Genomic DNA, 144,179 nt, shown 5'->3' with positions numbered 1-144,179 from the left:
GTATCAGTACCACTTGTTGGAGTTTGGGTTTTGCAGTTTAGTTTATGTGCTGCTCCTTTTCCCAACGGCTTTCATTTTGCTCTCTTCCATCCTCCACGTAGAGGCAGAGAAGCAGCCCTGAGGCACACCTGCACTCCATCATCATCACCTTCAGTATATAAGGACTGGTGTCACACTCATTCACTGCCAGATGGTTGCCAGGTTTCCATCCTGGTGTGGATGCCTGACAGCACAGGACTGCTGGCTGCTTCAGTTTTTTCTTTTTTCATTCTGCTCATATTGTTTGAGCAATAAAAAGTTTGTTAATCCACTTTGAAGTCTTGTCAAAGTGTATATTCTGGGTTGGGATGTTTTTGGGTCTTTCTTTGATATAAATATGACACCAGTGTTTGTGATTGTTCACAAACTCATTGGTTATGATGCTGCCTAACTTAAGCTTCCTTCTCATGTCCATCCCTTTGACTAAACCTACAAAAATCTTTCTCATGATATCATGACATCACAGCTAAGTGGACCACGGAACAGCTGGTCAGCATGACACCATGCTTCAAACAAGATACACAGTAAAGGCAATAAATGTCATTCATTCCAAAATTGTCCTTTGCAACCAGACCCTGACCAGGTAAATACTGCTGAAGATCAGCAAACCCCTGTGGAACACAAACTGCTGCTGGGAAGACCTGTGGCTGAATAGAAGAGTGGGGAATTAAGAGCAAACCTTGTATTAACCTGAGCCGCTGAAGGAAAATGGCAACATTTCTCAAGAGCACTTCTAAAAGTCATCTTTATATTTCTCAACCATCTCTCCCACCTTGTCACAAAGACTTTAAGTAACCATAGTTTTTCTAATGCTGTTTTTTTTTTTGTTTGTTGTGTTTTATTAAATGTGGTATTTCTTAACACCTAACATGAGACTTGGTGGGTGAGATGCAACCCTAACTTGCAAACCTTTGGGACAAAGTTGTAACAAGATCTAAATAAAGTGACTGGCTATTCTCCTCAGCAAATATTGAGTTTTTGTTCACATTATGGAGGAAAACATGTTAAAGTCTGGAGGTTAGTTCATCAAAATATGATTTAATGACATTTAATAAAAATATGACTTAAATTTGATTTTAGCATCAAGTCTCAAAAAAATTTGCACAAAGTCAATAAACACTAAGTAAAGTAAATAACACTAAAAAAAAAAAAAAAAAAAAAAAAACTTCTGGATGATCTTATGGTAACTGACAAAGTTATTTTAGAACAAGTAACATGACTAGATTCAAAGAGAACACTCGTGGGGGGGAGGGGGCAGAGTCTCACGGGTAAAGAAGAGCAAATGTTCAACAATCAATAAAAATACAGCAAATTGTTGAATACTTTGGAATAATGTTCTAAAGTGGAAAATGGCAGAGATTTTAAATAGTCCACTATAAACATAATATCGAAGAAGAATCTGGAGATATTGCTATGTGCAGATGGCATGGGTAAAAGTAATGCATTAGATCTGGTGATCTTCAGGTTCTCGGACAGCATTGAGTTTAAGTAAGAAATATTCTGGGCTCCGGTCCAGGAGCCTCCTCTGCTCTGGTCTGGGTGGGCAGCATCTCTCTCTGCTGCTTCAGCTTGGGCTGCTTGGGTCTGTGGCACTGCCGGGTTTTTTGGATCTAGAGCCCCTCCCTTCCATCCCCTGATGCTTCAGGGCGTGGGTCGCAATCCCCTTGCAAGAACATGGTTCATCTTTGTCGCATAACAGCACATTCACACGTGCAAGCCCACAAAAGTTCTCTCTCCATCTGCTTCCGACTAAATTTTGCTGATTATTTGTGTGTCACTACATTTCTCTGCAGGTGTGTTTGATGGCTGTTGTGCTTTTGCATATCATTATTATTCTACTTCATGTATCCTGCAGTAGTTTATTTTGTTTTTGTGAATGCTGTGATTTTGGTACTATTTATGCTGAAAGGTATGTTCAAAGTTTTGCGTAACATCTGCATCTTTCCATGTTGACAAGGTGTTTTTTTCAGGGAAGGCCTTGCATTTTCTCCCATGACAATACCAAACAACATACTGCGTCATTCAGAAGATGGCAACAACGCATGCTGGATGTAACCTGCTGTCTAGACACCATCTTCTTTCAACCGAAAACATTTGGAGCATTTGGAAAAGTCCTGAATCTAGCAGTTAGAAAACATTCCACGTCCAAATGCCCAACAAGGTTTTCTTTGTTCCAAGACAATTGTGTACGAGCTGATGTTACTCAGAAATAAACATGACTCTGTCCCAACTTCTTTCAGGATGTGTTGAAGCCAGTAAATTCAAAATATACTTACTAATATTTTCCTCAAACTGTATAAAGCCTCACATTCAACATTTGATGTTTTTCCTGTTTTATTGAGAATAAATTCTTGGTGTATCAAATCTGCAAGTCATTGCATTTTATTTCAGTTTAAACGTTACAGAGCATTCAAAATATTTTCAGATTTGAGGTTCAGCTTTAAGTTTCTCAGCCTCCATGTTACTGAGAGTCTGCATCAATCACTACACACACACACACACACACACACACACACACACACACACACACACACACACACAGTGACCTGAAAAGCTTGCCAACAGCCATATTTCATTAAGACTAAGGAAATTCTGCACCAACATATTTCTCGGCTTTTGCTGATGGACTGTTGAAAACCCACTTTTGGGCTACATCACCGCGCGGTGTGGAAAGGGCTCTCGTCGCAGCAGGTAAACACTACAAAGGGCGGTGCAGCTGGAACAGCACATCACTGGAACAAGTCTCCCCTATGAAAGTAAATCTGTTCCACCAGATTTTGAAGTTCATAAGCCTTTGAATTTCAAGCACCAACATTTTATGCAAGGAATTAACATATCTGAATTTTATTAATCTAAATAAATGCTTCAATTTTCAAATTATTTTCGCTATGATGTTTTCAGAGTGTTAAAATTCAAGACTCAAAATTTGAAGATGAAAATTTCAAAGGAAAAAAATTCTGTCAAAATTCGGTGGTGAAAATTTGCCATCAGAAAATCTGTTCCACTGGGATAACTAGTCAATTCAGGATAACATCAAACTGGTATTCAGCCAATCATATCACGCACGGGTTTTCAAAATTCTGAAAACATAGTAGCAAAAATAAACTATTTGAAAATTGATGCATTTAATTTAGATTAATAACATTCAGATATGGTAATTTGCTGCATAAAGGTTGCGGCTTGAAATTCAAAGGCTTGTAAAATTCAAGGTGGAACAGATTTACTTCCAACCTCCCCTCCATCCTGGACAGCTAATGCAGCCAGGGACTGCAGAAGGGATGCAGGCATTACTAAGGACAAGAGCCATTCAGCACACAGACTTTTCAGCCAGCGACTGTCTGACTGGTGGTACAGGAGTCTGACTACACTGTCAGACTGAAATACAGCTTTTACCACCAGGAAGTCAGGCTCCTTAACTCAACACGATCTGGTCAGGTAACTGCCCAAAGCTTTTTATCTGTCAGAGATCATGAACACACACAGACCTCATTGTCTTTGTTCTTATTTGGAATTCTGCACCCTGTAGAAAAGTTACTTGTATTTATTTGCTTTTATTTTTCCTAGAATGTACTTTTTGTCCAGATAATTATATGATGCATATAATTTTCTTTCTCAACTTTGTAAACGGACTGGATATTGTTGTTTGTAACATTTCACTGCACTGAATATGTGTTAACCTGAACATAACACATGAACAAATCTAAATATGCTAAGGCATACATCTGTCATACTAGACCACAAACTGTAAATATGGTGGCCAATCGTTGCAATGGGCAGTACACATAGAGTGACAGGGTTGTGAAATTAATTGTCATTTGTATTTAATTTCCATGAACGAAATTAGGACAAATTTTGTTTGCTTATAACAAAAAATGCTAGAGTATGTCCTGGCTTGACTTAATTTTCACCATATAGAAAAGAAAAGGGAGTGGGCTGCTAGAGATGAAAAGTGAGAAGATGTTAAATTGAACAATTCTGGGTCCTTAAGTTAGATTTTACTAAAAGCTTTATATGATGTTGAGGCATCACCACACTAACCAAGGGACTGAATGTACATTTTACTCAAAGCAAAGATTCTGTACCAGCTCAGCATGTCATGCTGTTGCCTGTAAACATGTGTAGTGTACATCAAGCATGAAATTGCCTTTTGTTTTTCTTTATCAGTCACCATCTGCTGGTTGTACAGAATCATTCTGTAATCCTGAAGAGTTCTCCACACGTTGATGTATGCATGACTTCCCTGAAGAATGAAGCAGCTCCTGAATAAGGAAATACGTTGTCAGTGTTAAGATGAAAGAGTTTATTTCCTGCTGACCTGTTGACTGGAGGTACCACATCAATAATTCAGTCTGAAAGGATGCGTTGTCTGGTTGTGATGTTGCAGTTGTCTCCAAAGTCGCTGCCTGTGCCGCTAAAGCTTTATCCTCATAAAAATATTTAGCCTTGAACTCATTCACTGAATGATCACCCTGACCCCCATAAATCAGGGGTGAGTCTGACTCTTCCCAAGTGCAGTGAGTCAAAGCTTATAAACACTGTGTTCATGTCCTGTTCAGCCTTATCTGTCAATTTTTAACAAAAATAATTATTTTAAAAACATTAAAGCTGATGTCAAAAGAGACTAAAACATGTTTAAAGAGCAGCCATCATGAATCAGATGGCGTGTGCATGGCATTTCTGTCAAACACACTGCACACAATGTTTAATCACAATGAATGTCCACTTTTCTAAACTTGCAGTTTATCTGAAAAATGAAAAAAAAAATAGAATAATCTTTTTCACTGGATTGTTGATATTTAAGAGGTTTTGCTATTTTTATATTGTTTTTTTTTTTGTTTTTTTTTTGCAATATATACTGCAGTCATACACTAACTTCTCCAAATTATCCAGAATTATGCATCCTGTTACTTAGATGTTTCATCAGGAAAAGTAGTGAAGTTACGTTTTTATTAATATTTTTATGTGTCAGGATCTGATCATTTCTGTGACTACAAAGTAAGAGATAAACTGCCAATTCTTGTATCAGACGATAATTTTTTTAAGCACAAGTGCAAAGAATGGCCTGGTTTTTTAAACTGGTGGCAGTGCAAGTTACCCCTGCCATATGTCATGTAAGAAATCTAGATGTTATGTGCCCATAAGTGGAAAATAATCAAATAGACAAAAAGTTACCCTTTTCCAGGCACAGTTGTCCTTATAGTCTATTACCCATTTAAAGTAAGATTATGAAGAGTATTGTTTATGGACAACTGAAGCACTACCTGCTGATAAACATGACAGATTTCCAACATCCTTACAGGGAAAAAAAAACACTACACAACTACAGCTCTGACATCAGTTGTCAACAACTTGTTCACAAAAGTTGATGAATATAATGACAACTGCAGCAGTGATGCTTCACTACTCTGCTCCATTAAATTACAGATGTAGATGGCTGCCTGTCCATGAGCCGGGTTCTGTCGGAGGTTTCCTTCCTGTTAAAAGGGAGTTTTTTCCTTCCCACTGTCGCCAGTGTGCTTGCTCAGGATGGGAGATTAAGTTGCAGCCTCCAACTCAATCTGTTGGTTTCCCTATATAGGCTATTGTGAATTGGCTTTCATTATGTTTTTTTTCCCTGTCTGTAAAGCGTCTTGAGATGGCATTGCTGTGATTCAACGCTATATAAATTAAGTTGAATTGAATTGAATTAACAATGAATTGTTAAGAAAACTTGAATGGTATAGGGTGGAACGATCAGCCTTATCTTGGTTTAAAAGCTCTGACCAACTATTTTTATTCAATGGATGCTTTTACGATGTCAGTGATGTGAGATGTGGATGGCCTCAGGTCTTTTTTATATCACAAATGATTTACTGCTGGCCTTGAAAATAGCCAAAACTATGTATGCTGATGATTCCACCATATATTTCCCTGCACCTAAATATATTGAACTCATGGACGTCTTAAATAATGAGCTGAAAGTTGTGACTCAGTAGGAAGAAGAAAAACTAGTTAACTTAATTAAAACCAGTTTTACAATTGCTAAAATTAGTTAATCTGCTTGAATTCAAAACTAAAGCTGGAAATAAATTAAGCCATCAAACACGTACAAGAAAGCAAACTTCTTGTGTGGCAAGAGCCAAGGGGGGCTTAAATGGTCCGACAATGCCAGACTGGGGTGGGGGCGGCAACTCTCTCCCCAGTCACCTTAACCAAAGTGCTGTTTGGATAATTACACCGTGGTAGACAGATTCAGAAAGAGTGAAAAAAACCACCCAAAAACACAAATCCTCTGTTTAAACCTGGGCTGTAACCACAGTGAGTGCTGGAGTACCCGTTGCACTCAATATGGGGGTACACAGTTTTTCAAAACCTTGTCATTGGGCTGCCCGCAGTCTGGACAAATGGCCAGGGATCCCAGTGGAGACAAAAAGGTGAAACTGCCCAACCCCGCTGACACACAATTAATGCCAGTAGAATGCAACACTGTAGGAAGTAGCTGGTATGACACCCTGAAACCATCAAAACCCCAGTTGGCAAGAAAAGGATGTTGGTACTTACATGCGGAGCAGGGGGATTAAAGTTCAGGCTCCACGAGCTACACCAACAATCAGTCTGCCTCAGACCAGGCAAGGGTGACACACTGAAGGAAAAAACACCTGCCTGGATATAAAGGCAGCCAGCTCCGCCCAGCAATAATTGCAGATGTACTGCAGCCTGGAGGTGCAATGTGGGAGGAATCCCACTCCACCACACTTGGTATTATTACCAAAAGAGCAAGCTGAAGACAGTGTCCCGCTTCGGTAAATGTTTGTCCACACTGCTAGATGGAATTCCATTGGACACCAAAGTCTTGGATCTTAGTGGGAATAAACTTTGCTGCATAGAACATGGGGAGCTGCTTCCATATCCATGCATTGAGAAGCTGGATCTGAGTGATAACATGATACCTGTCCTGGAACCGAATTTATTCTCTCATCTTCAAAACTTGCAGTCACTCCCACTGAGGGGTAACCAGTTGAAACTTGTCCCCATGGGGGCGTTCTTACGTCTCTCCAATTTAACTTCATTAGACCTTAGTGGAAATAAGATTGTAATTCTTCTGGATTTCAACTTTTCAAAGTCTGAAAAGCTTGAAGAATCTGGAGGTTGGAGACAATGATTTGGTTTACATATCTAACAAGGCCTTTCTGGATCTAGAAGGACTGTGGGAGCTGACAATTGAGAGGTGCAACCTGACTTCAGTCTCCAGCCAATCTTTGTCATACCTGCATAACCTAGTGACTCTACGGCTACACTACCTCAGTATCTCTGCCTTGGAGGACCAAAGCTTCCGAAAGCTGGGAAACCTGAGTGGCTTAGAGATCGACCGCTGGCTCTTTCTAAAATACATCTCCTCTCACAGCCTGCAGGGTCTTAATTTGTCATGGCTGTCTATCACTCACACTAACATCGCCTCTGTGCCCACCTCTGCCCTTCGCAGTCTGGCTCACCTCACCAGCCTCAATCTTTCCTACAATCTATTTGCTGTGCTGGAGTCCTGGGCTCTCTGAGATCTTATCAGACTGATGGAGCTTCATCTAGTCAACACTAACCTTGCAGTGGTGCAGCCTTACGCATTAGGTGGTCTCAGGCAAATCCGCCTTCCTAACTTTTCCACGAACAACTTGGTGACCCTGAAAGAGGGAGCCTTTCAGTCTGTCAACACTCTGGAGACACTGCGTTTGGATGGAAACCCTCTGGCCTGTGATTGTCGCTTGCTCTGGATCCTTCAGCGTAGATTACAGATCACAGCATTTCAAGGAAAAGCAGCATTTCTAGCAACAGTTGCAATAAAGGAACAATAATCCAGTTATTATTCTTTTCTATCCAGAAATACTCTTCAGTCGTCTGGTCCAGTGCACCAATTGAAAAACTTAAAAAACTTCAGACAGAACAAAACCAATCAGCACTTTTAATGCATGTACATGTCCAGAGATTTTGACTGTTTTTATCTAAAGGACCCCAGGAAAATGAGCCACAACTGGTTGGGATCCAAATAAAAACTGGATGAATGGTTGAGCACTTTTTGTACCTGAGAAGATTTTTTTTTTTCTTTGTATAAGACACTCAACTACTCACGAGGTACATTTATTTAATCTCTAATGGCTGTGAAGAGGAAAATGTTTCTGATGCTGGGCTGTAATGCACAAACTCAGAGAATGGGACATCAATGGGATAAAAAAAAAAAATTAAAAAAAAAAAAAAAAGGTGTGATTCGTGCTTTAGAGCTGAAACAAGAATCTATTTATTTTGGGAAGAGATTTCCAGAACCCAGGATAGGACAACTTTTGAATTCTGAAAATCTGAATCTGCATATCATACACATTCAGGCCTCAGGCAGCATGAAAAGTCATTTTTAAACCCAAACACTAAACTAAATAGAAACTACAGAATTAATCTGTGATGCAGTAACAACAAACAGTTGATGAAACAAAGTATTGTTTGAATGTCACTGAAGAAACTACAGTGTTGCGACAAACAAGAGTAAGTGAGTATGCAGAACAGAGTCATAGATTAGTTTGTCACATGTTTCTACTTTATATGCAGTAAAATACATGTACAGCTGATGGAGCCTCCTTGTCCAAAGCAGAGACAGGGGAAGCGATTGCTACTTAATCAAGTCATTAAGGATGTACATTGTCATTGGTTGTTGTCCACAGATAATGCCAACAGGGAGAAGCCCAAAAGGTCTTGAAAATCAAGATAATGTGGTGATTCCTGTTCCCTGGTGGGTGTGGTCAGCTGGGAACTGGAGGCGCAGCTGATCCACATTTCTGCAATCAACGAACCACCTATTTAAGACCAGCTCTGCCTGCTATCCAGTGCCAGATTGTTGATTGCCCTGCGGTAAAACAGCTCTCGGCCTCAGCTTACGTTGCTTGTGCTAGACCTTGATTTGTAACCTGTCCTGTCTTCCTCCTGCCAGAGAAAGCCTGCCTGCCTGCTCGTTCGCTTGCTCCCCTGCCTGCCTGCCTGCCTGCCTGCCTCCTGATGCTCGCCAGTCTGCCAGTCTCTGAAAGTTCCGCTGGAAGAATTTACAGGAATCTGTGGGAAATCAATAAACCTCTCTCTGTACTCAGGCAGTGTCCGCTCTTTGGATCCTACTAGCCCCTCACCCACAACAGAATGGGGAACATTATCGCTGAACAGGACTGCTGGGATGAGAGTTTTAGTGTGGGGAAGTACCTCAGAGGATGTGGTCGTCAGTACCCCCACTGCTGCTGACGACCCTGGTCTTTTGATCGGTTGGGACAGAAAGAAATACGATGTCCAGGTAGTCCACAGTAGTAACAGTCACCCGAGGTCCTTCTCCTTTGCCGCTCCTCCGGGGAAACGTGCGCTCTTCCCAGCTGCATAGGCTCCTCTGTGGGAGTGGCTGTGTGAGGGAAGGATGGTATTGCTCCAGAGGAATACTCCTGCTTGTCACTAGATTGGGATCTCCGTTCCCGGTCCCTCTCCCGCAGTCGGTTGTCCACCCGGATGGCGAGGGAAATTAGTCCCTCCAGGGACTCAGGCGTGTCACGGGTTGCTAGTTCATCCTTCAACCGGCTGCTCAGACCGTTAGCAAAAACGTCACGGAGAGCGTCATCATTCCACCCAGAATCTGCGGCGGCTGTCCTGAAATCAATAGCAAAGTTAGCCACACTCGTACCTCCTTGACGGAGGCTGAGGAGACGTGTAGCAGACTCTCTGCCTCTTACAGGATGGTCAAAAACCTTTTTCATCTCATGGACAAACGATGAAAATGACTGCTGCCTGAAACCCTGTTGTTCGTAGGCTGCTTCAGCCCAATCCAGAGCTCTCCCTTCAAGGAGTCTGATCACAAAAGAAATCTTAGATCAATCCGTGGCGTAGGTGAATGGTTTCTGATCAAATACCAGTGAACATTGAAGCAAGAATCCTCTACATTTGCCTAAATCACCAGCATACGGCTTGGGATCTGGAATATGCGTCTCTCTTACGGGGTGTGCTGAGTCAGGTTGGTGAGCGGGCGGATCAGGAGCAGGCGGCTGAGTCGGTGCAGGACGGCCCAAGCCGGCGACGTGTGTAGTAAGCTGGGTTAGCTGAGAGAGGATCGCATGATAATTCTGATCCAGGGTTAGCATCATTTGCTCATGTCGAGCGAGACGTGCGTTCTGACCTGAAATAGTGTGCTGAAGGCGGTCAGCGGTAGCTTCCAGGTTTGCGTCCGTCCGATCCATTTGGTGGCCTACCATGGAGAGGGATGCGCAACAGTTCGTGGCTGCCTGCACCACTTGTGCTAGGAGTAAGGCATTGCATCGACCCCCGGCTGGACTTCTACGTCCTCTGCCTGTCCCTAGCAGACCCTGGTCGCACATTGCAGTGGATTTTGTTACCGGCCTACCTGTTTCCAAAGGTAAAGACACCATCCTGACTATTGTGGACCGTTTTTCCAAGGCTGTGCATTTCGTCGCTCTCCCCAAACTTCCCTCGGCCAAGGAGACTGCCGACCTGTTGGTGCACCATGTCTTCCGACTCCATGGATTGCCCACTGACATAGTATCTGACCGAGGACCCCAGTTCACTTCACAGGTGTGGAAAGCCTTTTGTCTATCCATCGGTGCCACGGTCAGTTTGTCCTCCGGTTTCCACCCCCAGACTAACGGTCAAGCAGAGAGAGCAAACCAGGACCTGGAGACCGTCCTTCGTTGTGTGGCTGAATCCAACCCGTCATCATGGAGCGACCATCTGGATTGGGTTGAGTACTCACACAACTCCCTCACATCCTCAGCTTCTGGTTTATCTCCTTTTGAATGCTCTCTTGGGTACCAGCCGCCCCTGTTCCCTGTCCAAGAGGTTGAAGTAGCCGTTCCATCGGTTCAGCACCACATCCGCCGTTGTCGTCGGGCCTGGAGGACGGCTCGGACTGCTCTGCTTCGGGCTGGGGAACGGAGTCGACGCCAGGCCGATCGCCATCGCACAACTGGGCCCAGATACGCTCCTGGTCAGAAGGTCTGGTTGTCTTCGAAGAACATTCCCTTGCGAACTGACGCCAAGAAGTTGGCTCCCCGCTACCTGGGACCTTTTGAAGTCCAGCGGGTCATCAATCCCACGGTGGTTCGCCTGCAGCTCCCCCGATCTATGCGGATTCATCCCTCCTTCCATGTCTCCCAGTTGAAGCCTGTGTCTTCCAGTCCTCTGGTCCCTCCTTCCAGGCCCCCTCCTCCCGCCCGGCTTGTGGCTGGTCGCCTGGCGTACACCGTCCAACGTCTTCTGGATGTGCGCCGTCGCGGCCGGGGCTTCCAGTTTCTGGTTGACTGGGAGGGTTATGGCCCTGAGGAGCGGGCTTGGGTTCCCCGCTCTTTTATCCTGGATCCTTCCCTGGTCAGGGATTTCCGTCGGGCCCATCCCGAGAAGTTCCGGTCGCCGGGTGGCTCCCGTTGAGGGGGGGGGGGTATTGTGGTGATTCCTGTTCCCTGGTGGGTGTGGTCAGCTGGGAACTGGAGGCACAGCTGATCCACATTTCTGCAATCAACGAACCACCTATTTAAGACCAGCTCTGCCTGCTATCCAGCGCCAGATTGTTGATTGCCCTGCGGTAAAACAGCTCTCGGCCTCAGCTTACGTTGCTTGTGCTAGACCTTGATTTGTAACCTGTCCTGTCTTCCTCCTGCCAGAGAAAGCCTGCCTGCCTGCTCGTTCGCTTGCTCCCCTGCCTGCCTGCCTGCCTGCCTGCCTCCTGATGCTCGCCAGTCTGCCAGTCTCTGAAAGTTCCGCTGGAAGAATTCACAGGAATCTGTGGGAAATCAATAAACCTCTCTCTGTACTCAGGCAGTGTCCGCTCTTTGGATCCTACTAGCCCCTCACCCACAACAGATAAACTCTTTGCAGAAAAGATGCAGAAATTATTTGATAATATATTTTCAGTTATTTAAGTATCTTTGTATTTGTTAATTTCTACATGCATTTATGTATTTACCAAGTTCAAGTTATGATGATTGTCATCCAGGATGTTCAACCCAGGGGCCATAAACTTTAAAGCTGCATACCACATGAGCAGAGCTGTGAGGCAACATTAATATACGTAGAAATATACAATAATGGGAAAATAAATGAGTTAATAAATAAATACATTTAAAAACCAATATAAATAAATTAAAACTTAAATAAATCTAAACAGATAAATAACTTCACAAATGAAATATTAGCAGTTGTATTATTGCAATGCATTTCTGCTTGTGATGGATCATGTGTAATCCATTAGTAAAGTTGCTCTCCATTTTATGCATAAATTGTACATAATCATTTGTATTCCAAGACTGTAGTTCATGTATTCATACTTAGTGTTTAATGTGTAAAGAAGAAGCTGCTCTTCTGTTCTGGTAATCATGTTTCATTAAGCTCATGTCTCATTTGAAGGAGTTGACCTCCCTTTAGTGCACGCTACTGTATGAGAAGGTTGCTCTTGTGCTGATGCAGTGCATGAATGTATCTCATGTACACAGATTGACTAAAAAGCAGTGCGCTCCCTGTATAGTACACAAAAAAGTTCGGTCTTTTTATGAGCTGTCTTCTTCATTTGCTTGTAGATGTTGAGAAAAAAACAGGAAATTTGGGAAACGCTGGTTTATTTCTTATTGCATTTTGGGGGAGTTTTGTCTGTTTTGGTGGTGGTAGCGGTGGATGGGGGGGTTTATTACAACATAAATAAATCTGTATTTGTGAAGTCCTTGCAATGTTCAAGGTAAAGCAATACATCAGTCTAAATGCATCTGGCCATTGTGCTTGTATGCAAACAATGATAAATTTGATCCATCTCTTCAACTCCTGCATCCGGAAGACAAATTTCTGTTATTATCTGCTCAACTGGTTACCATAGCTACCACAGCAGACACTCTAAGGTTGAATCTAAAATAGACTGAAACACAATTTACAGTCTACCACAACAACAGCAGGAGCTTACATGTACTATTGAACACAACTTTTCCTCCATTCTTCAGCGATATGTGATAAATGTCCGGTTTGACAAAACCTTAAAGAAAGATCTCTAAATAAACACAAACCTGGTAATGAAATGGCTGCTAAAACACAATGAAGGAAAAAACATTTTAAATACAAGTTCTTTCAATAAAAATATTGTAAACTGTGAGGAAATAATGCTAAAAAAAACTTTAATATTTTCAGTCCGCAATTCTTTTACATTATATTGTTGAAAGCTTCATGATGAACATTTAACTGTTGAGGTTAAGTGATCCTGGACAAACCTGAACAAACAGTTTTGTCAAAAGATGCAAATGCAGAAGCTGTGAATAATACAATTGTTCGCCATGCCCTTCACCACAACTCAAACAAGCTGTCTTTCACAGTAAACAGGCGATATGCCCTTGAAAATTCACAAGTCCAGCTACGTTTACGATGCCCTGGACTGTAACGGCGATGAGAGCTGACTGACTAGCTAAGTTTGATATTTTCACTCTTACATCAGTCTGTCCTGACTGCTTACTGAGGCAGACTTTCTGCACACAAGATGCTTATTGATTAACTTTCTGCCTCAGAAGATTTAAAAAATGTGTTTGTCATTTTTCCTGGCTCTCATTGGCGTTCAAGGCATGTGGAAAGGGCAAGTCTCTTGTTTTTGACATTTCTGTGCTTAACATTTTCTCTTCTCACCACAGTAAACAGGCTGCATTCACAAATACTCTTTCTAGTTTAGCGAAAAAGCATTGCAGTTTCCACAAATTACATGAATTCGTGCCAAACAGTGGAAAATCTACTGTCTTTGTGCTTTCACTTCAAGCTGATGTTAGTTTCGGGGCAAAGCGATTATATTTTTGGATCAAGTGAAAAATTGAAGCGATGCCATCCTCTGCTCCCTCCTACCAGCACACACTTCAACTTTGCGCACTTATAGTAATGATACTGACTCACAGCCAATATAACCATTACTTTACTGCATCAGCACAGTGACTCTGGCAAATATCCAAAATTGGATTTACGATGCATTTTATTGATTTTCTTTGTAACATGAGTTTAATAATTGAACCTGTGTGACATCTAACAGCTACCATATGTTTGTTTATTAAATGAAACATGAGTGTTGGTTGATAAATACCAGACCCAAACCTGCACACACTCTCAGGTCTGTCACATTTCCATCAGCTTGTTAGGGATGCTGCAGATTTAGCGTGGCTTCCTGTCCTCTGCAGTCTGCTCTGATGAGTTAGGTGTCTAAAAGAAAATGTGTATATGTAAAGACACACATCCACATGATTTAAGCCAGGTGAGTCAAAGTGCTTTGTGTTTGAAAGGGTTGGGAAAAGATAGATCAAAGAGATTAAAATCAAATCACACCTCGAAGATGAAAACCAGAAAAAGTAGACCTTGGAATAATGTGGAGAGCATTGACTGGACTGTCAATCATCATGAGTCAGAGTTGTTTCTGCTCATGAATTTTTTTCCCTTAAAAACAGAAAAAAATTACTGTTTCAATGCTTTGTTTTACCCCTTGGAAAAGGGATACCTTATACGCTGTATGTGAATATGAAATGAAATGAAAATGAAATGAAATGAAATGAATGAAAAATACTTTATTAATCCCCAAAGAGAAATTCAATATTGTAGTCTATAATAATTAATTTGAGGAGGTCTTGCTCCGGAGGCTGATGGCTGCTGGCAGGAATGATCTTCTGTATCTTTCAGTCTTGCATCGGACCTGAAGAAGCCTCTCGCTGAACACACTTTGTTGAATATGGCAGCAATATGATTTTTCTACTGATCATTTATGTTATCGCCACATTCCCTAAACAACAAATCTCCCAAGTTGTCATGTGGGAAGACTTTTCTTTTGTGAAATCTTGGAGGTTTCTAAAACTGTGGGTTGTTGTTGTAGTTGTTTTATTACATATGCCAAATTCATTCTTTTCCTGCTATGTTTCTTACCTGAATTGGGACAATTTGCTGTCTCATGAAAAATGATCTTGTCACGTTGAATTTATAGCAGCAACACGTCTCTAAAAAGTTTGGAAGGGGTGACAAAAGCCTGGAAAGGTAGTGCTAAAAAACAGCGGTTGGAGGAGCAGTTTATAGCTAATCATGTTCATTGACAACAAGCCAGTAACATAAAAAGAGTCTTTTAGAAATATAGACTCTTTCAGGGATAAATATGAGCAGTGTTCAGTGTCTTTGATGGTATGGCGGTGCATTTCTGCCTTTGGAACTGGAGACTTGCACATCTAGAAAACCTCCTTTAATCTTAATACAGGATAAAGAACAAAATATCTTTCTAAGGGAAGGCTTTCATATTTCAGCAAGACTATGCAAAATGTGCAGTGCATTTATAACCCATCTGGCCAAAATCATGGACTAAGCTCAGCGAATGAAAGCTAAAGGCTGTAACATCATCTCCAGGCAGCCTTGCTTGTTGCGTCCCTTAAACTTCTGTTTTAAAGTTTGACTTGTTAGTTTTGCAGAATCACATTACCTTATTTCTAAGCTCAGAAGACCAAGAAGTTAAAGGTCCATAACACCCACTTCTCAGTACAAGCCTGCAAGAGGAAACACCACCAAGGTGAGTAAGAGTCAAAATGTGTAGGTTGGTGTATCAAAGGAAATATCTAAAGGCTGAAGAAAAAATATTTGTCACACCATCTGTTTCCTTTAGAACAGACACTTGGGATTTCTGGTAAACCATATCAGTCCATGATTTAAAGAAAGCTTTTAAATTCTGAGTGATTGTAAAGTGCAGTGGAGGCTCAGTCATGATTGTTGGCTGGGTGTTTATCTGTAAAAGGAACAATGAAGCTGAAAGACATTAAAGTCAATGTCAAATACCCAGTTGCATCAATAAACAAGAACACAGTTTAGTCTGATTTCTACAAGCATGGAAGACACAATGATAAATGTCATTATTTGTTCAATAATTTCATGTTGTTTCAAACACAGTTCTATGGGCCAATTGTTCCTTTTTTCTTTGTATGTTTGTGATATGGAGGAGTCATGACAAATATGTTTCCATCATATGAGACACGTGTGACATAAACAGTCGTATCCAAGCTCTTCCACTCTACTGATTTCCTTTACAAATTTCCAAAAACATAGATTCTATATAATACTTTTTGTTACTTATTATTACTTTTGTGTGTTTTTCAAGTGGATTTAATGTTGGTTATTATAAATGTCATTTATCTTTGAACCTTGTAAACAGCAAAGTATTTCTGAAACCAAAGATTTCAGAATTTAATCTCATCGTCCATGAGTTATAGGTGTTCCATACTCAAGTACCATATTATAAGAGCTGAACTGGAAACATAATGGAATAATTGGACCTATAAGGCAAACCAGAGTTGTGAAAACTCTTCAAAAAGCTGACGGATTTGCAGAGGTGTTGGGTTTGTTCTTTGAAAGAGCAAAAATAAATTGATTCTCTTCAAGTCAAACATTTCCTCCTGTTTACCTAAGAGGATGCAGCATTTTAAACTAAATCCCATGCTGATGGGTATAATTAAATTCATCAGACAGAAGGCTAAGTAATACAATTCATGCACATTTCTGTCTCAGAGTGCATCACAACACATTTCTCAAAATTACAACTAGATTGCTCAAGGACACCACGTTGTCTCAAAACTGACCTGAGAAAAAAAGAGAGGAAAAACATGCCATGATTGATTAGATTAATTTTACACTCTCTTTTGCACTGATATAAAATTGACATAAAATTGCCAGGCAGTGATTGGCTGATTTGAATAATAAGATGCCCGAGTTGCACTAAACAGAGAGCTGTAAACATGGACATGAAAAAAACATCCAATCAAAGACATGAATATTCTACATAAGCTGCATAGCAAATGTTATTGATTATTGTTTTCCTGAAATAAGCACAAAAAGTAAACCTAATGCTATCCTGAAAATCCACTTTAAAAGATTGTATGAAAGACACATAAAGAATGATGCTTGGGTGAATTCACCCCAACAGAAGCAATCATTTTATGTGATACATTAACCTGGAAGATACTGACTGATTTCTGTTGTGCAAAGAGCTATTCAGAATATTGCCATACCGACTAAAAAGACCCATTTCTCATTGAAAGAAAACAAACTCTATTAATGCTGAGTTTGCTCTCTTGACAACATTTGACACAAGCAATTTACTATGCTATAAAGAGGGCTTCTTTTTTTCATGGACGGTGCATTGGTAGGTTGCTACAGGCCAGGGAAAGAATATTGATCAATGATTTGTTTTACAAATTGCTTTCACACACTCAGCATAATAAATAGCCAATATGCCCTGCTTTTGTATGAGGTCAAAATAATACTCTTTTTCACTGTAGATCATAAAACAGGGTATATTAAGTTTGACCGTGTGGTAAATTCTTATTTTATGGCAAACTAAAGCCTCCAATTCCAACATACACACGTACAATATATTAAAAATGGTGCCAATCCTTATCAATTTATCTTCTTTTTTTTTTTTTTTTTTTTTACCAAAACATAACTTTCCATTCATTTGTTATTTTCAGGGTTTTTTTTTTTTTTTTGTTTGTTGTTGTAAGATTATCATAATTTTCATAACAGAAACTGACCAATTTGTGGATGGGTTGGTCCCATCCTTTCCAGACTATTTTTTGTATTCCAGATGAAAGCTTGCAAAATATAATATGATTAAACTGTGGAGTCTTTCGCGGAGTCTCATGAACTGAAAAAGGATCATCCCCATGAAGATTCCAGCAGTAAGGGGTCCAGCTCTTCTTTTCATCCCCTATTTTGCATTCAAAATATAAACTCCCAGCTTCCATCATGCTGCACTTTAGAGATGAAAATGTTATTTGATCATAAATGTAATAGAAACTATCTGCATTACTTCCAGTTTTGAGGCATCTTGTCTTCTGAGGGAATACATCACGTGACTGTCAATGGAACTGTTAATGACTCTTTTTCGCCACTAGATGTAACCGTATGATGCTTAAATCTGGCCAAAAGACACAACATAGCATATATAAAATATACTCCTATGTATATGTTACTAAACTTCAGAATGATATCTTTATTGTTGTTTCACAGATGCCACAGTCATCAGACATACCCTCATTGGTGGCCAATTATATTTGCCTTTACAATGATAATTATCCATTTTTATGATTTTAGTTGAAAACTTTAGCAGAGCAGGATGTTTATCATTTGTTTTCTAATTCAGCGGCTGATAATATGCAAGAATTGACACATTTTATCTCAGAGGTAAATCGAGGCCACTTCAATAGATAGCATCAGTGAGTAGCACCACATCTGGACACTGAGAAACAATACACTTCCAGGAGTGTGTTCACTAACTCAGCTATTTGATATCAAGTTAAAAATGGAGCTTTTTGGTTTGAGTAGAGTTGCTTCTTGATTGAAAGTGCTACATTTCTGGGGATTTTACTGACTGGTGACTTGAAGAAATCACTGCTTCAATAAATGGTTCAAGACATAATGGCATGCAAAACCCCAACTCAGTGTTCATTTCACGGTGTAAAATCTGGCTGTAACTGGTTTGAGAAGGAAAACGGGTTGTGTGTGTTATCTCTGTAATCTCTCTCGTGTCTTTTAATAGCTCAAAACCAAAAGACTGTCCAGACTAACCCACATGTGCGAGCTGCTTGCTATTGGTCTGTGGCAACTTAAATCAATAAATTTCAAGCAGCTGCTTTTAGTGGAGTCACATGCGAGCTGCCCTCTGAACTTGACATCTTTTGTCTCCAGATGAGTGTATCCCTGACTGGAGATGCAGATGGAGAGTGCAGACGGTCCTCTACAGATCTATGTGTGTGGGGGGGGACCATACACGGACAGTTAAAATAAACAACCTCTGTTTATCGTGAGGACTTTTTCCCAAACATGACAGCATTGTGGTGATAGTGTTGTTATTCAGAATCAAATAATTCTGCAGCCATATCTACAAAGGTAAACATTAAAACCTCTACAGTGGAAATACTCATGCTGGTGTCATCAGGAAATTTTCTTCCATTCTGGAGACTAATCTGATGAAGACATACTCACCATAAAAGGCTCTGATGGAGCTGAGGGGGAAGAAACTGAAAAGAGCTAAATGATGAAGTCTTCCAGGAACACTGAAGCACACAGTTAAAAGATCTGACTGCCTTTTCAAACACCTTCACCACCACTTCCTCCAACTCTGTAACACCAGACTGCACTTGCCAAATTCCATTAAGTTCCACAAGGTTGCATGGCGGCAGCTAAATGAACAAATCAGCCAATTCAAACTGATTTGAGACCGAGCAAGGCTGCATAAACTGAGCAGAGCCTCCTCAGAGATGTAAAGTCGTTACACACTCAGAAGAGCTTTATTGATAATTTGGTCATTAAGATGCCAAATAGGTAATTTCATTCATCATCTACGCCCACGCTGAATGTGCTCTTCCCACTCTGAAGGCCTAATTGAATAGAGCATTGGCTCTGATGCTGAACCAACCAGTACACTGCTGGTACACCAGGATAGTTGAGATGAAAGAAAGAAAGCCACAGAAACTTGTACTGCAAACAGATTTTAATGGATTTACCGATAACATTGATAAGCAGATAAAAACTTAATGAGAATTCTGGCCTGGGAGAAAACTTATCGGCTAAAATACTTACTTCAAGAACACATATGAAGCTCTGGAAGCATTACTCGAAGAAACAGTCCTTTAACGAGCGGCACTTATGATAATATTCACCTTACAGCAGGCACCCTTTGTGCACACCACATTCTTCCACATTGTTCTTAAGCTAATTAGTTCCACATATTTTTTCAGTCCTCACACCTGAAAAAGCATAAAGTTCTGGTCCAACACTGCTGACTTGCTGCTTTTCTTTGTGTAGGATCAGATTTGTTTAAGGCTTCTGACTTCTGATCAGCATGCTCAGCAAGTTTTTTTTTTTTTTGACTAAACATTTTTACATTTGGATATTATTATTTATTTTCACTAAAACCGTTGATGGACATTTTCAGAGCAAGGCTGCAAATGATATATAGTATTATCCTACATTTTTCCCTTCCAGGAGACTTCAGGGGGAAAAAAATAGGAAAAATAAAGAAGCTTCAACACAAACAAACATAAAAAAAAGCAAGACTGTAAGATAAATAAAAATAAGATTACGAATGATGCTGTACTGTAGGCATTAAAAAGATTCTCATGTTTGAAAAAAAAAAAAAAAAGGTGTAAACCTTTCACAGGCAGTATGATTTGTACTTTAGTGAAAACAAAATGTTCTCACTGAACTGAGGTACCACAAGGTAATCGTCAGTGGTTCAGGGCTTCAGGTGCTTCCTCATAATAACTTCAGCCACGATGACGCCCTGCAGACATTTCAATTCTTCTTCGGATGCTATTAAAGATAACAGGAAAAGAACAGAAATAACCAGTGAGATCAATACGAGGTGCATCCAGGAAGCTGCAGACAGACATGAGGGTAAAAGTTAAACTTGCATTTAACTGGATCAGAAAAAGGAAGCATGTTCACATGTAGTCATCTTGTCTTGATAAACCGAGGGATGCCATGCAGCAGGAAAAAACCTGCTGATAACAGCAAAGCCAGTACTTAGTAACCATTATAAACCCACCTTCACTTTAGAGAGAGCTGAATGATTAATAGCCAAGTTTGTGATTCAAAACTAACCCTGAGATAAGAACACTTGACCTGCCGTCGTGTCCAATTAAAAACTCGGCCTGTTAGAAGTGGCTTTTTCCGAGACCACAGACAGTCATTAGAGATGTTTGTCTCCATTTAGTTTCCATTTGCTACAGATGGGCAGCAGAAGGGATACAGCAACGTTATCTGAATGCTAAGAAGGGAAGGCAAGGCTGCTGTGCAGGACATGGCTGAATGAGGTGGTATGAGGGGTTTTATGAAATTTAAATTCCCCCTGATGAGAGTGCTGCCAGTAGGTGGGAATGAGTGATCGATCATCCACAACAGGCACACTGAGGCTGAGTTCAAACACTTTTAATGAGACAAAATCTCAACCAACAAGGAAAAGTAGACTTTAAATCAACTGTAAGATGCTAATATTATCATTAAAATGTTTCTTTTTTTCTCCTTTGCGACTCATATTTAAATACATAAAATCTTCCATTTAAAACCTTTTGAATATGATCAAGTCTAATTATGTGTTTGATGAAACTTCATCCCCGGCAGAGACAACAGCAGAGGTGTAAAGAAGCTCAGCTGTTCAGGGAGGTGAGGTAATAAAAATACAGATGTCCAAACAAGACCTGCCAGTTCTCGGTGTAACGGTGTGCGGCACTGTGCGGGGGGGTTACGAGAGGAGGGCAACGAACCTCAAAGTGGAATCTGCTGTAGATTCTGCGAGCCATCTGTTGGCCTCACATGCAGAAAAACGACAAAGCTATTAAATTTATGCATGCATTTTTACCTGGGAGTGTGGGTGTGTTACACTCTGTTTTTAAAGTTTAACTGGGGTTCACAATAATGACTTACCAGGAGAGATTTCACACAGACAGGGATTTACTGAGCAAGTGAAAATGCCAGAATATTGCCTACACACTGCAGCATAGATACAAGACATGATGAATCTGCTCATGTAGCAGAGAGAGACATGGGGAGAGGTATGTCCTGGGTCAGCAACCCCCTCCTGGCATGGCTCTCTGTAAACATCCCCAACATATACCCACTTCCACAGCTCTTCATTTTCCTCCTCACCACAAGGTGTAAGCTGAAAGCAAAGCAACCCGGCTTAAAAGATAAAGGAGTGGTTGCCAAATGGATCTGGTTCATTGAATGATCATCTACATATAATTTATGATAGTATGTTTGTGAGACCTTGTATTAAGAGCTTAAAGTTATTTATCATAGTTTGGATTCTCAATTATAAACAAATGGATGTGGATTTTGGAGGTCTATGTGCAGTCACATGGCGGTGTGAAGCCATTTATACTGACATTCCTGAAATCACCTTCACCTTTAAACTTAAGCTGAAAAAGTTAATAATTAGCAGCTGGACGTGCTTCAAAAGGATTTGGGCTCGATGTGCGACCTGCTTGCATCAAAGCCGCTTTAGCTGTAGATCGTTGGCTAAATTTACTATCTGTGCTCCTCCTGAACAGACTGATAACAAACTGACACTTCTTGGCTCTCTAATCTTGCGTCATACTTACAGCAGCATTTAGCGCCTGGTCCAGATCTTCGATGATGTCCGCCTCATCCTCCACTCCAACAGAGAGGCGGATCAGTGTGTCACTTATCCCCAGAGCCGCCCTCTCTTTCTCTGGTACTGAAGCATGGGTCATAATCGCCCTAAATTATGATGGAGGACACGGATACTTACAACTGAGTTATGTACAGAAAAACATCCTGAGATTTGGAGATCAGAGCATTTGTGGCAGAGATAAAAGGTCTCATTTAAAATCAGTTTGTAGGGGTCTGATAAGGATTTTCTCTTGATCTCTGCTGCCCCCTTGTGGAGCTTCATGTTGAACTGCAGCCTAGTGTTGTGGCTTTCTTAATAGAAGTGCTGCAATAAAAAAATAAATAAATAAAAAAAAAGGGTTGTTTGGTAATACTTACGGATGTTCAGCTAAACTTTCATAACCCCCCAGACTCTCTGCTACTGCAAACATCTGAAATAAGACAACAACAAGGTAAAGCAAGGCAAGGTAGATGAAGCAAAACATCAACCAAATCAAAAACTACAAAGCTACTGCAATGATATTTACTCGCATTTGCTGTTTGGATCATTTCCACAAATGACTGGAAACATGTCCTTTATGGTTTTAATGTGACAACATGTGCTTCTGCTGTATGAATGTGAAACTACAATGACAAGTGATCAGAAGAAATGAGAAGCCAAACTAATAAATAATATTCTTCTGATTACTTTAAGATTGCTGAGGAAGACAGTGGCGTGCTCAAGTTTCCCTTTAATGTAGAAGGTGATCATCCCTGGACATCCAGTGCATTGTTTCTTCATCACCTCATACTGTGGGTGAGAGGGCAAGCCTGCACAGAGAGGAAAAACATGAAAAACTGGTCAATTAAAGTCTGTAATCCGAAGCACAGCAAAGAAGAGGTGTTCAACTTAGATGAACAGTGGTTCACACACTGTTCATCTAAGTTACTTCAAAAAAGTTCATGTACACACCTGAACACATGCTTTTGTTCAGTTAAAGCAAAACAATTATGATTGGGTATTTATTTTAAGAAGAAATTATCTGTTTTTCCATATAAGAGTGACTTTAAAAATAAACAATTTACATAAACCTCTGATTTTATAATTGGTGCAACTCTGATACTGACTCCAAGTTAAGTCTGTTGTGGCACACATGAACTGTTCAGTGTGGATTCTTGTACATTTGTGTTGGATTAAGGTCAGGATTTTGATTGGTAAAACAGTTTGTGTGCTTAAGATCTCCATCTTCCTGCATGGTCCCCTAACTGCTGACATTCAGTCCAGACAGATGTCTTCATAATTTCCATTAGATTTCATGTAACTCAGAATTAGAATAAATGATCACAGATACGTTGATACAGGACAATAACACGTCTTCTAATACCAGGCTCGACAAAGGGAATGAGGTTTTTATGACTGAAGTGTTTCCTCCTTTCTTTAATCACAAGGCTTCCAACCAGAAAGGTATATATTCAGTCTCATCAGTCGACTAAATGGCTTTTCCCAGTTCTTCCCCAAGCATGTGCTTTGAAAAAGATCCCTGTTTTTTGTATAAAACAAGGTGTACACAGACCTGAATTTCATCCCACTGATTTACTGTTAATATTGATTGTCCTCAAACTTTTTTCCGCTTATTGATGAATAAAAAAAAACCAAAACTAAATAATGATTTTTCTTAACATGTAGCTTTCCATTAATCCAGTTTTTGTCACTTAAACAGGCGCACATGGCAAGGATGGTACACTCAGACACACCTACAACTGCCGATCACTTCAGCCAGATTATTTCAATGTAGGCAGAGTAGCAGCACCACAAAAAAAACTTTGAGCTGCATCCAAATTGGCACCCTATCCATCAGGGTGGGGTGCTTTTTAGAGGGAGCAAGTTGTACAGCTTGTAGCAGCATGTAATACATGGAATGTAAAAATACTTTCAAATAGTTGTGTGAGTCATCTCAGGATGATGTCAGGATCTCTGCTGATAGTGCACCAATCCCATCTTCCAATCTCCTACTCTTGTATTTCACACAGTTGTGAACTTGACCCCAAGATCATTAGACTTCATTCAAACGAATCTTTGAGATTCACTACCTCAGATGTTAGATGTTTATCCGAGCCAGGTGTCTCCTCGTACGCCACTGTCTGTTTGAATGCCAAACTCTGTCTACTTTTTGTTTTGGCTCTAGCTTTTTGCAGATGATGAGACATGCATGAAGCCTTATTTTAGACACATAAATGCAGAACTTTGGGTTACATAAATTGCTGTTTGGAGGCAGAATATCAACTGATAGACGGCAGCGTGCCATTCCCTTCAGTCACATGACTATTTGACCAAGATAATTAAACCTGAGGCAGAAACTCACTCTCAGCCAAGAGAGCAATCCATCCCTTTCTCTCCCTTTACTGGCATAAAATTCCAGGTATACTTGAGGGAAGAGTGCTGATTTATCTATTTTGTTTGATTAGACACATCGTACTGTGTATGAAAAGAAGAAAGGTTTGTTTATTCTGTTGGATAGGGTCAATTAGATGACTCATTGTGGGATTCTTCCATACAGCAAATGCTTGTTTGTACAAAACACTTCTACGTTTCCCTACTGAAGGGATGAGAAAAATGTCTCAGCTGAAATGTGGTATGGGAATGAGTGGTGACATGCTTTATATCAAAGTCTCACCTGGGAAGATGACTCGTTCCACTCTGGGATCAGCCTCCAGGAATTTAGCGGCAGCCATGGCGTTTTTAAAGTGCCGCTCCATACGGAGGTGAAGCGTCTTCAGTCCACGGTTGCACAGGAAGCAGTCAAAGGGAGATGGAACACCGCCCAGCGCTGAACAGAGGCAAGATCATGTGCACAAAAAAACAAAACAAAACAAAAACACAAAGAGGTTACAAACAAAGGCTGGCAAAATCCAGATCAGGCAAACAGTGGAAAGAACAATTAAACTGAGAAGGTTTAAACTGGTCCAGAAATGTAGCCTCAGGAGCATGTGTTGGTTGTTTACTGAATGAATGTAGGTCAGGTTCAAATAGCCAATTCACCAAAAACTATGAGAGGTAGAGGTAGACAAAGACTTAAAAAACAGACAACACATAGACTGTTAATCGTTAAATAAAACTTAATTGCAAACACTTGTGTGTTTTTTCATTTGCTTTAATCTGTCAATAATAAACAACAGTACAATCAGATGACCCGTTGTTGACACAGCTTAATCATTTCCTCACCATTTTGCAGAAACTTCAGTCGCTCATACAGATCGTCCCTGTTGATTGAAACCAGACCCATCACCACATCACTGTGTCCTGCCACACACACAACAGGGATGAAGAACAATCATTAAGCTTTTTCTTGAGATTTCAATATTTTCAGCCACTGTTGCCAGCAAAACCAGTTGTTCTCATGGTGACTGCTGACAGCTGGTCCACTAGTTGCAACTCAAGCAAAATGGCATATTTGTGCATGTAAAGTCTAAATGGTTGAGATAGCTTTAGAACATGTTGTATAATATCTAAACTATACAGGCGGTACCTTTAGGGTGTCCAAAGTCGGTCCTCGAGGGCCGCTGTCGTGCAGGTTTGCCATTTATCCCCGTTCCAAAACACCTGGCTTTCATTACAGCCAGTGAAGTTCTGCACAATGACATATTCATTTGAGTCAGGTGTGTTGGAGCAGGGATACATTGAAAACCTGCAGGATTCTGGCCCTTAAGGACCAGAGCTGGACACCCCTGCCTTAGGATAGACATATTTTTATGCAAATTGTTATTCTTTGAATTCAGATCTATGATTTATCCTCGTAATTATGCAGGAAATTCATTGCAGCTTTGATAACTGAACCCTCAGTTACAGATGTTATTGCAATGTAATTGTTTGTAAGTACTTAGATATTAAATTAAATATAATAACAGAAATAAAAAGTTGCATTCTAAGCAATCATAGCTGGGTTTCATCCGCACCAAATGCAAGAGTTAAGACGCTGCTTTTATGCTACTTTAATAGCTATTTTTAAATACTAAATGTAATACTCAACAGCACATTACCTTCAAGTTTAAATGCAACATAAATATCATTGTCTGGTTTTTACTCTTCTTATGTTCGATTTTTACAGTATTTAATAAAGACTTGTAATTAAGCCAATCTTGTAAGTTTATTGAGATGAAAATGAAAGTGAATAAAATAAGGAAAAAATGTTTACATCCTACCATTCATGTATTTGGTGGCGGAATACATGCAGATATCAGCTCCCAAAGCCAAGGGGCGCTAAAGCATCCAAGACAAGCATGAGAGTTAATCATTGAGGTAGTCTTTTCTGCATTAACTGGTATTTGATTGCAAGAAACCATGAGAGTGCTGTGTCACAGCCAAAAGAGTGCGAAACACACATCTGTCAGTCTTACCTGGAAATAAGCGGACATGAAGGTGTTGTCCACGACCACCACGATGTCTTTGTTGTGCTCATGCACCAACTCAGAGCAGACCCTGATGTCGACAACCTTCATTGTGGGATTGGTTGGCGTTTCGATCCACACCAGCTATATGCAAAAAGACAGGAGTTGTTTCATTTCACAAGTGGGAGGAGGTGTTGGTCAAACATGTCAGGAATACACACTCACATTTAAATGCTGTGTGTGTTTAAAATGAAGAAGAATAAACAGTCATTGCGCAAGAAAACTGACTTAGGAAGACTGCTTTGAGTTATCACAAAAGACAGATGCATGCATGGAGTCCATCACTATTATTTATTTCTCCTTACTTTAGTATTGGGTTTCAGAGCGGCTTTTAGCAGCTCTGGCTTTGTGCAGTCAGCAAAAGAAATGTCCAAACCAAAGCCAGCTGCAACTCTTTGGAAGTAGCGGTTTGTGCCTTAGGAAAATGAGAGGGAAACTCAGTCGATGCTGTTTAACCTGCCTGCAATGTGCTTCAACATTACACCTAAAAATCCATAAAATCCTAAAGCTGCTTGAGTTACGTAGAGTCTCACCTCCATACACGTCATCCATGCACACGATCCCATCGCCTGCTTTGAGCATATGGGTGATGGTCACCGTGGCAGCCAAGCCTGAAGCGAGGGCGATGCCTGTAGGCGGGCAAAGCGCAAAAATGTTGCAACTTGTCAGAGGAATCTAAACTAAAATTCTCAGCAGTTTTTGATACAGCAGCCATCATGATAGTGTGGGGAGTTTTTTTTGTTCTCATATGAAGATGAACATCTATTTCAGGCGTACTTACAATACTTTGCTCCATCCAGGGAAGCCACAGCCTTCTCAAGGCAGTTTCTAGTTGGGTTTCCACTTCGACTGTATTCAAAACCCTGAATGAAAACAGCATTTTTAATCATTGAAATTCGCATAAGAAAAGAAAAGAAAACATTTCTGTATATTAAAATAACTGTGTAAGACTGATTGTCATTAAAGTTGCCAAAAAATAGTGAAAAGCAGTTACTACAGCCCGACTTTTTTAATAGAACCATCAGTAAATGCAATGAAGTGTATTGATTCCAGACAGTGTTAAGCTTATTCCTTAATAAAGTCTTTATATACACAAACCTGTTTAGAAAAACAGGATGAAGTTGCATAGATTGGCCGCACCCAGAACTTTAGCCCTGCAATGGTGAACTAAGGAAGTTGTTACATGAGCTGCAGTGACAATTATGTTTTTGGGCAGTTCTTGTTTAAATCAACGCAGCAAAGTAACAAGTTTGTATGCTCAACAACAGAAATTGTAAATGAATGTAATTTCTTATTGGTATGTTTCTAAAATCTGCTAGATTTTCTTTTTTATTACATGTATCAGCAAAACAAATGCCTGCTCATTGTGTTGCCTTTAAGAAGACTTGTACCTTATATGTCTTTGCAATGAAGATACGTGGAATTGACCGTGTGAAAAATGGCCACATGTAACAGCAAGTTAGCCTGGAAATACTACATATGTCTACAAGATACGAGGATCTGCTTATATCTCCTCCCCTCAACCTATAAGGCTTTGTTTGCTTTGTACAAATCATTTACAAATTCAAAGAAAAGAGCTGAAGCACTTGAGAAAATGTGTTAGAAAAACCATAAAACTGTTAATAATAAATCACTCAAGTAAAAGACAAAGATGGCAAGATTGAGTTTGACGGGTTTACTAGGTTTACTTTGTGGATGTTTAACATCTGCAGAACCACCAGCCACTTTCTTCATGATAAAATAACATTTCCTAAGTTCTCCTAATAAATTGTAAGCTAAAACACAACACAACAGGAGTACTCCTGGTTAAAAAAGAAAGTATAATTAGTTAGGAGATATGCTTGCAAAATAACTTAGTTAAACTTGGTTCATTTTCAGATGTTCATGCCACAACCTCCAGATCTGTCAAACTGGGAAAGTTGACAGGAAAACTGTAAATGTTAACTGAACAATTAATTTTAATTGGCATTTTCTGTCTGTGTGCCAGTAACCTGTAATCTGTAAACCAGAATCTGACTAACTGAACACGTAATCATTGACAGGAACAGGCGGCATGTACAGAAATGTTCTATCTTTACAACAAGAAGAAAATGATAGTGAGGAGAAAACTGAGACAAGCTGGTTACAGTCTGAAGTTTCAGACGCGGCTTCTGTGTCATTTCCACTGTGAACAGAAAGTTCAAATAAAATAAAGACAGACACTGAGTCTTTAAACTGGTTAACTTATGAGTTTTACACCAGTTGGACTGAGCTGTATATTTAAACTTGTTGTGTTTTACATAGCTAATCACACACTTATGTGCTTTTGCATATTTCTGGGTATACACATATAGCCAGTTCAGTTCTTATCTTTTGAAATTAATTAAAACATTTTTAATCAGTGTAATATATGGTTATCTACATGATCTGAACTGGAGTATGATTATATAAAAATGTTTACATTAGATTGTTGGTGTTTTTAATCAAGAAAATGAATTAAAGTCCCAATTATTAATTTTCTTTTAAACTGGAAAAGCTCAGTCTATTATGTTGATAATCATTTGTGAATGTCACAGCAATGTAACTATTTCATAGCAGAACTTTCGACTTTGGGACATGAACTAAATCTAGTTTTCAGTCGATTTTCTCTGCTGTCCATCATTATTGGCTTGTTCCCTAAAGTAAAATAATATTATGAGCAAGCAGTTCATTTCTCGATTTATTACATGAAACTAAAACAAACGTGTACACGATGGAGGCTTACATTTTGCTATCAGCATATTTTACTTTCTCTTAAATAGATTAAATCTCAAATTGATGCCTCACGTTACAATACAGGTTTAAAGCACGTGTATGTTACCGGCTCTTCTTCCCCTCCCCAGCCCCCCGCTTTAAATAACTATGTCACATCAGACTACTTACAGCATGGTTTCCTGGTGATTGCTGTTTGAAGGTTGTAGATAGAGAAATCGGCGGCACTACAGCCATAGATGTCCATTGCTCCGGCTCTTGGCCGACGTGTATGGCCTCTGTAGCAAAAGATTTGAAAGCCGTGCGAAAGCCGGCAAAAACGTCATTCTGCTCAGTTTGTTTGTCCGATTGAGCCATGGCTGAACGAACACCGACGTATCCAGACCGGAGTATAGTCAGGATGAGTACGCATTACTGCTAAATGGTAAGGGGAAATACCATTTACAGTGGCTGTTCGGCAACCTCGTGCCTCTCGACCAACCAGAGCTCATCAACATGAAGCCGCCAGTGCTGATTGGCTACTGTGTGAAGGGCGTCCTGCCCATGTTACGACAGCACGCTGTTTGCGTTCCTATGTCCGACTGTAATGATGCAACGTCTCTTGTTGTTTCAGTAAGGGAGGGGACACTCTTTCAGTACACATAAACTCAAAAACACACATATTTCAATAAGTAAGGTTTTACTTTGAAAAACATAGCCAAAAATTATTTAAAGCCACTACGAGCAAATAAAATGGCAAATACTGCAAAGTTTGAGGTTAGTTATCGTTATGTAGACTATGAAAGAAAATAGAAAGAAAGAAAGACAGAAAATAGAAATAAATAAATAAATAAATAAAAACTTTAAGCATAGCAACTATTTAGTCGTGACAGTTGTATACATTAATTTTCACATGACAAAGCCAAGAAGTCTGGATGTGCTTCCCTTCTTGAACCACAGGGGGAGGAAGTGTTCTGCAATATTTAGACTATCAAAGATAATCAGAAGTCTGATTGTCTGAAACATATTTTTAAAATGCTGGATTGCTCCTACAAGTTAGTCATAATGCAAAAAAGCCAAAGTATCATAAAAGGGTCATAGATTTACAACTCCTAAATTACTCCTCACAAGGGGGACAATCCTCATCAAGAATTCAACAAATAAAATTCTTCCCTCAAAAACCATATTTATCTTTGCCAGTCTACCAGTAAATGTTATACTCTTGATACTACTGTACTTTTTAAATCAAATCTTAAATTTAGATAAATTTCATGAACTGCAAATAAAGTCAGTAAATGTGACATACTCAAAAATCACACTTAGTTTTAGTCGCAAGGATTATTTAAGGTATGATGATAATAATAATAATACCAATACTACTAATGCTGCTACTACTACTACTACTACTACTACTACTACTACTGCTAATAATAATAATAATAATAATAATAACAATAAAAACATTTCCATGCTGTATTGTTCACAACAAAGGAAAGAACATAACTTTATCAAACCACACACTGGGTGTGTATTTTGATGAAGTTTTATGTTAGAGAAACTGCTTTGTGCAGTTTTACTAAAAATCACTTTAGTTTCTGACTTAGTTCCAGATGATAAGACCAACCCAAGCCACTAGGATGGAAACTAAGTGTGAGTGCTCTGTCTACGTAAAGGCTGCAGAGGAGTTAACACTATTTCAGATGCACAAAATAGAGGCTTCCTTCACTCTAAGCACGACTGACAAGACAAAGGAAAACAATGTAACCTTGCTGGGATAAATGTCTAAAAAACCCCACATTTATTTGTTCATTAGAAGCCACCCATACATGAAACATGCGGCATGCTTATGGTTTCCAATTTACCAAATAGCTGTTTAACTAGTGAATATAGAGAGTAGAGTATCCAAAAGTAAAATATCTTAAAAAAAAAAAAAAAAATCCAAGATACAAGTGGTGATTCTTATCAGTCCCAAGACCTAATCTCTTTTTTTCTTCCTCTATTTCTTAGATATCCTGAAAAATAAATGAAAATTCTTCCATTACTTTTAGTTTTGTTGCTGACAGACAGACAGACATAAAAGCATTACATCGGCCTTGGCGGAGGTAGTAAACGTTTCACATGAGTACGGGTTAATTTAGTTTTTTATTTTACAAATCAACATGATTTCCAGGTAGTGACCGTTGGTTGTAACCGCTCGTAAATTCTCGCGATAGTACGTGCCGGAAGACATCGGTCGAGAATTTTGTACGAAGTGAGCTGGAGCCGCTTGTTGGGTGCAGCAGCGACAGTTTAGGACGGCTGGAGGGGAGCAAACTGTTTTTATTTATTAATAAACTGCTGACCTGAAGCTGCTGCTCCTCGTTCGCCCTCGGAAAAAAAGTCACGTTTCTGCGTGCCTGGTGGATAATTACTCATTTAATTAAATGTTGTGCAATTTTCAGAATTTGCGTGAAGACCTCCAACCGGCGAATCGCATCAGTTCGCCCGGAGGGACATCGTCCGTGGCGACACCCTCTGCTCCGTCAGCGTCAGCCGCTTAGAAAATGACCGGAGAGAAGATCCGCTCCCTGCGTAAGGACCACAGGCCCAGCAAGGACGAAGATTTACTGGAGCCGGACGAAGAGGCTGCAACCGGGACGTTCACCGCCTCCAAAGGGAGCAAGAGCAGAGCGAGTAAAATCTTCAGCAACCACAAGTTAATCAAGTCGCCATCCAGTCAACAACAACAACAGCAGCAGCACAACCAGCAGTCACAGATTAATGCCAACACCAACACACTGTCAACATCGGACGTTATCGATGACAACAACAAAAACCCAATTGTCCAAACTGGGCAGGACTTTCCGGTGCATGAATGTGTGTTTAAAGGAGATGTCCGACGTCTGTCGTCGCTTATACGGACGCAGAATATCGCCCAGAAAGACATCCATGGTGAGTTTAGCAGCTGTTTATCACATTAGCCCAGAAGGTAGGATCCACAAACGTCAAGATCTACCAATTTCAAGGTCCAGTGAAGCTTAGTTTTTGCAAATAGGCCATCAATCTCCATCAGCAGTCCAACCAGCCGAGGCTTGTTTCAGCAAGGCCTGTATAACTGAGCACTAAATGCTTTGATTTTACTGCCATTTCTTTAAATCCACCTAATTCAAATGAGCAAACAAGGTGTGTAAGAGGTTTTGTTTTCGTGGTAGCAGCAGCCTTTCAGGATACATTAACATTATGAACAAGTTATCAGTAAAAGTCACAGAAACCTTTAGAGATCTTGAATAAACACTGGATGATAAGTTATATAAATCAAGGCTTTGTGTGTAAAACTTTGTAAATCGAAAGCAGCTCTTCTGCGGGGCAAAGTCTGCTTAGATAACACCACAATTTCCAAATAAACCTCTGATCTAACGGAGCAACAGGATTGTCTTGTTCTCTCACAAGTGAAGAAGAAAGTTGGCCAGTTTTTATGTTGAGTGTCAGTACAGGAATGTGGTCTGCCTTCAAAGCCCTGGTATGGTAATCACACAGGGTGTTGTTGTGGAGCTTGAACCTGGACCTGACTTTCCCGCCCTGTTGAAGATTTCTGTGGTTCACCGATTTCTTAAATGGTAATCCATATGTTAGTTCAGCTGCTCGTGGGACAGAAGTTAAGCTGACCGTTTGCTCAAACTAGTTTGGGTTTTTCTGTTATACCAAAATACTACATTATAAGAATACATATAATAAGCACTTATTGGTTATGAAAGCCCCAAATGAATTAAATTAAAAGACTAGTCACCCAAGAAAAATAATTTTTCCCTCAAAAAAAATATAGTTATTATTGTTTGATCTGATACTCATCAGTTTCTGATGAGGTCAAATGCAATTATTTGAAAAATAAAATCCATTTACCACAACTGGATCCAACTGTTAGTAAAAATATCAGACACAGTGATGGTAAAATTAAGTAAATAATTGACTGATTCCAGTGATCTGACTTAAGATTTCATTGAACTGTTGGATAGCCGTTGGGTCTAGTTGGGATATAATGGCTTTTTCTGCCGAGATCACCCATGCCCTAAACGCATTTGCCCCCCTCCCCACCCCGTGGAGCTTATAGCTGAAGCCCTCCTTATATTCTCATCCATGTCAGGGTTTCTACTATGCAGGCATTTCTTACTCTGGGTCCTTGTCCACATTTCTCTTCCTTGAAAGGAAGCCCGAAGGAGCTGACTTGGCATTTTAGCTTCCACTGAAAGGATTCGTCACTGCTTATGAGGCATATTCCATATCCTGGGATGAAAATTCGAGTCGCCACTCCTCCACGGCTGAGCGATTGTATTTTCTCCAAGCATTTCAAGTGCTGCACCCTCACCATCCTGCATTTACATTGTGTCTGTTATCAACCTGTGTGGCTGCCTGTTAAATTGAGACTTTGTGTTGCAGTTGGTTATTAGCTTGTGATATTGCCTGTAATAGTGAGAGCTCAGAATAGGCATATATTACCATAACATTAGCAATCAAATGGATTTTTCAGATTTAAACATGCAGTTCACCTTGTAACAGTCCAAAAGCTGAGGTGCTTAATGCACTTTTTTGCTATTATCATCAAAAGCAGCATACTAATTCAGATTTTTCCCTTTTTAGGAAACACGCCACTGCATCTCGCCGTCATGATGGGGCACAAAGGTGAGAAGTGGTTAAACAGTCACTGTGGGGCTTTTTTTGTCTCTGTCTGTCTGACTGGCTTTGAAAGTTGAAAGTAAAATTTCCTGTGGGTGTTTACAACTTATGTTTGTGTTTCTATTTGTTTGTGTACATTTCAGGTGTGTGTTTTTTTTTCCCCTTGTCTTTGTGTGTGAAATTTGTGTTGGTAAGCATCAGGAGGCATTTGATACAGATCACTTCACAAGTCCCAGAAGGCAGGAAGCTCATGCATGAATAAAGAGGTGTTGTCATTTGATTTTTCTCCTGATCAAAATTAGGATTGAAGAAGACAATTTTCTTGCTACTCTTTGTTATGCTTTATCTGATTATTAATTCATTGAGGATATCGGCTCATGCTTAATCGGTTTGGGTTGAAAAATTATGTCGCTACAAGAAATAAGATCCTCTCAGCTGCTAAAATCTCTTGTTCTGATTTATGTTATACTGCCGGCCCAAAGACTGATAATTTAAAGCTGGCTCAGGAGATGATTAGTTCTGATAATTGTTATGTGATATTTGCCAAGTCTGCCTGTAGCAGTTTTCCACCAGCACATCTTGTGGTGAATTTGTAGAAAACAAGAAAAAATGTTGAAAACAAATCCTGTCACTTTGTGTTTTTTCCCCCCCAAAAAAAGTTGAATTGGTTAGCCTTGACTTTAGTTTATTTTTAACATTTCATACAATGTGATTTTGTTTTTTTACTGAATCGTGCTGAAAGCATGCTTATAAAACATTAAAGCAGTTTCTGTCGAACCCAACGTCTACATGTAATTTCACAAAGAGACTTGAGAACATACTAATGAAAAATTGATTCACTGTTTTTTTTTTCTCAGCAGGCTTTTGGTGAACATTTCTGGCATGTTATCACTTGTACAGCGCACCTCATTTGTTGAGCAACTGGCATTGGAGCATTGGTTGCAATTGATTTTTACATTGGTAAAGGTCAATTCCTGTCAGTGGCATGAGGCTTCTGCCACTACATATTGGTAATTCAAGCAGAGGAGTGACAAAGTGTTGTGGCGGATAGGACGCCACGGAATTGATTGCGCTAATGAGGTTGGTTGTCTTTTGCCTGAGTTGCCCCATCCTCTGGGGATGCTCGGCGAGACAGGCTGAAGGCTACAAGTATGAGATCACAGTCTGGGTGTGGCTGTGCTGTTGGGTTACAACGGACAAGGCTTTCTTTGTGCATGGCTTTGTGTGCGCACTAGACCAGCAATGACAGTTATGCAAGTTATTAGTAGTCTGGAAAACCTAAACAAGTCTCACCAGTGTAAATCTGAATACAAAACTGGAAGAGAAGCTTGTTTGGAAACAGTCAAGGCTTCGCATATGAGTCATAAAAACAGCTGTCATCCTTTATTGAAATTGAGGCATGAAGGAACCTGCCCATTTCCATCTTCTGCTGTTTGATTAAATTGCTCAGTCAGCCATTGGAAAAAATAGAAAATACAGATTATCCCAAATTCAAAGTCACGATTATTATTTGTGTTGTTTTGTTTTTCAGCAGCTTAAAGCTCCAGCTACTGTCTAAACAAAATATAAATCTAACATTAAATTAGTGGGTTTTTTTTGTCTGTTCTGCTCTCTCAGAACCAACCAACCCAGCAACCCGCAGGGAGACTTCCTTTTGTCAATACTTTTATTGGACTGAATTGGACAACTGAAGAAAAATATCTGCCTGGATAAATTTACTTTTAGCCCTCAAGTCAGTGGCCAGTGATTTCTTATTGATTTGGATGAACGATCTGATGTTGTGGAAATACAGGCTTGCACACATATATGCATAATTATATACACATACCCTGTCTTTAAAATTTTATTAAATTATAGTTTTAACTGCTCATATGTTAACTACTGTTAAATAGATAGACTGTATTTGATTATGCTAGTCCATGCATGGTATAAAAGAGCCAAAACAGACATTTTAAAAGTGTGTTTTACATGTACGTCTGTGTGCTCTTATTGCATGCTTTGTCTTTAGTGGATAGATGTTTAAATAAAAACTTTTTTTTTTTTGTCACAAGCTCTAACTCCTAATGACAGCTGACTTGATGACAGCTGTAACTTGTGATCAACATAGTGTTTACCTAAAGGTTCAAATTCAAACAAACCTGTTACACACTTATTCTGTTCCTAGTGAAAGCAAATATATTTGACTTTATGTCCTGTGACCTCACTTTGGAATAGAAGCCTGTACTGTCTCCTTGTAATGGAGCTCACATAGAGCTGCACAGGAAATACACATTTTACAGAATAGATATTAGGGGTGGGAAAATCAGATCAAAAATTGGGATTTTTTTGCTTCACAATTTTAAAATAAATTTTTTGTTAAAAAATCTCTTTTTTTTTTTCAAACAAATAGTCCATTTTAAATTTTTTTTAATTTTTATTGTTTTGATCTTTTTACTTGTCTTCTGGGGCGTTATAGCAGCAGCTTGATGGTCTGGCTACTGTGTTGTTTTTTTCTAATTGAAATCAAGAAAAATTACAAGCTAAAAAATAAGTTTTATACATTTGTTTTGTTTTTAATCTGCAAAAATCAGCAATATCAATGAAATGTGACAATCGCAATTTAAATCGAATCGGAACCCAAAAAATCGGAATCGAATCAAATCGGGACAAAAGCGTATCATCACAGCCCTAAAAGATACCATCCAGCAGCAGATGTTTGCAGCTATCGTTTAAAAAAAAAAAAAAAAATTACTCTAAATAAATAAAAAGTCATTCAGACAGAAAGTTCCTGTGTTAGCATTCCCGATACTGAAAACATAATATATTCTTCTAAAAATCAAAATAAACTACCTAAGAATACATAATGCCAGACAGTGTTCAGTTCTGGACACATGGCTGGATTGCGCTTCCCATTTGCCTATTTGCCAAATGTTGTTGTTGTTACACAATCATCAGATTTAGCAGAGTGATGTAGAGGTCAAAGGCCTGGGGGAATATGGGCTTATATCGAAAAGTGAGCTTGCATTTGTTTGCCTGCATTTTCTCAGCATCAGCCTGTGTTACCAGCTGTTCCATCGCTGGGCTCAATCACAGCCCAGCCTAATGCATTAATGCAGATGTCTGCCATTTAGTTCAATGAAGATTTTAGTTATTTGCAGTGTCATTTACATTCTCTATATTTTATTTGAGTGCAAAATATTCGATATATTAACTTTTCTTGCAAAAATTAGAAAAAAAAATATATTCTCAATATCATGAGTATCAATTCATGAGTTTGCATTTGCAGAAAGATCTATCTTTGTACATTTTCCTTACAATGCCCCCAGCTTGAATCCAGTTTCCTTAACTGTGAAGGTGTTGCTGATAAACGCTCTTAAAGAGAGCACAGTCTGTGTTTTCGCTGCTGTCATTACTTGCCTTTTTATCATTCTGTGTGTCATTCTTTGGATAGCCATTCTCCTCTTTTGTTATGTGTATGTTTAATTAGGTGAGGCTTCAAAACATGGTTCTCTCTTTCATTAAGAATGTATGAGACCCTGGCTATTCTGTCATTAATAAAACATGGTGTGTATGTAGTTAGCAGATGTGGTGGTGCGACATGTTATATCCAAGAAGGTACTGTTTCGGGTTGAAACGGTTTCCATCGTTGCTTTTCTGCAGAGGTGTAACAGACCAACGGTCCTGAATAGGCGCACACCAACTAGTTTGAATTTGCCTACATGACTCATGGGTAAGCTTTCAATGAAATCTGAGCTCCATTGTGAGTGTCTGTGTTGCTTCTCCTACCAGCCTAAATGGTTATTGAAATGGCTGGTTAAACAACTATAAAATAAGTTACTGCTCCATCAACAGAAAGCCCTCTATATCCACTCAGTAGCAGGCAGTTTGCACTTAACCTTTGCTTTGCATTTGTGCAGTGTGCTGCTCACAGGACTGTGAATGCTGCTGCCCAGTGCTGAGACAGAGCCATGCAGATGCCAGCTTTATAATGAATGATGTCACAACAAAACTGACAGCTGAGCCGGAACAACGGGCTTCGTTTTTGGCTGGCTGTTAGTTTGTTGACAAGCTGCCCAGAGAGTGCAGGGATTTTTGTGCTGCACTTACTGCTGATCTTTCCACAGAAAAGAGACTCTTTGGCAATTGTCCTGTTTTTGTAATTGAAGTACAGCTTTGCGGTTGATTCTGCACAGTACCAGGGGATGTTTTTAGGTTTTTTTTTTTTATACCGCTGCATATGTGGTTACAAAAGAAAGGAGAATGTTGCGCCTTGTGTTTATGAAGGTCCCATATGGCTTGTTGGTTAATGGGTCAGCTGTCATCTCAATCCTATACTCAGTCTCTCCTTCTGTCAAACCAGGATTACCTTGAAGTCACGCATTTGCTGCAGCAGAAAATGTCTCTAGTTTACATTAGACATGGTAAAGTCTCCTGTTTATATGTTATACAGACAGCACATGTATCAGAATACACCTCAGAGAGGTCAGATACGTTAACAGTAAGAGCATCAGCTTGAAGAGAAGAGTGCAGGAACAGGCAGGGTGAAACAGGTTAAGTCTTTTAATTGCTACAGATCTCATCTTCTCTGGGGAAGTAACCATAGCAACGCCAAAGATGCTGGAAACTGAATGTTTTCTCTTTCAATATAGTTCTTGGTGTGTGCTGTGTATTTCTACCATCAAAAAACTTGCTTGATTGACATGCATGTGTATTTCATTATGTGTCTGATTGCCTCTCTTGCAGAGTGTGCCCATTTGTTGCTGGCCCACAATGCACCAGTAAAAGTGAAGAATGCTCAGGGATGGAGCCCCCTTGCTGAGGCCATTAGCTACGGAGACAGACAGATGAGTAAGTATCAGAAACGGACAGACTGCCACTGCTTGTTGATACACAGTAACAGAGCTTTGAAATGCCATCCCAGCTGAAATGTAGCGATTCCATGCTAGTCACCATGGTTTCAGTTTCATTGTTTTTTCTTCGGGAAAACACTGATGAAACAGAAGTCCTGATGCAAACTAACAAATGACTATACACATCCTCCCATGCTCCTGCCTCCCAGTGAGGCCAGAATGCCGGCCTGCATCTTTTGTTCCTCAAAGAGAGGACATTCCTTAAGGCTCTCTGGCTTTTGTGCTATAGTAAAAGGCAATTCATTTGGTATTTCTCTGACCTTGACAGGTTGATTGTGTTCAACTCCTTTATCTTGACCATTTTCCTCCCACAGTTCATGGCAGCCAAAACTTTTATTTTTAAAAAAAAATGTGTTCAGAGCATTTGCTGTTATTTCAGGATTAGTTATAACCCCAGAGAACCAGGTTGTCCTACATTTTTATTATTGTTTGCTACGATCGAACAGAATGAAAGCAGTCTTGTGCTCTGAGCAGAGCTGTAAAATCCAGGTGCCATTAAGTAAAAGTCCTGCCATGTTTTTTTTTGTATGACCTGTGCAATTAGAATGAGTGTTTTCTCTAACAGGCTCATTTGGAGCTGAGCTAAACTCAGATGGTCAGTGACTGGTTGGAACAGCTGTCTGCTGGACCGGACTTTTACTTTATGGCACCTGGATTATACACCTCTGCCACTGAGTCATTGGATGCCGTGGCTTAAACGTTTTAAGCCTTTTCTTGATTGAATCAGGTAGAAAAAATATACATGTGTGTATACACATGTGTTTATACATTTGATTAAATTGTGTTATTTGATCATACGAAAAATTAACGATAAGTATTTCATGAAATATATATTTTTATATTAAAATTTAGTATCTATAAACTATATAAAAAATGGCGTAAAACTGGAAAAAACAGTTTTCTCATTTAGATATTTATTACATGTAGAACAAATGTTAAATGGGATTCATTCAGTGGTTACACTGGAAAATATGTGCTCACATACAACCTCAACACCATTCTAAAGATGTATATTTGTTTCATTGATTAGAAAAATAATCTGCAAAATTCTTAACAATCGATCGTCCATTAATTATGACTATCCTTAATTCCGATAATGGGAAAGATGTGGAAAAATAGCGGCAGCAAAACAGACCAAGACAGTGGCAGAGACGTTTTGGTTAGAAACTGAAGGAGTTTGGGATTATTGAGCATTTCAAGAATGAAAAAGTTCAAAATAAAAACAGAATTAATTTTTTTTTAAAAAAAGCAAAAAAAACACCTTCCTAACTCGTAAGTATTGCCCAAGGCAAAAGCGTTGTGATCATATTGAATCGTACAAATACAACTAATCCATAATTTTATCTAACATCCATGCAAGCATGGCTAATGTGACAGGTACACCTCATGTCCAATCATGTCTGCCCCCCTTTGGTGAGTTGTACCAGCTTGAACAACCCCTCCAGGCCTGTCTGCTCTCAGTTACTGAAGAGACCCTGAAAGTGGTGTGATTTGATGTGTCTTAGTTCAGATTTGGATCCTGCAGACATTAAAATGTCATGTGTCAGGAGAGATGGAAAATGGGGTCAAACAGAATAACACCAAAATGATTGATCTGTGATGTATTTAACATGAGACTGGAAAAAATATGTGTATGGCTTTTATTTACTTGCTGACTAGAGAAAAAGTATGGGACATTTAGGATATCCGTTCATGTGATTCTTAAAGTCTTGTTCAGTTTTTGTTGATTTATTTCTGTCAGTATAGTTTATCTTACAAACCTTGCTGGGCGGTGCATTAGTACTGAACGGGTTGATGGTTAAAATGAACGTCTATATCTTTATTGGTGGTAAAGGCATATTTTATAAGATTAAACTAAAAGTAAAAAGAGCCAGGACTGAAAATGAAAAGCTAACTAGGAGCCCATCACACAACTCATATTTCTCTAGAATAACAGAAAGTCCCTGTGTGGACTTAACTTTATGGCACTGTCTTTGCCAGTCTTTTTAACTCAATAAAGCTGATATTGAATGGAGGATTGCTAAACCTTGGCTCACCTCGAAAAACCATGAATGCCAAAAATGCACATTCAGCTGTTGCAAACAATGAAATGAAAAGAGAACACAACAGCCCCATGGCTGTAACAAAAATGCTTAACACCATTGCTGAAACTATGAATACTACATTTCTGGGTTCATTTAGCTTGTTGTCTTGTTTTTCTTCCCCTGCAAATGTCTGTTTGAGTATTTGTAATACAGCAACAATGAAGCAGAAAGGCAGAACTTTCTGAAGTGAGTTTTCAAAATAAAACAGGTAGGGAATCATTATTCCAGCTGCATCGCACAAGCAATGAGCACTGCAGTCGTATAGGGCAGCAGCTTGAAGTGCCCCATTGACTACTTCTTCTCACAAGTCTCTGATGCCACTTAGCTTTTTTTCTCTATTGACTGAAGCTTCTAATGAACTCTGTGGTGACTGGTAACCTCAGCACTGACATGCTGCTAGGACATGACACCATGCAGATGTGTGGCAGTGTGTTTTGTGTTAAAGGTTTGCAGCAGTTCTTTGCTTCTCCCTTCTTTGAAAACTCTGCTTTCTTTTTTGTTATCTTGATATACAGTAAGTTTATGCCTGATTTAAAAAAAAAAAAAAAGAAAAAAGAAAAGAAAATGCCCTTATCTTGCTGTTGCCCCTGTGTGAGAGTGCCAGCTGAACAAAGATCTCTTAAGATGACACTCAGGGAAACAGAAAGTTCAAAAGGATTACATTTGGGCCCTGTTAGATTTGAGATTAGCAGACAGGTTTGAGCTCATCTTGCAGGAAGACGCTGCTGGAGGCCAGACTTTGGATGAACTGAGTCTGCTGGCAGGTTTTGGAAGCTAAAAACTTAAGTCTCTGTTGGGCTAAAGCAAAAAACATCTTTGACTCCTTGAGATCTTTCACAGCACTCATAAGTACAGGGTTGGGCCACTGTTGTGACAGCTTAGCCTAAAATTGCTGACTCCACAATCCATAAAGTAAACACATTCGGCCCTTCATGTACACAACACAATCTGACTGTCATGATGACTTTAAATGAAAACAGGACTGTTAAGTTATGGAAGATGTGGACATTTACTATTTTCTTTGGGATAAATGACGAGTCCTTTACAAGGTTAGGATGGCAGAGCTCTGCTACGCAGTGGTTTATATGGAGCTAACTCAGCATTTGTCAGGGCTTTGTAGAAAAAGTGGACACTTTCAGTGTGAGCTTTTGTTTGTTTTACAGTCAGACATAAGTCCCAGTCAGGATAATACCCAGATTGTACTGATTATTTGATCTGGTTTTCCCTTGTTTCACATTAATATTGCCTGTAAATTTTCCATTTCCTAGAAAAAAACATTTCTCCTCCATGTTCTTAACAAAGTCTCTATTAGTGCATTTTTTTTGTCAATTTGAGATCATTTCAGTCATTTTCATTCCCACTAAAACATACATTTGTAGTGACTGGGTGCCTTTGTCCCCTCAGTTCTGTTTCTTTTAGTCAGATGCTAAATGTAGCTCCAAAATAGATGTTATGAAATTTGTTGAACAGATGGAGCTATTTCTGTCCTCAGCTGCCTTTTACTCACACTGCTGTTTGAGTAAAAGGAGGAGCTGGTTTTAAAGTCTCTCTGACATGTTGTTGTTATTGGACAAGAGGTTGCATCCATGTGGATGTCAGACAGTTAATAGTTCTGTGGGATGAATTAACAACCAGTCTAGACCAGAATCATCTGCTGACATGTTTTAATTGAAATAGTCAGAATATATGACAAGGTTGGTTGGTCTCATTTCCCTTATGATGCATGTCTAACTGGTATGTTAAAGGTCTTATTTAGTGGCACTGTATATTATAACATTATAAAAGTAAGCAATGTCTTTTTTTTTTAAGGTCACCATTAGTGTTTGTATGTATATAGTAAAGCGTCCCTCAGAACACCAGGGGAAAGTTAAGCTTTGGTCACCTAAGCATTGTTTTTCCCTTTACTTGTCATTTAGATACATTTGAAATAGATTTATAGAAGGCCAGGATTTCTGATTGTGCTGAATCTTGAAAATTGTTCTGCATCAAAAGAATTTGACTACTATATGTTAAATAAATTAGCCTAGGTTTATATCTAGTTAAGCTTGTTTATAACCAAGTTCTTTTTGACTACACTGTATGTCAGCTCCTACTATTTATAGGGGTCTTCGTCATCAGGTTTCATAGCAAAGTGAAAGCACATTTAATATGAAACAAAGAAGCACTGCTAATGAATAATGTAGATAGAAGTGTTGGGACAGATTTACTATATAATGGCTGCAGAACCTCTATCGCTTATGCTACTGCTTGGCTAAATTCTTTTTGAGCTCATTAATAATGAGTCTTGGAAACCTCCCCATGCATCTTATGTGTACCTATCTATGTTATCATTAAGCCAGTCAGCAGCAGTTGTCCAGTTAGATCCCATAACTGATTGTTAACTAGAGAAACTTTGTGGTAGTAGAAACTCGAAACTGTTTCTAGCCCGTCTTGTTTAATTTGCATGTGGAGGTGAAAGTACTGAGATCACTCACCTTGTTAATGCCAGGAAAATTGCCCTTATCACTATCTGGTTGAATTAATGGCTGCATGGAGAGTTGGTCTGGTTTAATGTCGAGGCAGTCGGCTTTGGTTTCTCAATCTGTGTTGGCTGGGTGGTCCATGGCCAGATGGTGAGGTTGTACTCCTTTACTTGTCATGCTGAGAGGCGGCGAGGATCAGGAGGAGCCCCATCCAGAGCTTGTCTATATTCATTAGGCTGCCGGGCCACAGATACCCTCATCCTGCGTTAGTTGGTTCGTGCGTTGTCATGTGAATCGGTGTGTGTGCATGCCTATGCTTTCATTTGGCCTCGTTTTACCATTAAGCCTTCTGCCCCCTCTGTGCTGCACAGAGAGCACCAGCAAAACAATATGAGCAACACAGTGTTTCCCCTGTGTTATGACATTGGGGTGGCACCAGAGCAGGAGGGTGGTTAATGCCAAACAAAAACAATTCTTTTAAAAAAAATTTTGTTTTCACCCTATTAAATCACAGGGCAGCCTGCTTGTCACAAGCCAAACTAATATACTTTCATAACTGGTTTTGTCACTTTAAGTGGCCCAGCCATGTGGTCATTTATTCCACTGTTGGGTTCATCATAGCGCCACAATTACATCATGAGCAACTGATTCCCCCAGTCTCTGCTGAACAGCTAATTACATTCAAATAAAGGCTTTGTAGCTGGATATGATCTTCTCTTTTTATGAGCTCTTCTCGTAAACAAGCAAATCTCTAGTGACTGTTTCGGCGGTGAGTGTTTCTGTGACTGGTCATGGTTAAAAATCTCCTGTGAAGTTGTCATTCCCTCAGGTCATTAAGGGGGTTAAAGGTGCAGCTTATTAAAAGGCAGCTTCATATCTGCCAGGCTTGTTCACTTTGAACTTCCTGGAACATTTTGATCCCTGCAGGCAGGGTGACAGGGTTGGTTTGAATGATGAGACAAATGCCCCATCTGGCATCAGGAAGTAAGCTCATCCCACAGTTAAAACCCATTGTTACTCCTAACTCTATGGTCTTCGCCTGTAGAACTTTGAACACTATTTGCATTTCTCACAGGTAATACACTCGTATCCTAGTGTGTATAACTCACCACCTCAAAAACTGAAAGCATTTTATTGTTCAAATGGTTGAAGGACAGCATGGCACCATGTTTGTTGTCAGCTTCTTTCTTAATGTGCGGAAATTTCCAGCACCTTCCTTGTTCTAAAATAAAACCAGAGACTTTCTGTGTTCATGCAAATGAAAGTGGGGTGAAGCAGTAGGTTTTCTCAGCAAGCCTATCTTGCTTAAGAAGTGGCTGATTTTTCAGCCCACGTGGAGAAGAGCAGGTGCCATGTGCTGAAGTAACAACAATGTGATGCAAAATATGAGTTTTTCATATGCAAAAAAAAAAAAAAAAAGAAGTAAAAAAAAGTCAGATTTATGGGAGAAAATGGCACGGCTTTCAGTAAACTTTTTTTTAATAGTGTCCTCTTTGTGTTGAAAGAGGCTTTTTAGCTAGTGCTTTCTCTGCATAGCAAAAAGGCACTTCAGCGTTTAAATTTTTTGTCCTCTCTCAGTCACAGCCCTGCTGAGGAAGCTGAAGCAGCAGTCCAGGGAGAATGTGGAAGACAAAAGGCCCAAACTGCTGAAAGCACTCAAAGAGGTATGTACTGGTAGTCTTTGTGTTTGACTGCTTACTATTATATCTTATGCAGCAGCTGTTTTGTGATCATAAAAATAATTTTACCCTTTAATTTCTGTCTATCAGTCCAGTTTTTAATGTTGATCCTTCATTCTGTTTTCGTCTCATCATTGTTCCAGTAGCGACATTGCAAACATTTACTTAATTCAGTCTTTTAATGTGTCTTAGCTGCATGCAGAAGGTCACACTCACAATGCTAGAGCAACTAAATGCACATCCATAACAGCAAGTCACAGGCCTGTAGGCATAACCATCCCTTCCATGCTTCAGTCAGGTTTGTCATTCACAAATTATTGTCATTACAACAAAGCAGAAGCCAGGAGGCCACATGCATACACATTATCTGGTCAGAGTCAAAGACATTAAGGCTAATTGATGGCTCACAATGCCCCTGTGTGGTATGACATCATCTAGGCACACACACACACAGGGGTCTGCTTGCAAGCGTGCTGCTCAGAGTTTAAGTGATCTCTGCCTAATATAACATTACATACATAGCAGATGCACATGCACATACTAGCCTATGAAATTTTTAGAGCAGCTGAGTAGCATTTCTCTTTTGTTGCTGAACATGAAGCGAAGCCATTTAAACTCTGTGTTTATCATCTAAAAACTTAAGCCTCTTGGTCAGCTGTGCAACAATATCACCGACACCTCATGAGGCAACCTCATCGAGCCAGAGTAGAAGTCAATGAGCAAACACAACACTGAAAAAGGAAAACACAGAAAAATACTGTTATAACCCCCCACCTAATCTGCTGTCTTTTAAAAAAAAAAAAAACTTAACCAAAGAAATAAAACTAAAAACATTTTACTGTAAAGTTTTAGCGCCTAATATCTGACAGACATCTCAAAGTGTTTTACGGGACATGATGAGATCATCCCTGCACGATGAGACACGGTAAATTGTTTTAGTATCATAATCTCTCCAAGACATTTAAGAGCTAGCAGCTTATTATCCTGTGTTAGCTTGAAATCATTTATGATGGTATGGTTGAGATCACCGGTGAAGGGGATGAGATCATAACATCTCAGGCTTGCATGATTAGGCTGTATTGAATTGACAGGAAGGTGTGTCAGAGGGGGAGGACATGTTGCATTGTTGGATCCAATCTTAGAATGGAAAGTAAGGTAGTGGTGGTTTTTTTTTTTTCTTTTTTACAAGTAAATAAATCCATAACACAATAAATTAATCCTACTAAAAAGTTGTGCGTGTGTATCATACGGCTGGTATTGCTGGTTTTTTAATAATTTACAACTATGCAGTAGATGAGTGAGATGCACACAGAGTAGGAAGTCTAAATACTGTTGAGAGAAAGAGAGTCATGATCAAAAATAGCACAAGTCTTGTTCTGTAAATACGCAGCAACTTAGTTAACTGTTGTGTCTCCCTGCCCTTTCACGTGTACAGATGCACTTTAATATGAATTTTCTCATCCACAGCTTGGAGACTTTTACTTGGAGCTTCACTGGGATTTCCAGAGTTGGGGTAAGTCAAAAGCCTCTACTGTCCTGTAGGAGTCAGGCTGACAGAGGAAACATTGAAGTAACCACACATAGTGACCATTACTCCTCCTGCTGGACATGAACTTACAAACCAACCTCTAACATGGTTCTTCAATGTTGCTAATATGTTGTATATTGAGAAATGTCACTGTTTTTCATTGTTTTGTCCACTTTGGGAAAATTTTGAGAATGCAGAATCTTATTTGTAATGCGGTTAAAGTGCAATTTATGGACACAGACCAAACACATCCAGCAGAACTGGTGTATCAGCATTTGTTTAGTCTGCAAATGCCCTGACTGACCCCAGTGTGAGAGTCAGGAATGACTCCTGTGTACTCTGTGTGTCTTTGTGAATTATTAACACAGTGTGAAAGGTTATGCAATGTACACATGTTGGAAGTAAAATATAAACTATTTCTTTAAAGGGTTTTTGTAAGTAAAGACGGTTTAACGGTAGAAGTGACCAGCTTTCAATTTTACGTTTTTATGGACAGTTTAGGAAGGTAATTTGTTAAGTCGACAAAGATCAGGAGGATTTTTCCTTTAATGTGCCATGTTTAAGGTATATGTGATAGTCTGCTTTCTCTACATCATTATTTTCGTGTTTAAAGTTTCTGTTCAGTTTTGTTGAGTGGTGGATCGAGTAGAATATGGTGATGTCTTAGTTATTAAATATTTAGCTGCATAACTACATATTACTGCTGCTATATGGAACGCTAGTCTACAGGGCCATATGCTTCTGAGGCTCTGCTGTAGATAGTGTTCTTAATTTTTAGTGAGTTTTCTAAATTTAGACACTTCACGGATGTTTTCCATCCTCCCTGCGTCTTTTCATGTTTCAGTGCCTTTGCTGTCCAGAATCCTACCATCAGACGCGTGCAAGATCTACAAGCAAGGCATCAACATCAGGCAAGTCCCATCAACAATTTGTTTTTCACCACGCTCACATTTACAACACCCATTGAACAGATGGTGTAAGTCAGTTCTAAAGCTGCCTTGAAGGAGGAATATAATTTAAGTTAAGCGAACAAGACTAAAGACTATTTGACAAAAGGAAGCAATTCCTCAACAGTTGTGAATTGATCCACTCCTCACACAGCAACCTCTCTCTCTTTTTTTTTTTCCTCCTTTCTGTTTTTTTTTTTTTTTCTCTGTTCCTAAACTTGGTTTGGTTAACTAGAGTGTGAAATCAGTGCCTACAGTGTGAGAAAGTGCAATGGCCGTGCTTCTGAGTGGAGATCTGTGTTTCCATTAAAAATCAGAGCCTAACAGATGAAGAGTTACTGTCGAGTCCACCGTGCTGATTAGCTCACTTACCAAGAGTGTCAGCAGAAATCCAGCTCTGAGGTGTAGGCCGTACAGCTGTGGCACACACAGTTATTTCCACATGGATTAGAGTTTTTTTGTTAAGGGCTGTGTCAAACCAAGTTGCTCCCTTTAACCTGCTAATACAGATTTTTCTACATTTAAGTAACGTAACATATTGACTAAATCCATTCGAAGACTTGTGTGATTTTGTGTGTGTGTATGCATGCTTCTGTGAGGTAACCCTGATGTGGAGCATCTCATTATACTTTGAAACTGCTCCTGGCTGTCTAATTTGGTATTCAAAATGTCCTCTTATTATTCTGGAGTTTTTAGGAGGAAAAGAGAGAGACAGAGAGGGGAAAAGAAAAAACTGTCACAGCAAGATGATTTGCATTCTGCTGCTGCAGTGTCAGACTTGTCATAGCTACTCATAGCACCTACTGCTGTATGTGTGGTTTTCATGTGCAGATCAGATATTCTCTTTGCTGCGGGGCTTTATTCGAGGACTATCCACTTTGACAACAGAGACAAGCAAAAAAAAAAAAAAAAAAAAAAAAAAGAAACTGTTTTGTTGATGTGATTGGCATGCAAGCTGTCTCTGAAGCACCTCTCCAGCTTCTTACAGAATTTACACTGCTCTCATTACTGGTCTGGAACAGGCCAGAATATCAAAATATAAGCTTTTGAAGTTTAAACCATTTGTGTTGTTTTGTATCATTCTTTATTTAAGTGTTGTGCCCTGCAGATAGCTATTAACTAAACTTTATTCTTGTCTCCATGATTTGTGTGTGCAGATTGGACACGACCCTGATAGATTTTACAGATATGAAATGTCAGCGTGGAGACCTCAGTTTCATCTTTAACGGCAATGCCATTCCCTCCGAGTCTTTTGTTGTGCTGGACAACGAACAGAAAGTCTATCAGCGGATACACCACGAGGTACATGAGCTCCTAAAACTACCATCTTTGTTACGATTAATGTTAGTAAGGAATGCCTGAAAAGAACAAAATATCAGGAAAACAAATTAATGAGTAAAAAAAAAAAAGATAATTTTTCTTCTATTTCTTTATATCCTGTACACTGCTGCGATGCAGGGTGTATACTGGAGCTGATGGCAATGTTAATGTCTGTTAATCCAGTTTTGGATGCTTGTTTTCTAAATGTGTGTTTATGTTGCACGGTTTTTCAGCTTATTGGGACAACTGCGTTACCAATCCTCACAGACTGGAAGAAGACACCCTGGCTCAGTTTAACATGATATAATAGTCATCCAGTCCTTTGTGGATTCCTCTGTGCTGTACTTACAGGAGTCGGAGATGGAGACCGAGGAGGAAGTGGACATTCTGATGAGTAGTGACGTTTACTCCGCCACGCTCTCGACCAAGTCCATCACCTTCTCCAGGGCGCAGACCGGCTGGCTGTTCCGAGAGGACAAGACGGTTAGTGTCATATGTTTTTATCCTCTAGAGACAGTCTTGGGGGTCTCAGGATTCTTGCGTTGGAATTTCTGGCATTTTGAGTGGTGGGCTCTAGACAGAACAAGCTAGAAATCTAATCATTCTGGGAGAAGATGGCAAGCAAAAATGAGACATGACCTACAGACTTTTACACATTCTAAAAAAATGAAACTGCAAAATATTTGTTGCCATGTCGTGTGATTTAGGGGAATAAGTAAAATATATAAGATATAAGAAATACATCAGATGCCCTCTCTGAAAGACACTGCTGTCTATAGCTTACTATTTTACTTAAAAGGCCAGAGAATAAAAGTATTGCAGATTAATAAAAAATACTTAAACACATTTGAGCCACTATTTGTTTTTGTCATTTTTATTTGATGTTATTTTACTTCCTTGTTTTATTTGAAATAAATGTATAGGTTCTATATGCCGTTCATAAATCTGGCTGTTTTGACCTTCTGCTGAAATACAGTTCAGCTCTTCTCTGCCAGCTCCTCATATTCTACATCTGAAACAGATCAGGCAGGAAAGACAGCAAATAAATCAGAGGAGTGGCTGTTACAACCCCAGGAAGAAGACCCCGAGCGTATCTGGTCAGGGTCAAAAACAACACAGACAGGGCAGGTGGGGGGCGGGGGGGCTGGGAATGAGATGTAGAGGTATTGTTTTCTGTTTTCTCAATATTTTGTTCTTTTACATGTGTTTGGAAAGGAAATTGGTGATACTGCAGGTGGACTTATCTGTTTCTCCTAACGCTAGGAGCGCGTGGGAAACTTCCTCGCAGATTTCTACTCTGTGAACGGCCTGGTACTTGAGTCCAGGAAGAGACGAGAGCATCTGAGCGAGGAGGACATCTTGAGGAACAAAGCCATCATGGAGAGTCTGAGCAAAGGAGGCAACCTCATCGAGCAGAACTTTGAGGTGAGTCCCTCGCCGTGCTTTTGGCTCACTGTCACACTGCTTTGACAGGATGAGTGACTCAGCGATCATCTCAAAGTTGAAGAAACCACGTTTTAAAGCTTTAATCCAAACTGCTTTGTAGACCCTTAGTGTTTGCCTTATCATTAACTTCATTGTGGGTTTTAGGATTATTTAGTATATTTTACCAGTTTGACTTTCACCGGTTCGTTTTGTCATTTTGTTTTTATTCTCAACCAGAATTAAATGATAAACATCTTTAATTGCATTCACTGGCAGCGTCAGAGTGTATCACGTTGAGGCACTAACTGTGCCACTGATAAACATCCTGTTTACTTGCACCTGCAGCGTAGCCACCAGTCCAATCCCGAAACTGTCCTGTCCCGCTGGAACCTTGGGGTACGACACGAGTCTTCTCAGACAAAACAAACCTCAGTACTTGACTGTATGCATTTGAAGATTAACCTTGTTGGAACAGCATGAACTTCCTGACAGGCTGTAAAGAAACTGTGTATGGTTTATTGAAAAATTCCTGTCTGGGTCTCCACTGACGTTGCTTTGATGTCTTATTTGCTTTTGACATGAAAACGGAATGAAAAAATGCCCCGTTTATCACCCACTTTGCATGGATCCGAGTCCCTGTACTGCCACCCGATGGTGACTGCTTCAAAGCTGCACCTTATTCACACACTTCACCCACCAGCCTGTCCCCTCACTACAGTATGTTCCAGAGTTTGCTTAGTAAGCCCTTGTCTGAACACCAAACACAAAGCCAGTCACATAGTGAAGACAAAGCTTCTCAACACCCAATGGATGCCTGTTAAGTGCTCACTTGTTTTTTTGTGAACTCCGCCTTGTTCTGTGCTGGGCTTTGTCTCACTATAGTGTCCTCTGTTGTCTTCCAGCTCTTTTCTACTACTATGGATTCATGCCTGCTTGTACTCAAAGGGCAAAATTATGTTTTGTAGTGGACCTTAGTATCATGGTGGAAAAAGGTTCTCCTTCCACCTCCGCGAGTGAGGCCAGGTCGTGCTGTGGACACTGGCAAGCGTGCAGGGCTTTCAGCCAGAGCTTGACACTATTGATCGTGCAAATGAGAGCTAAAACCCTCCTGTGCCACTGAATGATTAGCTGGGAGGGGGCCGGCATACCAACAGAGGGGTCTGTTCTCGTCACAACATGGCAGGCCTGGTACTCGGCATGAGAGCAAGAGCTTAATAAGGCCACAGGGGGGCATAAAAAGGTGCAAAGCTTATGTACTGTCTGTTTTTTTTTTTTTTACTCCCATTACAGCTGCTGCTTTGCACAAACAGGCGGTTCATCATCCACAACAGTGTTTCACATTATTCTGCCCTAGTTGTCGTACATAACCACAGACATCACCTGGTAGTAACCAGTTATCCTTAACTGCACCTTGGCTAAAATGAGTTCAGTTCAGGTGAATGTCAATTTTTCAGATGAACAGGATGGCACCGGTCCCAGATCCAGTTCAGGGTCAGGCAGAACAAGTTGTCTAATCTTAAAATAACCTGACACTGAAGAACACTCACTCGACAGACTGTACAGACTGTTTTACACAGGAAGGATGATTCAGTTTGAGGAGGAAGCTCTTGCAGGTTTTTATGAGTTCACTTTCCAGTCTTTGGTGCTGCTTTGCTGGTGTGAAGATCCACTGTTGGTGGAAATAAACCATCTGGTGAATGAATCTGATCAGGTTCACAGTGGTCCGAAATCTGCAACTCTGCAGCAGAGTTTAAACGAGGGAAACATTTCACACTTTCTTGCATCTGAAGGCAATTACACAAATACAATGTGTGTATGTTGTTATTAGAGATTTAAGTATCTCTGATTCATTTCTTTCTGATAACCACTGGGAGTATTTTTATTTTGTTTTCTCAGTATTAACATAGGATTATATATTATACATGTTCTGCTTGCTTCCCCAACCTCTAAGTTTTGTCCCCTGTTCATAGAGATGTTTTTCCACACAACAATTAAAAAGGAGCTAAATGATTAATATTTTTGTGAAGGGAAAAAAAAAAGCAATCATTTCAAGCAAAGGAATAAAGCCTGCTGTTTAACTTTCTGTAAGTTTACCTTTCAACAAATAAAACAGTGTGGTCTAAAAATGGAATGGAAAATGAATAAGGCCCAGTAAACTGATCATTTTAGCACACCAAGAACAATAACATCTATTCTTGATTGTCGTCGTTAACATCTCAAATGGTGTCCTGCGTTTGTTGAGCTGTTTGGTGGTTCAGTTCTGTGTGACTCTTAAAAGCCCGGAGGCCAATGTGATTAGTGTTTACTGCCCTCTAGTGGCTTAAGACGGTCATGTCACATTTCTTTGGAAATATATTAAATGTCTCCATTTAAATCTAATAACATTTGGAAAGTATGAGGTATTTCTGTATTTCCATTATTTTTGCCCTGTACTCCATCCTAATAAATTTGAAATAAAAGAATAAAAATGCAGACGTTGAGCTTTCAATAAGGACAAAAAAAAACTTACTGTAATATAACATGAAATTTGGCCATTTGAGCCTCTAAATATTTCTGTTGGTGCATTAATCCACTGAATTACAGCCTTTTGGTTTCATTTTCATTAATTTTTTTTATATTCTGCTGGGTTCAGGATGATTTATAGCTATAACCTTTGGGCAGAGGGTGTGTAGACTGCAGCCAATGGCAGCACTCGGTTGTGAGGGCAGCAAAAACTCAGCTATCAGCTCAAATCCACACGTCCTTCCTGCACTCTGACCCTGTGTAGATGTATGCCTAACATAAAGTCACGCTCCATTAGCACAACTAGGACTTTTAGATTAAAGCTGCAGATGCAAAATTTTTCCAGAGGGGGTAAAAATGTTGATGAGTGGAATTAAAATGTTGTTTAAGTTTGCAAATATTAAATGCTTAGTATGCCCTTCTTATCAGTAAATTGACTTCCTTATACTATGAAACCTAGTATTGTCAGCTTTGCAGGGCAGATCGTATATTCCTTTACACTTAATTGTCTGGACAAGCAATCCTTCAAGCTGTTTTACAATCAGCTTCAAGCTTTTGAAAAGGATGCCTCCATATATTAATAATCTGTTATGAAATGAAAACCACACTGTAACATGACAAAGAAATGATAAACACACAATATTCATAGAATTTGGACTCAATAAGTAGTTTTTTTTTTCTTTAACCTGTTAATTTAGTTTTTTTTTTTCTTTAAATATTAGAAATATCAATCAATAAACATAGTAAATATAACTATACATGGAGAGAATCATAAAGTGGAAAAACATGTACTGGGCACTACCTTTATCTAGTTGCTAGGTAACCAGATCATTTCAAGGACAAGGATGATTTCAGCCTAATATAGACTGCATCTAGTTGTATCACTTTGTTTGGTTTAATGGCTTTGTCACTTTTGGTTTGCTTGGGTTTGTTTGTGTCTGTCCTTGTCAGCCTGTTTACTTTTATTTATTTATTTATTTTCCTTCTTTTTAGCCAACAAGGAGGCAATCTCTAACTCCCCCCTCACCCAACACTATATCCTGGGAAGAATACATCACTGCTGACAACGGAAAGTAAGTGTTGAGAATTTAAAGATCAAAGCTCACAGTGTTCCTCAAGTTATTTTAAAATGTTCGGCGGCTTTTCTGCATCTAAATAATGACATGCTTCAAGCTCTTCTTTAGTGAGAGGACTTCATGTTGTTCTGTTGCTGCTTTTCCCCCAGAGCGCCTCATCTAGGGAGAGAACTGGTCTGCAAAGAGAGCAAGAAAAACTTCAAAGCCACGATAGCCATGAGTCAAGACTTCCCACTGGGCATTGAATCGTGAGTCTGGACTTTAAGCTGCCCTTAAGACAGCTATTAGGATACAGGATAAAAAAAAAAAAATATATATATATATATATATATATATATATATATATATATATATATATATATATATATATATATATATATATATATATATATATATATATATATATATATATATAACAAAGACCCTTCTTAAATGTTTACCTACCAGTAAAAAAAAAAAAAAAAAAAAGTGCTTTTTGTCATTTATCATTAATTAAACTTGTAATTTAATAATGCATCAAATATGAACCAACTGGAACCTACATGTTCAAAAAACTTTATGATTGTAGTTATTTTATTTGTTAATTTATTTGGAAAATATTGAAAATCTTACATACTCCACCTTTAAACTGTGATAACAATGTAGAAAAATTATTCTAATTTTTTATTTTTTAGTCTAGTTTCCTGTTCAAAATGTTGTTGGTTTAATTTTCCCTCAGGTTACTGAATGTTTTGGAGGTGATTGCACCCTTCAAGCACTTTAATAAACTCAGGGAGTTTGTTCAGATGAAGCTCCCCCCAGGCTTTCCTGTCAAACTCGGTGAGTAGAGTAGTAGTAGTTTGGGAAATGAGAAGGAGACTTTTTACTTCGTAGTGTGTTTGAATCTGGGAAAAAAAAATGTGATGTTTAAAGAAAAATCTTTGCATGGAGTTTGAAATGAGGTTTTCTCATCTGCTTTTTGTTTCCTACAGACATCCCAGTCTTTCCTACAATCACAGCCACGGTGACTTTTCAGGAGTTTCGCTACGACGAGTTTGATGAATCCATTTTTACAGTTCCCAACGACTATAAAGAAGACCCGAGTCGCTTCCCTGATCTTTAAACTCACGCTGGACTTTCCCAGAAGGTGACATTATCCTTAAAAAAAAACAAAAAAAAAAACAACCAAATAAAAAAACCTTTTTTGGGAAAAAAACAACAAAAAAAAGGAATCCCTCCCCCACCTCGACTCTGGGTAAAAACAGGACAACCCTACATATGACCAAGCTTTTGGAGAGGTTGAGCTCTCCTCGTAGCCAAGTGTTTTTTGAGGTGCAGCGTTGCAGGTTCTGACTCTCACCTCCAGGTTTGATTAAATGAGATAGCCAAGCCAGGGTAACTTTTTAAGGGCCGGACCAGTTTGCCAGTGAAAGGGCATTGAAGTTTAAATGAATGGCAGCAGAGCAGATGAATCTTCTGCACATGGAGCATGAATATAAAATGACAAGCAGTTCAGTCAATGCTTTGTATTTAAGTCTGTAAGTATTGTTTATAAAGGGACTGTCTGAAACTGACCTGTAGTAAAGCACTGATCTTACTCTGTGAGATTCTGGATGAAATTCCACCTTTGAGTTTATTTTTAGGTTCTTCCCCTACTTCTGTAACACATTGAACAAAAAGATCTCAAGTGCAAAAAAGAATCACTGCTCATTTTAGTTTTATGATAGACTTATTCTCTATTTAATCTAAGATGGAAACCGTGAAATATTAAAATACTTTTGTTCTTTAAGTTCCAGGAAAGGCATTTGTTACTCATAAAATGTCATGAAAACTGTCCCAAACTGTAAATTAGTTGTGGGAAACAAATGCTTTTGTAGGTAAAAATCTAAACAAAACTTCTTTTTATTTGTAGAATTCCTCTTTGAGTCTGCACATTACAGAGTTGTGTATATAATAATGTCGGTGAGCATGGAGTAGCATTGCTGAATGTTTGGGCACTATTTAGGAGTCACTATGGCTACTCTACTTTTGAGTTGAGTTCAGATGACTCAACCTTTAATTCTTGCATTTAAAATTTTAAAGTTTCATCAAGGTGATGCTGTATTGCTAAAGATTTTTATGGTACCACGAATTTCCTTTGGATGGCAGCCAGTCTTATGTTAACTAAGCCTTTTACCTCTTCACCTTGTCAAACCTTCTGACAGATATTAGTGAAGTCCTATTGAAAATGGGATTGTGGAACAGTAGATATGACAGAAATAGTTAATTCACCATTCATGCTATTTTCATACATAAAACCAGGCTTTTCTTCGGCACAGACATGAAGATGTATTTCAGTTTGATTTTTGTCATATTTTTTTATCATTTGAAGTGAGGTCTCAGACATTCTCTAAAAGAGGAAGTGTTGCTTTTTTTTTATGTTGAATCAAATCGACTTTGTTGGTTTATAAATGGTGGCACTTTTTGTACATACCTTTTTATTTTGTTTAAATGAAAAAAATAATCTCTTTAGTGTCCAATTTTTCTTTCAGTAATGAACCTCCCTCAGGTGTGCTGAAACAAATCATTTCAGCCGCGTGAAAAAGCACAAATATCTGGAAAAAGAAATGTCACTCTGAGGAGTGTTCGGAGGTGCTGCTGTTAAACGAGCTCTTCTTGTTGCAGGATGTTGCTGTTGTATCACAGACTCAGTTGTTTAGCATCTCATTAACTGAAATGTGATGGGTTGTTTTCTTTTTGCATCCATTTCTAGTATCACAAAAATGCATTTTATTTGTTCACGACATTCCTTAGTGCAGGTTAAGTGCAGCTAGTGGAAGTGTGCCTCCTCAATGATGTAATGCTTTACATTTTATTTAATGCTCCTTCCTGACTTCATCAGCTCTAATTGGAAATGTTTTCTGTAGAAATGTTTTACCAATCTACATGTCAGTTGTACAGCAAAAACTGTTGTATAAGTTTGCAACACTATTTTCATATAAAAAGGTACTAAAATAAAAATTCACATATCTAAGTTCTGACTTCATGCTTTTCCACATATTGTTGAGGCTAACGGAACAACTCGCCTCAAAGCTACGGAAACTTGCCTTTTAATTTTGCCTGAAACCTGCAGTATAAAATCAATCCTAATAGTGATGACAAGTCGAGAGTTATCTCATTTTATTTATTTCCTTTGGAAAATCTATTGAAGACAATGCATTTCATCGCAACAACATTTCTATCTACAATGTGTACTAAGAGTTATAAATGGGAGGACTGAAACAATCAAAATGGTTTAAAAAAAAAAAAAAAAAGTGGTGGATGACAAAAGGCTGAATCCTGACAAATCCAATATTTACAGATGAAACATCTTCCTGAACACATTCAGTATTCTGTCAGGAAGAAACAGTTTGAGCACAAAAGGAAATGACTTCAACAAGATTAAAAAAAAAAAAAAAAAAAAAAAAAAAGTACAGCAATGACGGTTTAAAACCATTTTATAAGTGTTTTCTTATGTTTTTACAAAAATGATCAGGATGATCTACCCCCAAACGATTTTTCTACTGTTAAGACAGAATGTGGTCGACAGTGTGATCAGGCACAGACTTACTGCAGCCCGTAATAAAAATAGAAAAAGATTCAGAGACTTCAGTCGCTCATTTCCATGTCCTCCTGATGATGATCGTCTCCGTTTAGCTTAGACTTTTTAGAGATTTGAACCTCTTCCCTCTCCATGTCTTCCTGGCCTTTGGGGGATGACACAGAATCAGAGTCGCTCTTCCTTTCATCCTCCTCTTCCTCTCCTTTTTCACTGTCATAACCTTGTTCCTCCTCATCGTAGTCCCGGGTTACCTGTAATGCATGTTATTTGTGACATCTTTCATCCTAGTTACCTTGCAAAATTACAAATACCGCTAAAATACAAGATTTAATTGGCTAACTACTGCTGCTATGTTGATTTAGCAGCAGGGGCATGTTATAACATGTAGCATCTTTTTTTTTTTTTTTTTAAAAATCAAACATGAACTGAACCCACCGCAGTAGACCCTAACACAGCTTCCTCAGTGAAAACTCAGCAAGTGTCTGGGTGTCATGCTCCCGAGGCAAAATCAATAAATATTCATGACGCCTATGGCCAGTGCACTGAACAGAATGAAAATTAGATATTTTCCCTGGACTTAAAAACCAGATGCACGTGAAATTTTGTAACCGTGTAATGAGAGCTTCAGAAAGTGCAGCTCTGCTTGGAACTTGTTTGGGATGAGCTAGTTCCAACAGTGCAGCACAAAATGGAAAACAACTCTGGGAATTTCTTCACGCTATGTGGCAAAAGAATACAACAAGCTACCTTTAAGCTTGTCACACATTCCACGACAAGCGAGAACCTTGTTCTCGCTCTTGAGGGACACAAGGACAGGAAAAAAATGTCTTTTTCATCTGGTCCATTCATCCTCCACGATAAGCTAAGTCTGCGAAAGGAGCGGGGATTGTGCTTTTATGTTCAATGAACCTGGTTATGATATTAGATAATTTGTGCGTAGCAGAGTGGGTTGTGTGTGCAGCTGAGTCCGTGTGATTTAATGCCACATATTGGAAACATTTTTGCAGGTTCTCACCACCTCGATCAGCTGTTTTATAAAACCATCTATTTGTTTCCTTATCTGCAAAAATGTGGACGCTACAATAGTTTGCTTCATGCTTTTTCATGTTAACTTTGTGTCAACATTGTTGTGAAGTGGCACCATTCAGATGAAGATGAATTTAATTGAACCATGCCAGCAAGACAAAATAGCATTATTTTCTTCTCGGGGCCTCGAGAACAAGAAAAAAGTTCGCTTCTCGCAGAGTTTGTAGCAAATTTAACTCCATGCCAGGATGGTCAGTTTGTCAAGTTGTAATCAAAGCCAAATCGTATGGTAAATTTAACTATTAAATATACTTAAAGCTCTGCTGCAGAATTTCAAAGGTTTCGACTATTTCAATTTTTTAAAAGTAAAATGGAAAAGACAATTTTTACTTCAAAAGTCACATTAAAAAGACATTCCACACCCTACACCTACCTTAACATCACCCTTCTCACTATCGGACTTGCGGTCACGATCTCGCTCCTTGTCTTTGCTCTTCTTTTTCTTGCTGGTGGAGCGTTCTCGTTCATCTCTGCTACGGTCCCTGTCCTCCTTCCTGTCCCTATCCCGGTCTTTCTCACGTTCCTTGTCCTTCTTCTTCTCCTTCTTGTGGCTGTTGATGAAATAAATGTTTCACTTATGATCTGCTCTTTGCACTTGGCAAATCTAAAATAGCAAATATACTCATGTAGGCTTACCGTTTGGGGGAAGGAGGAGATCTTGAGGGCTTCCTCCTAGGGGACCGGGAAGCGCTGCGACTCCGCCTGTGCCTCCTGAAACACACATGGATTTTATTGATTTGCAGCTGTGATAAGAACATGAGTCAATAACTACAGAAATCATGACTGCCAAACAAAACGGTTAAACAGTCATCACACTGCTCACCGACTGATGCTTTGAGACCTCCTGGCACTGCTGTAGCTTTTAGGGGGCGTCTTGGACCTTTTCTTGGACTTTTCCTCCTTTCTCCTGTCCCTGTTTAAGATTCAAACAAAATTGCACAGTGGAAAACACAGGAAATATGGAGACCTGCCTCACACTTCCTTTAAGCAAGGTTCTTCTCCCACTTTCTTTTACAGTACTTCAAGTAAAATGACTTGACGTCAAGTAAAAGTCATATTCTGCAGCAGTGATCAATACAGTCAAGACCTTCAATAAAGTGAGAAAAGACAATAAAAGAGTTGCTGACCTAGATCTACTGTGCCTGTTTCTATCCCGGGAGTGGGTCCTCCTCCTCCGTGGGCTCTTGGACCGTCTCCTACTCCTTGAATGAGATCTGCGCCGAGACCTGCTCTTTGAATGTCTGCACAAATAACAGTTGAAAAATAAAAAATTACCATTTCCGTAAACAATAGAATTTGTATGCTGTTTTTTAAACATGATCCATTATTTTTATTCTATTCATACAAGTATGTCAACCTGTGTCTTGAACGGGACCTTGACCGCCTTCGGCGTGAACGTGAACGGGACCGGGAATGTTTGCGCTTGTCATCCTTCTTACCTGCAAAAGGAAATACAAAGTTATACGACAACTGGTTAATAGAAACCCACAGCTCAGATAAAAGCAAATATTTCACAGCTCTCTGAATTCCACCACACAGGTGAATTAAAGGTTTTATGAAACAGGCAACTGCACATCGTGTCTGCATTAAGTGAAGTTCTTATAATAATTATTTATTGGCAAATCTGAGTTTTAAAGAAACAAGCAACTTAAAAGCTCATCTTACTTCCTGGTTCAATGGCTGCAGAAATGAGGGACTGGGCCTCTCGAACTCGCTTCATGGCCTCTTCAATCTCCTTGTTGGAGGCATCTGCCTTCAGACCGGGATTTAAATTTAGTCCAGCGACCAATGGATTCAATCTGCAAACGCCATCAATCATTTAGAGCTTTCTCAAAAAAAAAACAAAAAAAAACCCAGATGATTGATTGCCAAGTTTGGGACCAAGTATGGTTTCTTACTTTGGGTCCATGGACTGCATGAGTTTGAGGAAATCTGCAGAGAGAACCTGGAAAAGAAAGCGTGGTGGACAGTACAATTACAATTAGAAAGAATTTATTTTTGTTTTTGTTGTTTTAAAACATGCTGTGATGATGAAGACAGTAAGTCCTTACCTGGGGGTTCATGTTGGGCCCTGGAATTCCCATGGCAGCCATCTGCTCTATGTTGGGAGCTCCAAGGCCTCCAAATGGTGTCGCTCCCATCTGAAATATTGGACACTTGTTACACCAAGTAATCCTGAGAACCAAAGCTACATCCTTCATAATTTACAAAGTAGTTTCAACATCTACAGGTTGACAAGATGATGGGGACTAAGTCTGAGAAACAAGTTTCTGAATGTTCTCAAACTTTTATAAACTTAAAGTATTTTTGAAAGTCTTTATCTTTATGAAGATGATACAATACATTTCATGTGACAACTCACTGATGGCAAAGGATTAGGAGTTGGAAGAAGACCTCCGCCAGGCATCATTCCTGCCACAGCGTTGGCTGGAGCCAGCAGCGACATAGCTTTAGATTCATCAGGAATGACTCCTGGAGAAAAACAATATCTTATTACGTGCTTTAAAAAAATGTCGACAACACTCATACAAGACTTGCAGACAAGCCACCTGAGTCTAATACTCTGAAGTAAAAATAAAAATATTTATATTTATACATATATTAAATAAAATAAAAAAAAAATCCATTTCCTTGTCTTGTCTGTAAATCTTGATCCCTGACTTTTGTGTGAATGTACAACTCTAGGATTAGCAGTTATAAGCTTATAAGTCACAATACACACTTGGGTCAACACTGCCAAGATGTTATCACCTGCACTTGTTTTTTAAGTCATGAACCAAACGTTAGCAAGCACAGCCAGTTCTCCCGTGGGATGTGCTCTCAACTTTCATTAGATGTTTTATGAACAAGCGACTCACGCCGGCTGCTTCGCTATAAAGCACACAAAAACATTGAGATACAGAAAACAAAGTTCATGATTTGGGTGTAGACACAAGGGAACATTTCATCATCACTTACCATAACCACTACAAAAACAGAAAAGGATCAGTAATTTTACCATCTCCATCCTTTTGTTGGTTACTTTTGTGGTGGAATTATACAAACAAAAAACAGCTGTTTTGTACAGTTAATCAGATACAAAACTGCTAGGTTTAAACCAACAGCATATTAGGCAAAAAGATAAACATAAAAAAACAAAACTGAACAATCAAGGGCTATTACCAGCAATAATTGTGATAAAATCATGAAATATATGCCCAAAGCTGAAGAAAACCGAAAACTAAAATTAAAAGGAAAATCTTATGAGATGATCATCCGTGGCTGTGCAATCTGAAAACAGGCTATTTTTAAAGACGACATTTTTGTTCCCAACATTTTAAAAGAGAGAGAGAGAGAGAGAGCGAGAGAGAGAGAGAGAGAGAGAGCGAGAGAGGCGCACCCACGCACACACACACAACAGAAAAGACACTTGAGAAACAGGATAAGGCTGCAGAAGACAAAACTGTTGGTGGCATTTTCAGCAGGGCCTGGTATATAGGGCTGGCTGAACCAGGAAAAAGAACTGTAAAACACAACAACAAAAGAAACACCACTGTTAAACGTGAGATTCACTCAACTCAATCAGAGTTATGTGTGGAGAGGGTCAATTTCTACAAAGCATTTTTACTGCAACATTAAAGCCCTAAGACTTATCTTTTCATCGCTCGTGTATTAGTGGAATTTAGGGAATACAAATGCACAGTGTTAAATGAAACAAGTCTTCGGTACATGAAGCATTTGAAAAGGCCAGATGCAGCTTATCATGATCATGAAATGTTCAAACAAACTTCCACATCATCCCTTGACCACAGCTGTGTAGATGATGGCAAACACCTTCAACATCTAGTCATGCACACTGACTAGTCCATGTATCTTGCATGCTTTGTGCTTGGTGAAGGGATGTCCCAAACATCTGTTTATCGGAGGAATTTCAGTAAAAGGAAGAACCAAAACCAAGTCTAGATCCAGTCTTTATATTTTCCTTTGTAATGTGGCTGTATGCAGGCACAGCTAATATGATCTGCATTAAGAAACCTAAAGTCAGACTCCAAACGCCTTCACAGGGGTTTTCACCAGCTAATAAGACCTCTTCTTAGGACTGTGTGGACCTGCTTCCCCGTGCACAATCTCTCTCACTGCTGCCAATTTTCTGCATTTGTCAGGAGGGGGGGGGGGGGGGGGTGTTCTCATTGTGATTACACCCAATGCAACACCTAGAAACAGGCTTTATCAGTAACTGGTAACTGAAAATACCTGTGAGTTTGCACTGATTATTTTGTGTTTTCTGCTTCAAATAGTACCATTTTATTGGATAGGAGTGTCAGTGCAGCTCAAATCAAATCAAATGTGTTTGAACTATAATTTGCTTCAATGCAATTGTATGTATCGCCTGCAAGATTTTGTGACACCATCTTATTTGAACAAAAAGATTTCATTGTAGATGTGTGCTTGAAGTGGGAGACTTTTTTGGGGCATTTTGGACAATATAAACAAAGGATCAGAGATGGTTTGTGTTTTTGAGGGGTTTTGTTTTGATAACATCAAAAATTATTTAATGAGTTGTTCAGTCTGTTCGGGGCATCCCTGATTTAATGAATGCCTACTTATGAAACACACATTTGAAAAACACTGACATTCCCCTGAACATGTGAGAAATTAGTCTGCTCCCTCTACCCCACCCCCTTCATTTGATCTGATTTTCGTGGCCAATTTTCTTTTTAAAGAAAAGATGCCTTGGACAGAGAAGGAAAAAAAGTTAATATTTTACTGGAGAATAAGAGAAAGATGAGGCTTGCGAGCCTGGTGCCATTATTTTTTCTAATCTCCTGATGGCAGCAGAGGACCATTTTCAGCCAGCAAGGAAGGGCCTCTCTGCAAATGACTTGTCCACTATGAAAACCACAACACAAATAACAGAGAGAGAGGTTTACAGCTAGATTGTAAGACATGGACACAAATGTACATTTCCCTTTCATATACCTAGAGATGCCAAGCACTGAAAAGCTTAGCAAAAAATAAATTAAAAAGTAAATTAAATTAAAAGAAAATCACAATGGTACAGATAATGTTCGCAATTCTACACATGATGCACGCTCAGATATTCATGTAGATGTTGGAAAAATAAAACAGACACCCACCTTCAGCAAAAGGGACCACGATCAAAGCTCTGTCCACAAAGACGGTGTTCGTCAGGTGCTGGGACACTCCTACCGACTCAGGCTCATGGAATTTTACAAAACAGACACGTGAAGTCACAGGCAAGGGAGAGTCACTGGAAGAAAATACAGATATGTTGTGCAAAGAATACAAACATGGAAAACCAACATGATCTCAGTAAACTGTCAGATTCTGTCCCCGGGGACAACAAAGTTCACTGTGTCCTGTCCACAGCACAAAAGTGTTAAAGGTTTCTAGAGGAAAAAGAAATTCTTATAACGATATTATTAATATTATCATTATTATGTGCAAGACTTTAAGCTTTACTATTGATATCTTTTCATAAAAATGTTGAATTACTGATGATTTTTATTTTCTCTGGAGTAAAATTAAAGTCTGCATACAACTGATTTATATTGTTGAAAATATTTTTATCCTGAGGAAAACATTCTGGATGTTTCCTACCTGTGGAAAGGCCAGGTCAAATTCAATAGCAGAGAAATCGAACCAAATAACAATCATTCCCACTATAACCAGTAAGAAAATACTATGATTGCTACAGACTAGATCATTATGTGTTGATTATTCAATTTCAGAAGTGTATTGTGGAGAGATAATCATCTTTCTAGCTTGTATAAAGCAACATCTGAGGATACAACCAGGGGTTTAGGTGGTTTATTAGTGTCACATTTACTTCATCACCTCTCAACTGACCAAGAACTCATTTTGACTGACATTTAGTTATTTTCAGGTGGACAAAACTGACCACCAACATCCATTAATTAGTCATTTTAACATTTGTAAATTCATTACTTATCATAAAAAAAAAAAAGTAATTTCTGATTTCTTATCTAAAATTTTTTATTGATGATGCTTAAACCAGGAACTGAGTTAAAGTACATGCAACATGCATTATTACCTAATTTGTGGAAGTCACTAAATAACTATTCCATTACATTTATGGTAAATACATGAGGCAAAGGGAGTAGGATAAAAGATAAATGCAGTGTACCTGGTGATTATTAGCTGGAGTGCATTATTATTTTGCACTGCACGGTTTCTGTTATTTTAGCTTAAAATATTTTAAATGTTCGGAAGCTACATTTATGCTTGCTTCTGAAAAGCTAGGGGGATGTCATTCTGCACTAAATCGCTAGTATCTAAAATCTGTATCTACTTTTGTCTAAGTAGAAGAATGGGAGACGTTTTCATTTGCGTCTAACCTTTACGTAATAGTTGACTGAAGACGCGGGCAAACGTTAGCTTGTTAGCATGCAGTTTTAGCAAGGCCTGTTGTAGCTAAAGGCCTTTGACAGACGCTCCCTGCATCAGTCAAGTAACCTGCAGGAAAAGGTGCTTTACCCAACGTCAGCAGAAGGATACTCACTCGGGTGGAAATAATTTGAGCTCTTCTATGTTCCCGAGGAATCCAAACAGAGTCCGCATTTGTTCGGACGTCGTACTTGGGGAGACATTTGTCACTTGAATGACGTGCGTGCTAGAACTCATTTTCACCAGTGCGAATCCTGCCGAGCCTCACGCTGGCAACGTCCCCGAAAATAAAATAAATATTTCAAAATTTCAAGGCAAGCTATTCAATCATTAAAGTATGAAAAGCATCAGGCGAATAGAAAAGTTGGCATCTTCTCTGGAGCTAAAAAGCGGCTTCTTTTTTCTCTGCAGACAATAGCACTGTCGCGTTAAGAGAGCAACAATACAGCTGCAGAATGGCCGCAACTGTCGTGAAACTTATGGTGCTTTCAAGTGTCTTTTTTACGCTGGTAAATGGGATATGTCATGGGAAATCTGTATTTATTTCATTTTATAAATGTCCATTTAGATTAGGATATGCTTATATTAATATTGTTTGAATGTAAACTCATAATTTACAGTTAATGCTAATATAATAGAAGAAAGTTAACAAGTAATAGGCTATCTATTAAAACGAGCAAGAGTGCAAATCGTGCACAGCTGCTCATAACGTAATAGTTGTCTTTCCACAAATAGTGAAGAGGAAAACAAAAATCTAAATTGAGAACTTAAAAAGTCAAACATAGATTATATGAAATTTGCAGGGATTTGGGTGTTGTAGTCCTTATCTACAAACATGTCGTTCTGACAGCACGTTAAGGCAACGCCTCAGAATACGGCTGCAAACATGGTGGGTGTGGTTAAGGTTGTGTCACCATAGAGAATCGTGTTGCTAGGCTGTTAGCTGGCAGTTTCTGCAGCTGATGTTCCTGCATGCTACTCTTAAATTATGCAAAGATCATACTGTTTGTGGAACAGCAGAGGTATGCATGTATAAAAGTACTATTTTTAACCCATCTTACAGAGTTCAGGTTCAAAGGGGAAAACGGTCTGAACTGCAGCTCAGCAACTCACATTGAGACGCAAAGTCGTTGTTTGCTAACTTAGCAACCTCGCCAGGTCATGTCAACACGTTGCTGAAATGTGTATTCCTGAGTATACTTATATTAAATGTTTCTCAATAGCATGGTTAAAACTGAGGTAATTTTTTTAAAGTATTGTAAAGACTTGAAGAATATACTTAAAGATTTACTAAATCCTAATCTCTGAACAAGCTGTCGAGGAGATAAACGACATTAAACAGACATGTACTTCCAGACTTCCTCATAATTTTTCTTTCTTTGTTTATGTTAACAGATCTTTTTACACAAGTGGAACCAGTGTTTACGATGTAATAATGGCATCACAATGTATAAATGATGACTAAATGTTAAGGTAGATCTACAAGATGCCTTATACTTGGTCAGTAGAGAACATTGTGCACAGTGAAGTGATTGTAATTAAAACACAACTGTGTCAAACGGGAACAATTTCGTTTGCAAAAATTATTTCAATTAGTCAAAATTACAGTTCCAATTAATAATATCTGGCAAAAATAAACTTGACTCCAAAAATAATGACATTTCTATTTGGTCGATTGTTTCTCTCCTTTAATAAAACTTACTGGTGTTGTTCACACACATTGTAACAAAGCCCAAGTAGTCACCTTTACAACAAACTATAATTGTAAGACTTTGTGTGAAATGATCCACAATCCCCTGTTAATTAAACTTATTGGTATTTCCTCATGTTTTGAGTTGCTTGGTGGATTTGATTGTTCTCTTAAAGTAATAAGGAAATAATCGTTTTACTGTCAATGACCTCATTAGTATGTAGAATAAGGATCATCAAGTCTGGTTGTCAAAGGCTGCTGTATGCAGGTTTCTAGAAATTTCCCATCTGCAACACACCTGACTGATTAGTGGGTAATTAGCAGACTTGTGCACAGTTTGACATCAGTCTGAGTTTGAATCAGGTGTGTTGCAGTAGAGAAACTTCTTAAACCTGCAGGAGATCTGCTATCAAGGACCAGGATTGAGGGTCACTAGCGCAGCCATAACCCCTTGCCACCTCCTCTTCACTCTGGTCACATTTAACTGTGGGATGACATCCTATTCCTCAGCCAGGAGATGTTTAAGGTCAACCACTGTGGTTGTATTGGTTGCTTTTGCATGGACAGCAAGCATAACCTGATCCCACAAGTGTTAAGTGGGGTTAAGGTCCGGCACAGCAGGTCAATCCTCAGGTACTCTGTGATGACTCTGGCACAGATGGGAGTTGGGTCCTACATATAAAGGATTACCACTGGTTTCAGGATCACACTTTAAGGTGCCACTCAGATGCCAGTCATACCTCTGTAAATGGCACAAGATAGTTTTTTTTTTCTGTCAGAAGATGTGACTTGCAAGTCATACCTTGTAGTAAAGATTAATATTCAGGCTTTCATACAATGTATAATATCACCAGTTGCTATTATGAAAAGGTATAAAAACTGACCAAACACAAACTCTCTTTTTGTGTTAATTCTTCTGTTTGCTTGTTTTGTTAGTTTTTAAGGGCAAGAAATAATTGGCTTTGTAATAACAGCAATTGTTACATTGCATTCACTGAGTACTAGAGTAGTACTCAGTGCAGAAATGTCTATTTTCTGTTTTGGATTCATCTTTCTACCATCATCTTTGTGCTTTTATGTCCAAACTAAAATAATTTTTTCTCTTTCAGGAATATGATGGCGACTTATCAGTTATGACCAGCACAAAATGATGTCCATTTTCTCTCTTACATTTCCATTTACATGACATTAACAGTTAGATATGGGCTTTTTAAGACTGGTGGCCAGAATTATGGGTAGGATCAGTACATTCAGATCCTATCAGTTTGTGCTTCTCCTGGCTGCTGCACTGGCTGTCGTTGCTTTTTACTACTTTGGCTCAGAGAAGCACAGCTTCTCCAGCACCACAAAGAGGCTAAAGCAGACCCAGGTCAACACCAACAGAAATGATGCAGACCTAACAGTGGACACCAGGACCTCACAGTTGGCTGGATCAGAAGAGCAAGGAGGGGAAAAGCGAGATATTGGAGGGGACGTTGAGGTTTTAGGGTCCATAAAAGGGAACAATGGGGCTGATGGTCATCATTATCATGCACTCATGATGTTCACCAAGGTGGACAGGAGCCGAAGCCTGCAGGATAAATTTAGAGTGGCCATGTTGTCTATGGTGAAGCATGCACATTTCCTGAAAGGAGAAGTGTTGGTGCTTCATTTTGTGAGTGACCAGGCTAGCCAAGAACTGGGCCAGATAATGCTACAGGAATTCCTCCAAGATGCATCATTTAAATATGAGGTAAGTAATGCCCCTTGTTGTGTTTACATTGACAGCAACAATCCTAACAACAACCTTTATTCAATTTAAAATAATTTTCCAGTTAAATTTACATGTTTAATGTTATGCTGGTATATTCTATTTATATTTTCATATGCATATGCACTATAACATAGTCCAGTTAATGTTTTATTTTGGGTAAGTTGTGAGGTGAAAACTCTTGAGTCTGGCTTTCTCTTCTTTTCCACACAATATAATAATGTATATTTATAATAGGGTTGCACGGTGGAACAGTGGTTAGCACTGTGGCCTCACAGCAAAAAGTCACTGGTTCAATCCATGCCTAGGGAGGGGTTCGTTCAGTGGCCTTTCTGTGTGGAGTTTGCATGTTCTCCCCGTGTATGCATGGGTTCTTTCTGGGTACTCCGGCTTCCTCCCACCATCCAAAGACATGCATGATAGGTTAATTGGTTACTCTAAATTGCCCATAGGAGTGAGTGTGAGCATGAATGGTTGTTCGTCTCTGTGTGGCCCTGCGATGGACTGGCGAGCTGTCCAGGGTGTACCCTGCCTGTCACCCAAAGCCAGCTGGGATAGGCTCCACCAAAGCCAGCTGGGATAGTCTCCAGCTTCCCCACGACCCTGAATGGTAACAAAACAAAAAGAGTCATTATTATTAATGTTTGTGGAGACTGTGGAGGGTTTGAAATGGAGGAATTAAGACCCAACTCTGCCCATTCTCTATTAATTATCTCATGGTCATAAGTGGAAATGGTTTTATTACATGTATTCATGTTGTTCTGTCACCTCAAGGCAAAAGGGAATAATCTGTCTTTGCACAGAAACTTCCAGTGCTTTTTGGTGCTTTTTTGAAATTGGGCAAACAATTTTGTCGTGCTGTGTTTTCCAAGACAACCAATGCAGGCTCCTGCTGACAAACCACCTTTGAGTTCGTACCTGCTGTTCTTGTATGTATTACACTGGTGGCAAAATCTTTGCAGAACCCTTCACTTCACTTCTTATGACAATGAAAAGAATTCATATGAGTTTATTACAGCTCCATTTAACTTGGCTTTGATGCCATTACACCAAGTGTTGCTCAACTGACCATATTGGGTTGGTTTGACTACTACCCCGTAGGTAATTGGGAGACACATTTTTGCACATAAGACACACATTTTAGACAGACTTTCTGTACTAAACAAATATGAGTATATAAACATCCCATAAGCCAAGTTTCTGTGAGTCCTTACCTTTTTCAGTAAAATAATTGTTTGTCTTGTTTTTCTTGTTTGTGAAATGAAGTTTGTGCTAAATGACTGTAAGGAAAATTGTAGATAAAAAGCTTTAAAAAAAAAGAATATTGTGTTCTTTTCATGTATATTAATTTGATGTAAAGTACTTAAACATCAAAAGAGAGAGAGCTTGTGAAAGAGTTTTCTGGGTCTTGTGATGCTTTGGCAGGTCATTGAATGAAATGAAAGTTCCTCTGCTGTCCAAAACTTTCAGAAAGCCGCACAATCAGTCTTTGGTTCAGACGGTTGCTTAGTTTAAGGTATCTTGACTCTTGGACACAGATCAAAAGGCCTCCTCTGTGTGTGAGACAAAAGCTGTAGGTGCTGTCTAAAGTTGAAACACATGGGGGCAGTATTTGCCTACTAAATCGATCCATCACAAATGCAGCTATACCTTACACATCCTGCCAAAAAGAGAGGATTTTGTCCCCTCTCTGTTTCACATATCCTGTTTAGTTTCTTCCTTTTTGGTATGCTTCTCACAGCACACACTCAGATTTGTTTACAAATTACTTACCCTTTCCAAATCCTCTTAAAGAGTCATGGTCTGTTTTTTCCTCCCCTCTCCAGGAATGTCTCAGCATGTAAAACATCTGGTGTGAATGTTTCAGCTTTTTATTGTCTTAGGATGATCCCATTCCTGCTGGAATGGTTTGGAGGTTTGCTCAGCTTGTTGTCTTGGCAGTTTTGAGGCTGCAGATTGGGTTGCATGTCACAGTAGGAAGACGGTTGAACTGTGTGAAGAGTTATTATTAGCTATCCAAACTATTGCATTCAATTGAGTTGAAACCGATGTGAAAATAAAGAGCGATTTAGGTTATGTAAGCTAAAAGTGTAATGAGTTCAGTCTGTTCTAGTTAGTATCATGTAATTGATACTTACTTCAGTACCATCTCTGCTGATGCTCTAAATTAGTCATGGCCATTCTGTGCAGTGGTAGATATCCAGTCTTCCAGTCATCATGGTAATCCTAAGAGCTTGAATTAAGGAAACGTGACCTCCTTTTCTCGGCTCTTGGAAAAATTCTATCTCTTATTTAAAAGACATCTTTAGTTCACTTGAGATCTGAAAAAGTCTTTTAACTGAGTGGCCAATAAAAAAATGTCTGGTAGCAGACAAATGATTGATCAGAAAAAGTTTGCAACGTACTTGCTTGCTTTCTAAATTGTGTCCCCACTAATTTCAGTTCTGTGAGCATGACCTATTTGACAAAAGATACAGGTAGTTATGTGGGCAGATCTAATATTATGTGCAGGGATTTTTCATTTGAGCATGTTTATTAGCTTAGTGGGAATTTAAAGATGGACCTTTTTTCTTAAGAAAAAAACCCCTAAACTATTTTACCTGTTAGAAAAGGATACTGTCTAAAGTGACATCCCTTGGCAAGCCAAGTTGTACTGACTCCAACTGTGCCATGCACTGAAAAATGCTGTAATACTTGAAAAGGGCATTTATTTCTGACACATTTAGTCTTCACATCCAGCAGGATAATGTTTCAGCTCTTTATGTGTATTGTTGCTATTTTAATTTAGAATTCTTTCAATGAGAGAAAGTTGTACAGGAATCACAAAGTAAAACAATATGTTTGACATAGTTTTAAAAATGTACTCTAATGTGTGCACTTGACTCATACATGTATACCAACATAGGTTATTTGTTTCGTTTTCTTTTTCTTTCAACAAATCCCAGATAAACATCTCAATATCAAACTACAGAATTTTGCATCACCAGGCTTGAACTCCATTTACAAATGGTTTGGTTGTGTCTCAAATGGCAGACTTTTTCTGAAGGATCTCACACATAGCCTGTCTTTAGTTGAAAGTGGTGGCAAAGTTTCTGAAGCTGTAAAAACATTTTTTTTTAATTGTGCACAGCCAAACAACCTGTAACTGTTGATGAGTGTATTTGTACAGGATCTACAGAGCTATCAACTTCCCACTTTGCATTTTATCTTAATTAAATATATATATATATATTTATAATAACATGTGGCCTGTTCAGGATTTTGTTGGTTTTAAATTGGACAAAAGCAGAACAGGAAAGAACCTAAACAAAATAATTTGCTGGTTATGGTAAAATGTAGTGCTATCAACATGAGCAACATGAAGCATGTCTCCGATTGCTGCCTGTATAAATAAATAGGTTAAGATAAGATTTGCAATAGGTATGTCTTGATAATTATGGCTTAAAACTAAAATATCTTTCTTTTTTCTACATCGCTCATGTTTGATTTTAATCTCTTTTTGCTTTGAATAAAAGTTATTTTTCTTTCTGCGGCTCAAGTTTTGCAGAATTATTCTTTGACTTTAGTGTTCCTCCAAACACAAACTTAGAATTCATTTCTTTGCATTTATATCATGTTTTATAATTTAATTTTTTTTTTAAATTTCAAAGTCAATCCTGCAAAAACAGGCAATACTGAAAACACACTTTTCTGCAAGCTTTCTCCTAAGTAAATCCAAAAGTTTAAGGAATAACCATTTCACCCACAATCTCACTTTGTTGTGTGGAAGTTTCTGACCTTAAAACTCAACTGCTTGTGACTTGTTTTCATTTTACATTGACATGCATCATGACCATCCTGGGACCCCACACTGCCCCATAGCGTCTCGAGACTAAGAACCTCCACTTCACAACTTTGTGTTTCAGCCTGGAGCATCACATGACAACTCCATTATCCGCCTCTGTAAAGCAGGCCTCATACATGTGGCCCATGTGTTACAGAGCCTCAGAGATCTTTTTTGCCCCACTACAGTGCAGATGATTGGTCCATATTTTTAAAAAAAAATGCTAATAATGCTAAGTACTAATAATTACCTTTACTTTGGTTTTACCAAAGGACAGAAAAAGATTCATTTGTAGCAAGAAGCTATCTAATGAAAGCATTAAGCTAAGCATGGTGTTAGCACAGAGTTGGTGGGGTCCATGGCTTTTAAGTAGCCGTATGAAGGGGCCTTCAAGTAAAACAGGTCAAGAACCACTGGTTTAGAAAATGTTGGGTTAGGTATTTTAACATTGTTTTTCTATTTACGGCTTCTCTACCGTTCTACTCGGTTCCTGAAATGGTCAACACAAAATGCAATATTGTGAACAAATTCAAAGTATTTAAATGTCTCCATTGGAGTGTCATTATTTTTAGTTTTATAGGAACTATAATATATATTCTAAAACATTTTTTTAGTATTTCATGTTATTTTGCACTAGAAGCCAGAACCCAGAATAGAACTGATGTGAATAAATGACTGAGAGTTTGCCTTAATCTGCCAGGGGTCATAATATTAAGTAATGTTTACTGATTGAGACGGATTAGTCTGGGTTATAATATGACTGCCATATTTTCCAGCTTTTATCTGAAGCTTCTAGCATGTACACTCATTATATGATGCCTGGCTTAAGCATAGAATTTCATTTGTTTCAAATCATCTTAAATGTATTTCCAGCTGGTGTAAAGCATGAATGGTGATCAGTGCTTAATGTTTTTTTTTGTTTTTTTTAAAAAATCCTCTTTCAGTAATCTGCAGAGATATGTACTACACATGTCCAGATCTGAAACTGCTACCTCACAACTGTTAGGTTTACAAAAGCAGCACTTGGATGTTTGTCTTAGACAAAGACATGTCACCAAAGCTATGAACCTCACCTTTGCCAACCAAGAAAAAAAAAACATCAAGAAGAAGAACACCTGTGGAACAATTGTGGAAATTTCACATAGATCAGGGTTTACCAGTGTTTTGCCATTACCCATAGTGATCCCATCCAAATCTGGACCTCACCTGTTAATATATAACCTGCAGCCACATCACACAGTACTGATTTTCTGAGGTGGTTTATCAGCTCAACGTATGAAATATACAGTAATGCATCACATTGCACTCAAGCATATTATCTTATTATAATGCTGCTGCTCACACCAACACTATTTTGACTCAAGATTGCTTTTAAAAAACGAGAAAAAAAAAACAAAAACCACAGCCCCCAGTTTAAAGTCTCTTCTTCATTCCTGAATCACAAATTCAGTTTCAAAACAGATTATACTTTGATGCTTCTGCGCTTCACATGACACTTGGGAATATTATTTAAACATCCAAAACACATCACCGTTATTTGAAACTTTTATCTTATAATATCGCTAGTTTTTTAACACCAGCTTACACATGTACCATCTGCATAGTTTCAGTGATGTGGAAAAAGTGATGCAGAAAAATGTTGTGATTTTAATGCACAGTTTAGCTTTAAAGCTCTGAAAGATGCTTAAAGTATGTGTGTCTCTGAATGTATATAAAGAGGCGTTAACCTCATGTGGCAAATGGAGCGAGTCACCAAAGTGACTTTTTCAATAATTGCAGGTGTATAAATGCTTACAGAAGTATGAAAGAATTTCATTATTCTGCTATGGTGCATTTAGTAACAAATAAAAAGTCTGTGATTATTCACACAACTTGTAACTTTTTATTTTATTTTATTTGTATGTAATTTGTCAGCATGTTTTAGTGACATTTTGTCTCCACACTGGTTCATTAATCCTCATGTGTGTGTATAAATAAGTCACAAATTGTATTGGGACAGCATACCGCTGTTCTAAAAACAGTTGGAATTTGTATGTGTGACCCTGTATGCTGACAAATAACAGCTTTTCTCACAGCTGGACACATGGGCAGGTTCATTGCATGAGACTAAGACATCATGATGGCCACAGCTTTTTCAATCTCCAAAGATTGAAGTAGTGTTTCAGTTAGAAACTCTTTATAGCTTCACAGATGTCCCTAAATTGTCATCTCATTTGCAACAGACAGACTGACATGCAGTCTTCCAAAAAGCTCTTCATGCAGAGCACTTAGACCTGACATAACATTCAGCAAATGCTCATTTGCTGAATGTTATGTCATGCCAAGAGGAACCAACACTGGCTTGCAGGACATAAGTGGATACTAAATGCTGCTTCTCTTTTTTTTTTTTTTTTTTTTTTTTTTTTTTTTTTTTTTACATAAAATATATTTACCTTTGAAATATTATTGGTAAACGTAAAAGAAGGAAGGAATATGAACTGAATACCTGACATCTGCATAGTCCTGATGCTTTCACAGTGTTAAGTGAATACCATCACATATTTGACATAACCACCATTGCAAGAGGAATCAAGATTGACATTACAATAACCAAAACATCAGATAATATCTAACCAGCAGTTTTGATATTCTTCTAATATGATTCCATTTTGTTCATACTCCCTTCTAGGTGTTTTTTCACAATGTGGTTGAACTCACACAGAAGCTTTTCCCTATTGTGGAGGCCATGCAGAAGTATTTCAGCGCTGGCTCTGGAGCTTACTACAGCGAGTCCATCTTCTTCCTGTCTGTAGCCATGCATCACATCATGCCTAAAAGTAAGACCTTTTTTTATATTTTCTTTTTTTCTCTCAGAAACTTTTACATTTCGTTAACTTTAGAATAGATTTGGATGGATAAGGAGCCTCACTGATAGATGCCAAGCCCACTTTGATATTTAGTTTCAGAGCTTCCAACATTTCTTTCTTGTCCACAAAGATGTTGAATTCTTAGTTTGTATGAAGAGAAAGGTACTAATTACAAACAAGAAAGATGGATAAAAATGTTATTGGATTAAAACAAAAATAAAGAGAATAAAAATGACCTTACATTCTTTATAATTTCTCTGGCAGACGGCTGTATATTTAGTCAGATACATCTCTGGAGATACTTCTCCAAGCACAGTTGGAAAAGACCATACGGACAGGTATCGAACAGGCACGTGGCGTGCCACAAAGGTCCTTCAGAGTGAGGAAGGAAGGAAGTGCTCAGCCTCTGCTACCCACATTACTCCCCCCTGTGTCGGCGCTGACGGTGATCTCTCTTCTGTTGTGCACTGTTATGGTTCACTTCAGTGGGTGTGCAGCATGGGGCTTTCACTCCACAGATGAAGCAAATCTTTGGGCTTTGAGGATTTAGTCAGTTGCACTCAGATGCACACGTGAAACTTGAAATCTAAGTCTCGGAGGTATCCGAGCATCATCCAATTGAAACTCAGGGGGCAAAGTGAGGTATGATGCATAGCAACAGATCTTCTGTTGCAGTATTTGCTGCATTTTACTGGGAAACAGATTTCAAAATATTATCCAGTTGTTCCCAATTGCAGACAGCAAGCTTTAAACACATCGTGCACCTAGTTTTCCTTAAAGAAAACTGATGTATTTATGAATGAAAACTTGACAGAAGCTGTACTTCATAAGGATTTCCTTAAAGTTATAATGTAAAACATCCTAAAGTGCTATGCCATGTAAGCACTATTAAGTGGGGGGAAAATATGGAAAATGAGGTTTGAAGTGGTGGCTGTCACTCAATTATCTTTTGAATTTTATCTTTCTGCAAAATTTAGTCACATGTAACAAACTGTCCGACTGGTGGTGCGTGTCAGTGCATCACGTTTTGGCCTAAAATGATTATTGATCATCCACATGTGCCACCAGTCTGCTGCATGTGTCTAAGTCGTCACACACTTCTATATAAAGATTCCTTTTATCTAGAAAGGGCATTATATGGTAGTCTCATGAGAAGCAGAAAAGGGGGAGCTTGTGGTGCATAAGCCTTTGTCATTTTCTCTGCACCATTTCTTTTTTAACTTAAATGTTTTATGCAAAGCTTTGTCTCACGATGAGTCACTCAGCAGGCAGAGAGCACTGGTTTTGATTAAAGACACAATCAGAAAAGAGGTGATTCCCACAAATAAAAATTGCACCTGTTAGGAAGAGTGAGGGATCAAATCTCCCCCCCAAAAAAAATATGTAGATGAAAAAAAAAAAGATGTAAAGATGTAGATTTTAGGATTCCCTTGAGCTTTGCTTGTTAGAAAAGAATCAGTGGAAAATATCCTCAACACCCAGTGTCAGTATGAAGATAAATATATAAAAACGACAGGCTCAAAAATATATTTTGGGCATTTTTTTGTCTGGATTCGGGCAAATTTGACTCAACTGTCGCACCACTCACCGGATGAGGGAGAAGGTGGAAGCGGCATCGCCACTGGAACGCCTGCCAATTTGTTGACAGTAAAGCTAGCAGCTTTTTTTTTTTTTTTTTTTTTTTTTTTTTTTTTTACTTTACAGTGGCAAAGCCTTCAATGTATTGCAGGTTGGAATGATTCATTCAGACACATTGTGGGAAAGTTATGCTGACTGGTGATACAGCTTTTTTTGCTTCACTTTGTCCGGCTCCTGACAGCAAACACACCCTGTTATCATGCTCACACATTAACACATGCGCCTACAACAACAACAATAAAAAACTTTTTATTTAACACCAGAGGTGTATAAAGTAGAAGTAGAAGTAAAAATAGTGCAGAAGTCCTGCCACAATTTTGGAGATGCATTCAGAGCAGGTGTTTTCACCAAGAGGCTCATCTTGCAGTGGAGCTGAGCTAATTAAATTCACCTGGTTTAGTGACTGGTTGGAAAGAGCTGCTAGGTAATTCCCTTTGTAAGTAGCATATACATCTAAAATAATAATCAAATAACAATTTACAAAATGACCCATAAAGCTGCAATGGTAGACTGATTTCCCACAAAAACAAACAATGTCTGAACTTCAGTTTGCACAGCCTAAATATTTGTAAAATTGAATGGGGGTGAAAACCTGAAGTGATGGCGAATACCCAGACAACGCGACAAACCCAAGAGTTTGGCTAGATAAAGCAGGAATATTAATACTGTCATGACAGTCTACACTGTTTACTGTGAGGCAAAGACAACTATTTAGAAGTCAAACCTGTGCAAACATGAGGTAAGTGACACAGCTGATGCAGGTAAATTACACAGCTGACTTATGGCACTTGCATTATTAAATCTACTGCAAGTGCCATAAGTCCCATCATCACCACGATTATAGACAGTTCCCTACTAATTGATTATGTTACATCAACACTTTATACTGTTATCATTACTCAAAGAACCTTAACTAACACTCCATGTCTAACCTCCTGTTCCTCACAAACATTCTGGAGAAGGTTGTGGCTGGAGCACCTCCATTCAAAGTTACTCTGAAAAATTCATAACTGCAAGGCCCGCAGTAGAGTGACAGTCCATAACAGCGTCACCATAACCTTCAAACTCTTTCACAACAGCCAAAAATATACTCTGGACACTCTGGAACCTTCCTCAGACAGTTCAGCTCATACCTAACAGATAGAGCTGAGTATGTGACCTTCAAGGAGGTTAAATCAAGACCCCACTATGTCACCTGTGGGGTTCCTCAGGGGTCTGTCCTTGTTTTGACAAATGTTTACCATCTGTATTAGGCCACAATACTCAGCTCAGCTCTACATCAGGACAGACCCCACCTCTTATGCAGCCACACCATCTGTCCTTGGAGCTCTCCAGACTTTTTCCAGCTAGATAGCAACAAAACTGAGGCCATACTCACTGACCGTCCACATCAGCTCCAATCCTCCTCTGTCGCCGATATATCTCTTTCCGGCCAGATCATTCCCTTCTCTTCCTCTGTTATCAACCTGGGAGTCATACAGTATTTGATCCTTTCAACACATCCAGCATTGTTGTAAAACTGCATTCTTTCACTTGAAAAATATTGCTAAACTTCTACCCTCCTTTTCCTAAACCAATGCTGTTAGGTTGGTACATGTCTTTGTCTACTCCATCTGGTCTACTCTGGTCCCCTTTGTCTGGACTCCTGGCAGGAGCCTTCAGAGGCTTCAGTACATTTAGAACAGGCCTGCCAGGATCCTGGCAAGGAGTTGCAGATTTTAACATACCATCCCAGTCCTCGTTCTCCTCCACTGGCCTGCAGTAAATGTGAGGATTGAATATAAAATCTGTCTACACACATTCCAATGCCTACATGGCAACGCACCAGACTAACAAAAGGAACTCCCCAAAAGGCTCAGAGAACATCTTCCCCACAACCATGTACCATGTTCTGATTTGTTTCATTTAGAGGTTTTTTTTTGTGTGTTCTTATTGTTTTTAATGTGTATTATTTTTAGATTTGTTTTTATTACTTAAAGTATGGAGGGAAATTATTTAAATATTATAATCAATAATAATAATAATAATAATTATTATTATTATTATCATAAACCATTAAAAATAATATTGGAGATACATTAAAAAAAATCTCATGATTTAAAAACAGCAGCCCAACTTTGCCCTTACCACCACCTTGTGTTGAGTCATTGGTCCAACATCAAACCCACCACATCACAATGTTGTAACAACTGAGGGGCCTCTTCCTGTTAACGCCCACAAGTTAAGCTCTGTCAGTGCAAACAAACAGCACTGACCAGCAGAAATTACTCCTCTGTGTTGCCACAGTGCATCTAGGCATTGTCATAAGCAGCTTCCTTGTTTGGAGAGCACAGACAACAGTTCGCTGCCATATTGCTGTGTCATCTTTTTCCATCACTTGTTTCAACAGAAATCTGTTCTTGAATGTTTTAGCACATACTTTCAGCCCAGCCATGATCTTCCTGTAACTACATGGGAATCCTTTGTTTTACACTTCAAAAGCTTTATTTGCACAATAATGTAGTTATTCTCTCTTTTTTTTTTTTTTGAGCACATGAGTTTGATCCCTGTTACACTTGCTCTGTTTTTCACCCCTGGGCAACAATTCTCAGTGTTTCACCTCTAATTAATGACATGATTGTATCAAATAAGCAATATTGAACAGTAACTGTTACATGTGTTGATGCAGTAAAATTAAATAATTTGGAGCATCTATTGCCTGTTATTCGACTTAAATGATAGAATTTGAATTTGATTTGAACATCATGCACACAAAAAAACTGCTCTGCCGATAATATTTGCATCAGCAAGATGAAAATAATAACAAATCTTGAAGCTGATCACTTCTGATTAAAGATTTTGTGCACTCAGCTTGGATATAAATGTTATGGTCTTATCCTCTAATGGGTTTTTTTCAATGGGACTGAATGGTTATACAACCTATTTTCTCAAACAGGACAATTTTAAATAATTCAGTGTACAAAGTGGAACTGGTTTGGAGTTTCTCTGATCAAAACAGGATAAAAGTTCTGCCATTTCAAAAATACAAAAATTGGCTTACTTCATATTTGGCTGAATGTCAAAGACGCACTTGAACCTTCACAAGTTACACTTGGTGGTCATTAGAAGCATTCTTTAGTGTCCTCAACAGATCTTTGGCCATTGGTAGACTTGTGTTTACCTTAGTTGATTTTCTGGCATAAACCTGGCTTTGAATGACAGTTCAAATAATTTTGAGGTCAGTACTTTTAGAAAACTGCTCCAAAAACTTAATGTTAGCCCACTTTTCCTTTCAAATAACCAGTTTTGATATGTTTGTGGCCATCAACATTTCATCTGTCAGTTGTGTTTACGTTTCTACCATGTAGGAGATGTTCTGAGGTTATGTGGAAGAACTCAGAGATACTTCTCAATCATTTATCCTTTCACTTAATGAATTTTTTAGTGCTTCATCTTCAAAATTGACCTGGGGCACAATGCTACTACCATCATGAACAGCTTAGTGCAGAGCTTTTGGGATTGAATATCTCACCTTTACTCCTTCAAACTCTTAATGGTGGGTAAATAATTACATTTTCCTCATCTAAACAGATCATTGACTCCAGATCAACTTTTCTTTTTTCAGTTCGAAGATATTGATTTTACAGTAGTTTCTGTCATGAACAGTAAAACAGCAGCACACCTGTTCCTGTAGCTTCAAGGTTCTGGCAGACTTGTTGTTTAATTTTTCCTGGTTGTTCCTGATCACATGATCTAACTCCTTTTAGCTGAGGTTGATAGTTTGGGTGTTCTTTCAGACAGCAACAAATTGGCTTCACCTCCAATAACTTGTACTTAGCATGGTTTGAATTTATTGTTTTGGAATGGCTCAGACAAATTTATCTAATTCAGAGATTCTCATTCTTTAATCTGAACTAACCTCGCTCAGTTTCTCATTGTCTGTCTAAATAGGGCTGTTAAACCTTTTTATTTTAATGTTGAAACCGAGACATTACATTTGCAGTTGATCTTGATGGTTAGAACGAAGAGAACATGTTACTAAACATTCGTTAGAACTTTAGTGTTTTTATTTATATGTTTTGACTCTGTATTTTTTTCTGTCTTAGTTGCAGAAAATTCAGAAAATATCAGTGACTGAAAAAGTTATATCAGTTGTCCCGTACTCTGTCATAAAGACATAGAGAAGATGATGCCATGTGCCTTCAAGAAAAGTTACTAACTTCTGCAGTGCATTGCGTCATGCTTTCAAAGTTTTGAACACTTTCTAACTTGTTTCCCTGTTTCCAAAATTTTCTTCTGATTTTCTTCACATTTTATTGATATGATTGATTCATTACTCATATGCTGTATATTGTGTTTCAGCTGCTAATTCTGTAGCATTGTAATTTATGTTGGATCTAGACCCGGATAATAATGAAACCAGATTTGAAGCATCATATTAAGCATTGATAAGGGTCGTGATTTTGCTAATTGCATGGCAGCTGGCCAAAGCATGTAGTTCACTTTCAGTCTGACACCACCAGCTGTACTGATCCACAGTGCTTGTCAAACATCAGGCCATCAGTGTCTTCTGTCCATAAACTACAGGCCATCATCTCTCACAGTTTATCAGCTGGTGCAGCTTTGTTGTGCCAGTAGCACACTGGTCCCATTTCCCATATTTTCTATCACCATAGCTACCACCAAAATATAGGAAGGTAAACAATGAACAGATGAGGGTCTGAATATCCTGGTTACAATTATTATGATTTTCTCTGCAAACAACAAGGTTTGCATTTGAATTATCAAGTTTGTTTTTTTTTTATCATTTTTTCTTCAGAGTTTTGATTTTCACACAGTTACCTGGCATTAAAGAAATAAAGGTGAAGTACACCACTACAGAGAAATGATCTGAGCTTAGGGTGGAAGGGTGGATGGCATGCTAGTTGCAAAATTCACTCTAACATGAAGAGTCAACTGGGAAGAGAATTTCCTTCCTTTACTTTTAAAAGAGCTCTCTCTTTCCCCAAAAAAGATTTTAAAAAACTTTATCAATGTCACAAATGGTTGTTAGAATACACTGCGCATTCATTCATATGGGTTGAACAAGGGAACAATTTATTCTTTTTCAGCATCATCATCACACTGGGTTGAAGCTGTTTTTAAGTTTTTCACACATTTTTTCCCATTTATTTAATTACTTACTATTTGGGTTATGTTTGGCCTCATTTTCATCATCAACATCTTGTTCTTTTCTTTTAGATCTGACACGGATAGTTCAGCTTGACCTGGACCTGAAGTACAAAACCAACATCAGGAACCTTTTTCAAGAATTTGATCAGTTTTCTCCAGGAGCAGTCATAGGCATTGCAAGAGAGATGCAGCCAGTCTACAGGTAAAAACAGCATCACAACACAAGCTACCTTTGAGGGAGCAGTCTTTTGAGTGTCAAGTGATGACATATTGTCATGCACTTGAAATGCTGTGAGACTCTCTTCCTTCACTTTGGTGTGTCTGCTTTTAAGTGTCCACTGTGTGTGTCTTTGTTTTGTGACCTAGACTACATAAAAATACAAAGTATATCATATATATTTATATGTATGTGAGGATTGTTGCCATTGTGAGAACATAAGCAGCATGAACAGTATTTTTCTATTACAACTGTAATTTATCCCATAAACGACCATCTAAATTTGTGTGTGTTGTTAAACTGTATATTATTAATAATTAAAGTAAACCAACATGAATCAAAAGAAGTTTAAATTCCAACAACATTGCAAACTGGCACCTGTGTAATGTTCAGTTTAAACTTTGTTTCTTGGCTTCACATTCACATAATCTGCAAAAAATAAGGATCTAATCTGAGGCCACTTGATCTGAAAACCTTCCACCTCCTAGCTATGCCTTAATATTCAGTTATTAACAGGGTTGGGAATTAGCTGTGACAGTAGGTGTTTGCTTTTTTTTTTCTCTTAATTTCAATTAGGAAAAAAACAGCACAGCCATACCATCATTCTGCAACTATAATGCCCAAGTAGACAAGTTTAAAAAAAAAAAAAGAAAAGAAAAACTATAAAAATGACAAAAATTTTATAATGGATTTTTTTTTTTTTTTTTTTTTTTTTAAATCTATTTTAAAATTGTGAAGCAAAAACTCCCAATATTCGATTTTTTGATTCAATGTCCTATCCCTACTAGCTATGCCTTTGTATTCAGATATTAACAAGATCAGGGCCTTGCTATGCCTTAATATTCAGTTATTAGCAGGATCAGTGACAAAGGGCAGCCATGGTTTATTTAAACCCAAACAGAAATGACAAAAGTGACTCACTACATGCAATTGACACCATCTATCATTAAAGTTAAACAGGGACTGAGGCACACATGAAAGACACACTACAGAACATTTGCCATTTTCCCCATCATGCGCCCCCTATTGACGGCTAATTCGGCATCCATCTTGCATCCAGCCTAAACGGTTAGCTCTCTCCAGCCAACTGAAGACAATCTTACAATGACTTTTGTTTTGTCTGTTTCTCTCTTTTAATCTTCTTGCGTTTCTTTCCTGAATCAGAGATGTTGCGTGTTCAAGACAGCCAGTTCCATATTTTACCACGAAGCTAAACATCACATTGTGTCCCATATGTAAAAGTTGTATAGTGTGGTTTCTCAGCCTTGGGAAGTTGCTGGGTGGAAGTGGCTCTAGAAATGCACATAAAAGATGTTGCTGTGTCATCAAAAAAAGCCCAGGACGCAGAGTTTTATGGTAAAAAAAGTTATGAAATGTATCTTTAAGGCAGTGGTGACCAACTCTGGTCTTAGAGAGCCACATTTCTGCAAGTGTTGGGAGTTTCCCTACTGCAACACACCTGACACACATCACGCTTAATTAGCAGATTTGTACAGAACTTGACATCAAACTTTGCACAAGTCTGCTAATTACCCATTAATTTGAGTGAGTTGTGTTGCAGCAGCAAAACTCCCAACTCTTGCAGGACTGCAGCTCTCATAGAACGTAGTTGGTTGTGTGTAAAGGGTCATTATTAAGAAAATAGTACAAAGTTGCTGAGTTAAATTTTCTTTTTCTTGAGGCGAATGGAAGTCAATTTTACAGTAAATCTGAAATAAGTGTGTATTTAATGAGAAATCTAGTGTTAAGCGGTTAATATGACATATGAAGATGTTTTTGATAGCCAGCAGAAGATTTCAGTAACATTTGCTGAAACTTCAAAAGACGTTTGTGGAGCTGTGAGAAACTTTTGCTTCTGTTTGCTCAGTGCAGTTTTTTTTTCTGTCTGGAAGGTTGTTGAGTCAGACTTTCTGGAAGTCAGCACACATCAGCGTTTCATATCGCTTGTTCTTTTCTACTTTCCTGTTAGCCAGTTCCTTCTTAAGCAGACTGCCACGTAGACTGTAGGCAGATTAAGATCATGAATTGCAGTCCATGTTTAAACATTTTCTTATGAATATGTGTTTTAAGGTTAAATATGTGAAAGTGGGAGTTATCCAGGGAATACGTTTTCAGTAAATATATATAAATAAAACGTAATCTCTTTTGAAGTAATGGAAACATGACCATGTGTGTTTGTGTGCACATGTATGCGGACTCACATAAACAAGGAGCACCGACTTTCAAGCTCTTTGTTCTTCAGCTGATTTTCCGTCCCTCTCCAAGATAGTTAAACAAACAAGCCTGGTCCGTTTAGACTACTTCACTGTTTTCCACCCAGGCACGGCATCAAAACAGGACGTCACTGTGTGCATGTTTGTGTGTGCGTGAGTGGTTACAAGACGACATGAGACAAGGTCAGGTGGGATGTTTCATGCAGCAGCTGCTCACTGGTATAAACACGGGCAGGTGGTTCCTCTGGGCTCTTTAGTAGCATTGGTTAATGCACAGTGAATTGTTACATGTTCATTTTGGGCTATTTACACATCAAGCAGACAATCTGAAATCAGGCACATCTGGATCATCGCAGAACATATTTTTCTTGTATTTTTGGTGGATCCACTTATTAACCATTCTTAGACACTGTCAACATCTGTATATATAACCTATAAATCCCATGTGGCTGTTGCTCACAGTAGTCAGTCCGGTTGGTTGTTTAGATTATGCACGCTTGCATTTTGTTTTTGGTATCTACAGAGTAAAAGAAATATTATGGAATGTTTACATTTTATTCTTATTAAAAGCAATGTGCAGCTAATATTAATGTGAACATTTACATTTAGCAGTATTTCTAAAAGTGCAAATGTATTCATGCCATGTAAATTAAATTTCCTTTCTCATCAAATAAAATATTTATTTATCTGAGAAGATTAATGTGCGTATGTATATTAAATGAACATTTTTAGTGTCTGAATGTTGCAGTTTTCCTATCAGACTCCATTTGGCTCCAGCATCTCCAAATAGATCTCTTTCTTTGCACTGCCACAGTGTGGGTTCTGTGGTTTACCAGTCATGGGAACCCACCACCAGCTAATGTTGTTCCGACACGCCTGGACACACTTAATTTAAAGCAGAGACACCCGTTTCACAGGAGATGACGCGTCTTGGCTTGCACAGCCTCACTGGTTGACCAACTGAGAATCTGTCCTTTTAAACCAGCATGGGATGAGCATGTGCGATGTTTTTGTGCCAGTGGTTTTAGAGTCGTTTGGCAGACATCTCTCTCAATTTAAAAGCACATTCCCAATACCAACAATTGATTTTTTTTTTCCTGTCTGTCTTTCTGAAAGGAAATTAAATGTCTGAGTGGCAGTGAGGGTTTACGTCACTGAGATATATTGACTGCCACTGAAAAGTTCACTACTGGAAAAAAAAATACCCCTCATCTCCTCCCTGTAGCTGCGACAAGGGGACAAGAGACATTTACATGAATTCCTCAGCCACAAAGCTACAAACATGTTTTGTTTAGGCTTTTTATTTGGTTAGGAAAATCTTATGGAGAGGTGTATTTTCTACTGGGAGCTTTGGAAGCCAGAAAGAAATCATTCTGTTTTACGCTTTTTGGTTTGGGACTCCATTGTGTGAAACTGCCCACATTTATTCATGAAATGATAAATATATTAAATGTTTTCCTATGTGAACTATGTCAAGTGCTTTCCTAGATGTTGCTCCATTTCTTTTTTTTTTTTTTTTTTTAAATCAACAATTGGCTTTAAATGTGGGACACCCGTCATTGTTGACTGATGGTTATTAACTTTCTAATGTTCTTTTTCAGTTGTCAAACGTATTGACAGAGGCTTGCAAACATGCTCACCTCCCCTTGGCTTTTTCCCTTTTTGCCTTATAAGCTGAAATTACTGTTATTTTTTTAGCAGGGTTTATTTATTGCAAAGTGGGGAAAAAAATGTTCACAAGTTTATACCTCTTCAGTTATTGTCATAATCTTGCTGGAATGGGACCTTCCAATGTCCATCACTCCCCCCAATCAGACTGGTTTGCCAGTCCATGACGAAGGATGGTATTCTTGGGACTTTTTTTTTTTTTTTTTTTTGTGAGGAAAACTCCCAAATATCTTTTAGCAGACTTTTTGCTAAGCAATTTTTCTTTTTTGTATTTTTTCACCCTCTCTCTCTTTCGCCTCCTGGCTGCTTTTCAATGAAGCCCAGCTCTGTTGTCTATCTCTGCGTGGTTTATAGTAGTCCTGAGAACCGATAGTTCACAGCAGTCTGCTGTGTTACCAATGTTTTCTTTCTTGCTTCTCTGATTCATGCCTCTTTGCCAGCAGTGTGTGTTTGTGTACGTATGCTTTCTCTAAACAGTTTTGTTACTTCCATCACTGGATGGTGATTTATAGTCTGGGATATTTTGAAATAGGTGTGTATATACGATGACGATGCAATTGTTTTACTATTAGGTTGCACACAATTGGCCCTTATTTAACTAATTATGTGATTTCTAAAGTTGAGTGGAAGCACCAGATCTTAATTCAAGACTTCAAAGCAAATGACGTTAATGCACCTGCTGCTTTTCATTTATATTTTATGTAGGTTTATTTTAAAAATTTCTTTTATGTCACAAAAATCATTTTGTGTTACATTAGAAATTATAATCATAAAGATAACTCAGGTTGTATCACACGCTTACTTTTTAAAACCAAAAAGCCCTTTTTTTTATCATGCACAGAGAATTAAGCATTTTGCAGATGTACCTCGTCCTATGGCTTGTTTTTCCCCACCAGTCCTGGAATGTTTATTTGCTTGTAAGGCCAAACCAGTCTGTGATGAAAAGGACCAGACATTTCATCTGTGTACTGCACAAGCAGACTTCTCTGACAGCGAGTGTTTTTACACATCAGAGAGCCGACTGCTTCTCATTGTGAGCAAAGTAAAGGACACATTAGGAAGAGATGGCAGGACAGGATGTCCTTGTCACCTCTTAAATCTTTTTATTCAAAATCCATGAAGTTTTTGTGTCATTTGTACACAGACAAGCTGGCACATAGTATCAAAATACAGAAAAAACACATATTTACATGCAGTATACTGTATATCCCAAAGAATAACATAAGCAGCGATCCTTCAAGACAGTTTTAATGTAGATTAATGTAGTAAGTCACATTCAGGACTGAGGTTGTAGAAGAGTATCCTACCATCTACTGAAGTGATAAATTGTTTTTGTGTGTTTGTGTGTGATTTTTCAACAGTCTTAACATGATAAGGGGGGAAAAAAGCTATTGTGGATGTGTGCAGTGTGTTATCATGCTGTCAACTCTACTATGTCTCAGGTTGTATGTGCTGGATGGAGTGTGTCTCCGAGTATTGCTTCTGCTCATTTCCTGCAGTTATATATCAAGTGTCGCAGAAGGAAGTGCCATCCTAATAAACTGCTCAATAATTCTTTAGAGAGCTCTTGTGGTGGCCTGAGTGATGTTGCTGAAGCAGACAGTGATATCTGTGGTGAGATGCCTCTCTGTGTAGAAAATCTAGCTGAGATTAGAAATCCCTGGAACCTCTATCTGTCAAATCTCTTCACCTCGGTCCCTTTACAGAGGAAGCTGTGGAGGAGTGTGTTCATTCCTGAGGTTTTTCTTTATCTTTTCTGTTGAGAGTGAAGTTGTTCTCCTTCCCATAAGAGAACTAGATGAAACCCACAGAGGTGGTGTTGTCCTGAGTGGAGCTTTTACAAGTTAAAGAACTTGATAGTTTTATAAGTGGAAGCCAGGGAGGAGGGAAGTGCCATGGTTGTAGTTTCGCTTCCATCTTGATGAGCTAGTGTCATAGTACAGTAAATTATGTATAGTTAAATTACACGTGTGATATAATTTAGTTTCTGTCAAATATTTTTTGTTTTTTGTGCTTCAAATGGAGAAGTGAGGGAGAACAGTGGTGAATTTCATGCAGAGACGTGAGATTCCTTGAGATACAAGTAAATATAAACCTGTCTCACTCCATCAAGCCTGCTTCCCTTCTGTAAATATGTACCAACGTCATAAAGAGATGAGAATGATTTAAGTGATAAATCACAGAAAAGAACACCAGGATAAGATCAGGTTGAAGAGAGAAAGAAAACGCATACTGCTTATCTGTATCAGAAAGAAGTGGTGGAATGGATTCAAGCAGATACTGCTTGTAACCTTTCAGATGTGTTTTCTAGTCGGTATCCGAGAAACTCATCACTTAGGAGTGGAGTATATAACTTAATTGTGTGAAAATGTTATAAATGCATCACATGTGTTGTTTTTTTTTGTCAAAGGTGTTGTCTTGTAGTCAACATCTGTACCATTTGATGCCTCTTTATTTATTCAGCAACCTGATTTAAATTGATTAGCCTCCTAGTGGTAAAAATCTCAATTGTTTATGATAAAATATCCCCACTGGGTATGACTCAAATTACAGTACATCATCTCAAGTTGATAGCACAGCCATTATTATATTTCTTTTTAGATTTATTTTTCTGGTACTTAAGTATAAGTGATAGATGACAGAGTGTAATGTCAATATTCACCAGCACCTTTACTTCCATCGCTGTCTTCGCTCACACTCCCAAGCTCCAGCAGTATCATTAGGATTGCTTAGCCACTCTGTTTTCCTGTATATCAGCTACAACTCCTGTATTTTCTGGGGTAATATGTGGTTATTCTTATGCTTAGTAGTAGTAGTGGTGGTAGTAGTATGCCCCCCTATTGTTCAATGCAACAACAGCAGTCAAGACACATCAGCCTATTACTTTTGTAGATATCAGAAAGATTGTCCCCGCATAAGAGAATTTTTCTGATTCCCAGTTAAATAATCTGCACAGACCGGGTGGAAGTGAACCTTTGAACTTTCAAGGTCAAAGTAAACAAAAAAAAAAATTAAAAAGAGGGATTTTTTTCCCCCTAATTTTTCACAGTTTATACAATTTTATCCCTTTATTGCTGTCATGACCTGCTTCTGAAGCCATGACAACGGCTGGACAAAAAAATGATCCATCAGTTCTTTTTTTTTCTTTTAATAAAGAGCGTGTCGTTAGCACAACGCCGCTGTTAACCTTTCTCCCTCTTATCTGTGACATCTAATAATCAAGATGGTGTCAGTCATATATCATGGCCATCATGAGACTGAAGTAGATGAAATTTGCTCTGCAGTAAATTCTTGTGTTGAAAACAGCATCATGGAAAAGTCATTGCAAATGTTCCCTCGGTGACCCCACTCACCCAGAATGCGTCTCATAGCACGTAGACCCAGTGTCTTCAAAAAGATAAATGCTCCACAAGGGCTGCAAGTCCCCAGCTGTCAACTGAACAGACTGTATAAAGCCGTGGGGACAGACTACAGCTGCTGAATATAGGTCAGTAATAATATCAAAGCGTGACTCAGAGAATCTGCTTTTCCCCTCGAGATGCACTGAAACAGGGGTATGCTGTGCAGTCCATAACGTTTTTATTTGAAATAATCTTTCCACAAGTTTGTTTAGTTGCAAAATTGCGCCCCTGGCAGTTCAGCAGAAGTCTTTTGCAAATATATCCATGAATATAAAATTCTTCAGTAAGTTTCTTCTAGCCTAGCAAGGACGAAGAACAGTTCTTTGGAATATGTACATGTGTTCACCAGCGACAGGCAGGAGTATATTCCCATTCATCCTCTCTTTCTCTAATAGTGGGACATCTCCACCAGCTATGAGTCAGTGAGCGCGTGAGATCATGTTGTACCCTCAAACTAAACCACTCCATGGAAATGTCAGGGCTGATATTGTGCTCCTTTTAGCTTGTGAATCTATACAAAAACTGAGGAAAAGACAGATGTAAACATCACCTTGCATTATGCATCTTATTTAGTCCCATTTGTTTTTTTTGTTTTTTGTTTTTTGTTTTTTTTTTGTGAGATGACACACAAATAACTTAACATCTGTCTCTGTTAATAAACTTTCAGTTTGACACAAACCTTGTTTATATTATGGTAATGGCATTATACCATCCCTTTGCAGTCATGGATTTTAGGACATATGTGGGAAGGTTAAAACTCCCGATACTTTTTTTAATTTGAGCAAGAATTGTAACTTGCTTATCATATCTTTACTCGAGATGAGTAGCTTTTGTGAATTTCTTTTTTCTTTTTTTACTGATGAGTCCAGTGGCACCTTGAATATAATGTCTATATCTTTTAGCAGATGCTCTGCTGTATTAGGATCTATGTTGAGTGGCATCAGAACAGGACTGTAAACTGTAGACTTACTGTTTATCATTACTGTTTATCAAGAACTGTTTGTCAGCCTTATTTGTCCTTTAAAGTCACAATAAAGCTCTTTTATCACAATGTTGCTGTTGGTGCTTATCGGGGTTGCCAAGGGTACCATAACAGTTTGAATGTTTCGCTTTTTGTAGCTGACTCTGCAGCTCACAGTGCCTGTAGTGTCATAAATAATGGGCAGCCAGAGCTCTCAGCTGAATCAAACCTTCAAATCCAAGCCAGAAAAACGTGTTTTGATACAGTAGGTACTTCCGGGTTGGTATGTTGGCAGAACCAAGTGCTGAGTTGGCACAAGCTTGCTCTGAAAATCCTGGACCGACTTTCTTCCTGTGTTTGGCCACAGGGCTATTTGTTCAGTCAATTTGACTGAAACATTCATTTATCTGAATCTACAACCTAAACATACATTCCATTCCGATGAAAATATGTGTTAATAATTGACAAAAAAAAAACCTTTCTATGACAAATAAAATTGCTTCCAGTCTGAGTTTTATTGATTGCGTTTGAAATAAAAAGAAAAACATGCAGGTTACTATGTTTTTTCAGCTTGTGTTTCTTTGCTGCTGATTTCGGCTTCAAGCTTGGAGTCGGGTAAAATCATCTCTAAAATTACTGCTTTACACCTTTGGCCATTTATTTGTATCTCAATGAAGAGTTTTTGCTGCAAGCTCGGTGACACAGTTACGACTTGTAGTGTTAGTTTAGCAAACAGAAGCTTGCCTACTAAGTTGTTTAGAGCAAGGTCATGGTGAGTCACTGTGTGACTCTCAAGCCTCATCCATCTCACCAAGCTTTAATCAATGACTCACAAAGCAGCGAAACATTATGATCATGCAATTAGTTCACGTTTCATTAACAACACAAATAGCATATGCATGTCACAGTATGGCGGGATAGTCTATAAACACCATTTACCACCTGTCCTAGGCATTAACCACAAAGACAGCTATGATGTTATACTAGTAAGGATCAATAGTAGGCTAATGCAGGATAATTAGGTGTGGTTAAAAAGAATTGCATGCATGCACCATTTTCATCTATATTTGGAGTTCATTTAAATCCCATGATGGTGCTTGGGCTGTCTGGTAGACCTACCCAGTAATGTGGTGATTAATCAGTCAATTGTTTCTGGGTCGCATGTTAAAAAGCTTGTAGCTTAAAATAGAAATCACTTGACAGGGATAATAGAAAACATACCAGTACAGATTCAGTTCTACCCAGGTGGGCTTAGGTATAACTGTGTTACATACACACTGTTAACATGTGGGCAGCCTCCTGCTGTTTGTTGTAGGGATGCTGACTTTTTAGTTCAAACTTGTTCACTAATGTATACCAATTTACCTACATGTAACACCTCTTCTGCCCTCAGACACACTTTCTGGCAGTATCGTAAAGAGAACCCTGAGACCAGAGTTGGAGAACCCCCTCCTGACGGCCTCCCAGGCTTCAACAGTGGCGTGATGCTATTGGAGCTTAGTGCAATGAGGGCCTCGACTCTCTACAACCAGCTCCTGGAGCCTAGCAATGTTGCCAAACTAGCAGACCAGTATCGCTTCAGGGGTCACTTGGGGGACCAGGACTTCTTTACAATGATTGGCATGAAGCATCCTGAACTGTTTTATTCCCTGGCATGCGGCTGGAACCGGCAGCTGTGCACCTGGTGGAGGGACCACGGATATGGAGATGTGTTTCAGCTGTATTATCGTTGTGATGAACCTGTTTATATCTACCATGGAAACTGTAATTCTCCCATACCAGACTGATCTTTGGACTGGTTGGACACTGGCAATAAAAAAGGACCTGTACCTAGTTACAAGGATTTATGATTTCTGCTCATTTAGTGGCAGAATTGGACTTTTGTTTTTGTTTACTTTATTCATAACAGTTACAGACCCTCCCCCCTGCTGGCCAAGGGGTGATTGAAGGGCTGTCCAATTCAATTTTTGATTTAAATCCATCATTTTAGAAAAACTTGGTGTTGCCATTGTGTAAGGGCTGAATTAGCAGATAGATATTTCTTCATGTTAAAAAAGTATTTTAAGTGATCAGTAAAGTTCACTTTCAGTGGTATGTCCAGCAATTTAAATGCATGTCAGGTACCATGCATTTAAAGTGGATTGGGATGTGGGATAAAAGTAATCTAACTGGAATCTGCACATTGATATCAGTGCTGCTCCATGCTGGGTGATGATACAAAGTGGCCTGATGCATCATACATGACTGACATTGTTACCAAAAAATCTCTCTGTTCAAATGTTGCAGTTAAAGTTGTGATACAGCAGACATCAGTTATAGGAATCAATTTTGAGAACCGTAGTTTACAGGACGTTCAGTACCAAGGAGATGTTGAAATACTAACAAAGGCAGCAAATGTTTTCTTAAAAGTGTCACTCTGGAAACGATTAAGCCTTGAACTTTTTAACACATCTGAGTAGCTTTTGCATTTTAAAACGACAGATGATAGATGATGAACAAAACCAGCCATGCTTTAAATTTGTAGAGCACCATCTAATGTCCGAGAAAGATGAGGCCAAACAGCTTGCACGTTCTGATTGGACGTATGAGAGGAACCGGCACTTGCAGTGCGTATGTGTCTGTGTGTGTGTGCATTGCATTTGGTGGTTGCATGTGCTAGTGGTTTTTATAGGTTATATTCAATATGTCTGGTTTAAGGGAGCAATGTCAATAATAACCCAGTTCTCCAAAATTCACCCTTGTACATTCTCAGTGATGAAGTACAGCTTAATTGCATTTGGAAAAATAGATTTTTCTCTGATCTGCTGAATGCAGTTTCCTCGTTCAAAGACAAATACGGTTTATATTCCACCTTTTCACCCAAAAAATGTATCATGTTATAATGTGACAGTAATTGTATTTTTTTACAGCTATCATGTTATGTGATAAGGTCCCCCTTTGTTTTAAATTGGCTGGTGGCCCCATGCTTCTGTCATACACAAATATGCCTACACAGATATGCTTTAAGATGATTTATAACTTCTGAAGTTGTACTACAACTGAAGATTTCTAGATGTAGTACTTTTATTGTCTTGGCTCCCTTCCTTCTTTATTACAACAAACCTTCCTTAAGAGCATCGAGTTTACCCTGCATCCCTTTATCTCCCAGTAACACCGCACCAGGTTAGGGCTAATCTGATGTCATTTACTTGGCATCTGAGTGACTTGTAGAAAGATTGAAGGAGTTTGTTTACAACAAGCAGACTTAGTTCTTCCCTCCAAGCCACGTGGAAGCAGAGCACACTGCACTGTCACAGCTCCCTTCAGATGGATGTTGTTGGCAAGATGCAGGGCCGCCGGGGCCTTGTCAAGGGGCCACTTTCAAACCACGGTTGAGGATGTTAGAATGATGATATAACTGCTAATAATGATGCCATTGTTAGTGTCCTGCATTCACACTTCAGCTGAAGCAGGCACACATGTTTAATGAAGCCTGGAGCGTGACTGCATATACTGACCCTCTTACTGTCATAGCAACTCTCAAGATTCATCATTCAGGAAATTGAAGTGAACACTTAGCACACACATACTCACACAGGAAGAAGTTTGGCCCTTATTAACCATGACTAACAAATCATAGCAATACAATATGGCTTTAATTTTTCCCACATGATGGGTGACTGATATAAAACTTTTCAGTAGTTTTTGTTATTGTGAAATAATTTAAATGAATATAAATCTGGCAGCATGAAAGATTATTATTTGATCAACTCTACGTTTTGAGAGAAACTCCAATAAACAGTAAAGGAGGAGAATTGACTTCCTGATATCTCACACTGCTGGTGTAGATGGTGCTATGTCCCCTTTCAGCTTGTTAGTAACTGGTTTCTTCTGGTTACCAGTTATGTCATGGACCAAAACATCTGACAAACTTTTTAGCTTGAAATTTCTCAAATCAAATGATGCACATCGTACTTCACACTTAAAAAAAAAAAAATATATATATATATATATATATGTAACTTATGTTCCTTTTTTTGTTCTGTTCTTGTCATCCTCTTCCTTATGATACCCAATTGTTTGTTACTTTTTGGTCAAAGCCTAAGGTTGGAAGTGTTGCAGAATGCATCTCAGTCTTTTTAAAGCTCATTGTACATCTATGAGCAGGAGGCATTCAAACTGAGACAGCATTATCTGGGTCTGGTATTTCAGTCAGACTAACATGTTCACATGTATTTCACAACAAAATATTAACAGTCTGGTTTTAGTCAGTTTATGCAGTAATGTTTTGTTTATTTTTGTTCTGTTTTCCCCCAAAACCATCCTGTAAATGTGCTAAATTAGAAAGTGCAAGAAATACATTGACAGGACATGGACAGGATGTGTGTACCATTTATGTTTTTATTTTTTCTAAATAAAGAAAAAGCAAAGCACAAAACTGTAGAAATCTGTTTTTCTGGAGTTATTTCTCCTCTTTAATAAAACGGGCTGCTTTACACATAGTTGGGAAGCCTTGTTAGTTATTAGTTATCTTTAGAGTGAAGTACCACTTGTACAGATTGTGTTTATCGCATAAACACTGCTTAAATATGTGGGTACCATGGTTAACTGTTGCTCATTTTACAGGTGCACAGTCCTTTCAAGTTATACCCAATTGGATTAATCAACTAATCAGGCTTTCCAGCAATCAATATTATAAGTCTAATTGGTATTATTAAAAGGGATTATAAATGCCTTTCATTGGAATGTGGTTTTTTTTTTTTTTTAGGCACAACCCTTTTGTTTTCTTTCTTTGATTATGCGCAAATGGTGAAAACAAAACCACTCCTTCCAGCCACTGAACAGTGATGTTGTGGGAATAAACATGTAAGGGCACCACCCCATTGTATTCCTCAACTAACAAGTTCCAACCTGGTGCACATCTGTACTGCAAGCTATTGGCCTCTGTGACATCAGGCATTTTCATGGCATTTTCATGTACAAAAAAAGTAGAAATAGCTCCCACTGTACATAAAAAGAGAAAAAATGATGGGGAGGGTGCTGCTTTATCTTTTGTCTAGCAACTTATTTTTGAGCCATTTGGAAATGGTGATACAAACAGCTGCTCCTTCTTTTATGTGAAATAAAAAGGGTAGAATCGAAGTGAGTTTTTACTTGCTACTGTACTTTCAGTGCTTGACCTTGTGGTAAAGCACCTTATCAAATTAAATCAGGCTGTAACAACCTTGGGCTGCAACCAATTACTGCACTGTGATATCTAAAATCCCCCAGCTTGCATTTTATCGACTAACACTTGGAGAACATTTACTTTCAGGGTGAGCATGAAAAAAACCCTCCATGGCTGGCTGGACTAGACGTGATACAGATGCAGCATCAATGTCTCAAACAGCTCAGTCGAGAACTTTTCAGTGTAGCGGCATCAGATGAAAGTAAAAAGACAAATGAGCTGTAAAATCTATCGCTGGGATCAATGCCTGCCAAAGAAAATCCCAACAAAGTAAATGGAAACATCATGATAAGCCTGTAGACATGAACAAAGCAGAGACAAGCAGCAGCTCTCCATTTTTACTGAGTGTGTTGCAGAAAAACTGACAGGAAATGAGAAATATTTAGCTTAGCTTGTTTCCCTTCTGTTTGACATAATACGTGGCAAGATGCTTAAAATTAAGAAATGCCATCGATCAGCTTCAAGGACCTGATCCTTTCTAAAAATATTTTTCTGGTATCAAATAAATTAATAAAAAATGGATTTTAGCCTTGTTTTGTGAACATTATAGGTTAGGGTCTCTGTACAGAAGTTAAAAACAAAAACATTATTTACTTGTTTGTTTGGGTCTGATAAAGGAAACAGCACCTAAGACTGAGACAAACTGCAGCATCAGAGATTTATTGATGAGATGGAGATGAAGTGACTGAGACTGTGGATGCTCACTTAATAAGGTGGGGGGCATTGGACAGAGACTGGGGAGGATAGAATTGGTGAATCTACAGGTGAGTACTGGGATTTCTGAGATCTACTAACCTTGAAGGTTTTTCTGAGGTGTGAGAAACTGACCTTTCAAGGCAGGTGAAAGTACAGCATGACTAGAGGATGGAGGAACCCACAGGGCTGCCTGATGCGTGGGTGATATCCCACTGTTTGAACAGGTATATAAAAAAAAAAAACCTAACAAATAAACCCTGGCTGAAGATCTGGAACAGGCAAAAGTGGACAAGGTTGATGGCAAAAACTTCTCTCAGATGATATTAGACTTGACCATAAAGTGGTATTAGAAAGCAAATAGACTGGGACCCATTGAAGAGCAGATGAGGCTTTAAAGAAGGCAGCAATCAGTAGTCTGAGCTGCAGATCCACCTGAGAAGGCAGAAGCAGGACTCAAAACCCACACAATAAAAAACATAAAAAATACATGGCTTTGATGACTGATTATCATCTGCATACTAATGGTTAATTTCACCAAATCTATGCAGTCAGTTGCTACATTTCTCAAAATTAAAGTGGAAAAACACACTACAGGCTGATCCAACTTTGATGTAATGTCCTTAAAACAAGTCAAAATGAGGCTCAGTAGTGTGTGTGGCCTCCACGTGTCTGTATGACCTCCCTACAACACCTGGGTATGGTCCTGATGAGGCAGTGGATGTTCTCCTGAGGGACCTCCTTCCTGACCTGGACTAAAGCATCCGCCAACTCCTGGACAGTCTGTGGTGCAACTTGGTGTTGGTGGATGGAGCGAGACATGATGTCCCAGATGTGCTCAATTGGATTCAGGTCTGGGGAACGGGCGAGCCAGTCCATAACATCAATGCCTTTGTGTTGCAGGAACTGACACCCTCCAGCCACATGAGGTCTAGCATTGTCTTGCATTAGGAGGAACCCAGGGCCATCCGCACCAGCATATGGTCCCACAAGGGGTCTGAGGATCTCATCTTGGTACCTAATGGCAGTCAGGCTACCTCTGGCGAGCACATGGAGGGCAGTACGGCTCTCCAAAGAAATGCCACCCCACACCATTACTGACCCACTGCCAAACTGGTCATGCTGGAGGATGTTGCAGGCAGCAGAACGTTTTTCGCAGCATCTCCACACGACTGTCAGGTGCTCAGTATATATATATATATATATATATATATATATATATATATATATATATATATATATATATATATATATATATATATATATATATATATATATATATATATATATATATATACATATATATATATACATACATATATATATATATATATATATATATGTATGTATATATAAAATATAATCAAAAACAATTAAAAACAAAGATTGCAAGACTCTTGGTGTTTGAAATGTTAATAGGAAATAAAAGTATGAAATTAAATGAGGTCAGATATTTTCATTTTAGATTATAGTGAATTCCAAGTTGCAGGGACATCAACATTAAAAGCCCTTTTCACAAATTCAACCAGGACTCTGGAAATATTATATTATATTAAGATATCAATACAACACAAAAATATTTCTACCCCTGGTGCTTTCTCACCATTTTCTATCTATGCCTCTGAGTCACCCTCACAATTAAAGTGTTTCATTCAGAAATCTGCCACAAAAGCTGCAAAACTTAGCATCTACTGGCAACAAGTAGACTTTCAAGAATGACCATTATCAAGGTGAGCATCAGCAAGTTAAAAAATGTTAAAAAAAAAAAAAAAAAAAAACAGAAAGGGGAAAAGAAGTCATTCATGTGCCTGTAGAACCCGTGGCTTTTTCCATAAAGCAAAGCAAGTAGAGTCTCTGTCACATGTCACAGGAAAGATTATTCGACCTTTATTACTTAGAGTTCCTGTGTAAAGCAACACAGATGTCCGTGAAGAAAGATAGTCTGATCTCACAAATGTAAAACTTTACAGGGCCAGTATTAAAGTTTTCATTTATTGCTTAAAATAAATGTTCAGTCTGTTTATGGCACTTCTCTTTAACTTGTGGATCCAGTCATAATCTGCTTACAGTCACAGCTAGCAAAAAATAAAGATCATCCATGCATTTCTTGTTTTCTCCTATTTTTCATTGTGCCTTTATCTTTACAGGCAAGGTAAGGCATGTGCAATACATGATGCAGACAAACACTCACCGAGCCACCATCTGAGGCCTTAGGGAGATTTCTCTGTTTTCTTATTCAGAGCATCAGAACAGCTGCTACGTTCTCAACAATAGCAGCAGATGACAGGGTCATGAATTAGCAGATGAAACATCAAATGGCTATGCTCTGTGTTGGGTGACTGAACACAACATAATATCTGTATCTCATTAGAAAAAGAAAATAGTTCTAATCTAAGATAAAAAAAAAAAGTTGTCAATAGCAACAGATCAACCTGAAAATCTGTGATTTTGAATCCTTTTATAGGCCCAGTTCATTGTGATCTATCCATGCTGACACTTGGGGATGTCATAGCATGGAAATGATTTTCACAGCTATGATGATGACGCATAGCTATATATTGCTGTATGTCATGATGATAGAGAATTTCCTGCAGCTTAATCAGGACAAGACTGAAGTTTTTATTCCTGAAGACAACAGAGAGATCATTCTACCAAAACTGCACAATTTTAAAATGTATGTGAGAAATCTGGACGTCCTAACTGAGCTTTTTTCTTTTTTAAACACATGGAAATGTCTCAAACACAGGATTATCATCTTTAAAACATCCCCAGTCTGGTCATTTCTATCTCTTGCCAGCACTGAGGTCCTGATGCATGCTTTTCTTTAACCTTCATTACACATCATAAAAAAATTTCATTTTGTTCCTTATAAACCTGCATTTGTTTTCACCAACAGAAAAAAAATCATGCCTATCTGTTTCAAAAGCAACACGAATCAGTCGTCCTGCTCTGTCCCCCTTTGCATCTTTTACTTGGTCCACATACTGATTAGTCTCGCAGACAAAAAGAGTGATGATCTCTTTGTTGGAAAATAGCTTGAACCGTTCCCCTTCAGACACAACATTGTTTTCCAAATGTGGAATGCAAGTTCACAAATAGTGAAATGTGTTACTGTATTTCGGCCCATGAATGCGCCGGCAGTGTGTTGAAGGTTAAAGTAGATAAGACTGCTACAATGACCTGCTCTCTGGTCTTCCTGGAGAAAAGAGTATTTCCAACCAACAACTAGTCTAATGGCACATGCTCTGGCAAAGACCAGAACGTAGGGACACTGTGTTCACAGCAGATGGTTTTTGAGACATGACATAGGTCATGCCTATTCAACTCAGTCCCACAAGAGCTGCAGCCCTGCAGATTTTTAACATTTCCCTGCAAAAACACACCTGACTCAAATGAATGAGTTGTGTAGAACTTCATTGGCTGTTGGCTCCATTTAGTTTGGGTCAGTTGTTTTGAAGCAGGGATACGTTGAAAGCCTGTAGCGCTGTGGTTCTTGTGGGACTGAGCTGAATAGCCCTGACACACACACATGGAGGTGGTAGCTCAGTTCACATTGACAGAAGATAAAAATGAGCTTAGTTTTATCCACAGAACCATCTGACGAACATCCCGTATCAACGACTAATTCAGCATCTATCTTATGTCCTGCCTGACCTGTTAGCTCTCTCTAGCCAGTAAAAGCTGATCTTACAATAACTCTTGTTTTGTTCTTTTTTTTTCTTTTAATCTTCTTGCATTTCTTTGATGAATCAGCGACGGTGCATGTTAAAAACAGCCATTGTGTTTTCTAACGTGAAGCGTCTGAAAAAGTTGTACAGCAGTGGGGTTTCTGGAGCCTCAGGACGCTGCTGGGTAGGAGCGGCATCATAAATGCACATGATGTCATGGTGTCATCCAACAAGTCTGGAACACAGAGTTTTATGTTTAGAAAGTTACGTAATGTATCTTTAAGGGAAGAAACTGCTTGATATGTTTTATATCTAAGTTTCTTTGTTGATATGAATGCTTTTCCTTCAGTGACTCCGTAGTACTATAAAAGTGAGTGGAAAGTCATTTACAGCAATTATTATTTATCCACTTCTTGTATCAAATATAATAAATTAATATTATAAATTCTTTGACATATCAACGTGGTAACTTTGAAAACTGTACTTAGTCTTTTTTTTTTTAATATATATTTTTGTTTATTTTGCTTTTAGTTCAAGTTTGATATTGTGTGTTGTTCACTTCCTATTTTCTTCCTGTTTTGTTGTTGCACCTCATCCTTTTGGTCACACCTGCTGTTTGAAAAGTAATTAACTTCCTTTGTGTTTATATCTCTTGGTTTCCTTTTTTTTTTTTTTGCCAGGTCCTTATCATTATTGCATTCATGTTTTGGAGGTCTTTTGCCATTTTCTATAAAAAAAAAAAAAAAAAAAAACTAAAAAAAAACATAGATGTATTTTTAACACATTATTCCAACTCCTGCCTGGCATCTCACATTTTGTTCCTCACTACCACTGAGACATATATATATATATATATATATATATATATATAATAAGCTCTGGTGCAAAAAGCAGATTAATGTGGAAGGGATATTGCAAACCACAGGAACCACATTGTCTCAAAATGAGCAGAAAAGAATCTATGTGATCAGACTGTCTGAAGAGCTACACCTAGACATATTACATCCAGTTATTCTCGAAACATGAAATCAATGCCTTCTGGGAGGATGCAAACTGTGAACACTGGCTGGGAGCCTGACCCATATAATATATAGCCACGTCTAGTAGAAATTAGGTCTCTGTGTCGCCCTACTTCAAAGTTAACAGGGAAAAATGTCTACGTTACTGTCTGATCTTCTGTTCTGCAACAGAATCTGATCCAAAGGGTGAAAATTTGGTAATAATCAAACTCAGATTCCCCCCCCCCCCCTTCATTTTTCACCTAACCTTTACCAAATGAATGTGAAACAAAACTATGTGAAAATAAAACCTATAACACTGCAAAAGGCTTAAACCTAAGTCTACCGGCTGAATGTCCTGTTAGTTAAAGTGAAATACATAATTTTGGGTTTTGCACTTGAGCACCAGAATCTTAATCCAGAACAAACAACAAAAAATGAAGGAGATGCCTCAGTTCAGGTACAGCGTATCCACACAAAGGCTGACATTGTAATGAGTTGACTACACAGGAGCCTGGAGAGTGTAATAAAGCCAGAAAAAAAACAATCATTTAGACTACAAGAGTAACTACAGTGAATACTTATAAATGTGCAGAAACTGACTTGTTGTAAGAAAATGGTTTATATAGAGATATTAGCATAGATTTACTGAACTCAACAGATAAGATAATTACAGTTTTTTTCATATTATAGTGTGGTTTACTATCCCTTAATTAGTGGACAAACAAGAATGACCTCACACAGTGCTGAACTAATTCATAATATTTTATACAAGAAATGGATTAATAATGGATGATGTAAATGACCTTCTGCTGACTTTTTCAGTGTGACAGAGTCCCAGCAGTTTCTTCTGGAGTACGCTATATGTTGATATACTAAATAATGCATATGAAAATTTTTAGTTTGAATTTATAACACTTCACAACAACGACTGCCCACTGGTGCACAAGAGAATAAAATCTGCCATGGCTAAGTCTGGGAATGTTTGGAATGTATGTAGGAAAATAGAATTATACAAAGAATTCTTAAAATGAATGCAGCAAGTAAAATATTTTCTTTCTTCAGTTGCTTCAATATACCTTGAAGTGTCACTTTAACTGCATGAGATGCCAATCATGCCAATCATGTAAGCTTGCCAGTAGACTGCTGCTGCCAGGTCAATGTGAAGTCAGTTGCAAGACTCCGCCTACTTCCTGTTTGCCCCTCTCCTGAAATTCCTGCAGGTATGGTCTGCTGCTGCTGCTTTTGCAGCTTTGTTCTTTCTATGGGCCTGTTATGCAGTGGTTTATTGCTGTCTCTATTCATAACTTATTGTGGAAGAGACCTTCCTTGGGAAACTTGTATGTGACTGCTGGTATGTCCACCTAGGCAGTATTTTGCCATGAGTTATCAGGAGTGATGTGTATTATGTCCTGCAAGAGTTAGGACTTTCCCTGCTGCAACACTGACACACATCAGACTTAATTAGCAGACTTGTGCAGAGCCTGACATCCAACTCTGCACAAGTCTGCTAATTAGTGAGATGTGCTGCAAAAGGGAAAATCCCAACACTTGAAGGACTGCAGCCCTCAACTGGCTGAATAGGCTCAAGCTGGTCACCTCTGCCCGGATCTTACAAATATTGCCTCACTGTTATGCATGCCTGCTCTTCATGGCACATGCTCTCTCTGTCCTTCATCTGAGTTAAATTCCCATATTTCTGCCTCTGTCCATGCCTGGAAAAGTGCCTCCAGTGCCACCTCTCAGGGCAGCTAGCTGCTTACCTTGGCTAGACAGTGCTGTGCTGAGGCCACAACAGAGATTCTGCTGCTGCTTTGACTTCATCTTTGCTCTTCCGTCCTCTGCAACCTTTGTTTAGTGTAGACTAGCTTTTGAGTAGAGCTTGGTTTTTGTGGAGCTGTTTAATATGCAGGTTCTTTACTTAAGTTTTAATTTGGATTTTATTGGTAATATTCATTGTATTTTTTTCTTCTTCATGTAAATGAACAGTAATATTGTTTTAGTAATCAAAGAACAACAAACACATTGTCTTAATTGGAATTCTGAAGAGACAAGCACAAAATAACAGCAAAGGTGATTTTGCACCTAGAAACATACTGACTACGTAGTTATCCTGGAAAGCCTCTTGCTGGACTTTAATATTTCTGGGAGGAACTTTGGAGTTGTAATTCTGACCAGGAAGTGTCGTTTTAAGTCCTAACAATTACCCTTTTTTTTAATTGAAAACATATTGTCAAAATAAGAACAATTCTGGTGATCGAGAGAAACTAGGTCATGCAGTTGCTACTTCTATACTGAGTTATTGAAATTTCTGACGCTCAGAATGTCCAAAAACATCTTGAATATTATCAAGCTTCTTCAAAAAACTGCAGTGGAAGATTTGGCACAAACTTTGAGAGATTAGACTTTTCCAACAATTCTTATTAACACCTTGCAAAATCCAGGATAGAATGTTTCCTTAAATATTTCCTTTTAATGAAATGGTTCAGCATCGCACCATTATGGCATCATTGGATGGGGTGGCTTTGCCACGATTATGGATGCATGCACAGTTGAAGCAAATTGGTTTTGACTCTCTTACTATCTGCATCACTTCTCACGCAATAGACCACAGATCCGTTTTCACACCAATGTGCAACAAAGGTGCATTAGTAGCAACTCCAAAAGAATGATGGCAAAAAGTTTATAGAGACAAACTACACACACTCCCACCATCAATTTTGAAGTTGCACGGAGAAGTTTGGAATCCAACACACAGTCATAACTTTATTCTCTGATTGGTACAAGATTACTTCACCATCAATCTAGCTGTGAGCTTTAATACTTGTTTTTGGTTTATTTGACTTTATATTCATCATAAAATTAACCTGAGGATAAAATTAGTTTCACATTATTTTAGCTGTTTATATTCAGTCACTTCTGACTACTATGCAGTCATGAGAATAAAATCATTCTCATTGGACTCATTTATGATTGATGAAAACAATTCACAAAAAAAGCCAGTTGATTGAGACATTACAAAATGATTGTTTCATTGCAAAATAAAAATGAAGTGCCTGTGTTTGTTCTTAACCAATATAACCTTTATAACTGCTGCAGATCATCAAAATGTGAGTGACCCACATACAAATATGCCTGAGACAACAGGTTAACAGAGCCAATGGAGTTTGACAAACGGTGATATAACCTCAATAGGGAATTGCGTGTCTAGTTTCCTTTGAATGAAAGAAACAGGTCTTAAATAATTTTATGGTTCTATATTAAATGATCCAAAGCATGTGTACTGTGAAATTACATAAACAGTTTAAACTCATAGAGTCTAATGGTGTAGGAGTTGTGATATGTAGAGACAAAAAAGGAAAAATTTAAAAAAAACCTTGACCCCATTTTGTGGTATTTGTTGGCAATATGACGTCTATTGCTTATTTGAGGTCACACAAATAGCTTGTGGCGAGATCATAAGAAGGGCAATTGTGAGCGTTCATGGAAGGAACTGACTTGCAGCTGTGTGTTGATTCCTTATAACACTTAAGGACAACAGGAATTACAAAACAGCCATGATGCGCCTATGCTGATTTTAATAATTCTGCCATTACCAACTACCCCCACCCCCAAGTACATATTTAATTGAGCCATCACATTTATGTTCACACACTGACAAACCATAGTCACACATGTGCAACACAGGCATGCTCTTAAACACACACACATTGCATTGCGTTTACTGTTGGCAGAGAAAAAAAAGAGGGAAACCAGGAAAAAGGTTATGATGAGGAAGTCTGGATAATGTGGACCTTTCTGATGCTTATGTGTCAGGAAAGATATAAGACACAAACTGAAGGTCTCATAAGTAGGTCAGTGTGCTACAGTACATCCAGAAAGCCAGCAGTGTGGAGGCCCCGACTGAGACACCCACTCAGACCCTGGCATGGTCGCATTATGAGACAGTCAGACATGACGAAGGTTCTTCACATGTACTTAAAAGACCATCTGTAGGAAGATTCATCATAGCTCTACTGGGGTTAATATGATTTACATATTTAATCATTTCAGGAACGGAATTCATCCATTTTTAAAAAGCTTAAAAAAATCTTCACAATGAGCTGGAGGTTGGTGTAATGAGCAGATGGGGACTGAGTCAGAAAATTTGAGTTCAAGCTTGAGGACAGTGAACAGCTGCCCTGCTTAAGGCATTCAGCTACTATCAGAGCAAACAAACTCACTTTTTGGCTCTGAACCTTTTTCTTATGTCGAAAGAATGCCAACTGCAAAGACAATTAGACTACATGGCCCAGTAAAATGAAGCAACTATCACAAGTCTAACATTAATGTGGCGCCTGGATTTTATTCTTAAGGTTTGGTTATCTTATGTTATTTCTGCTTATATCTCGTATGCTTTGGTTTTGATTTCTTCATCTATGGACCTTGGTTTAAGTTTTTCATGATAAAACAACCTACGTTATTTATGAAAACAATTTCGAATGCTGTTTTGTGCTTCACAATGTCATTTTAACCAATGGTAGCTTTACTTTTATATTGACATATAGACATATGGCACTTAAATAGTTTCCATGCATATGTGGCAAAATTTTATTCATGCCAAACAACACTTTATTGATGGCAAACAAAGTTAGTGCAGTCAACTAAAAGGCCAATGAGATGAAGTTGGACTGTAAATCAGAAATATTTACATGAAAATATAAATATGACATAAAAATGAACATTTATTGCAATTAAAGAAAAGAGAAAAGAAACACCATACAATATTGGTTCAATGTGGAGAAACGCTGAAGGACTTTTCCGTTTATGATGGATAACCAGGCCATATCTGTAAACCAATACAACAATATTCTACTTTGTTTACATTTCGTCCTAAAATATTTCTAAAATAATGCATTTTTGTGCTTCTTGAATTCCAGTGCTCATTATCAACCACTCACAGTTAATATCTCGATAACATACAGCACAGTATGGGAAGGACAGCCTTAAAGATTCAGCAGTTCTGTCATTTATCCTCCCTTCTATGTGTCTACCTCTAGTTCTTCCCTTAGTATTTCTATTTTCTTTTCAAGGAAGGCTGAAGTGGGATGGTTCAGTACTTTGAAAGTTATACAGTTATTTCTTCTCATTTGTACCATGTCTGTTTGTGAGATGAGGGTAGAAGGGTTCTGCAGAGAAAGTAAAATGAGGTAATATACTGTCGTGATTTTTTTTCTTTCTTGCATTAATTAAAACACATTTTAAAAGGTTATGACAACATGTAATGACCAGCCTATTGCAACTTCCTAAAAAGCATTATACAGTATTATAAAAGCAGACATCTGTTAGTTCCAAACGTTTTGAAAGTCAGACTAAAATATGGGAAACTAGCAACACATTGCTGTAAGCAGCTGATGACTAGAAAGCCATATTCTGGTCAGAGTTGCCAAAACATTGCAGCTGCACCATTGGATCAAAAAAAAAAAAAGAAAGAAAAAAGATATGTCAGCATTAAGGGTTGCCATGGTAATAACCACACCGTAATTTCTTCACAAGGGCCCTTGCTATTTCTGTAAAGCCAATAGTAATTTGTGGGCCATTTGTGGGCCATATGCCCCGCGGACAGGTGGCGTGTCCAGGGCTCTGTCCTCATTCCTTGGCCCAGATGGCCAGCATCCACACCCTGTCACTGCCAAAACAGTGGTAGTGATGGCTCACTGGAGTTTTGGCAATGACTGAGAATGAAGTGGAATGGTCAAAGGCTCCTGAGCTGATGCACATGCTGTTCTCAGACTGACATCATTGGCGAGGAGGCCTCTAAGTCACAAGTACCTCATACATTCTGGATGTCAACATGGAGTTACTGTTCTGTTAGAGGTGTGTTGATCCTGACTGACTGAGCTGTATTATTCAACTAAAACTTTCACATAAAAACCCACGACAGCAATGCACTGATCATGTTCAATAAAAATGTAAAGAATTGTACTATTGAACTACAGCATTTGTATTACATCTGGAACATGATACTGCATTGGTAAATGCCAACAACCATGAACCATGAGAGTATGTTTTAGGTCACAGACATCGCCACTTTAGAAACAGGGAATATTAAAGCATATATGGTATGATAAATGTTTAATAGCCTCTTGTGTGATTGACTAAGGCCTTAATGCTCAACCATCAACCAGAAAATGCACATTCATGCTTTCTCTTCAGTCCTGCAAATGGAAAAGCTTCTCAGTTGCATCTGAGTGAGGAATTTCTCTGGAACTCAACTCTGCAGGGAGATGATAATTGCTGATTTAAAGCAAAAATTATTCAAGGCCCTAAACAAATGCAGGGGGAAGGGTTAAACAACTGTTTTGTCACTTGGTGACACCATTTTTTAGACTGATTTCTTCAACATTTGCAATTAAATTTTCATTTTAAAGCAGTGACAGGGAGGTCAGCTTTATAACACACCTTTTAGAAATAGATGGCAGCTTGTTTTATCATCAGACAGCCTGGTTATTTTCACATTCAACGTAATAATCTAAAAAGAGAAGGAACAAGTTAATCAGTATTTCTTGGCACACAACAGTAATCTTGCAAGGACAGAACATTTTGTTTACATCCTGGTATAAACGGCGTGCAGACCTGACAGAAACGTGGTATGCATTGCATTGTTGGCTAGCTTGTCCTTTAGCAAGACCTTGATTATTTTAACTGTGTATTGATGCTGTAAGTGGAGATATAAATTTGTTTTAAGGTACTCAGACTCAGAGATTTTCAACATGAAAGGCAAGAAGAGCAAAAAATGTAGTTAAAATGACATAGAAGGAAGCATTTTTTAATCACCTTTCGGCATTTCAAAGCATCATGTGGTTATTATTTTGGCCTCTTCTGTCGGTTACTGTGGGACAAGCTTTAATTCGCCAACAGATTATCTCCTGTAATCCAACGAATGTTGAACAGAGATGTAAGTGTAACCTCCAGTGAGCACATCTGAACTTCCCAGTAACAGTAATATGTTGTCTGCATGCTCCATATCTAGAAGACTCAATTTAATTATGCTAAAAAAAATTGTGGATCTGCCAGACTGCCACTCTAAGTTCTACAAAAAAAAATAAATAAATAAATTAAAAAAAAAAAAAAAAAAAAAAAAATATATATATATATATATATATATATACATTATTTTTTTTTATTTTTTTAAATTTTTTTTTTTAAAGCTAACAATTAGAGAATTAATTTAACAATTGTAGAGACAGTAAAATTATGATTATAAAGGGGGGCAGAAATGAATAAGTTTAGCTTCATCCTGCTACTCTTCAATAACTTTAATTTTTCTTTAACCTGTTTATTAAATTGTGTTTTTTTTTCTTTGACCAAAATGAAAGAAATATAAATATCAATCTATCAAAAGTTTTTAATTTTATATTCTGTTTTCTCAATTTCTTTCTCTTTGCCTTCGTTATTTGACTGGCATATCAGTACTAATGAGTAACCCTTTAGGCACTAAAGTTGCAAAGCTGTGACCAGAGACCGTAAACATTTTACCACTTTCCACTGTAAGATGGCTGATATGTGAATCAGCAACTGGCTGCCACTGCTACCCGCAGTGGCCAGGTACCGACATCAATCTCTGTCAAATGCACCACATGAGTACAAAGACATCATGTCCCTACACCCACAAAACAAACACCTGCATGTTAGAGGTACTTTATCTAGTTTTAGTCTTCACTGTCTGATCATATTGCAGCCTACTCAGTTTGTCTACTTGTCCTGGATTTCCTCACATATCCTGGAGGATGTTCTTGCCTCTTCTTTCAGGCCAATTTCTGCTTGAAATTTTGAAAACTATCTTTAGGTTGGTGCTGTGGCTTGTTTTCCTATTTTCTCTCCATTCTCTGTTGACAGGCTGTGGTTACACAACAATGTAGGTCATCCTGTTCACTTAAGATGCCCCGTTGTTTTCTGAGAATATTTTGAGATGTAAAAATTGCTTTAAGACAGGCAATGAAAATCTGAATATACTAGAATAGAGTTTTGATTCCATTCCTACATGTGCAATAAAACTGAAAGCAGTCCTTGATTTTGTAAAAGAAAATTAAATGAGGTCAAAAATTTTAAGATGGATATCAGGGATGAAAGAGAAACACTGGGGGGAAGCTGCGAATCACGCAGAGGAACAGAAGTGGAAAACAAGAGGTGAGGGTTTGCGTGAAAGTGAACAGCTGCCTGATAAAATCTCTCATGATCAGGCTGAAGTTGAGCTGTAGATGTAAAAAAAAAATAAAAATAAATAAATAAATGCCAGTGTCAGGAATGCACGTGCACTCACAGGGAGTTGCAGACTAATCTCATTTCTCCTGGGAGGCAGAGGATGGTTCTGTTGACACTGCTGGTTAAAAGCATCAGCTTCATCCAGCTTGACCCACATTCTGCATCCAAACAACATGCAGGTGCTCCTACTGCTCACATCGCACATCTTCTCCCCCTTTTATTGTGTTCATTCCTCCTCCAGCAGATGAGCCTGCTGAGTGAAGAAGATGAACGACTAATGAAAATTAGTTCTTTCCCTCAGATTGCGCTTTGGAAAGCAGCAAGGTGCCAAGCAAAGCGTTATTGCTTCAAATGTGCAGCTATTTCACCAATAGTGCACTCTGTTCTGTACCATTTGTTCTACTTTGGAGTGAAGGCTTAGATCAAATTAGATATGACAGCACTGAAGCAATGAGTCATTAAATTCTGTGTAATTTCACTGTGGGAATAGTTACTACAAAATCTCCGCACTCATGATGCTACCTGTCTGAATCTGAAAGTAAAAGGGGGCTTTTTGTAACTTTAACACAGGTGACCTTGTTCCAGATGAAGAATTAAGCCCATATGTTGGTTGTGTTTTAAGGAAACAGTGAGTCCTTGTGTCTCTGTACTTGTGTGGTAAAGGTGCCATATGTTATTATTGCTGTGGTGATGTGTGTGCTTTGGCATGTGTGTATCTTAATATGAATGCAAACTGACACACATGGCTTCTCATGATTTTGTGCAATTTTACAACAGAGACTTGCTTTATAACCACAGCAATATTCCAGCTGTCCATCCATCAGCAGCTGTTACTCTCCTTGGCAAATTTAACATTTACAACCAACTAATATGTGCATCATGAGGACTGACTCATGTGAAAAAGTACCTCAGACAAACTCCAGTTGATCACTTGCTGAATATAGGAGTTAGAGTTTAGTTGTTTATTTTACAAACTCCACCCCAAAAAAAATGGTCATTTTGGAATAATTACAATCATCTTTGCAAGGTGACATCATTTGTCTCTTCAAAGAGCACTTTATGTGATTGTCTGGTAAATGTCAGGCTCTGAGTAACAAACTAGTTCACTCAGTAATCATTACATGGCGCTCTATTTATCCTCATTGCGCTCCAGCCCCCCTGCTGAGATAAGATTAGACTCCTGGAAAGCATAAAACCTGCTTTCAATTTAATGCCTTGCGTGTTGTTTCACAGAAATTGAAATGGGAAAATTTTCAGCTCAACAATATTTCCTGAGCCTGGTCCATCAATGCTTGTTCTCATCCTGTCCAACCTCTTCAGGCCTCCTGCCTATACAATTCTAAACCATTTCTCCTTTACATGTCCCCATTCAAAACACAAGATGCTTTTCTTCATGGTCTTTTTTTTTTTTTTTTTTTTTTTTTTTTTTTTACCTGTCATGCAATCATCATCTTTCAATTCCACCCAGCACCAGTGGATTCATAATTCCATACTGTAGCAGGCTCGGATGCCTATTTGCATATCCAAACCTGCCAAGATCCTGGGTAGAAAAATGTTTTCTTTTCTCCTTTACATAAAAAACACCAGTCACCAGCTTGCTTTAATAGGTGCACAAATCCATCAGTAAGTCTGTTAAATGCTTAAAGCTTTTTGATAGGACACTTGCAAAGCTTTCTGTAGTGTTGCCACATATAACATTTTATGATCTTGTACCAGAGGCTAAAATGATTGTAATGGTAAAAAAAAAAAGATAAGTCAAGTATGTAGTAGGTAAGGCACTAATTCCTGTTTTTATGTTATGTTAATTTGTTTGGAATCAGACGAACACATTTGCTAACAAATAGCTTCTTTTGTTGTTGTTTTTTTTGTCTCCCAGACATCCAATAATTTTCTCATTTAATGGAGTCAAATGCATTCTTATTCTTTGTCTTCCTAGTTGGATGTTTCAAAACACTTTAACAAGATCTCGCAAAGATAGCATGTTATTGCAACCTCCCCCATGGCACTGCTGCCACTTCCTCCGTCTGCCCCTGATTAGTTGCCAGTTCAGCACTGGCACAACGTCCTGTCGGGCCTCTCGGCTCTGCTGAGACTTCTGTTCAAATGACACAAACCATTGGAACTTTGTTGTGTGATACACATTAAATATACAACTTGTACACATTGATTGTGGGATATGGTGCATATGTCCATAAATCTTAGTGCAAAGAAATTTAACATATGTAAAGTCAGATGCAGCGCTGGTTAAAATCTAAAGGAGAGAAATATGAAAATAAATTTCTACTAAAACAGGTCGAAGATCTAAGTCCAGCACAAGAATGCATTCTCTTTCTCTCTCTCTCTCTCTCTCTCTCACACACACACACACACACACACACACACACAATGTACCCAACTGCTGTTCCTTCTCATAAATGCATGCAATAAACACACTGCTGTCTCCTGAACTCCAAGGCTACAGTAAATGGGGTGATGGTATTTGACTCTGGAACTAGAAGCACGAATAGATGCTGCTGTGCTCTCAATTAGTTCAGTTACATAACTTAGGTCAGGGCTCATTATTTACGGCTTTCACCGCAGGGGAAGTTTGATTTATCAGCGCCCATTTGATTGCAGCTGCTCCCTTTGCAGTTCAGGGCAGTGGTCTGGTCAACAGACTGCAGTGTCAAGAGGCTTGTTATTGTCTGTCAGCTGCACTCATCTGTCCACAAATTTTTTCTTAGCTCATCGTGGTATTGCAAGCCTGCAAGGCCATTTAGATATATTTTATGCTTAAACATCTGAAACAATTCTGTCAAACAACCAAAACTAAATAAATATTTAAATCTAGCTGACTGGATATAATGCACGTTCAAAGCCATGTTCACCATCTCTGTGACTGAATTAAGCAGAAAATAGTTGTTGTTTCCCTTTCGGCTTGTCCCTCTGAGGGAGTCGCCACAGCAAATCATCGCTTGGCATTGAATTGGCACATGTTTTACACCGGATGCCCTCTCTGATACAACCCTCTGCATTTATCCAGGCATGGGACCAGCTCTCAGAGAACAATCCTTCTTTGGCACTGCAGCAGTGTAGAGGAGCAAGACTCGTACTGCGAACCATCAGGTCACAAGACAAGCAGCTCCACCACCTGAGCCATCGGTTGCCCAAATTAAGCAGAAACTAGCAATACGTGCTATATTTAGTTAAACTTTAGAAATAACTAGAGACCAAAAGACATCGGTAAAACTTGTACATTTTCTTTGAAATAGGAGTCACAAAGTCATTAAGATAAACAAAAAAGGCAGTCACATGAGTGAATTAGGGCCACATGGTTCTACAGCACAGAGAGAAAGTCAATGTGCTTGACCGCACGCTGTGTTCTTTTCACACGGTGGACGGAGGCTGCAGAAATAATGCAGACTGCCTGGTGGAGGTGCTACTGTTCTCTAATGAGGGTGTCACTGCTACTCATGAAATGAGGCAATCCATGTGCATGTGCATGTATTATCCTTTTTCTTCACTCCAACTATTCCAGACAGTAAAGTATAGTCCATGTGATACACCTTTAAAAACTGGTGTTTGCTTTTTTTTTTTTTGCAGTTTTTCAGAATTTTTTTTTTTTAAACATCACAATTAAACTTTAGGTTCTTGAATAATCATAAAAAAAACAAAAAACAAAAACATAATGACCCATATTTTGTTCTTTGAGTTATGTATTTGCTCTGTGGTCCTTTTTTATACCATGTATGTATTGAAATTCTATTTAACAGCTTTAGAATCCGTATTTTTAATATTTTTTTTCTTTTTCACACATTTCATATATATATATATGTATGTGTATATATACATATATATATATTTCACACTTATAGATACATGTGGTCCTAACTTAGATTTAACAAATGTATTTTCAATTTAGACTCTTTCATACATCAGAGTTACACAGTGCAATTTCCAAGCAGTTCATATCATGGCTAATAAAATGAGAAAGGCACTGATTTATTACTACAGGAGACTTTCACTTTATTTTCTTTTTCTCCTCTCTCGTCTGTTCTCACATCAGTCGCGCCTCTCCTGCTCTTTATGTGTTTCTGTCCAATTACTCTTTAGTAATCTCTTTATCTTTGGCTGACTGCTCTGTTGCCGCTGTCTGAAGTTCTGTCCCTTGTTTTTAACACACTGACATACATTTCTGAATTGTCGACCTACATTCACAACTGTGCTTCAATCACTCATTCCAGAAACATCCCTCCTGCCTCCTCCCCTCTTTTCTGTCTCTACCCATCTCCTGCCATCCTCTTTTCCAGTCACATGTTTTGCTGGTATTCAATCATCCTAGGTTTTAAGCTATAGCTACCGTGTTAATGATGGTGAAAGGACATTTTTTTGGTACATATGTGTGGGTGACCTAGCTAAATTAGGCTAAGATTTAAGGGCCTTTGCCACCTTCAGTTATAAGGTAGCAAAAAGTACCTTCAGACCTGCTGATCACAACTGAGTAAAGATACAGATCTGTAAAAGGATACAAGAAAATCTGTGCAACTCTGACAGAGCTTGAAGACAAAGCCCCATTATTTTTAAGTGGATCAGATTTAGGGACCACCAAGAGATTGCCTTACCAGGAATGAAGCGCTATAAATGAGATCCAGCAATCCAAAGTTCCTTCAAACAAAGGCAGGATCATTTGTTAAAAGAAATACAATAAAAAACAGCAACAAAACTTTTCAAACCAAAGAAAGCACGCAACTGTCTAAACAAGCATAATATTTGATGAGAAACAACCTGATAAGCATCTAGTGATTATCACATTTAAAGCCCAAAAAAAAGTTGTATTTACATGATGGACTAATGATAAATGAGAAGCAGGTGTGATGATTAGCGGCTGCAAAGCAGGTGAGACAGGAAATAAAGGCTTTTCAAAACAACGGAGAACGAACTGATGAAATAAGACAAGAGAAAGTAATCAACAGCTGCTCTAACATCAGAATTCAAGGCAACAGATTGTGACAAAAATCACTTTACCAAAATCAGACTTTCATAGCTGAGTAGCCTGCAGACGTTACTACTTACTGGAAGGGAACATTTGTGAGTTCCCCAAAAGACACCTGACTGACTCAAACCTTCAGAAACAAACCTTCTGATTTTGCACTGAAGTAAAAATGTCTGTTTCAACAAGACAAAATCTTGAAGCACAAACTTAAAAGTGGCTTTTTGAAAACTCTTTGAAAGGTTTGGAGTGATGCAGTAAAAGTCTGGACCTGGCCGCGTGGGGGGGGGGGGGGCTGACCTGTGCAATAACTTATTCCACACCAAAATGTTTATTATATTAGTTATATAATCTGTAAACAGAATGCATCTCATTTGCATGCTGGTGGATTTGTGTGTTGAATAGGTCTTTGTCAGGCATATGTTTCTTATATATGGTAGCGTCACATCCGCCATGTCAGGACTGTTCTTAACAACAGCAATGGAAACATATTATGTTGCTTCCTTGCTCTGATGTCAGAGAGAGTTTATATCTAGCTGGCAAACAGCATATTTGAAAGTTTATTTTAGGGGTTGATGGACCAAAGCAACATTTTGGACATAGTGCACATTGGTGGTAATTGATTGAAACTATTTCTATAATACAAATGGATCTTTAGCTAGGGAAACATGGCATCTAAAAAAGTGGTTTGAAATTTTTTCTCATAGAAGCTTCCCCTTTGTTCATTTCCTTTCACAAGATTTTTTAGTGTCTGCATCAGTCATTCATCAGTCTCAGCTTGGCTGGTGAACACGATGCATTGTAATCAGCAGAGAAGAAACTCCACTCATCACGTGCACTCTGCACATGCACTGAATGATGAAAAAAAAATGTATTCACCCCTCCACCTGTATGTCTTTCTGGACAATAGCTTATAATAGGGCTGACTCTGCTCTCTTCTGTCTTATTTTAGAATATTTTATTTAAATCTCCTCACATTTCTCTAACTCTTTTTACATTTGCCTTTTTTTCCCTACTTTTTAAAAATCTTCTCTTACTCCATCTTATCATTTTATTTCTGTGATTTGGACTTTCTTTCACCTCTAATAATCTGTATATTCTCATAGTCTGTTTTTGTTTTTTTCTCTATCATTGCTTCTCTCTGTGGGTTGCTGACTGATACCTCTCTGTGCAGCAGGTGATCAATCAGCCCTCTTTTTTTTTACCCCTTCCCACAAGGCTGCCGGGTGCCACAGCAGGCGGCCGTGACACGTGCTTGTGTCATGCCCACTGTACCACTGTACCCACTGCACAGTCACAGATGTACAAGCGCTCGCTTAGCAATCTGTGCTACCATGATGTTGTTTTTGTTTTTTTTTTGCTTATTTGTGAGTGCTCTTTCCTGTTCTTGCAGCACTTTTTGATTTTCATTGTACTTGACTTCAGCTCTTGCTCAAAATTGCTGATGAAAGCGTTCATTGAGCTTAGTGTCTTTCACACCTAAGCACTGCATGATATGTTTAAAGGCCTGTCCTATTCTCTGTCTGTTCAGCACATCTGACAAGTTTCGTTATATTTTGGCAGTACAAAGAAGTCTTCTTTAAAAGTCCTTAGCAACCATTTCTGTGCAGCCAGCTGAACACAAAACTAAAATCACACACAAGGTTGGCTGGGTGCTGTGTAATAAGAATTACTTCACAGAGCCTTTATTCTTTAATGTCCTGCCTACACTCTTGCAAAACTACAAGCGTGCTGCTTTAATCATTATTCAGTTGTCTCTCCTTTTTTCCCCCCCTCTAATTAGCCCTTTAACAAAAGGCATGCAGTCTAGTCACTCTTTGCTAATTATACTGTCAAATGAGAATAACCATAGTGGTGCTGACTTGTCACATGTCACTGTATGCACTTCTCTGTTTCATGATTGACTGCAGTTGAAGACTCAAAACACTGAAAGAAGATGATTATTATGACTTGGTCAGCTATTTGCGACAGTGCAGTAACACTTAACCACTAAAAAGATAAAAATTGTCCAATGAATCTTTTCAGGAACCTTTTCTTTTCATACCTCTCCATTAAGAAAGATAAAAAGTCACAATGGTCACTCAAACTATTAAAAACTGAAAAAAGTAAATGTAAAATTTGTGTGGTGGTGAGCACACATGAGTGTCATGTGGCTCAGGTTGGCCCCTCCCTGCTAATCAGCAGGTACATATAAAAGACACCTGCTGATTTTCTTCTCTGCTGGCTGTTTCTGTGTTGGTGGTGGTGATTGGCTGCCCTCTGTGCTCCTCCTCCTGGCTTGGTTTTACTCAGAGTGGTGAGTAGAAACAGGAACTTGAAATGGAAAAAACTAATTTTGTAGTTTTACTAATTGTGTTTTCTGTTTTTATAGATCCACCTGCTGCTGTTTTTATTGGCATAAGTTTATTGTAGTCTGTCTTTTAATCAGTTCTGTTTGCTTCTTTTGCTTTAGTTTTGTAAGTTGACTTTTCTTTTGTTATTGTTTCCTTTAGGCAGCTGAGAACCATTTGGCGGATGGGCTAGGCTCTCGTGGTTGGGGACCCTCATGTTTGGTTTGGTTTGATTGATGCACTGGGCATAGGAGGGCTCCACAGTTATAATTTGCAGTGAAGTGTGATTGTATTCATAAGAGGTGGCAACACACCGGGACACTCCTTCCCTGTAGGCTGCCCTCCACTGGTGGTCCCAGCTGGCCTGGTTTCTTTAGTTTATATAGTTATTTGCTTTTAAATAGGTCTTAACAGTGGGTTTCATACCCTGTTATTTTAGATTTTAAATTTTTGTATTAAATAGTTTTAACTCCCTCCCACGTCTCTTCTTATTTCAACAGGAGCGACCCTGCATTTATTTCCTGGAGCCCTGTGCCCCAGGTGGCGTTGTCCAGCCTTAGTATTGAATAAAAGTTAAACTTTCTCATTTTACCTTTTTGTTGTTCAGTTAAGGCCTTACCACTCCACCACATTCGCAAAAGTTTAACTTAGTGAATTGAGACATTTATTTTGAACCGAGTTACGTTGACAATGGGGGCGGGCGGAGTTACGTTGACAATGCGGGCGGGAGGGAGAGAGAGAGGGAGAGAGAGAGGGAGAGAGAGAGAGAGAGGGAGAGAGAGAGAGAGAGGGAGAGAGAGAGAGAGAGGGAGAGAGAGAGAGGGAGAGAGAGAGAGGGAGAGAGAGAGAGGGAGAGAGAGAGAGGGAGAGAGAGAGAGAGGGAGAGAGAGAGAGGGAGAGAGGGAGAGAGAGAGAGAGAGAGAGAGAGAAAAAGAAATCAAAACATTTTGCTGATGACCAGTGGTTAAAAATACCTGTCAACAGGTACATATTAGCTGACTAGTGGCATAAACTATGGTAGTCTATCATGTTTGCTTGCTTGTTTATTTAATCTCTATTTATCCACAATTCAAAAGCATGATCATGATTTTTATTGAAATTATTTTTAAAATTTCAACATATTTAAGTGACATTTGTTTTGTTCTCCTTAAAAGGAGACTATGAATAAATCCGAGGATGACTGCATATAAGCGGGTTTGTTGTTTACACTGGTGTTTTAAAAAAAAAAAAAAAAAAATGGTATTAGTGCTTTACTGTTGCTACTAGTAAAGAAATTGGGAGTAAGCCATTAATGTGTGTCAGCAAAGCACATGAGAAGTTTCAAATGAATTTACTGAGAGAACATGCAAGAAGCCAGAACTACAACTTGGGAGGTTACTGACTCCACTTGTGTGACCAAAGGAAATGATGGAAAATATATGCATATCCAGCTCAGCTTTTTATACTTAGCCATGTTGGCAATTGGCTTGCTGTTGAATTTTGCACCACATGATCAGGTTCTCTTGTCTGCTCAGGTGACCTGTTCTCATAGTTGTGCGACAATAGTCAGTGTTCATAGTTGCCAAACGACAAGTTGAAAATTCACTTGTACAAAGACAGTGAAGCCATAACTGAAGAAGAACACAAGTCCTCTGGCTATCATTTATTCTTTTAAGATCCTAACCTCACCTGCATCTAACTGGTTTCTTTACACCAAATGCTTCCACTTTAAATGTACAGTTTTAGGGCTTTCCAGGCTGACTGAATTCATTTGTGTTTTTTTTTGTTTTTTTTGTGTTTGTAAATTCGTTGACACAAAAACTCTTGACATTACTATATAATAGGAACATGAAGCAAATGAAATGAAAAATACTTTATTAATCCCCAAAGGGAAATTCAATATTGTAGTATAATTAACTTGAGGTCTTGTTCCGGAGGCTGATGGCAGGAATTATCTTCTGTATCTTTCAGTCTTACATCGGACCTGAAGAAGCCTCTCACTGAACACACTTTGTTTCATCACTATGTTGTGGAAAGGGTGTGAAGAATCCTCCATCATCATCAGCTTGTGCAGCATTCGTCTTTGGACAATCTGCTCCAGCGGCTCCAGAGTTACTCCAAGCACAGAACCAGCTTTCTTGATCAGTTTTTTGATTCTCTTCAAGTCTCTGGTTCTGATGCTACTACCCCAGCAGATGCTGCAAAGCTGACTGCACTCTCCACAACAGACTTATAGAAGATATGCAACATCTTGGTGCAGACGTTAAACCATCTCAGCTTCCTTAAGAAGTACAGTCTGCTCTGACCTTTCTTTTAGATGTATTCAGTGTTGGATTTCCAGTCCAGTTTGTTGTCCAGCTGAACTCCAAGATACTTGTATTCCTCCACCACCTCCACCTCCTCTCCCAGGATGGAAACAGTGCTTTGTTTGTTCTTGTTCCTCCTGAAGTCAACAATAATCTTTTATTTTGCTGGTATTTAATATGAGATGATTGTCACGTCACCGCACCATTTAACAAACTGACTGACCAGTTCTCTGTACTCTGCTTCTTGTCCATCACTGATACACCCCACAACTGCAGAGTCATCAGAGCATTTCTGCAGATGGCAGGACTCAGTTGTACTGAAAGTCTGAGGTGTACAGTGTGAAGCGGAATGGCCAGAGTACAGTTCCTTGTGGTGCACCAGTGCTGCTGACCTCCATCTCAGACACAACCTTTCAGTTTCACAAACTGGGGTCTGTTTCTGAGGTAGTCATAGATCCATGTGGTTGTGGAGGTATCCACTTGGAATTTATGGAGCTTCTCACATAACAAAGCAGGTTGAATGGTATTAAAAGCACTTGAGAAATCAAAGAACATGACCCTCAGAGTGCTGCCTGAATGGTCCAAATGAGAGTATGCTCTCTGGAGCAGGTATATGATGGCATCTTCAAACCCAAGTCCATTACGATATGCAAACTGTAATGGGTCCTGAAAGGTGTTTACTTGCTTGTTGAGGTGAGCCAGTAAGAGTCTCTCCAGGACTTTCATGATGTGAGATGTCAGGGCAACTGGTCTGTAGTCACTTGGTTCAGCTGGTTGAGTTTTTTTAGGCACTGGAACAAGGCAGGAGGTTTTCCACAGCACTGGGACTCTATTTTGTCTCAGACTGGTGTTGAAAAGGTGCTGGAGAATCAGACAGTTGTTTTGAGCAGGTCTTGAGAACTCTGGGACTGACACCATCTGGACCTGCAGCCTTGTTCTGGTTCAGTTTCTCAAGTTGCTTCATAACCTGATTTCAGGACACAAACAGGGTGGAGGTCTCAGGATGTCCTGATGTGGAGGGAAATGAAGCTTTGTTCTGGTCCATGACTGAGCTGCAGGGTGACAGATTGGAGGGTGGACTTATGGAGGGTGTGTGGTCTGTAGGGCTGGAGGTAGGGGGTGAACTGAACCTGTTGAAGAATATGTTCATTAGCTCTGTCCAGACTTCCATCAGGCTGGTCCCCCTTTAACTTGAAGCCTTTAACTGATCTTCTTCATTCCAGACCACACATCCCTCACGTTATTCTGCTGGAGCTGACTTTCTAACTTCCTCCTGTAGTCCTCCTTGCACTTCTTAGTTTGTGTTTTAGGTTGTTTTGTGTTTCCCTCAATAACTCTTTAACTATAATCATTAACTCTCCATCCCTGAAGGCTTTTTTTTTATACTATTACAATTATTACAATGCTTCTATTTTCAACTAACAGGATACGTTTTTTAAAATTTTTTTATGGTGAACAGCATTATTATCAAGTCTCAAGGGAAGAATCCAAGAACTGTAAACATTAGGGAAATAATGACACATGACCTGTTATCTCTGGGGTAAGAAATAAATTTCAAAATCTTTATTAGGATAACTACTATCGATACAAGAGAAGTCCTATATCTCACTCAGGAAAGCAGGCTGCATGGAGATAATTTACCAAACTATTTATTTTTCTTAGTATTGCTGCAGATGAAGGTATGGAAGCATATTAGCAACACCACATACAGTAGATACTTTGCAAAATAGGTGCTCGGTTAATCTCAGACAGCTCTCAGTTTAAGTGTGAGTACTGGAATCCAGGATTATTGCAGGACCTTTGCCAAAGATTTAATTTCAACTCTTTAATGGGGGAGATTAAAGAGAAGGAAGAAGATGGGACGGTGTTTAAAGCAAGGACCGGGAGATGGAGTAGAAGAAAGGAGCATATCTCTTCACATCTTCACATACTGTTCAGCTGACACTGATCCCTGCAGTGATGGAGGAGTGAACACTGTGTGCTCATTTTTCAGGTCAGTACTGAGCAACACCACAGGCAGATCACTGACACTGAGAGGTTAAATATAGAGTATAAAAGCTGTACAGTAAACCCAACTTGAAATTAGACGTTATCCTAAATCTGATTATATTACATTTAAGAGATGATCAGGATTATTTTTAGTTAAAATGTGAAATTGCTCAGTGGTGTTGTCATTATCAACCCACAGACATCACCCCACCTCCTCCCCCTATTTTTTAATCTTGTTTAAACAATATTTGATCAGTCCAAGTATTTATGAAATTGTAAAATCTAAAATTATGCGGTATTTCCCCAAAGTACTTTGGCAGCACTTGTTAAGGCTACCAACTTTTCTTGGAACCTTAGTAAGTGAATCCTTGTTTCCACAAACGTCTTCATTAAACCCAAAATGAAATTGTACCAAATTAAATCATACAGTAATCTAATTTTAAGTGTCAAAAATTTGTCAGCTTTTACTCTTGCAGTCCATTGGAGGAGGAAGACCCAGTGTCAGAACCAATAAACCATCTTAAACTAACAAAAAGCACAGCCAAGGCAGGAAATACAAAGACATAAACAAAACCAAATAAATGACTATGCAGGGGGCTGAGCAATCACAAGCCTGACAGATGTGGGAACCTTACACCAAGGAGGGAGCATGTATGCTGAGGAGTGCTGTTGTCAGTGAGCTAAATCCAGATATACAGAGTGAGCAGAAAGCAGGATTAGCTAAGAACAATGGAGCAAAAGGAGGAAATGTAACAAGGATCCTAGCTTAGCTAAAATCAGCTAACACATAAAGCCTTGGATGTCAATGCCAAAGTATTACAAATATAACACAAGTACAACCAAAAGCCCACAGACCATGACATTTATTAGGATTTTCTTTTTCTTCTAATTATTATGATTAAACTTGTGCTATGTGGATCAATTGACTCATGTTTATTTCTGCATATTCAAGGTTGTTCTTCATGCGTTTGCCTCACAATAAAACTGGAACTAATGGAAAGAAAGAAAGAAAGAAAGAAAGAAAGAAAATCTGACCTAAAAGTGTCATCTTGCTCTCGTCTGAATCTTTTTTGGAGGCTGTTAGCCAAGTTTGGAGAACAGTTTCTCGAGGAAGAATTCCACAAATACCAGACTTTTTGCACCGTTTGATTTGCATACAAGAAGCATTACAGTCCATATAGGTTTAGAATTAAATTGTGTGTAGGCAAAATAACAGAAAAGTGTATATCCACATTTTTATACCAGATTTATAAAGCTGGATGTATGTATGAATATTTCTTATAAATATCTATCAATGTTAAATCGCACCAAACTGGATTTCAACTCCCAATATAAGGTAAGAAAGAGCAGAGACACTGATTTAATAATTTGCATTACAACACATTGTCTGAATCACCTCTAAACTGACATGACAATGACGGCAACAGCAAAGAGACTGCACAATATGATACGGAAATCCTCATCAACGCTGTATGGCTTGGTTATCTCAGGACTAAAGACGACTGAACAAGGAAACTAAATTAGAGAAGTGAAGGACCCTACACATTATGAAGGAGAAATGATTGTAACTCAAACAAAAGGCCAAAAAAGTATCAGAACCAGAATCTCAAACCAGCCTCAGAAAGCATACCGAAGAGCTTGAAATAACCACGACCAGAGTATAAAAAGGACTTATTCTCTTTTAACATTGCATCTTTTAAAAATGACATATTCACAAGGCTGTCATGGCTGTAGCTTTATTTATTAAAACAAAAAGTTAACAATTAACCATATATCATGATAAACAAAAATTATGATCAAATCAGAGAAGAGGCTCAGTGAATTGTCACTTGTTTCATGTTGAAATCTGCCATCACCTCAACATGTTGATCAACACGTGCACATGTGCAAGCTAATAATCAGGAGCAAACCCTCAGCTCTGCAGCTCATTACAGCCATTAGTTGACTATTCTGTCATCTTAAATCTCACTCAGCACTCTCCGTCATCAAATGAGTTGTACCCCCCCCCCCCTTTCTGTGTCAGTAGTGACAAAGACTAGATGGACATTGGATGGCTCGTTGCCAGCACCACCTGCCACATCAAACAACCTCCTGCATTCCTAGAGTAACTTTTTTCCTGCATATTATGTAGGTTGAGCCGTTGCATAACAGTTTTTATAACTACTCTGGCATTTTGTGCCGACTTCTATTCATCTGAGCTCTCAAGGGGTTTAATGAGAGCCACTGCTGGCATAAAATGTGAAATGAAAAATAAATAATGGCAAGATGATGCCACTGGGTTTGTGACAATGTTTCATTTGCTTTTATATCATACCCATTTTTCAAATGATTTATGCAAGTTTCTCTGCAGTTTTATTTATTTTTATAAGCTGTTCTGAACTGATTTAATTAATAAAAGTCACATCATTTGCCACGTAAAAGAACATGCAAGCACTGATGTCTTGAAATATAGAGATCTACAGATGCCTGGACTCTAATCTGCAAACAATACATATTTTTCCTATAGTAGCCTAGGCCACGCAGGCCTTGCATGTCATCCTGTAAAGTTTTCCACTTAAGCAGCTATATTGAGGCATGAATGGCTTCTTTTTTGCAAAATAACAGTAATAATACACATTCTATTTAAATGTGATCATTTTTCTTACATATTCAGAATGTAATACACATGATTTATTGTGAGTTATCAATAATTTTATAAGCTGCAGAATATTTCATTACAAAACATTTAAAAGCATTTCATTGTCTATAGGCTCGATATAGTCATATATGTTTTGCAGCTGTAAATGGATGTTTGCAATCAATATCAGAGTTCAAATCAAAATTTTTCTTCCTGTAAACAGAATCTGTTAGTAAATGTGCAGAAAAGGACTCGAGTGGGTGTAGAAAAAGATTTGCATTTATGGAAAAAAAATAAAGGTTTATTTGCAAATTTCTCATCCAGAAAAGCAAAGCACAAAAAAACTGCATGCAACAATTTGAAGTTGCAAATTGGATATTTGTCCTTGTCTTTATATCTGATTGGATGGTGACCAATCAAATCAGAGAGCAAACTATAATCCAAATGATCTGTCAGTGTTTTTGTTGGACTTCCTGCTGGTATGTCGAGGAAAGTTCTGTCCTGAGGAATGTGGAGCACTTAACACCCTCTGCCTAAGGGAGATGCCATTATGGCCTCATTGGGTGGCTGTTAATATGCAGTGACGCTGGGGTGAATGACAGGTCAAAGCATTGACTTGGAGAGGTTTCCTAGAGCCTCCTACAGTGGATGTAATTGGGGCTCCAGTCAGCCACAGAGGCTCTCTGTATGCAACGTAATTGGGAAAAGTGGAGCGTGGGTCAGTCAAGTCACCTTTCTCCTTCTTTTCCTTCATCTGTCTTCTCCTAATTAACTCACTCTGTCATACTTCACATAGGTAATTTGACATTAAAATGATAAAGACAGAGGAGGTGTATTTAGGTGTCTTATGGCTATTTATGTGTTTAACCAAGACTTTCAAATATTCCTGCAGTTTCCAAGGTGATAATAAAATGGCAACTATTAAATAAAAGCCACTTCACCGAAACAAAGGCTTTGTTTGTTTCAATGTCAACGCAGGCTTTGCACACGCTCACGTGGACCTGACACATGCGACAGTGGCAGCTGGAATTAGAGCATTCTGAAAAAAACAGATTAATTTTGTGAAGGAAATTGAAAACATAAAGTTTCGAAATAAACTGCAATAGAAACACTAACCGACAGACTTACTGTGAAGATTTACAGTGGCTTGTAAAAAAGTTATTAATGTTAGTGGGGTTTTTTTTTTTTTTTTGTTGTTTTTTTTAAACTTTTTTTGTTTTATTTTAGGTAAGATGATGAAAAAAGTGCCTTTGTAATCCCCCTTATTTAAGCTGGTCACTCCAGAAGTCACATAATTAGCTGAATAAGGTCCACCTGTGTGTTATCTGTCATGTGATCTCAGGATACACACACCTGGTCTGAAATACCACAGTCCTCAACACTACAGAGCACCACTAAATCTGTCGTCACAAAATTAAATCAGTCTGCTTCGAGAATGCCGTCCAACAAAATGCACACAACAACAAAGGAGGGTATTAATGAGAGGGAACACAGCAGTGTCCCACAGCAGTGGAGGGGTTTGCGCTTCCCAGAGATTCTACGAGCTATCTTGTCTGGGACCCTGGTATGGGTTTAAGGGAACATAGGGGGAGGGACCAGAGAACAAGGTGGCTTAGCGTCCTCTATGATGCAGAAAAACGTTGGTTCAAAGTTTTTGTTGCCTGGATACAGATCACTGGGCCCCCTTCTGGAGCCAGCCTGGGAGGTGGAGTATGGAGATGTGTTATTGCAGCTCAAATTAACTGCATTAATGAAGGTATGATGACACTCTGGCTTGCAGTTGAACATCAACTTTAGTGAGTGTACAGGTTACTGGGAAAATCCTCAAAACTCATCTTCACTTTGCTTCTGTTCATAACTAACTTTGTGCCAACTCTCAAAAGAGCAATACAATTCTCATATGGACACAAAAATTTCAGTGCATTTGTCTCAAACTCTGGAACTCTGGAGTCATTTTACTGATTAATCATCAATTTCATAACTCCATTCCCCATTTAATTACTCCAAACATTTTAACTTAACACCTATAAATTACAGTATGAATTAACAAATATTTATGAGCACAATCCTCTGCTGCAGAAGCTATAGTTCCGGGAGCCGAGACAGGGGGATTAGGGGTGGGCTCTCTTGTCTCTTGGGCTGAAGTCGGTAAAGTGGTTAAAAGGCTCGTGATTTTCAGGGCCCCGGCGTTGAAAAATAGCCGCCTGGAGTTCTTTAAGGCTCTGGGTGATGTTGTGTTGTCTTAACTGACACGCCTCTGCAGCATTGCGTGGGCATCGGGAACAACACCTCTGGACTGGCAGACTGAAGTGGTGGTCCCCCTCTTCAAGAAGGGGACCATAAGACTGTGTCTACAGGGGGACCACACTCCCCCGTCTCCCTGGTAAAATGTATTCAGAGGGTTCTGGACAGGAGGGGTCATTGGAAAGTCGTATCCAACATTGAGGAGCAGTGTGGTTTTTGTTCCTGTTGTTAAACAATGGACCAGCCCTACACTTTCTGCAGCATCTTGGAGGGGCCATGGGAGAGCAGCTAATCAGTTTACATGTGCTTTGTGGACTTGGAGAAAGTATTTTACTAGTGTGGATAGTGCTCTTCAAATTTGGCGTATCGGACCCCCTTCACAACCTGAGCTTTTTTGACAACAGTAAGTTTAATAAATATCCAACTGTCCAGCCTTGGCGGATGGATTCCCCGAAGGCTGCCCTTTGACCCTAGTTCCTCTCACAACTTTATAGACAGAATTTCCATTTGGGTGGCCTCAGGATTGGGCCCTTTCTTGTTGCAAATTATGTGGCTATTAATTGGTTTCATCAGGCCATGATCTCTACCTCTCATTAGAACAATTCAGTCGACAGTGAAGCTGGTGCAATGTGAATGATTCATTCACTGATTTTCTTAACTGCTTGATCCAATTCAAGGTTGCAGGGAACCTGGAGCCTATCCCACCAGTTACCAAACAAGAAGCAGGGTTTACCCTGGACAGGTTGCCCGTCCATTGCAGGAGCAATACTGAAAGACAAACAACTCATGCTCAGACTTACTCTCACGGTGTGTTCAGACCAAACACGTTTTGAGCATCAAGAGCGGCTCAAAACGCGACACGAGAAAGCTCAACGCCCCCTTGCCGCGCCTCCACATAGACTTCACATGGAAACCTGCCACTCTTGACGCTCAAAACGCGTTTGGTCTGAACACACCGTTACTGTGAGGTGCTAATCACCACACCAGTGTGCAGTCTGAGACAGACATTTTCACTGATAAACCACAACAAACATTGTCAAAATCATGTCATGACCACTTTAAGGGAAATGTTTTGTGTATTAAAAATGCTTCCAAAAAAATGTCATTTTCAAAATAAAATACATCACAGTTCAGAAGGTAATTATTCATATTTGATCTGTGCTTCCAGTAAAACATTTGTTGTATCACATCTGTATGCTTTGGCTTATGGAGAATTCTTCTTGGCTCTTTAAAAACATAAACATTTCCCCTGTTCTCACACCTGTCCTACACTATCTTTCCTCACACTGAGAGATTGAACAATGCATCTGCACGCAGACACACTATGTAGATACCAGGATGACCTCTTTCCCTCACTTGCTGCCTGTTCGCTTTTTTTTGGATTAATCAAATCAGTTGGAGCCATTCTGAGTATTGCATTTGCACATGGCTGACTGGCATCTCACTGATTCGCTGAGGGTGTGGACAAAAGGTGGATGGCAACAAAGACTGACCCAGACATGGAGGGATGAGGTGAAAGTGAGGTTACAGAAAGTGGATAGAAGACAGTCACAAAATACATCAGTCAGTACAGAACTCCCATCCTGAAAATAAACTATCACGTAGATTTGCTGAAAGCTGAGATTCTGCCACAAAGAAAATATTGCAAAGCAGATTAGTCATCTTTCCAAGTAGCATTTCTTTATGTTGTACTAGCCACTACCCAGACAGGGTTAAATGTATAGGCTCTTTACCTAAAACCAAATTATAAAAAAGCTTGGACATGACCTGAACTGCTTCTTTTTTTTCTATTCTGATAATTAAATTATTCAAAAAAGATTCCTTCTTTTAATTTATTTTATAAATCTTAAGTCCTATCTTTAGGGGGAAAAAAAGGCACATTTTCACACAGGCTGTAAAAAACTTAAAACTTTTCTTAACTTCCAATGGTTGCATAATTTAATTTTATAGTGCACAAAATTCAAATTGAATTGAACTGAAGCCCCTAATTTCTCACATGCATGCCTAACATATGGATTACTGGTAACATTTCCCAGTTAGAGTTTAAATGGAACAAACAAATGTTTGTTTTCTGCCTCTACCCCTTTTTCATACATCTGACAAGGATCCATCAACTGCTAGAGACCTAAATGGATGCCTGATAAGTCAGGCATCCATTTAGGTCCTTTATGGATGTCCAGGTGATTGTGATGTTGATAGCTCAGACTGAGCGCTCCTTCAGGTAAAAAGTACAAAATGTTTGTAGCTTGCCTCAAGGTTTTCTTGTTCTTTGAAAATAACTCTTTGAACATTTCACATGATCATGTTGCAACATTTCTAAGAACTAACTCATAATGGTACTGTGGTTCCAAACCCATTTTGGAAAATAGGACTTTGGTGTACGCTGCACAGTAACATTTTAACAGATTTACAGGAAGAAAATGTCATTGGTTACCAAACTTAAGTCATCTACACATTTGTTCTTATGTTGTGTGTGGATAGAATTAGAGCTTAAAAATGGGCATGACTGAGACTGATGAAGTGACAGAGAGAAAATTAGAGAAGATGATCAGGAATATTGGTGTATCATTTTAATATCATAATTATATTATTTGTTTTATTTTACTGGCCTTAGTGACCTTTATGACACTAAACAGTTAAACAGGTAAGAGAGAGACGGGGGGAGACAAGCAGGTGGTGCATCTAGTCAAAGAGCTACAGCGTATGTAGTTACACATGGCTATTCAATCAGTTAAGCCAAACACTTCATTTTTATAGATAATAAAATGATTGAAGGACAGAAATTACACCCTCTTCTGTTCTGTACCCTTGTATTGGCTTTTGTTGTTAAGACTTACATATATGCACTGTATGCTGTTTGCTGTCTGCTCCTCTCCGTCAATCTTCTTCATCAGAGGGACCAGGATCAGAGTTTCTTCTATGTTGTCTTCTTATGGCTTTTTATATACTTCAAAAATCCTTAAAAAAAAAAAAAAACCCTTCTTTTCTTGATTGGATGCTTGTCGTTAGATCTAAACATAGTTTGGACACAAACTATGTTAGTGAGTTTTGCTGAGAATCAGGCAGAACATGTTACTTTGTCACATCATGCTGAAGAATGAATAATTAATGTTTTATTCCTGGCAGCTTTAGATAATATTAATGACACAGTGCTTTCATAGTATAAAAATGCTTAGAGTAAGTTTGATGCTTAATTGAGGAATTTGGAAACAGATTTCTAGTTAAACTAATTTGCTTCTGTATGAAACCTTTGGAGAGGCTTTCTGTGGAGAATTGGCCACTTAATGTTAAAAATTAACCTTAGTCTTCTGTTAATTCTTCCAGACTTCCCAGTCATTTTCCACCTCACTTATTTCTTTAAATCACATGATGGAGTGCATTCTTAACCTTTGATATTCTTTATTGTATATGAAAATATTTTTCGGCACAAATAACCAGAAAAATGGCACAAATTACAAACTGCTCGTACACTGCAGGGCTGCACTGGTGAGGTAGTGGTTAGCACTGTGGTCTCAGAGCAAGAAGATCACTGGTTTGAGACTCAGCTGGGGGGGAGGCTTGAACTGTGGCCTTTCTGTGTGGAGTTTGTTCTCCCTGTGTATGCGTTTGTTCTCTCCGGGTAGTCCGGCTTTCTCCCACTGTCCAAAGACAAGTATGTTAGGTTAACTGGTTCCTCTAAATTGTACCTTGGAGTGTGTGAACGGTTGTTTGTCTCTCTGTGTTAGACCTGTCATGGACTGGCGACCTGTGCAGGGTGTACCCTGCTTCTCGCCTAATGATTGTTGGGTCAGACTCCAGCTTCCCTGGGACCCTTAATCGGACGAAGCAAATCAGAAATGACTCTTATATTAAAAACATTTTGGTTCAAACTGTTTGCTCTTACTGCTTTTGTAAGTTTTATGTCTATTTGTTCTCCAAACATTAAATAATGAAAGCACACAAGTCCTTATTGTCATTGTAGGAATGGCTTTGGGCTCCATACTGGGACACATACTGGGAAGGTGCGGTACATGTGAGTGAGACCTTTAAAATAAAAATATAAATAAAGTCTACATTTTAGGAAAATAATTAACTGAATATTACTGCTAAAGTGGATGTCTGAAGACAAATAAAAGCAAAACTTGTAAAAAATTAACACAAATTTTTAAATCAACAATTATTAATGCAGTAAATTAAGTAATTATAAGACAGCCCCTGACAAAAGGGCAATTGTTTTTATAAGTCATTGCATATATCAAATACACAAACAGTTGGTCATAATAACACTAATTTGTCATTTGTCATTTATCATTTATCATTTATCATTTATCATTTATCATTTATCGTAACCTTAAAGCTAGAGTATTTTCCAACCATTTGATTTAAACCCTGTTGGCATAATAATGGTAAATCATTTATTATTAACTTTTTCATTTATGTTTCATTCGGTTTTTCAGTGCAATGATAGCTGGCATCATTGCACTGCAATCTTCAGGGAGCTCAGAGCAAGGAATCTATATGTTCAGAATGATCATTAAGAAGTGCTTAATTATCAATTTACAGTGTAACTGTTTTACTGGAAGTGCTGGGATTAAACTGATAACTGTGATGGTAATTTATTTCCAGAATTCCTGCCTCCACTCTGAGACACCTGCTGCTGATGTCAGCTCAAACCGTGTGTTGGTTTAGGTGTGCTACTTACCTCTCCTCTCAAAGAAATGAAGAGGCAGTTGCTTCTTTCAACTTCCTTTCTCCTCCTCCATTTTCTTTTTCATTTTTTGTAGCCTAATTTTCATTTCTCTGCTTCTGGCTGTCACTTAATGGCAACCAATCAACCTCTGCAGGTGTTGACTAAACCATTTTCCACCTGTTGAAGGGATAAGTGTAGCCCTCAGAGAACATCCTTGATTATTGTTAATAAAACTTTAACCAGTAACTTAACTACTATATGTAACAAAGGTGAAATTTGTTGTGACCTTACTTTTTAGTGCTTTCTTTGTACCATCTGTAACGCTTTTAATGTTTTATGTCAGGCACTTTGAAAAATCTTTACATAAAATGTGCTTTACAAATAAACCTTCCGTGCCTATTAAAGATATTAGAAATGCCACATGACCCCTTTTCATGCTAGGCTTCTTGAGCCTCTCCCTGCAGTTAGCACTAGATACATATTACTGTCCCTACATCCTGTGTCTGATGCCGAGAGTTATGATCAAGAAGACTGTTGATGTCCAACATCATATAGAAAAACATGAAGATGTAGGCCTATGCGCTGCATTGAAATGCCCTTGGGCATACAAGGTTTACCAGGAAAGCGTAAAACTCCCTTAACATTTATGGAAATCTGAATTCTCTGAGTAGCACCTGGGACATGAATCAAATTTAGCGGTGGGTTAAGGCAGGTTGAAGTGACAACTACTGACAAGCTTCATGTTCAGAACTAACTGTACAAAGTTTCTCATTACAAACCCTCGCAGACAAAAGAACAAAAAGACAAAAGAGCGGACTTACATAAAAATAAAAGAACATGTTGGCACTCTCTCTGTGCAAACAGACGTGCTGCAGTGAAATATCGTCTTTGTTTTTTAAGGCAGTGGACAACTTGGAGAAAAATAAATGTCACACAGGAAATTGAAGTTTTAAAATGGGCAGCAGACGATAACATCTCACGTGTAAATCCTCGGTTCCTTCTCTGGCTGCAGACTAAAAGGCACATAAGCACATGCTCAGTAAATAGGCTTTGATTTATTAACCCTCTTCCACATTGAGGCATATAATTCAGAACAATTTTCATTAAATACGCTTTTAGATACCAGTGAGCAGTGTGATGTCCTGTTACTTCATGGCTGCAACAAGTTCAAGTTTCAAAGCACCTTTTGTTTATGTTTCCTTGACATTGGAGATTTTCATTTTTCTCGGTGGCTTCATGTACCTTACCCTAGACAAGCTACTCAAACAGATATTAAGTAGGACATGACCGTTTTAGCCTAAATTGGGCTCAAGTTGAAATTCAAAAGGCTTAATAAAACTTGTGTCCATCGTATCGTGTAGGAACTATAGACAACCCAGACATCATTGTCATGTCAACGGCTCTCAGAAGACTGGTTTAGGGTTCAATGTAAAAGACTCTGTAAGTGCTGGGAATACCTATGTTCATCTAATTTCTGTTATGCCTGTATAACCTCACACACTTTTAGTTTTCCTTATTAATGTAATCACTTGTCCTTAAAATAGGCCAGAATTATCACAGTTTTGTTGGGCTTCAATCTTGTAGAAAGCTCACCTCGTTCCATTAAAGATTGCAATAAAAACATCTGTTGTTGTGTGTCATTTTGCACTCAGCAACCATTTAGGAAATGTTTGACTGCAGCCGTGAATTATTAATGAAGTGAAGCTGAAAGAAAGAAGGTTAAATCTACTAAGAACCATTTCTGTATTTTAATGCAAGGCAAACACCTTGATGATTTCATGAAAATGATGTTTTCCATGCTCCAATATATGTCAATTTGTTGATGTGCAGAAACAAAAAAGTAATACAGTATAAACAATCTATCCATCCATCCACCCATCCATCCATGTCACAGCACCTTCCTGGCCACCACCTTCAGCTCTTTCAGAGTAACACTGAAGTATCTCTTTGGTGCCAAAAAGTGGCATTTCTACTCTAAGGGGGAGTAAATAGGTTAAAGTTATCCTTACTTTATAACTATTTCTACCTTTTTTTTATTATGTTATTGTATTTTAATGGGCAATGTACCATTTTACTGTTATCTATATGCTTTATTTTCTATGTGTAATGTATCACTGTGTGTTTTAGGGACTGTCGATGGAAGTTAGGTCAGAGAACTTCTGGTACAAAGCAAATTTTCCTCTGTGACCAATGCCACTGAAATAGTCTCCGTTCAAGAAACTTAATAAACTAAATTAAACTAATTCGTCCACACTTTGACATTTAATCTATTTTTGCTGGATTGGCAGCAATCCACAGAATAGGAATGGACAGCTGAGACACACGCATAAAGACGCAGACAGTCAATTTACTGCCAGAATAGTAGATAAGTAGGTAACATATGCAGCATAAATGTGCATACCTTTGTCTACTATAATGTAAAATAGAAACATCCATAGCAAAGTGCCCCATGAATGAATGGAGCCTAAATCTCATAAGATAAAACTAAGTAACTGTAGATTTTTTATTTTCATTTTACAGCAGTTTATCGAACACTACCTAGTTTATCATCAGCATACATTGGCTAAATATTATACTATCCTGACTGACAAACCACTGTTGCCTTTATAATACAGACTCTCGCTGTGATTTGGTTGATACAGTGACAGATTCAGACGGTCTTCTATCTCTTGTATTCATTTGTATTAATTTCTTCCACTTGGCCGCATCAGCATTTATTCGGAGAACATTAGTCTAAAATCCCGGCATGAGTAACTGGTGTGTGAGGAACATGATGGTATTAGCTTATCAGGATCAATAGTCTGGAACAGAGCACAATCTTTGAACAGGCAGCCCTGATTATCGAAACAATGAGCTGATGACAAAGTCGATATGAGTTCTTCTTTTTCATGAGCCCAGTCTCAGAGTGACCTCATTCTGAGTGATAGGACCCCAGATTGCATCTGTTTTTTTTTTTGTATTAAGTTACTTCCTTTTCATAAAACTGATACCAATAAGAGGAAACAGTGCCACTCAGCTATATTGGGCCACAACTTCTCTCACTGATTTTTTTCTGAATTAGGATCACTTTCTCTGTGTCAGTGCTGAATAAGGCTGCAGTTGAGTGCAACTTATCTCTGTAACTCTGTTATTTCAATCTTCTGAATGTGAATTTAGGAAATGCACTGGTGCGTCAACAAAATGACCCCTAGCTGACCCTAGTTGCCACCCCAATGTTGTATCACTGGAGGCATTTGGCTCAGTACACTCTAATGAAGCCTCAATAGTCCTTGTTATGTAAGTGAACTTGGTAAAGTTAATTTAAACACATTACTTATGCTCTACAAAGTCCTGAACACTGCCTTATTAAGGAGCACTGGCCTTGCACAGACTAATTCTGTGCAAAACATGGAGTGGATCATTTTGTAAATTCTTTCTTTTCTATACACTTTGAGGCTTCAAAACAACTGTTTATAAAATAAGTAAGTTCTCCCTCTTTCTTTGACCATTTAAAGCTTTTAATTTTCCACCAGATTCACCTTCAGATTTAGTTTTAATCACCTGGATTTCCAGGCACCCTTTTTTTTCAACCAGTACTTGTAAGTTATTGAATACAGAGGGTTTATTCACCACTATCAAGTCCTCCAGTGGGTTATATTAAGATCCTTGCCAGATCAATTCAACAACAAAGCAATGGCTACTGAGTTGTAGAACTAGAAGAGTCACGCAGAACAACTATCACTGGTACAACCACTGGTCTTCATGGGAAAGTGCCCAAACAGAATCCATCAATCAATATTGGTCACATTGCAGCCTGATGGAAATTTTGTGGTTAAAGATAAACACAAGTAGTGCTCTTTGTTTTGTGAAAGATGAAGAAAGAAGACTTTTGGATAAGAACAGAAGCATGAATTTATGTACGAAGCAATTAGACTGAATATGAGTGAAGGAGTGAAAAATCTTTTGTAATAGAACATAATTTACTTTTCGGGGAGTGAAAAATACATCTTTAAAAACAAGGCAACAAATAATAAACTTGATTTAATAAATTACCAACTGGCCAATCTGAAACATGTTGCAACATTGCACACACATGCACGCAGGATGTGACACAGAAGAGTCTACAGTTTGTGAACATGTGCAACTGGCAAAAAATGACTGACAGTGTACTAACTATGCATTTGCATGATTGTAATTGTCAAAACAATCGTTTTTCATTCAAAAGCAACATAAATGGGCCTTTGACATATATTTATTCTTCATCTATAAAGTTATTCAAATAGATAACTTCTGCAACACAAAACTTTTTTTTTTTTTTATCTCAGGGATGCACAAAATTAGTTTTCATAGTAGGGTGAGATCATTTATATTTGCTGTAGAATGGGTTATAGGTTAATATAAATGTTATTTATATTATGAAATATGCCTTTACCAGATTAGATGGCATTACTGTGTGGGGCTATAAAATGACAAGTATTTTAATGTCAGCTGTTAAAAATGGCATCTTTGTAAAATGAATGGATCTATTTTTAAATCTTTAATGATGTGGGTTTTAGCATACATGTCGAGCTTTAAGGTGGCATTTTGTTAATGTCTGCTATGTATTTATGTATTTACTTTTCATAAAATAATTTGCTTATTGTTGTTTTGTTTTGGTTTTGTTTTTATTGTCAGAGGCACATGTAAATCCTCTTTGTTTGTCTAAAGAGTTATTATACATTTATAGCCTGCTGATGTAGACCCCAGGAAGAAGTGACTGCTACATCAGTAGCTAATTGGGATCTAAACAAACAGATAAAGGCTAATCAGTGTGAGTATCTTGCATACACCGCATGTGTACTTTAAATGTATATACTGTGAGTATTGTTGCTTGAACAAGAATTTCCCCTTTTCAGGATAGTCTTATCCAATGGGTAGATTGCAGCTATATAGAATCCAGCTTTAACCTTGGTGGTGTTAAAAATAGTTTATTGGGGATTTTATGCCATAATTGTATTGTGCTGTTGCTGCTGAGTACACATGTGTGTAAGTGGTGAGTCTTCTACCGTCTGGTCTGGTTTGGAGAAATGAGATTAACAGGTCCTAAATTTAGCCCATACGGCTTAAAAATAAACCTCTACCAGAAAAGCAAAAGAAAAACAAGAGGAGTGGGGGTGACAGAAAAAATAGTCTGACATTTGGATCAAGATTTTGCAAGCAAGTTCGTTTCCTGATTGGAATTTATACCTCTATAAACTGGCGGTCAAGGATAAATAAAAGAACAAATATAAAACAAGGTAATTTTGTTTTCCATTTGAAAAAGGTTTCTTGGCCATAAATGAAACTTCTCTGAAAAGCAAATCATTTTCAAACATGTCAAAATGTATGCGTCAAGTCGGTGATGTACAAAGAAATATTTATTTTCTTCTCAGCTCATTTGAACCAAATAACAATGGAAAGCATCCTCATGGTTCACAGTCGGAAACAAAACCTCAACCTTGATTTGAAAAACTAAAGTAAGGTCAGCAGAAATCAGTTTGAATTCTGATTTGTTACAGGCATCATTTAATGGTTTGGACTTTCAAATCAATGTTAGAAAGTCACTGCAGGCTATATTGAAAACCAAACCAACTATAAAGACACATGGTCTTCTAAATTAAGGTCCAAGGTCATCAGGTAAAGGGAAAAAACACCATCCTGTAAAAGACAATGCACTCTGAGTAGTGCAGAGAGGAAAAAAGTTAGCACTGTAAAAATTGCAGTTGACTGGTTGTAATGACATAACATGGCTGCAGGGAAAATTCAGTGAATCTGTTCACTTTTTTCTTTTTAGGCTCTTAAATGAGTTGCAAGACAATAATCCAAGAAAGCAGATATAGAAAGCACTATTTATAGTTATCAGGTTAATGTTTGATATTAAAATATGACGTAAAGAAAATTTTTTACCTTGATTTGGTCTTTAAGTAGAGCTAAATAATAATAATAAGTTTATTTAAAGACAGACAGACGCAGGTTTGCAGTCAGATGATTCCCTTCTTGACCTAAAAAAATACAGGTTATAGTATTTTATTTAATAATACTACATCCACATACTAAAATAGATGTGTATGTGTCTATCTGTCCTGATGGTAATTAATATTTAAGAACACCTTTTGTTATCCACCATTATCTTTGCTACTGTAAACTGCAAGGTGCAAGGGATCGATTGTCAGAGCAGTACCTGCTTAGAAACATGATCTGAAGCACTGTCTCCTGCTCTCTGCTAACAGCAACGTAATCGTGTCACACAGTGAAGCAGATGCTCAGCTGAAAAGTTAATGCACACTAAATGTTGGCAGAGTAAGACAGAGGAAAAAGTGCAAAAGAGGATTTCTCTGCTGAATTCAAACTGTCTCCACCTATTCATGTTCATGCTTAGAGTTCAGTTCAATGTAATCTAATTCAATTCAATGCAATGCAATGCAATGCAATGCAATTCAATGCAATGCAATGCAACTAAGCTACAAAAACTTAAACTACACAATACTCAAGTCATTTTACAGACACACTTTTTCAAGCCAGTTCATAATAAACAGCCTAGTTAAGGAAAACCAACAGACTGCATCAAATCTTGACTTTGATTCAATCCCCCATCCTGAGCTGCACAAGGCAACAGTGGAAAGGAAAAACACTTCTTTTTAACAGGAAGGCATGAATCTCCAGCAAAACCCAGTTCAAGGATGACGGCCATCTGCCATAACTGGTTGGAGTGGAAAAAACAGGAAAGAGAGACCATCATGCACTGTGACTTTTTGCCAGGAAGACCTGCTAAGAGAGGAGAAATGTCATTATGATTCCAAAATTTTCATCTGTTTATACATAGAAGATGAGCAGCAGAGAGATGAAAAGGCTCCATGCATCATGGGATGTCTCTCAGCAGTCTAAACCTGTGGTAGCATAACTAAGGTTTGGCTTAATCCCCTAACAATAACCGTTATCAAAATGGAAGGTCTCAAGCTCGATCTTAAAGGTATAGAAGGAGTCTGCCTCCCAAACCCAAACTGGGAGCTGGTTCCATGAGAGGGGAATGATAGCCAAAGGCTCTTCCTCCCATCATGCATCATCATGAGACTCTGGGGACCACAAGTAAACCTGCAGTCTGAGAGTGAAATGCTCAGTTTGGAATATATGGAACTATGAGATGTTTGACATAAAATGGAGCTTGGTCATGGAGAGTTTTATGTCTGAGGAGAAGAATTTTACATTTTACCCTACATTTAACAAGGCACCAGTGCAGAGAAGCTAAGACTGGAAAAATATGATCTCTGTTAGTTCTCATCAGCGACATCGCTGCCACATTTTGGATCAGCTGGACACTTTTCAGGGCTTATTTGGGACAGCCCATTAATACGCTTACTGTAATATTGCTCCAAAGTTCAAAACTTCAGTTGTATTTTTTATGTATTTTTTGCAAAGTGATGTATTACATGTAATACATTGTATTAGCATATATCTATCAATCAATCCATCCCCTTTCTCTACCAGCTCATTGTAATTCAGGGTCACAGTGGAGCTGGAGTTTCCAGCAGATATTAGGCGAGAGGCAGGTTCACCCTAGACATGCCACGTTTGGCACTGTGAAGTACAAAAAAAGCACAAACATGTATGAAGAAGTGTGTTTATTCTGTAGTTTATTCACTGGAATTAATTTCAATGAAGTTAGTATATGTTCTCATGTGCCATCAGAATAAATAATAATCATTTTGTGATTCAGATAAGCTCAGTGCTACAGCATAATTGCCTGATAGAAGTTATTACTGTATAGTAGGAACTGTTGAAAGGATCGTCCATCATTCTGTTTAAAAAACTTGGATTAAACAAACTTACTGAGCAGCAGAGTGAGATCCTGACAGTCAGGACAGGCTGCTGTGTATGCGTGTGTATGTGTGTATGTGTGTGTGTGTGTGTGTCTTTGTGTATGTGTGTTTGTGTGTACGTGTACATGTTCTCTGCCTGCACTTGCTGAAGAGTAACACCCTCACAACTAAAAAGACAGAAAAACAAACATGTACATTTTAAATAGGAGTGAGGAGCAAATAAAAAATTCATTAATGATTTAAAGACACACTTACTTCATGAAATTAGCGAGACATTTAATTTAAAAATGGGAAAAATTTAGTTTGCTTTTCCAACAAGTTGACACTCAAGCAAACAACTGAGGTGATCTGATAAAATGAAAAAGAAAACTAATGACTAATTTGTTTAGTTTTTGTTTAAACTTTCTTTTTATCCTTTAAAAGAGTCAGTATCATAACTAGCCAATATCATTTTACAGTAATGCTACAAGTAACAATGACTTTTATTAATAGGCCATGTGTAACGGCTCATCTCCATCGGTACAGCTAATCACCTTTCACTGCGACATGGAGCCCAGTATTGATCAGCTGTTCCTCAGTGAGATCTCAAAGGATATTTAATAAGCATGCAGTGGTTTTGAAAAAGTTATACAAGCTGTGAAATCAAAATGCTTTGTGTTGTGATACAGGTTCAGTAAAAAATAATTATCAATTTTTGTTGAAAATAAAATTTAAATCTACTAGCTATGGATAGATTATATTTACTACCAATTTGTGTGCTGAATTGTGTGAACTTGAAAGACGGTGAAGCAGTCTAAATTAAATCTATGTGGCAAGAGGGATGGTTAAAGTCTATGCTAACTGACAACAACACCAAATTGGGAACGTCACCCCCATTAAATTACAGGAAGGCCAACAAGGTCCAACAATGGACAAAACATGGATTGTTTTGAAATACACATTAAACAATGTCTTAAAAATTTGTAATAAACTATAAATGGCTACTATTCGTCTCCATGGTGGACAACGGGCTGAGGGATCTGGATGTTGCCAAAAAAAAAAAGCAACCTTCAAACCAAAAGGAAAGGTTAATACATGCAAAAATTCATAAATAAAAATGCAATATGCAGCAAGAGACGTAAACATATTAAAGCAAAGTAAACAAGGAATTAGACCTATGAGTCCTTAAAAAACCAGCACAAGGCCAGTGGTGCAGTTTGTCACTATGAAGAGACAAGAACTGATAGGATACCAACTGAAACTACTGTGGTTGATGCTGTGTTAAGCCAACCCTTTGAAAGATTCAGCTGTAGACAAAACCCGATGGGAAGAAGGAAGACTTGAATGTCCCCATAAGAGATTGTATCAAACAAGACCACAGTCCACAGCCAACCCATGGGCCTACAAAAGGACACAATTATGCATGTTACTTTAATGAAAAAATGCAGTATCACTATAAATGCCAGGTCTTACTGATGAGCAAAGCGCAGGCTCTCCCACAGGGAGGAGGGAAGGAGGCCTGGGCCAGATGCCACACTGCTGGAGGATCAATGGAAAGTGTCATTTGGCCTGATGCCACATTACCACTATTGGGATCAGGCCCACTTAAAATGTTAGTCATGCAACTGAAGGCCACAGGCACCATTGCCACCAGACCCCTGCCCAGACTGAAGAAAAGAGCAGGTGTAACATTCAGGGACAAACAAAACCCCTGCAGTCGACAGATAAGAGATGACTCTCATGAACTCAGACAGAACCAGCCTGTGATAATGTTTCCTTACTGGGCTCCTCTGTGCTCAGCAACATACAACAAGGTGTGTTTGTGATGATTAAGATGGGTGTTGGAAATGGGTGTGTGTGTGTGTGTGTGTGTGTGTACGTTTGAGGAAAAGTCCTTTACAAATAAAGTTTGATTTGATTTGAAGTTTGATGACAAATAACGCCATGCAGCAGATTGGTGAAGAAGAAAATAAACGCTGAGGAGCACATACCTATCCAAATATAAGGCTGTCTGCTTCGACCAGCAATTACCACAAACAGGTAATGCATGGTGTGTGCAAAGTTGTGATGAAGAAAGAGGTGAACTTCTGTCTCACCATATTTATGTAAAAATCCCTCTAAAGGCCTGAGTCTTTCCAGGACAGCAAACACATCAATGCAATAACCAGCCAGCAAACAGCATGGTATGAACCCAAGATTACCTATAATGAAAAAGCCCCAGCCATGCTAGGCTTTCACACGAGATATTTTGGGCATTAATCGAAAACACAAACAAGTAAATTCAACTGGGATTATGTAACTCCCAAAATGAACATAGGCTGTGCCCGAAAATGGTTTTGTTTATTTAGGATGTGATGTAACAGACAAACCCTCACAGATGTTTCGTTTATTCATTTACCAGTATTTTTTTCTTCTGGACTCTTGTGAGAGTTGCTTCAAGCCCAGCTGCCTTTGGCAGGTAACTTTATCAGAGTTAATCCATGGTGGGCCTGATCTCCAAAGACCCCTGGTTCTGAGAAGTTATAATCCAGAGACGTCTCATATCACATGGAAGCAGGAGCAGCAGGTGAAGGGTCAGTGCTCAGGCCCACCACCCACCATTTTATTCATTCCCTCTGTGGACTCTTGGAGCCAAAAATAAAAGTGCGTCTAACCAAGAGGAAACTAATCTTTTTAAAAGCGTTTCCAAAGTTCAGTACCACTGCAGGGGAGTGTCAAATTTCTATTTTTGCACAGTCCTTATTTTTAATAAAGTTGTAATAACTTCTAAAATATCACAATTGTTTGACTGTTACTTTAACAGACTTCCAAACTTCATAATTTCAAGGGAAGTTAAATTTAACTTTCATATTCCCTTTGCCAGTGACTATTATGAATTTATAAAAATCTGAACATGTCTGAAGCATCTTTAGCCTTTAGCTTAGGTGCATAATATTAAAAGTTATCTCATTACTTGAATAAGTCTTGAGCATTAAACTATTGTAACCATATCACTGGTTTTTTAAATAGTTAAAAACAATCTTTTCAGTAGCTTTTTTCTTGCAAATATTAGAGGGTTAATGTGCCCACTGACCAGCTCTGCTGAATTCCACAGAATTTATACACTAAACATTGAAGCTGGGGCAAAAACTTCATAAATTTTGACTTCAGTGTCATCGCCAATTAATACAATTTTTAAAAAAAAAGCCACATGGCAGTAGAGAAACAAGTCAGGTTGTTCAAATTATACAATTTCTGAGCTTTTATGAAACCATACAGTTGTGCCAGCAAGAGCAATGAATTTCATGAGATCCCACCGAAAACTGCAAAAAGCCACTTGTCTATATGCATCAGTTTATTTCCCACGTTGTATTCTGTCTCTTGTCCTAATTCAGGTAGCTAAGACTGTTGCCCCCCAAATAAATGGATTATTAGTTATCATTAAGGTGGGGAGACCTATAGTTATTGGCACATTGATGAATTTTACTCCCACTATCCTCATCCTCTTGGCTTTGTTCGACCCTCTCTCAACTGTGTGTTAGAAATAAATGGTGTATGGACAATATAACATTGTTTCAGCATTTTCTGTACTCATAAGGGGCTGTGTATGGGTTTATGTAAAAACTGCTTCTGTGTTGTTTTTGTGTGTCTGCATTGACTGAAACATGTAATATTCAGTCATATTTATAGTACATAACCATTCTTCATCAGCCCACTTAACTTAGGGGGAAGAGGTCAAAAAGGAGAATAAGAGATTTAAGGCAAAAAGACACACAACCAGGACATCTAAATAAACACATGTATTTACCAGCTGCATAGGACAACCAGTTTTAAATCTGTGGTTAATGTGTCACTATTAATGTAGGGATGGTGAAATAAAGCATTAGCATTACTGTCTATCTCAAACGGTGGCAACGGTGGCATAAGTGGCAAAGTGAAGAGGTGTAAATGAAGGTTTAGAGATTCCAATATTCCACATACATATTAATTTTCTAACTTTATACAGTCATACATGTCTTACTTTATGTACTGCAATTTACTGTTGCAGTAAATCTGTATTAAAATCAATTGTTTTTCCTCTTAAAAAAAGGAGGCTTTGTGCCCTGGATTACATTCTCAGCTTGGCATCCAGGGATGTGATTTTCAGGAATGCTTGGCTCTGGTGTTGGTTACATCATAACACAAGGAGCCCACTGTAAGGGATTTGACACTTAGCATAGCCCACTGCTTGTCCTGAGGGATACACTTGAATCAATCTATACTATATTTGTAGTCTAATCTGACCTCACCAGCCTGCATCCGGAAAAAATCTTCCATTAAAACACTTGTCACACCGATAATCCACATATGTAAATGCAAACACATTAACAGCTTTCGTCTGCATTAAAAAATCTGTTCATCACAAGCTTTCAGGCTAAATCTATGATATATCTGACATTGAGAATTACAAGTCCCCATCACTTGGCTGAATATTTAAAAAGTACCCACATAACGCACAGGCACAGATAGCTCACAAGGTAGATTTCAGTATCTTATCTAGAAATGTATTTGATTATTTGATCTGATGCAGCAGTTTGGTACCAACTTAAAGCAGCCTTTAGTAGTAAAGTTACAGCAATTAAACCCAAAATGTGAGCAAGCAAATAATTAAACAAAAAGTATAAAGACATTATATTAAATGTTGGGCCAAACAACAAAAGACTTTTATTTGTGCTGCACATGTCTGTAAAAAAGTAACACCCAAGCTGATAGTTGAACAAGCTGATTGCTGCAATCCTGATCTGTCGAGTCATGCTAATTTCAGTTTCCAGTAAATAATCTGCTTTTGTGGGGCCTATATTGAGTTTGAGTTCATTTAGTGTTGAGATCACATTTTCCTGCTCTTACAGTGTTTCTGCAGACTTCTGAGAAGAGCGCCATTGTATACGCTGAATCTTCCAAGAATCATTACCTTGCTGAAACCCCTCATGCAGACAGGTTATTTTCTGAAAACAAATACCATCTGATGCATCTGAAAATACCAGTTGTTTGAGTCAACACACCTCACCCTTATGATTCCATCCGCTTAACAATGTAGCTAAGTTGTAAGTCAGTTACGTTTTCATCTAGAGAACACAAAAATGCACAAATTAAACTCTCCAGTTTTAACAAACATGATCATATTGGAATGAGGAAGAGTTTTTCCTAGCACTGAACCATGAGGACAAATACTTAGGTCTTGAAAAGCCACCCTGGCAATACTGTATGTGGGTCAACGATATGTTTGCAAAGGCAAGAGCCAGATTTTTTAGCAGATTGCTGCGTGTCTTTGTATCCACACAGAATGAGAATTGATTAAGCATAGCTTGCTAGAAAGCGAGTCTTTTGTGAAACTTCAACAGAGTCCTTTGTAAGTCAAAGAGGAGCCTCACTGTTGGAGGAAATGATGGTCCTCTCTATTGTTCAAAGACAGGGGGGTGTTTACTGCTCATCAGTGGTTCATTGGACATACAGCAATTTTGTAAGCTTTCTGCGGAGGCCATATTAACATAGAGGGACCACTGTGTCAAACTATTGTCTCTCCATCTCATTTTTTTTTTAGTACGCCAATAATTCTTTTTAAACATGAAGTTGAATTAAACAGCTCAAAAAAACACAACATGAAATAAAAATTTAATTACAGATTGCACTGAAAAGACTCTTGCAATGATCTTGCCTTTAAGCGATGACTTTAATTCATAATGTGTGTTTCTACGTGTAGTAGCACACAAAAAACAGTGGACATAAAACAAACAAAAGAGGTGAATGCATAAGAACAGAAATACTAGAATATGGTAAACATTGCAGTGTCATCATCAAGAATTACTCAAGCCTGTTACATAATCCACGAGACGCAAGAACTGAGTTCTTGCTCTCGAGGCTGCTAGAACAAGAATAAATGTCTTGTTCGGCAGGTCCATGCATACTCCACGAGAGGCACGTCTGCAGTGGGGAGGGATCACTGCGGGGGGCGATGTCTGCTTTCATGTGCAATGAACCCGGTTGTTACCGCCGCCGAGGAGGGTTAGATTTTTCCCCAGCGTCTTTTTGCTCAAATTAACTTCGTCCGCGGCAGGTCGGGTTGTGCACGCGGCTGGGTCCGAGTGTTTTAATGCCACATGTAAAAATGTTCGTACTTTCTCACCACCTCGATCAACTGTTTTATC

The 144,179-nt window shown here is 38.6% G+C and overlaps 4 protein-coding genes and 1 pseudogene across 8 annotated transcripts; 3 read left to right on the top strand and 2 right to left on the bottom strand.

The window, feature by feature from the left end:
• The first annotated feature begins 6,422 nt into the window (after nucleotides 1–6,422).
• Nucleotides 6,423–7,865, top strand: LOC306759866 (annotated as a pseudogene). The gene is made up of 2 exons: nucleotides 6,423–6,452; nucleotides 6,794–7,865. The product of its transcript is annotated as an uncharacterized misc_RNA (transcript).
• Nucleotides 7,866–19,620: 11,755 nt separating this feature from the next.
• cth (cystathionase (cystathionine gamma-lyase)) lies at nucleotides 19,621–29,742 on the bottom strand. Of its 2 annotated transcripts, none has more exons than XM_079244974.1 (12): nucleotides 29,530–29,742; nucleotides 27,410–27,491; nucleotides 27,162–27,257; nucleotides 26,934–27,043; nucleotides 26,578–26,712; nucleotides 26,383–26,440; nucleotides 25,406–25,483; nucleotides 24,858–25,010; nucleotides 22,892–23,013; nucleotides 22,582–22,634; nucleotides 22,173–22,311; nucleotides 19,621–20,382 (listed from the first exon to the last, which is right to left on the bottom strand). In XM_079244974.1, exons 1-12 carry the CDS (start codon nucleotides 29,713–29,715, stop codon nucleotides 20,365–20,367), a joined length of 1,230 nt encoding a protein of 409 aa, XP_079101100.1. In that variant the 5' UTR covers nucleotides 29,716–29,742; the 3' UTR covers nucleotides 19,621–20,364. The 2 variants fall into 2 exon arrangements, with proteins under 2 accessions (XP_079101100.1, XP_079101099.1); XM_079244973.1 differs by lacking the exon at nucleotides 19,621–20,382 and adding an exon at nucleotides 20,484–20,570.
• Nucleotides 29,743–31,614: 1,872 nt separating this feature from the next.
• On the top strand, nucleotides 31,615–56,928 carry ankrd13c (ankyrin repeat domain 13C). The gene is made up of 13 exons (XM_079244976.1): nucleotides 31,615–32,268; nucleotides 33,952–33,993; nucleotides 38,710–38,814; nucleotides 45,001–45,086; nucleotides 46,569–46,614; nucleotides 47,474–47,540; nucleotides 48,734–48,878; nucleotides 49,248–49,379; nucleotides 50,160–50,321; nucleotides 53,817–53,896; nucleotides 54,049–54,147; nucleotides 54,618–54,718; nucleotides 54,871–56,928. Exons 1-13 carry the CDS (start codon nucleotides 31,881–31,883, stop codon nucleotides 54,999–55,001), a joined length of 1,584 nt encoding a protein of 527 aa, XP_079101102.1. The 5' UTR covers nucleotides 31,615–31,880; the 3' UTR covers nucleotides 55,002–56,928.
• Nucleotides 56,929–57,065: 137 nt separating this feature from the next.
• Nucleotides 57,066–65,390, bottom strand: LOC306759326 (uncharacterized protein). 3 transcript variants are annotated; one of them, XM_079244921.1, is made up of 12 exons: nucleotides 65,068–65,390; nucleotides 63,662–63,795; nucleotides 60,907–61,016; nucleotides 60,596–60,685; nucleotides 60,443–60,489; nucleotides 60,210–60,343; nucleotides 59,890–59,983; nucleotides 59,672–59,785; nucleotides 59,368–59,457; nucleotides 59,181–59,255; nucleotides 58,918–59,095; nucleotides 57,066–57,709 (listed from the first exon to the last, which is right to left on the bottom strand). In XM_079244921.1, exons 1-12 carry the CDS (start codon nucleotides 65,187–65,189, stop codon nucleotides 57,506–57,508), a joined length of 1,392 nt encoding a protein of 463 aa, XP_079101047.1. In that variant the 5' UTR covers nucleotides 65,190–65,390; the 3' UTR covers nucleotides 57,066–57,505. The 3 variants fall into 3 exon arrangements, with proteins under 3 accessions (XP_079101047.1, XP_079101048.1, XP_079101049.1); XM_079244922.1 differs by having other exon boundaries at nucleotides 59,902–59,983; XM_079244923.1 differs by lacking the exons at nucleotides 63,662–63,795; nucleotides 65,068–65,390 and adding an exon at nucleotides 61,296–63,607.
• Nucleotides 65,391–67,843: 2,453 nt separating this feature from the next.
• Nucleotides 67,844–92,097, top strand: xxylt1 (xyloside xylosyltransferase 1; the record flags this gene model as incomplete). The annotated part of the gene is made up of 4 exons (XM_079245125.1): nucleotides 67,844–68,374; nucleotides 74,884–75,031; nucleotides 81,920–82,052; nucleotides 91,704–92,097. The coding sequence occupies 4 exons, from the start codon at nucleotides 67,844–67,846 to the stop codon at nucleotides 92,095–92,097; spliced, it is 1,206 nt and encodes a 401-aa protein (XP_079101251.1).
• Nucleotides 92,098–144,179: the final 52,082 nt, after the last annotated feature.

The sequence above is a fragment of the Telmatherina bonti genome, assembly GCF_933228915.1.
Source record: "Telmatherina bonti genome assembly, chromosome: 8".
NCBI lineage: Eukaryota > Metazoa > Chordata > Actinopteri > Atheriniformes > Telmatherinidae > Telmatherina > Telmatherina bonti.
Note: the sequence above shows the minus strand (reverse complement) of the source record. Positions and strands in the feature narration are given on the sequence as shown.

Coding starts and splice junctions, on each gene's coding strand:
- cth (XM_079244973.1), bottom strand. CDS start 29,715: ATGGCTCAATCGGACAAACAAACTGAGCAGAATGACGTTTTTGCCGGC. Junction 26,713..26,933: donor CTCTGAAACCCAATACTAAA/GTAAGGAGAAAT, acceptor TTTTGCATATAG/CTGGTGTGGATCGAAACGCC. Junction 25,011..25,405: donor ACTGAAGTTTCTGCAAAATG/GTGAGGAAATGA, acceptor GCCTCTGTTCAG/CGCTGGGCGGTGTTCCATCT.
- LOC306759326 (XM_079244921.1), bottom strand. CDS start 65,189: ATGAGTTCTAGCACGCACGTCATTCAAGTGACAAATGTCTCCCCAAGT. Junction 63,796..65,067: donor CTCAAATTATTTCCACCCGA/GTGAGTATCCTT, acceptor ATTTTCTTCCAG/TGACTCTCCCTTGCCTGTGA. Junction 59,458..59,671: donor AACAGGCACAGTAGATCTAG/GTCAGCAACTCT, acceptor AATCTTAAACAG/GGACAGGAGAAAGGAGGAAA.
- ankrd13c (XM_079244976.1), top strand. CDS start 31,881: ATGACCGGAGAGAAGATCCGCTCCCTGCGTAAGGACCACAGGCCCAGC. Junction 33,994..38,709: donor CGTCATGATGGGGCACAAAG/GTGAGAAGTGGT, acceptor CCTCTCTTGCAG/AGTGTGCCCATTTGTTGCTG. Junction 48,879..49,247: donor ATCAGCGGATACACCACGAG/GTACATGAGCTC, acceptor CTGTACTTACAG/GAGTCGGAGATGGAGACCGA.